This window comes from Schistocerca nitens, chromosome 12, assembly GCF_023898315.1.
Source record: "Schistocerca nitens isolate TAMUIC-IGC-003100 chromosome 12, iqSchNite1.1, whole genome shotgun sequence".
NCBI classification, from domain to species: domain Eukaryota; kingdom Metazoa; phylum Arthropoda; class Insecta; order Orthoptera; family Acrididae; genus Schistocerca; species Schistocerca nitens.
Window position 1 is genome coordinate 111824521 of NC_064625.1, and position 144179 is coordinate 111968699.

At 40.9% G+C, this 144179-nt stretch overlaps 2 protein-coding genes across 3 annotated transcripts; both read right to left on the reverse strand.

Annotated features, from left to right (window-relative positions):
• Positions 1-1381: 1381 nt before the first annotated feature.
• On the reverse strand, positions 1382-69228 carry LOC126215072 (proliferation-associated protein 2G4). The gene is made up of 9 exons (XM_049941720.1): positions 69178-69228; positions 68820-68919; positions 68165-68293; positions 67956-68061; positions 67291-67453; positions 46736-46957; positions 28031-28256; positions 15861-15988; positions 1382-3360 (listed from the first exon to the last, which is right to left on the reverse strand). The coding sequence occupies exons 1-9, from the start codon at positions 69211-69213 to the stop codon at positions 3253-3255; spliced, it is 1218 nt and encodes a 405-aa protein (XP_049797677.1). The 5' UTR covers positions 69214-69228; the 3' UTR covers positions 1382-3252.
• Positions 69229-103382: 34154 nt separating this feature from the next.
• Positions 103383-139936, reverse strand: LOC126215172 (uncharacterized). Of its 2 annotated transcripts, none has more exons than XM_049941839.1 (7): positions 139672-139936; positions 139247-139584; positions 133587-133757; positions 131957-132098; positions 124830-125011; positions 121996-122072; positions 103383-107481 (listed from the first exon to the last, which is right to left on the reverse strand). In XM_049941839.1, exons 1-7 carry the CDS (start codon positions 139876-139878, stop codon positions 107288-107290), a joined length of 1311 nt encoding a protein of 436 aa, XP_049797796.1. In that variant the 5' UTR covers positions 139879-139936; the 3' UTR covers positions 103383-107287. The 2 variants fall into 2 exon arrangements, with proteins under 2 accessions (XP_049797796.1, XP_049797797.1); XM_049941840.1 differs by lacking the exon at positions 103383-107481 and adding an exon at positions 117133-117623.
• Between the last annotated feature and the right edge of the window lie 4243 nt (positions 139937-144179).

Here is a 144179-nt window from a genome sequence, read left to right on the forward strand (position 1 = left end):
ACATTTGTGTAGTATCTGCTCAAAGTGTATTTTGAAGCCAATGGAAAACTAATTTAAAAAGAACAAATTTCTTAGTGGCACCAATTCTTCCTATTTTATATTTCTTCTAAACAACTGTGGTAACAAACTGTCACAACAATGGGAAATGTTTTACAAGTAATTCTACAGAAGTGACATGACTGAGCAGAACAGCTCTGATCCACAGACTGCTTCCACATGTACACATGTGCGAGAGGCCTTGGAGAATTGAGCATGGTATGTCCTAATTATATTTTGAATAAATGACAGTTTTCATATATAAATGTACTACCATATTGTTGCCAGCTATATATATGAGGTACAACTGTCTACAATATTAATGGAAGGAGCCTCTGGGTAGTCGAGCATATTCCAGTGAGCTACAGAGCCCACATTGGGAAGCAATGCTTTAACAATAATGGAAATTCCTGGATGTAGCAATGCATAAAACAAGGAAAAGAATCACTCATCTACAATGAACAAATGCATGGAGCACAATATAGATGAGTGGCTGCCATTCCTTATTTTACATATTTTTTATGTGCAAGTAGGCAACTATCGAAATGAGTGACAAAATAGTCAGTGTCATGCTTATTAATAATAGCATATCTACAAATGTGAAGAGTGCAACTGGTGACAAGTAGCCAGTGCATTTGTCTTACTCGGGGATATTGTGTTGACTCCACATGACACCATTAGCATAGGAAACTGCAAAGGGACTGACTAAACTTTTAATCATGCAGTAGTACACCACCTGCTGACTCTAATGTAAGGAATGACACATTGGTATAAATGAGAAATTTATGCAATATGTGAAACCACAAGCTAATTCTCTCCTTGAAGGAATTGCCACAAAAAATGATCTTTTATGCCATTTCACCAACCATAAGTAAGATAGCAACTGATAGTAAAGATCTGCAGTAGAACAACAGCACCACTACTTCAATAGCTGTGATATATGACAGGGGAGGGGTGGAGAGAGGTTCAGCATTGGATTGGATGTTGTTTCTGCTCACTTACTGGTTGCTCCAGTTTTCACTTCAATATACAACAGACACAAATTCTGATTTTTATCAAACCACACCAACTACTGAAAAGGATCAATACACACTTTTCCTGTGAGTTAACTATAGGACCTGTCCTGGCATTTGCCTTTGCCAATTAATGGAGTCGTGTTCAGTCTCAATTATGTGTCCCAGAAACACAAGATTCTGTATTAAAAGTTGTCACCCAACTAACAGCTGAAATGACATACCAAAAATTTACATATTTCCTCTTGCTTCTCATTATCATCTGCATAGGTCATTATTACAATAATGTGCGACACCCCATGCTGAACTCTGAAAATGAAACAAAGTTCGTATTTCTGTCAACTAGCAGTCATGTTTCTTTATTATAATTTAAAGATAATGTATTTGATTGTCAGTGTGTTTGTTATTTCACATTTATGCTCATACAAACAAAAATACTGACAAAGCTGTGAGGCACTGTATGTTCCTTTCCCCACACACACACACATACAATAACCAAAATATAAAACCAAATTATTCCTGCTCACATTGACACAAAAAACACTTTTTGCTGCACAAGACTGTAAACTGAGTAATGAAAATTGTTGTGAATCGTGACACTGGTTGCCTGAAAAATATTTCAGCACTAGCTCTACTCTCAAGATAATTATCAGTATTTTGTTCCCTCCACAAAGAATATACTTTTACAGAACAGTGATTAATTGCATGACTTATGACTTCCCTGTTTGTACATTTGTATGTCACCTTTTCAAAACACATTTTACATAATGCCACAGATTAAGAGGAAAATTATGTGATGTTATGATTGTGTGAGTATTAGGAACAGTTCAAGCATGAAATTATGGATCTTTTAGAGAACTCAGAATGCACAGAGAGAGAGAGAGAGAGAGAGAGAGAGAGAGAGAGAGAGAGAGAGAGAGAGATATGGGGGGGGGGGAAGGAGGGGGGGGGGGGAGAGAGCTAGGGTAGGGAGGATTGGGTAGGGGATTCTTTACAAGAAAATATAGCAGTTCACATGTGGTCAAATATTAAACACAGACAACATTTAATCAATTCTCTCTTCCTCAAAAGAAATTTAGTTTTCTGGTATTAAAAAATACAACTATTTGGATTCCAACACAAGCACTTTTTTTATGACTCACTCAAACTATCACATATTACTAAGAGATTGCACAAATCTCAAACCAAAACCTAACCAAGAAATAACAAATAATTAGTCAATATCACTTATTGTGCATGAGGCTCTTATTGTAAGTTGCAAAATCTGACTGGGCTGGAGGTACCATTAGCTTGTTTACTTGCACACATCTTCAAATTCAATGCTATCTCCTCCTGAGAGCATTTTTCTCAGTTGAAAAATAGTAATACTTTAATTACATTAGTGTCCACAAACTTATCTAATGGTTGTACAGAGCAATATTCTTAAAAAGAAAATACATTCCACGTAGACACACTCTCAGTTAACCCAAATTTCTGTAAGTACACACAACAGGAAAAAAGTACACCAAGCATACTAAAGTGTAAATGAAGCGTAATGAAAAATAAAAAAAAAAATAAAAAATCCTTGTATCATGTTATTTACAGGCAGTAACCAAACTTCACATTCCATGCTACGCTTCCCTGGAAAGACAAGTGCCTAATGTGAATTCATGTTATCGAGTACCTATATCAATATCACATCGTTATTTTATCTTGTCTAAAAGAAAAACAAGAAGACTCCTGTCCACCGAAGTTTCTGGGAGAAAGTAATTTTTTCACTGTTTCAACACTTTATAAAAAGTGACAGATTTATTACGCACACAACTGCCTGCAAACAAAATCTGCACACAACTAGAACTCTCGCTGTCGTTTCAGAATAAAATAAAACTTTATTAGCTTTCACAGGAAAGCCACTGCACATAACCATTACAGTTTCTGATGTAATGGATTTCTCTTTTCGTCACACTCACACATACGAAAACAGAAGGCTGAAGGAGTTTAGAGGTTAGATTTTAACGCCACAACACGTTAACAATTTCTCTCTTTTCTTTAAAGGAAGGGCAAAAAGCAAGTACATATCTCCTCCAACTAACAGATGTCCAGGAAGATTGACACTAAAAGTGCTCAGTGGTAATCTCGTTCCACGATTCGAAGTCCAGAACAAATTTCTTTGAAGTTCACAGAACCAATTATTCAAGCCACATTTTTTTAAAAAGCACAAATGTTATGCTTCTCCCTCAACCTCTACAGGCGCGTCATTTAAAATTGCCTTTTCTGCCTTCTTTTTCTTCTTCTTTGCTGTCTTGGGATTAGCAGAGGTATTCAGCAGGGCCTGAAACAAATTTCACAGTAACAGTCAAAATTAATGTGACAAAAAATGTCTAAACTACAACAAAGTGTCACATGAAATGAAGGGTACAATATGTTAGTTGCATGAGCTGAATGTTTACTTCTGTCAATATAATCAGATGTGTAGCATATGTAACTTATAAACCCGCAGTATTGTTTAATAATTTCACTGTCTAATTATTATTGCCGACTCTTCCACTGTCACACAGTTGATACGAGCAAAACTGACGACACAGTTGGGAACAACGTGAAAGAAAAATGTTCGTTGTTGCAAGAGTAAAGTTGGTAAAAATATCATGATTTTCCTTCTTTTTTTCATAACCACCAGGCTTATTTGTTTCCTGAAACTACATACAAGTCCTGTCATCCACAAATGAAAATGGCAAAACAAAGCATATAAAATTTGGCATTTTGGAAGTTGTAACTGGAGCAAAAGTATTATTGTGTTACTTATAATTACAGGACACCATATAGTACTGTGATTACAACTATGTGTTAGTTGACATTTTTCAAGTGACACTACGACACTGCCACATTTTATGTTAGGCACTTCCTGGCTAAGATTAACAACAGGAAGTGGGCTGGCAATAAAGACAGTATGTGTTTTGCCCACTGCACTTTGTGAAAATTGCCCCATAGCAAAATAATGAGGAACAGGAACATTTCGTATAAACAAAGTGAAAAATAACATGAAATACACAGTTTTCAGCGGCACAATGCAAAATCAGAGTTTCAAAAAATGTCATGAAATCCGTAATTTTCAAAGTTCTTGCAAAAAATGTAATAAATCTGGGGGCAGCAGTGTACTAGTATTGGTTAACCACTAGTTACTGTATCCTGATCTAATTTGACTTCCCATATAAAGAATATTGTTCTAGATGTGCTGTCAAACAGAGACAACCTACTTCCAATGAATTCCATTCTAGTAACAGCTGTAGCCACTGACATGATATCGGTCCATGCATGACAGTGCACAGCAGCAATATGTTCCAAAAAGCTGTGCACAAAAATGCAATTGTTCAGGGCATCACATTTTGCGTTCTATTGACTGCAGAGATAAAGGCGACCAGAGTTTTGGATAGCTCTTGCAATACTTTCTATTCATGGCATATCATCGAAATATTTACTGTAAGATCTGAAGATGATATTGTCAGGAATGTTCGAAACTACTTGAATATCTGTTACCATGCTCTAGAGGTTCAAGGTCATCACAAGCATTCTGAGACCACCAAAAATACTTCATGATGCATTGCTCTGTATAATGTGATTTTCACACCTACACAAATATGTTCAAAGTGGTACTGCAGGGGGCAGGGTGAGAAAATAGTCTTAACATGTCTAAAGAGAACTTACAGTGACTTCCAAAAATTATGTTAAACTGATAAGACTGCATAACAACATTTTTACTCTTAAGATACAAATCAAAAGCCAGGCATTATTGATGAATTGCGATCTGTATGCGAAGTATCCAGAAACAACAAAGCACATGATTTTGTGTTAACCTTATGTTATGCATACTTATTTGCGGTTCACAAATGTCAAAGTATATAAACAGTCTAAACTTTACCAACATATAGAATTCACTTCATACAAGCAGCACACCCTGCTGTAAAGAAAAGAACCAGAGGAAAAACATTCCTGTTAGAGTACAAAAAAGGCGAATTGTTCCTCTTTAAAACACTGACAGAAAAATGGGGAACCAGCTGCCTCCATCTCTATTCCACTATCCTCACCAAAACTTTTGGGATGCAATAGCAGAGAGACAGTGACGGTGGAAGAGAGACAAGATAGTGATGGTAGGACACACACACACACACACACACACACACACACACACACACAGAGAGAGAGAGAGAGAGAGAGAGAGAGAGAGAGAGAGAGAGAGAGAGAGAGAGAGAGAGAGAGAGGGGGGGGGGGGGTGATGAGACAATAGCAATGGGAGCCAAATAAAGAGGAGATAATGATGGCCAGCAAGAGGAGTGGCAGTAAGAGAGAGAGAAAAGATGGATAGATACAGAATCAGAAGAGAGATGAGGCAGTGGAAATGAAAAGTACAGTTGAGTGGAGACCATGCACAGGTTGGTTGGCTGGTTTAACGATTGAAGGGACCAAACCATGAGATCATTGGTCTCTATTACCTGGGATTCCAAGTCACCAAAACCATGGCCTAGTGCATGAAACTGAAGGAAATAAAACCCCAAGGTCTAACAGAGGCCCTCAAAGGTAGAAAGTGCGATGGGGAACATACCCTCCCACCACTCACAGTGGCACCCCACAGAAAACACTGGTGAAACGGGCAAGAAGAGACGAGAGAAGCACGGGAAAACACAAAAGGACATCAAATAAAACGGAACACTTAAGAAGGGGGAAGAAAAGCAAGAGACTGGGTAGGGTGATGGCTGGGGCAGACCACCAAGCCCAGATGTCATTGCTTGGTCAGTAGATAGGTGGTAAGGCATCCTGCGAACCCCTCAGTGAGCTGACAAGGCTGAGGCATCCTCCCTTAGAGTGATAAAAACCTCTTTCACGAATAAACCATAAAAACCAGACGAACCACTGCGGCATCATCCACTACCACCAGGGATAGCGAGTCAGGAAAATTAAGTATCTGCCGCAGAGCAGCTAGGTTATGACAGTCCATCATCAAAACAAAGCCCACCATTAAATGGGCACAACAACATTTGAGTGGATCCTCATGACAGATATGATCACAAGTCAGCCAAATATGGCCGATGTCAGCCAGAAAAGGATGGAGTCCTCACGAGAGGCCCATACGGCGGACCTTCATGAATTTGTAGTGCCCTTTACCACCCATAGGGGTGCACTCAGCCTCGTGATGCCAATTGAGGAGCTACTCGAGCCAATAGTAGCGGCTCCGGTCAAAGAAAACTATCATAACGACCGGGAGAGCGCTGTGCTGACTGCACACCCCTCCTGTCCGCATCCTTAACTGAGGATGACGCGGCGGTCGGATGGTCCCGATGGGCCACTTGTGGCCTGAAGACAGAGTGCTTTTTTTACCACCCATAGCTTGTTCAATGAAGTTAAGAGTATGTCATTCAACATTCTAAATCCTTAGAACTTGACAGCATAATACCGTTCAAAGGTCTGACACCAAATCTCATGAGGCAGCTTGCCATAGCCAATTTGGCCAGCCTGTCATCAAGTTCATACCCAACATGACACAGGGTCCAGACAAAGACCACCGAGGGCACACAATGTTTGAGCGCAGAAAGAATTAGGGATAGTTAAAACCAAGGGTTGACGAAGGCAGGATCTGTAATATCGAAGGTGATACTCAACCATATGCAAGACTCCTGTAATCTAGATGGAACTGGACCAATGCTTTGTAGAGCCCGAGCCGAGTAGAGGCATCCACAACCCAGTTGGTATTGCCGAGGCATCAAAACAGCGTTGAGATGCAACCAACATGCCTGCTGGTATTCGAGCATCCAATACGGCCTCCAGCTTATTATACATTCAAGTAACTTGCAGGGGGGCAATGGTTAAACTGATTGCACGATGGCTGTCCACCTGAGGAGGCAGTTTACTGAATGTCAAACTTGGTATAGCGACACTTTCTCACCACTGGGAAGGTAATTCACTAGCTTCAGAAACAGTTAAAAAGGTCAAGTATGTTATTTTGGCTAGCCACAGATAAATGCTGAAGCATTTGAATGTGGACCAGGTCTGATCCTGGAGCCGTGGCAGGATGGAGAGCAAGGACAGTAGCGAATTCCTGCTCGCCAAACGGGGAATTATAGGGCTCCGGGCAACAGCAGGGAAAACGGAGTCATTCCAGACAGTGTTTGAGATGATGGAATTTGGATGGATAGTGGACCAATGCTGAGGCCTGGGCGAAACAGTGAGCAAAATCCTCAGTGACAGTATCTGAGCTGGTGAGGATAACACCGTTCAGGGAATACCCAGACACCTGTAGTAAGACGGTAGCCAAAAATTTGCCTGATCTTTGCCCATATCTGCGAAGCGGGAGTATGCAGCTCTATGGCAGCAACATACCATTCGCAACAAATCCATATCTAGAATTTAATTAGGTAAAGGGCCCAGACACACAGCCATTTAAAGGTAAGGAGGTGCTCGAGAGATGGATGAACACACACAGTTTTGTAACATGGAGATCAAGATGGCAGTCTTTAATAGCTGCAGCAATTTTGAGGGTCCACCAAGGCACAGTCTTCCGTCAGGGAGACCCAAGGAAGGAGAAATTGCTGAAGCAGCTGCTGAAAGGATGATGTCAGTCAAATTCTGTACGGATTCGTCAATGCTTTCGTGTGGAGGAGCAGTTGAGATGGCAGCCAAAGTAAAAGCACCCCAGCCCGTGTTAGTAAAGACCACCTGGGAAGGTGCACAGGCAAACGACGCTGAAGAAAATATAAGAAAATCCGGTCACACAAATCATCATGAATGCCCTGTTGAATGGAAGGAATGAATCCAGGGCTCCATACGGAATGATCAACAGGCAAAAATGTGTCATGTGACACTTATTGTAGGGGCTCCAGTATTGAGAAGAAAGGTCAAGCCTTGCCAGCATGTTTCTACAGTCCTCCCTCTGTCAGTCATTGTAGTACCACGCCATAGAGGTTTATGGATGTTCAAGTCCCCACAGAAAAGGAAGGGAGGAGGAGGGAGCTGTTGGAGGCAGGCATAAACTGAACGAAGTGTAGGAGGCCAGTCAGGGGGCATATAAGGACTGTATACTTTTACTGCAGAGTACAAATACATTCGAACGGCCACCACTTCCAGTGCAGTTTGAAGAGGAACCTAGGAATTAATAATGTCCGTACACACCTACGTACATACACCACTCTAGGCTTGCAAAGGGCTCACCCAGTTCCAGCAGAAGCCTTGGAAACCATAAAGATTCAGTGACAGAGTATCTATGATATGAGATTCCTGCAATACAACACAAGCTACAGAGTAGAGCAAAGAGACAGAAAAGGCTGCAATTCCAGAAGGTGGTGATAATAACCATTACAGCTCCTTTGGAGGAGAGCAGTACAAGAGTCCAGATGGACATCCAACAGGTCAGAATCAATCACTGTGCCGACTCAAGTGTCTGTCATCAGTAAGGATGGGGTGACATGCATGCACAAATGTCAGATCCGACCCTGGCTGGAGAGGAGAGTTCCTTCTCTGGCCAAAGAGCAGGGGAAGTTCCATGTAGAGAGGGAATGGGAACCATCAGGAAGGAGGAAAGGGAAGGGAAGGTGGCAGGATGGAAGAGAGAGGAGGAGAAAAGGACTCCACAGTAGCAACGGTCGAATTTCTGTAGTGCCTCAGGATAAATGGTTGAGAGTTTTGAATTCCTGAGTCTTCCTTGCCTTTTTATAGATTGAGTAATCTGGGGAGTGATGAGACATGGGCTGGAACAGTTCACCCACTTGGGTGGTGGTGTGCAAGGCCTCCCCACATGGAAAGAGTGGCCACAGTTGCCACAAACAGGAGTCATCTACATCACGCAGTAATGATAAACCGTAACTGACTTTTTTCACAAGGGTATACTCAAAAGCCAGGATAAAAGTGCCAGTATCAACATGATTGTTCCTAGGACCTCTTTGGACTCCCTGGAATGGCACACCATACTAGATTAGTCCAGAGTCCTCATTACATTGAAGAAGAGGCCCTGTAGAAAATGTCTTGTGTCATATTTAAGGACTGGCGAGGAGTAATGCTCACTAGGATATCTCCTAAGCACTCACAAGCACAAAAGGAAGCTGATCAGAAGGGAACCAAACCACATCTTACTAAAAGAGTCAACTTCACCAAACTTATCTCCTATGTATCCTTAAAAAAGACAGGTTCGGTAGTGGCAAAGGTCTTTGTCTGTCCTGGACCAAACCAATTAATGGGGAAAGAGTTTCACTTCAAATTGCCCAGACTGGCTCTCATCCCAGGGAGCAACCAGAGACAGGAATGTCGAGGAAGCAAAAGTAGGAGCACAGAATCATTCCTATCTGAAGAGACGGCCATGGAAGTGCAGCCAGATGCATGGAGCTTAGTACGTTCCATGTGCAGAGCATCCATCCTGGTACCACCCACTCCAATCAAGGGTTCACTCTGTGGGCACCACCCAGCAAACGCAAGGGCCGCCTGGCACAGTAGTTGTTGCTTGGAGTACCGAAGCCCCAAAAAGTTGAGCAACGAATGTAGTGGGGTAGCAGGGGTTGTGGAGGAGCGGTGGAAATTTAAATGGTTGAGAGGCTATGGCAACAAAGAAGGAGGGGAAGCAAGAGTAACCCACACTGAAGATGCTAACAAGGGAACCTCCCCATTGCAACCCCCTCAGATTTAGTTATAAGTTGGCACAGTTGATAGGCCTTGAAAAACTGAACACAGATCAATCGAGAAAACAGGAAGAAGTTGTGTGGAACTATGACAAAAATAAGCAAAATATACAAACAGTAGTCCATGCACAAGATAGACAACATCAAGGAGAGTGTGAGCTCAGGAGCACTGTGGTCCCGTGGTTAGCGTGAGCAGCTGCGGAACGAGGGGTCCTTGGTTCAAGTCTTCCCTCGAGTGAAAAGTTTACTGTCTTTATTTTCGCATAGTTATGATCTGTCCATTCGTTCATTGACTTCTCTGTTCACTGTAATAAGTTTAGTGTCTGCATTTTGTGACCGCACCGTAAAACCGTGCGATTAGTAGACGAAAGGATGTGCCTCTCCAATGGGAACCGAAAACATTTGATCGCAAGGTCATAGGTCAACCGATTCCTCCACAGGTAAACATGTCTGATATATTCTATACAACACTGGCGACGGCATGTGCGTCACATGACAGGAATATGTCGTCGACCCACCTAACTTGTACACTTGGCGAATGGGTGAAAGGATTCTTCTACCTTGCCCGATTTAGGTTTTCTTGTGGATGTGATAATCACTCCCAAAAAAGTGATGAAAACGTTTGTGACATAAACTGCAACAAATGAATGCAACAGTTTCACAGTCGCACAGTTTTGCCTGTGCTCGGTCACCGTGTGTAGACCGTCAAATCCTGCATATGTCCAAGCAAATCTGAACATGTCCTGGAATTTTAGAGAGCGAAATTGATTATGTGTGGGTGCTTGAACTTTGATAATTGTCTGAAAATAAAAAATTACACTTTTCACTTGAGGGAAGACTTGAAACAAGGACCTCTCGTTCCGCAGCTGCTCACGCTAACCACGGGACCACACTCCTTGATGTTGCCTATATTGTGCATGGACTACTCAGTTTGTGTATTTTTCTTATTTTTTCATAGTTCCACATAACTACTTCCCCCTTTCTCGACTGATCTGTGTTCAGTTTTTCAAGGCCTATCCACTGTGCCAACTCGTAACTAAATCTGAGGGGGGTGCGATGGGGAGGTTCCCTTGTAAGGAAGGAGTTCTTCCCCAAATGGATCACACTACATAAACCATTTTGATGGGAAAGTCAAATCTCAAGGGGGTCCAGAAATGCCGAAAGAAGGAAGAGTGGAAAAGCAAGGCTGCAGTCGGGTGGGTGGGGTGAGTGGGTGTTTTTTCCTATGTACACTAGATGTCTTATTGTTGAAGTAATGCCAAATTTTAAATGCTATTAATTTAACTATAGTTAAAGAGACCTTTTGAGAAAAGAGAGCCACTTGTATGAATATTAAGAGCTCCGATGGAAACCCAGTTCTAAGCAAAGAAGGGAAAGCAGAATGGGTGACTGGAATTCGAGAGTAGGAAAAGGAAGAGAAGGAAACGTAGTAGGTGAATATGGATTGGGGGTAAGAAAAGAAAGAGGAAGCCGTCCGGTAGAATTCTGCACAGAGCGTAACTTAATCATAGCTAACACTTGGTTCAAGAATCATAAAAGAAGGTTGTATACATGGAAGAGCCCTGGATATACTAGAAGGTGTCAGATAGATTATACAGGGTGATTCAAAAAGAATACCACAACTTTAAAAATGTGTATTTAATGGAAGAAACATAATATAACCTTCTGTTATACATCATTACAAAGAGTATTTAAAAAGGTTTTTTTTTCACTCAAAAACAAGTTCAGAGATGTTCAATATGGCCCCCTCCAGACACACGAGCAATATCAACCCGATACTCCAACTCGTTCCACACTCTCTGTAGCATATCAGGCGTAACAGTTTGGATAGCTGCTGTTATTTCTCGTTTCAAATCATCAATGGTGGCTGGGAGAAGTGGCCGAAACACCATATCCTTAACATACCCCCATAAGAAAAAAATCGCAGGGGGTAAGATCAGGGCTTCTTGGAGGCCAGTGATGAAGTGCTCTGTCACGGGCTGCCTGGTGGCCGATCCATCGCCTCGGGTAGTTGACGTTCAGGTTTCATAACTAACCTTTTTCGTAGGACTCTCCATACAGTTGATTGTGGAATTTGCAGCTCTCTGCTAGCTCTGCGGGTCGATTTTCCTGGGCTGCGAACAAATGCTTGCTGGATGCGTGCTACATTTTCATCACTCGTTCTCAGCCGTCCAGAACTTTTCCCTTTACACAAACACCCATTCTCTGTAAACTGTTTATACCAACGTTTAATACACCACCTATCAGGAGGTTTAACACCATACTTCGTCCGAAATGCACGCTGAACAACTGTCGTCGATTCACTTCTGCCGTACTCAATAACACAAAAAGCTTTCTGTTGAGCGGTCGCCATCTCAGCATCAACTGACGCTGACGCCTAGTCAACAGCGCCTCAAGCTAACAAATGTACAACTAAATGAAACTTTATAGCTCCCTTAATTCGACGACAGATAGTGCTTAGCTCTGCCTTTTGTCGTTGCAGAGTTTTAAATTCCTAAAGTTGTGGTATTCTTTTTGAATCACCCTGTATAATGGTAAGTCAGATTTAGGAACCAGGTTTTAAATTGTAAGACACTTCCAGGGGCAGATGTGGACTCTGACCACAATCTATTGGTTATGAACTGTAGATTAAAACTGAAGAAACTGCAAAAAGGTGGGAATTTAAGGAAATGGGACCTGGATAAACTGAAAGAACCAGAGCTTGTAGAGAGTTTCAGGGAGAGCATAAGGGAACAATTGGCAGGAATGGGGGAAAGAAATACAGTAGAAGAAGAATGGGTAGCTTTGAGGGATGAAGTAGTGAAGGCAGCAGAGGATCAACTAGGTAAAAAGACGAGGACTAGTAGAAATCCTTGGGTAACAGAAGAAATATTGAATTTAATTGATGAAAAGAGATAATATAAAAACGCAGTAAATGAAGCAGGCAAAAGGGAATACAAACGTCTGAAAACTGAGATCGACAGGAAGTGCAAAATGGCTAAGCAGGGATGGCTAGAGGACAAATGTAAGGATGTAGAGGCTTATCTCACTAGGGGTAAGATAGATACTGCCTACAGGAAAATTAAAGAGACCTTTGGAGAAAAGAGAACCACTTGTATGAATATCAAGAGCTCAGATGGAAACCCAGTTCTAAGCAAAGAAGGGAAAGCAGAAAGGTGGAAGGAATATATAGAGGGTCTATACAAGGGCGATGTACTTGAGGACAATATTATGGAAATGGAAGAGGATGTAGATGAAGATGAAATGGGAGATACGATACTGCGTGAAGAGTTTGACAGAGCACTGAAAGACCTAAGTCGAAACAAGGCCCCGGGAGTAGACAACATTCCATTATAACTACTGACAGCCTTGGGAGAGCCAGTCCTGACAAAACTCTACCATCTGGTGAGCAAGATGTATAAGACAGGCGAAATACCCTCAGACTTCAAGAAGAAAATAATAATTCCAATCCCAAAGAAAACAGGTGCTGACACATGTGAAAATTACCAAACTATCAGTTTAGTAAGTCACAGCTGCAAAATACTAACGCGAATTCTTTACAGACGAATGGAAAAACTGGTAGAAGCTGACCTCGGCGAAGATCAGTTTGGATTCCGCAGAAATGTTGGAACACGTGAGGCAATACTGACCCTACGACTTATCTTGGAAGCTAGATTAAAGTAAGGCAAACCTACGTTTCTAGCATTTGTAGACTTAGAGAAAGCTTTTGACAAAGTTGACTGGACTACTCTCTATCGGGGTAAAATACAGGGGGCAAAAGGCTATTTACAATTTGTACAGAAACCAGATGGCAGTTATAAGAGTCGAGGGGCATGAAAGGGAAGCAGCGGTTGGGAAGGGAGTGAGACAGGGTTGTAACCTATCTCCGATGTTATTCAATCTGTATATTGAGCAAGCAGTAAAGGAAACAAAAGAAAAATTCAGAAAAGGTATTAAAATCCATGGAGAACAAAAAAATAAAAACTTTGAGGTTCGCCGATGACATTGTAATTCTGTCAGAGACAGCAAAGGACTTGGAAGAGCAGTTGAACGGAATGGACAGTGTCTTGAAAGGAGAATATAAGATGAACGTCAACAAAAACAAAACGAGGATAATGGAATGTGGTCGAATTAAGTCGGGTGATGCTGAGGGAATTAGATTAGGAAATGAGACACTAAAAGGAGTTTTGCTATTTTGGCAGCAAAATAACTGATGATGGTTGAAGTAGAAAGGATATAAAATGTAGACTTGCAATGGCCAGGAAAGTGTTTCTGAAGAAGAAAAATTGGCTACACTCCACACAAATACTTTCAGAAAAGACTTCCTGACACTTAAATCTATACTCGATGTTAACAATGTATGGAAGTGAAACATGGACAATAAATTGTTTGGACAAGAAGAGAATAGAAGCTTTCGAAATGTGGTGCTACAGAAGAATGCTGAAGATTAAATGGGTAGATCACATAACTAATGAGTAGGTACTGAATAGAATTGGGGAGAAGAGGAGTTTGTGGCACAACTTGACTAGAAGAAGGGACGAGTAGGTAGGACATATTCTGAGGCATCAAGGGATCACAAATTTAGCATTGGAGGGCAGCATAGAGGGTAAAAATTGTAGAGGGAGATCAAGAGATGAATACAGTAAACAGATTCAGAAGGATGTAGGTGGCAGTTAATACTGGGAGATGAAGAAGGTTGCACAGGATAGAGTAGCATGGAGAACTGCATCAAACCAGTCTCAGGACTGAAGACGGCGACCACCACCACCACCACCACCACCACCACCACCACCACAACAACAACAACAGTACATTCACACACCTACATTATTAAGACTAAAATAATTTGCAGTATCATTAACAACCAGTATGAAACTTAATTATCTCTGGATATGGATAGAGATTTGGCACACATCAAAATGTCATCAGAACCTATCACATTAGCAGAGAACTCGCCAAATGAATGCACTTGACTACATACCAGCAATGGCTAAATGCCTTACAGCACAAAAAGGACCACTTGATATGTACTGGTCTCAATACAGGGCTACCTACAGGGCTGGTTCTGCTAATGGAAGTATAAAAGAATTGATCTATATCCAAAAAAGTTCGGCAGATTAGTATGCGCTGCTATAATCATGTTATTTGTGAAAAGTGAGAGAGGAAAAAAAAATGAATACTCACCTGTGGAACATCCAACTGGATTAAATATATACAAAGGTAAGCTGCCCATGGAAAACAACTCATTTACAAGTTTTGGTTTTCCAAAACAATGATTACAGGAATGTGACAAAACAGCAGACTGGGACCACCACCACATGCACCAGATTTTTCCATAAATTCACCATATTCTTTACGTACACATCAACCCTCAGCAGATAGAACTTTTAACTTGTAATATCAATAAAGGATCACTTTTGTTATTTCTTAAATTTCTCCTAGTGTATTAGTTGATCAGGAAGACCATGAAAGTGCTAATGCTTCACTGTCCAGCATGTGCAAAATTTAAGTGATCTACTGACTGTAGAAATATTGTGCTAGGTTGACACAGTGAACTGGCAGTACACCAATGGACTGTTCAATACATAAATATTTTGTTTAACTTAGGTTTCTATTTTATGTGCAATGTTCACTTCAAATTTACGAACAGAAGCAGAGCACAGTTTGAAATTTTCAAGCTCTTTCAGCTTCTTACAATTAGATGTCTAATACTAGTATTACAGCATCAGAAAGTGCTAATATGAATTTGCCAATAACTGATAGTACTGTTGGTATTCTTCCTCAATATGCTGGGGGTCTCACCAAGGCCCACACACACACACACACACACACACACACACACACACACACACACACACACACACAGAGAGAGAGAGAGAGAGAGAGAGAGAGAGAGAGAGAGAGAGAGAGTGTGAGTGTGAGTGTGTGTGTGTGTGTGGGCGCGCGAGCGCGTTTTTACTGATTAAGGCTGTGGACAAAAGCTATATGTACATGTCTTAATTGTGCCCGTGTGCAACTTTATGTGTCTTTCTTTACAGTAAGTAACAATCTGTCTTTTAATACATTGTTGATACTCCTACCTGGAGTTTCCATTGTTTGGCAGCACTGAGTGTTTCATTGGAGTAATGGACGCACACAAAATGACAAAATCTTATTTCTTCAGCTTTTAGTCTTCCTAACACAAACATTTCTCATTTACCTTCAAATCTGGGTCATCCACATTAAGTTCCGACTGATACAGCTCCTGTTCGAATGGCAATCCCGTTATGCGATGAGGACCATTAGGCATCAGTAACACAGTAAACTTGAAGTGCGCAACAAATTCACCTGGGGGAGACAGAAAAGACAAGTGTAGATTGCAATGTGTCAAAAAACATATTCTATCACAAAAGAATGGCAGTAAAATAAGAAATTCCAAAAATCCTTACACAAGATCACAGTAAATACTACTACTGTTAATCTTACCTAACCGATTCAGACGGTCAAACTGTGTGTGTGTGTGTGTGTGTGTGTGTGTGTGTGTGTCAGCTGGCGAAGTTGTTCTTTTTTTTGTGTCTTGACAACTTCACACTTCTACTGCTCAGTAAGTTATTACTTTCGCACCTAAATTTATGATCTCACATACATGGAGAGAGACTGTTAGTTGAATTTAAAAACACACTCAACAATGAGAACTAAAAGAGCCTCTCTAAATAATAGGATGATGTCTATGCAGTCCAAGAAAACAATGCATGGAAGAAGAATTCCCAACACTGTGGGTTTTCTGTACTTGTATACTGTTGGTGGCAATCAAAATAGTAGCAGAAACTATCAGTGATGTAGCAGAAATAGAAACACCTTGGTGAGAAAAAGAGTAATTAATACATAAAGACTCAAAAGATGACTATATTCATGACTAGGAAAAAATGGCAGATTTGAATGTGCCGAAGTGCAGCATTGTTCAAATCAATATAACATGTGTGTCCTCCCACAACTGACAGGGCAAGTCTGCTCCCGTGACTGAGAAAGTAAAGGTATATTGTCTCCTAGAGGATCGAGCCTAATAAGGTACAGATTTTTGAACCATCCTTCAAGGTGGATGAATCTTTACCTTTTCAGAACTTCAGATTTAAATTCATTAGAATCACAATTCAACCCGGTATGATACTTCCACTCTTTAGTTGTGTTTGACCACATGTGGAAAAATTGCGTACCTAAGTTGGAACTATGAGGTACAATTTTAACCAACATGGCTGAGAATATCAGTGATCATTCTTGGCGTAATTACTTATGAAGAAACAGTCATGATCGCAAAGTATCAGTTATTTAAAATGATAGGTTTCGGCCATCTTCACATTAATTACCCTGTAAAGATTATACAAAGTGCATGGTGATTAGGTCAGTCAGTCTTACACAAAATATAGAAAGAATAAGCTAAAAAGACATGACAATTTAACCATTTGCTGGAGCTGAGAATGTGCTAAGTAGATCCGTGCTGCCAAAACAATAACTGCTACTAGTGGCTGCACTGTCAAAGGTTAAATAGCGCTCGATTGGGTGCCAGTTTACTTCACTACATCAGCTGCATAAAAATATTTATGACATGCATAGGTATAAAACTAATAGGGATTAAAATTCTTCTGGGTATTAGGTATTATGTCGCGTCATTGCTAAAAACTAACAACAATAAAATCAAAACCGATGTTTCGGCCGAATTGCAACGGTCTTCCTCAAGGCACGACTGGTTATGCATGGAGATAGGTGCTTCTATTTATTACCGACTATCGATGTCTGATGTCACTGTTGTAAATCTTTTAATTGGCCCTCTAATATGATTGGCAGCTATACGCCAATCAGCATTCGGCTTCTGGTCGACATGTTTTCCTCCTGATGTGCGCGGAAGTGGACTGACAGTTGCTCTACAGCTGTTTGTGCAGATACGTCTGTGTCCCGTGTAGCTTCTGCCCTGCAACTGCTCGCAGCCCGTTGGACTGGGATGGCCGGCAGCCATGGCGCCGGGAGTTTGTAGCCATCTTCTCTGTTGATGTTGTCAGGCTGCTTAATAATTTCGATCGCCTCCCGTATTTTGCGTTCTCGCATCCACGATTCTTTCGCCAGCACTCGGGCTTTGTGGAACCTGATAGGTTGTCCACAGTCACGGTGGTGTTCCGCTATCGCCGATTTATTATGTTGTTTTAAACGTACATACGTTCGTGTTCTGCTACTCGTAAGCTGACAGGTCTCCCTGTTCCTCCTGTGTAGGCAGCTCCGCACTCACACCGTAGTTCGTAAATACCTGCAGTGTTAAGATTGTTGACTGCATCCTTTGTGGAACCTATCATCTTGTGGATCCTGTGACTGCTTCAAAAACACTGTTTGAAACCTCGTCCACAGAGGACGTTGCCTAGCCGTTCACTGACGCCTTTTACATATGGTAAGTGTACCAGTGGAAGCTTCTTTTCTGTGCCTTCTTCTCGTGTTCTGCTCCCTTTGGTTTTAGCTACCTTTCTTATGATGTCATCATAGCCGTTGGCATGAAACGTGTGTTGTAGCTCCTTTAAATCTTCTTTGATGTTATTTTCATGGCTTATAAGGTAGGCTCGGGCAGTTAACGTATGCAGAACAGAATACTTTTGAGCTGGGTGGTTGTGGCTCTCCGCATGCAGGTACCGTTTATTGTGTGTTGGTTTCCGATACAATTTTTGTCCCAGTTTACCTTCGGCAGCTCTGTATACTTCCACATCCAGAAATGGCAAGGTACCATTGTTTTCTTCAGTCTTATGTGTGAGCTTTATATTTTTGTGCAGGCTATTTAAGTGCTGGAGAAAGTTCCCCAATTCTGCTTCACCGTGAGGCCAGATAACGAATGTGTCGTCCACATATCATAGCCAACAACTGGGACGTAACGGAGCAGAAACTAGGGCCGTTTGCTCAAAGGTTTCCATGAAGGTGTCCACAGCTACAGGAGAGAGCGGGGAACCCATTGCCACTCCATCTAACTGTTTGTAATATTTTCCCCGCCAGGTGAAGTACGTATATGACAGGCATAAGCACACCAGATCGCAGATATCTGGTGGGATCCAGTCCTGTAGAATGCACAGTCTCCTCAATAGGTACGTTAGTGAAGAGAGACTTGATGTCAAAACTGACCACAATGTCTGATGGCTTTATTCGCTGTTCCCTAATCAGTTGTATGAAGTGGGAAGAGTCTTTCATGTAGGAGTCTGTCTGTCCCACAAGACAGCATAACTTAGGTGCCCGATGACTCGCATACTCCAAACAGTTTGATGGAGTGGCAATGGGTTCCCCACTCTCCCCTGTAGCTGCGGACATCTTCATGGAAGCCTTTGAGCAAACGGCCCTAGCTTCTGCTCCGTTATGTCCCAGTTGTCAGCTACGACAACGTTGTGTGTAGAGAATACCACTATTTGTAAAAGACTGCGAGAATCAGATGACATTTGCAATGTGTGAGCAAATCAGATAAAAAAAGTTAAATTTATAAGAGCCATTTGGCTACGTCAGTTGTAAAGGAATACAATGGCATTTTTAAAAGTTTTTTCTGTGACATGTAGTGTCAGCATTTGTAAAAGATTTAGGAAATAAAATATAAGGAATCGACGGAGTCAACTGGTAGAAAACAAAATGTGTAATCTAACAGGTTAAGTGAAATATTTTTAAGAATTAGTCATATAAGTTAACTACATGACGAAACAAAGAAACAACAATCCTCCTCACATTATTTAAAAAAAACGAAAAAGTTATTTTGTCAATATTAACTTTTTTTTATTTATTATGGTTTTAGGGCACAAAACTGCTATGGTCGTAAGCACCCATTATCTGGCTTTGGGAAACTCAACAGGGGGGAGGGGCAAACTCAACAAGGGGGGGGGGCAAACTCAACAAGGGGGGGGAACTCAACAAGGGGGGGGGCAAACTCAACAAGGGGGGGGGAACTCAACAAGGGGGGGGGGAACTCAACAAGGGGGGGGGAACTCAACAAGGGGGGGGGAACTCAACAAGGGGGGGAACTCAACAAGGGGGGGGGGGGCAAACTCAACAAGGGGGGGGGCAAACTCAACAAGGGGGGGGCAAACTCAACAAGGGGGGGGGGCAAACTCAACAAGGGGGGGGGGGCAAACTCAACAAGGGGGGGGGGGCAAACTCAACAGGGGGGGGGGGCAAACTCAACAAGGTGGGGGGGGCAAACTCAACAAGGGGGGGGGGCAAACTCAACAAGGGGGGGGGCAAACTCAACAAGGGGGGGGGCAAACTCAACAAGGGGGGGGGGGCAAACTCAACAAGGGGGGGGGGGCAAACTCAACAAGGGGGGGGGGCAAACTCAACAAGGGGGGGGGCAAACTCAACAAGGAGGGGGGGCAAACTCAACAAGGAGGGGGGGCAAACTCAACAAGGAGGGGGGGGCAAACTCAACAAGGAGGGGGGGGCAAACTCAACAAGGAGGGGGGGCAAACTCAACAAGGAGGGGGGGCAAACTCAACAAGGGGGGGGCAAACTCAACAAGGAGGGGGCAAACTCAACAAGGAGGGGGCAAACTCAACAAGGAGGGGGCAAACTCAACAAGGAGGGGGCAAACTCAACAAGGAGGGGGCAAACTCAACAAGGAGGGGGCAAACTCAACAAGGAGGGGGCAAACTCAACAAGGAGGGGGCAAACTCAACAAGGAGGGGGCAAACTCAACAAGGAGGGGGCAAACTCAACAAGGAGGGGGCAAACTCAACAAGGAGGGGGCAAACTCAACAAGGAGGGGGCAAACTCAACAAGGAGGGGGCAAACTCAACAAGGAGGGGGCAAACTCAACAAGGAGGGGGCAAACTCAACAAGGAGGGAAACTAAAAATGGAAGAATCTTAGAAAACAACTATTGAAGGGGGTTGTTTTCCCCGAAAAGAGCTTCAAATGACTGATGTCATGTCTCTGACACAAACTCAAGGACACGATCGGCTGAGCACGTGTCACCTGCCAGAAGGGAAGCTGTAAACAGGCACGTAGCAGATTAAAATAAGGCACTGAAGTAAAAGGTGTCTCAACGTCCACGGTTGAGATCAGTGTTGACAAAGCGGGGAGGAGCACCACTTAAAACATATCAATGGCTAAAAAGACAGTGCCCAATCTGGAGTCTTGTTAAAATTACCTCCTCCCGACAAGCAGGCCGCTACAAAGAGGCCCAAGCAAAGGGAAGAGATTTTAAGTCCCATAATTTATTATTGGGAAGTGCAGACCAATGTGTGTGCTATAAAAGAGCAACGCAACGGCATATTATGCTCTGTAGATCGGCAAAGGGAATCATGCAAACAGTGGGCTGAGGCGGTGAGACTGCAGCCATTGTCGCTATATCGGTTGCCTCGTTTCCGTGGATACCAACATGCCCTGGGATCCAGAGAAATGCCACAGAGATGCCCACCAAGTGGAGCATGTGGAGGCAGTTCGAATCCGGTGGTGCCAAAAGGTGGACAGGATAAAGAGTTTTGAGGTTTAGAAGAGAGCTTAACAAATCCGAGCATATAATATACTGTACCCGCATATGGTGACAGATGTATTGAACAGCCTGGACAACAGCATAAAGCTCCGCAGTAAAAACCAAACACTGGTCAGGAAGCCAAAATGTAATTGGCGTGTCGCCAACAATATAGGCACTCCAAACACAAAAGGTGGTCTTTGAGCCGTCAGTGTAAATAAATGTGGCATCCTCCATTTAGGCGCATAGAGCAGCAAATGCCCGACAAACTCGGAGACGGGGGGGCGGCTATACTTGGAAACCTGGCAAACGTCACAGAGAAGGCAGTTCCAGGTCCGAGGGTGTAGCCACGGTGGCTCCGTCCTCCCATTTGGCAAGAAAGTTTTAAGAAATTGGAAGGAAAGGGAATGTAACAGTTGACGGAAGTGGACTCCCAGAGGTAGTCGAGAGGAAGGGCAGCCTGCATACCCTAAATCCAAGGAGGTGTCTAAACAAAGGGCGTGGGTCGGATGAGCAGGCATGGAAGACCAATGGCCAGCGTTAACGACTCAGAAGAACAGCTCACCAATTGGACAGCGGAGGTTCAGCAGTCTCAGCCTAAAGGCTCTCCACTGGGCTGGTGTAAAAAGCTCTAGATCCTAAATGCAATCCATGGTGGTGGACAGAGTCTAGGCACCAAAGAATATACAGCTGTGCAGATGAGTAAACTACACTTCCATAGTCCAATTTCGGGTGCACTAAGGCGAGATAGAGGCGGAGGAGACCACTCGGTCCGCTCCTCAGGAGTGTGTTTGAAGGATCGCAGACAGCGAGCCGAAAAATATGAAACGTGGGAAGACCGCACGGTTTTCTGTACAACACAAGTTCCAAGAATTTGGCCATGTCCTTGAAAGGAAGGTTGACAGGGCCTAGATGTAGGGAAGGCAAACAAAACTCCATACGATGCCAAAAATTTACAGAGTTTTACTGGAAGAAAATCAAAAGCCGGTTTCGATGCTCCAGGAGTGGAGGCGATCGAGACATCCTTGAAGACGTCGTTTAGAAGGCTGGTCTGTTGAGAGCTGTAGTAGACTGTAAAATCGTCGACAAAGAGGGAGTCCTAGACACTTAGCGCTAAGCTCTGAGGCACCCCATTTTCTTGGGAGAAAGTGTGGGAGAGAGTAGTGTTAATACGCACCTTAAATGTGCAGTCATAAATTCATGGATGAAAAGAGTTAGCCGACCTCGAAAGCCCCAAGAGAACAGTGGGCGGAGGATGCCTGACCTCCAACAGGTATCGTATGCACTCTCCAGATCAAAAAATTAGCTACCATTTGTCGTCTCCTGAGAAAATCGTTCATGATGTAAGTGGAGAGAGCAGCAAGAGGGTCCACTGTGGAACCATTCTTTCGGAAACCACATTAGGCAGGTGTTAAAAAGGTTTCGGGACTCCAGCCACCAGCCTAAACGAAAATTTACCATAGTCTCCAAAACCTTACATACAATGCTCGTGAGAGAGTTGGGGCAATAGCTAGAGGAGAGATGTTTGTCCTTTCCATGTTTGGGAACAAGAATGACGATACCTTCCCACCATCTTCTGCCAAAGGTACTGTCAATTCAAATTCGATTATAAAGGCGGATGAGGTAACACAGACTACAGTACAATAAACGTAGCAACATTTGGATGTGGATGCCATTTGGTCCCATGGCAGAAGAGTGGGAGGAAGAGTGTAAGTATTGGAGTTCCTGCATAGAAAAAACAATATTATAGCTTTCGCAATTTTGAGAGGAGAAAGCAAGAGGTTGCACTTCCGCTGCTCGTTTCTTTGGGAGAAAGGCTGGTGGGTAATTTGAAGAGCTTAAAATCTCAGCAAAGTGTTGACCCGATGAGTTAGAAATTGTAACTAGGTCCACTAAGATATCTTGTGCAGCAGTTAGCCCAAAGATCGGAGAGAAACGAGATGTGCCGGATAACCATCCAATTCGACTCCAAACTACAGATAAGGGAGAAGGTGTTAAAGGAGCTGGTAAAGAAGTCCCAGCTTGCCTTCTTGCTATCACGGATGATGCAATGGCATAGTGCACGTAGCTACTTCTAGAGGATACAGGGATACAGTTGGCCAACTTAGGATAATGGCAGAAAACACAAAGAGCACATCTTCCATTCACGTATTGCGTCATGGTACGCCTCATTCAATCAAGGAACTGGGGGACGCTGGGGCAAAGGGGAGGTACACTGTATTGAATGTTCCACAGCTGTACGAATAACTTCCATAACATGAGTGACCTGATCGTCAATGCCAGGAAATTGACAGTCATCAAATGTTGTTAGAGAAGAGAAAAGTGTCCAATCTGCTGCCAGCGTTGTGAGCACACAGATGGCAGTTATGGCTGTAATCGAAGGAGACAATGAAAATGGTCAATCGAGTGTATCAGCAAAAGCAAACCATTCTAAGTGCCGAGGTTCCCCAGTGTTGAGGCAAACAAGCTCTGTTGGTAGAAGAGGTCAATCAATAGGGAGCCTCTCAGACAAGGACACTGAGATCCCCAAAGCAGGTGGTGGGCGTTGGAAGTCCCCAGCCGGCAAATAAGAGGTGGAAGCTAACCAAGGAGATGAAAGAGGTCGGCTCATGCCATTGGTGTGGATGACGGAATATATATGGTACAAAGAGATAAGGTGTATCCAGAAAGGGAAAGATATACAGCGACAGCTTGGAAGCAACTGTTTAAGGGGATTGGGTGATAATGGATAGTATGATGGAGAAGAATCTTAAGCCCCCCCGTGTGCCAGAGCACCATCAACAGAGAGGAGACCAAACCAAACTGACTGGAAATGGGGGAAGACAAAGCAATCATGGGGACATAGCTTTGTTTCCTGAAGACAGAAGACTGGGGAGTAGGACTGTACGAGGATCGACAATTCATCCCAATTGGAGTGAATTCCACAGATATTTCAATGGATAATTGACGTAAGGTTGACAAGAAAGGGAAAAATATCACCACGGTTGCAGTCAACTCTACGACCACTGAGAGCTGACAGCAGATGATGTGGAACAGCATTCAGCCAAAGGCAGAAGATCCTGATCCATAGGTTGTTTGGGGACAGCTCCTGCCACCAGTGATCGGCCACCAGCAGTGTGTCTCGGCAACAATGGAAGACAGCTGAGGACGGCTACCACTGGGTAGTGCTGTAGGAGAGATACGCCTTGACGGAGGAGGAGAGAAACTTCATTTCTTATGAGCCTTCTTGGAAGCAGGACGTCGAGATGGAGAAGTCGATGGTGTGAGGTCCAGGTACGTAAAAAATCTTCACAAGTAGGCTCTTTTTTTGGAAGTCTGGGCTTCCAATTTTGGGGTCCGTGATTTAGCAGGAGCCAATGAAGGTTGAGAATAGAGTGATTGAGTGATAGTGGGGAGGCTGAACGGGCGATCTTTAGGATGTCCGCTCTGACGACAGTAGTGCTAAAGGTGAGATCGCAAGTCTACGTGGCTACCTCCTTAGTAGGTCGAGAAGAGCCGGGACAGCGCTATATTTACCCGCTGGGAACACAGTGGGCTTTCTACTGGCGAATAATTTACGAGCAGCAAATAGACACCTTTTCCTTCACTCTGATTTCCTGAATAATTTGTTTATATTTAAAAATAGGGCAATCCCTAGAGGAAGCAGTGTGGTCGTCCATACAGCTGATGCAACAAGGGGATGGAGGTGGACAATCACCCTCATGGGCATCCCTGCCACAGGTAAAGCATATGGCCATATTGGAACACAACTAGCTGGTACGGTCAAACTGCTGACACCGATAGCAATGTAAGGGCGAACTGAAATTATCTCACATCCCACTCTAATGTTCAATGGAAGGTGAACTCTATCAAACGTCAAGAACAGAGTGCGGGTCGGTACCAATTCCTTTTCAATTCTTTTCATAACTTGATGTATGGTCGTAACGCCCTGATCAGACAGGTAATGTTGAATGTCCTCATTGGCTAATTCGTCAAGTAATCTCGTATAAACCACCCTGCACAATGAATTTAAAGTGCGGTGCACTTTCACCTGGACAGGGAAGGTGTGTAGCAGTTTACTTCAAAGCAATTTAAGTGCCTGGAGGGCACTGTCTATTTCTAACAACAAGGTGCCATTTCGTACCTGGGAACAAGATTTCACATAACCTGCAATTGTGTCGACACCTTTCTGAATAATGAAAGGGTTGACTGGGGAGAAGTCTTTACCTTCGTCAGACCGAGAAACAACTAGGAACTTTGGCACTGATGGAAGAATTGTCCAAGGCTGAGACTCATCTAGCTATCTCCTGTGGGCAGAAGTTATAGAAGTAAAAGAAAGCATTGCGAATGTATCCCCCATGATTACCAGCGTCTCCGATGGCGCACTCCTTCCTTGTGGGGGCCCTCACTGAGGGCACTCCCACCTTAGGTGATTGTCTACACCTCAGGTCGCACCTCCCGAAAAACGGACGGAGGAACCAATTGGTACATTCGGAAGGTAGCAGCTTGGGTAATCACACCTCCCTAGGCCCGGCCTTTACCAGGGGTATGTATGTGTCCTACTTGTCTACCCGGGGCTGGGAATTACGCGTTACCCTGACACTGGCTACGCATGGGTTGTCCTTTAGACGAAAGAGAAAGGGAGGCACAAAGAAAAGGAAAGAAGAGAAGAATTCTCAAACACCGCAGTGGAGAAGAAGGTAAAGAGAAGAATCAAGGACAAGAGAAGGATAAAGTAAGGACAGAGACTTTCCAGTAGATAAAAGAAGAGAAACCATATCTTAAAGTCACAAGGTCTGTCTCCGGAAGAGAAGAGGAAGGGGATGGGAGGGAGAGGGGGGAAGGATTGGGGACAGGGAGGGATGTGGAAAGGGAAGGGTCCTGTGCTGGCCATGCACGTATACACACGAAAGTTGTGGACCCTCTGGGGATGGAAAGTAACTGTTCGTTTAAAAGAATTGAAGAGTTATTCTTCTTGTGAATAAAAGTTTCAAGCTCCTCAAGTGTGTTCAAAAGTAACTCCTTTAAGCTTGTGTGTAACATTTCAAGGCAGTTAGGGATGTCACCTACTGTGTGTTCCTTATTTATAAGGTGTTGTCCGAACATTGATTTATTTTGTGAAATTCTGGAGATATGTTCCCTAAAATCTGCTTTAAAATTACATCCAGCCCATCCAATGAATATATTTTTTCAGTTACCACCCATCTGTTTACACACACCTAAGTGAGGAAGGTGTTCATTGGCATTTCCAATACAGTGTCTTTATTTAAAAGGGTGTTTGCAGGTATAAAGTTGGTATTCTTGAAAAGTTAATTCTAATGGAAACTTCAAAGCTATAGCAATTTAGACTACGTCTTTATGGGAATCTGTGGTTTTTTTGTTTTACTTTCTGAAATAGGGAATGTATGATTTTGGATCACAGTTATTAGCATAAACAACTTACTTCCAAAATTCATCTTATTTATGTTATTGGTCAAGTCTAAGTGGTAATTTTAGCATTCTGTTAAGCACAGATAGAAAAAACCTTTTTCATATTTCGGCTGGTGGCAATATTTTGCATTAATAATTGCATCTGTCATAGTTTGCCTTCTAAAGGCAACGAAAAATGTTTACCATTATTATTATTATATATCACTATCGGCAAGAACCACCAGCTGGCATTCAACATTCGCATGATGTTTCATATTGGTGCTCTTGTATATGAAGTTTACTTAAAGTTAACCAATTTTATTAATGACCTGCACTATTTATTTGAACAGTATAAGTTTTATAAACATATAATTATATTTCTACGGTTAGTTTTCCACTGTACTTCATTTGCACATCATAAATATTTTTACGTATAGTAAGATTCCACTGGCTGCAGTTGGTGTAATGCAGCAAATTGGCATGCTATCAAGCATGTACAACCACTAGCAGCAGTTTTGACAACACGCAGCTACTCTGCACATTACCAGCTCCAGCAAAAGGGTAAAACAACGTGCCTTTTTAGTTTAATCTTTGTACATTTTATGTTAGATTGACTGATCTAATCACCACGTGCTTTTTTATAATCTTTACAGTGCACTCAGTCTGAAGATGGCCAACTGTATGCTGCAAACAGTCATTTTAAATAAAAGATATTTTGTGATTGTGACTGTTTTTGCATAAGTAACTGTGGGGTATGTTCTGAGGACACAAAAAAGAAGTAACACATTGTCTCCTGAACCCAGGGATCCAAGTTAAGATCCTTGTCCAGCAGTTTTAGCTTTCACTAATGCGCAGAATACCACCAGTTCAGCAGAACACACACATCCTACTGTCAAAGAATCTGTTATGCTTGTTGGAAGGAAGGAAGGAAGGAGAATTTCAGGTTTCAATTGTTGATGACAAGGACACTACAGTCAGCTTAAGCAGAAAATTGGTATTGGTCATTGAAAGGAACAAGCATATGCAGAAATTTGGTGATGGTCTTTCAAAAGGAATCATCCAAATATACATAGGAGGCAATTAAGGGAAACAAAACAGAAAGCCTAAAAGCGGATGGCCAGATGGGAGTTTGAAGTGCACAGCTCTCAAATATGAGTCACCTGTCAAATCACTGAACCAGCTTGTTCAGGTATTTTCTTTCCCCACAAATTGTCTGAACATTTGAAAAATCTGGTGAAACTTAAGTTTTTCTAACAGGGTTTCCTATCTCCAGACACATGATTTTCCCTTTTTGTTTCTTCTCTAAAATATACTATCTATTATAACACTTTAAAATTAACATTTCCTTTTATGTAATTTTCTTCCAGAATTTATTTCCACCAGTAGAGTTTTGTTAGATGCACACACTTCTCTTGGGGTTAACATTTAATACCACACTGTCTCCTCCTCACTACATGGAAAAATCAGGTCTTTAATATAATTATGTGAATTATGTGCTTCAATTTTCTTGCCCCTTTTATAACTTACCCGACTTTTCATAAAGCACCTGGAAAGGTTCAATGAGTTTGTGATTCACACATTCCATTACACCTAATTTTGCTTTTTTGTCGTCTTCAAATCCACGGAGATTGAATGGCATCGTTCCATACTTGTGACTAACTTCGCTAAAGAATGTTCTTGAAGTCTTCAGCTTCAACTGGTATGTCTCGTCTGTCTTCTTGTATATGGTAACTCTAGTAGCTGTCTCCTTGCCCTACACAAAAATAAGAATACAATCTATCAAACACAAACACACATTTCGATATTTTATCATACTGTCACTGCCGCCTTATTTTTGTACAAATTTCACCAATTAAAATTTAAGAAAGTGTCAAAATACCAGAAAATTTGTCATATAACCGTTCTCACTATTGATTTTGTAAGACATACTAAGCACAACAATGTAAGGCAATCTATCCCTAAAAGTAGTGTTTTCTGACAAAACTACTACTTCTAATAACAGACTGTTTTCCATTAAAGAGGATGTTATCACTGCCACACTTAATAGTCAGAATTCTAGTTACTCACCCACTAACCATCTTTCTTAACCCGCTCTCCCACCACCTAACTCTAGGAGGAACCGACTTGTCAATCAAAACCAGTAATGGCATTTTAAGTGCTCATCTCTGGGATACACAAATCTGAAAGTTGAGTCTAATAACTGGACTGCAAAGGTTACAGAAAGTTAGCAACAGCTGAACAACTACAATTGTATCTGGTACATGTGACAGAGGTGACATTTAATGAGAAACCAAGAATGTATTATTAAAAATAGCAGCCGATTTCAGCAACACAAGAAGTATAATTATTGTCCAGTTTGGAAATGAAACAGTTTTGCCATAACTGACTGATTCTCTTGCTGTTTATTCGAACAATACATACAGAGAAAAAAGTTTTTGAAGTGAAGAACAGGTTATCAACACCACCTAATTTTTCTGTGGTACAATCGATACACAGTTTAATTTCATATCAACACCATTACCTTCCCGTACAAAATTAAGAAAGGAAAGACAGAAAGAACTGAAACACACTGCATTACACCACATAACTATATTTGTAACACAGAATTACTTGAAAGATTAATTTCTTTTCTTAGTATGGACAGATTGTTATATTCGTGCAGCATATAACGAACCTCACATGTCCCCCCCCCCCCCCCCCCCACATTCTCAGTCCACCATATGATGTATCTCACGCTGAATTCGTTACGTACTTTACAGATAAAGTTTCTCATGTCGACAGCACTACTTACTACAATTGAGTTCTTGTAAAAAATGAACTTTCAAGCAATAAAGTGTTAATTTCAATTCTCTTAAATGTGAAATACAGTGAAACTGGAACTTTATTATCTACTGAATTAAGAACTGAAAATCAGTGTACAAGAATTTGATCACACACACACACATTCTTTTAAATTTTTAAAGCTAATACGAACATGTTTAACAGAAGTAGCAATGAAGTAGCTTTAATAATGAATAATAAAATAGAAATAAGGGTGAACAACTATGAACGAACAGCATAGTGAATGTGTCCTCCAAGTCTTTCACGACTGAATAAAATCTCTCTTTCAAGCAGCATCAATCCCAATAAAATTTACGAGCTTTCAATGGCTAGCTCCGCTATCAGGAGTAAAACTACTGACTGCCGAGGCTGGTACTATTACCTGCTTATATACCTACGATTACGATCACTGGCACCAGAGAGGACTGAAACGACGCATGCACTTTAGGCAAGTTGGGCACCTCATAGATGCTCCGGCCCACCACGGGACCGTGTAATGTCAGGTGGTGTGAGGGGCCAGAGCAACATCCAGTATGTTGATGCATGAGCCAAGACTCTTGTGTTTTCAAAAAGTATTTTGTATTTTTTTCAAGGCAATTCTCAGCTATGGCCGACTAGTGGAGTTCCCTTTGCTTAATGTCTCTTGTGCTCAGTACATTGCTCTGCAATTGTGCAAACTGTCTGGCCTACACAGATGCTGCCACACTCACAAAAGACACGAAGAGCTATGTTGTCTTCAACAGGGCACAAAATATCTCTTATCGTGGGGGTGGGCAGGAACACCGGTCTCCATCCATGTCTCCGCAGTACACGTTGTAACTTGCTGCTCATTGCCCAACCCTATGGCAGGAAAGCTGCCGGCTTGGCTGCTTCTGCCGATTCACAAGGTGTCCTCCTTCGGTGTCCCCTGAAAGAGTTTGCAATGTCTCTTTTGCTCTAGCCATTCTTCTTGAACGTAACAGAACAACCTGACAATTCCAGGTTAGGTCATTGTGAACATCATGTTGTAAACTTGCAGACATTTGTTGAAATGCTCAAGACAATGGAAATAGGTCGAAATGATTTAATGTTTAGTCTGGACGTGGTGTCACTTTTTACGAGGGTGCCAGCACAAGGCACACTGGATCTTCTGGCGCACCAGTATCTACATGGAATCGTCAAGTCGTTCCATCATGTTGTAACGACAACTTACTATTTGTACCACAACAAATATTACGAAATGACAGATGGCACAGCAATGAGCTCACCACTGCCTCCTGCAGGCGCAAATTTCATCATGGAGCACTTTCAGGAGCACTCTGTGGTGTTGCATCTGTCTTGCTTCCTTCGGTACGTCAATGACACCTTCCTGATACAGCCTCACGGTGAAAATACACTGCAGCAGTTTGTGGATCACATGAATGGTGTCCAATCCAAAATTAAATTTACCATTGAAATGGAGAAGGATGGCAAGCTACCGTTCTCAGATGTTTTAGTTGAGCGGAAGGCAGGAGGCCGGCTTGGTCTTTCAGTGTACATTGATCAATATTTGAAAGCTGGTAGTTTTCACAACCCTGTACACAAGAAAGCAGTCCTGAACATGTTAATACACAGAGCCAAAGTTATTTCTGGCAACAACCACCTAAGCCTGAACTGTAGCAGTTGAGGCACATGTTCCGGGAGAATAGCTACAGCAAAAGTGACATTGCAAATGCTTTCAAGTGTCCAGAGGAGGACACCTTGTGAATTGGTAGAAAAAGCCAAGCCAGTGGCTTTCCTGCCACAGGGTCTGGCAATTAGCAGGAAGTTAGGACTTGTACTGCAGGGGAATGCATTAAGACCAGTGTTCCAGCCCCACTCCCGAGATACAAGATATGTTATGCCCTGTTAAAGAAGACATTGCTCCTCGTATGCCTGGTGTGTACGCTGGCCCTTGTCAGTGCAGCGTCATCTATAAAGGCCAGACAATCCGCACAACTGCAGAGCACTGAACTGAGCACAAGAGACATATTAAGCAAAGGGAGCTCAACAAGCCAGCCATAGCTGAGCATTGCCTCAAATACGAACACAAAATACAAATCGAGAACACAAGAGCCTTGTTTCATGGGTCAACATACTGGTACTCCATTCTAATCTCAGCCGCCCCTTCTATAACAAACAGCAACAATTTTAAGAGAGACCAGTGCTACATACTGAGTAGGGTGTGGGGGCGGGCTTTGTACATCGAAAGGAAGCAACGGTGGATGCTTAACACTTGTAGGGAGGAGGGAGTGGCAGTTTCAAATGTGACACTGGCCCTTCGTGCCACCTGACATCACTCAGTCCCACAGCGGACCGGAGCCGCTGTGAGCTGCCCAACTCATCATCCGCACAAACATTGTTTCAGTCCTCTAATTGGTGCCAGCGGATATAATTGTAGGCATATTAGCAGCAAATAGTGTCAGTCCCAGCAGTAAGTAGTTTTACTCCTGACAGCAAGGCCACAGCAAGCCACCAAAAGCTTGAGAATTTTACTGAAATTGACAAGACTTGAAAACCGAGAATGTTTTCTTCAGCGTAGTGAATGTATTCTTGCAGGAGAGAGATAGAGATAGAGAGAGAGAGAGAGAGAGAGAGAGAGAGAGAGAGAGAGAGAGCCAATACTCCCTCACATTAGTACAAACTTATACACCCATTTGCTTTGTAGTTGTAGAAGCCGGAAGACTGTGTGACAAGATAGAGGAACAACAGCTAAATTAAAACAAATACCTGAATCAGTCGCTTACTTTTTCTTTTCTCCTCGAAAACTCGTTTTTAGAGCTTACGCCCTCCACTTCAGGTGGATCAGTGGATTATATTACATTTTAGTTTGCTGGGTGTAGTCAGTTTACTGTTTCATTTCGATACAAGTAAGATGTAATGTACATTTGTTAACATAATATGGCACTGGAATTCTGAGTTTTAAACAATAGTAAAGCTACTTACATGTTCCAGCAGAAAGAATCCTGATGGTCATCATAAATATACATTTTCATCTTTAGGTGTTCCACAAACACGAGTCGACATAACCAGACCAGGTACTGTACACATGCAGACATTCAGTGCCCAGTAAATCAAAGTGCATTCATTACTAACTCATACTGCGCAATGCTTTTAAGGTTTTAAAATCTTTTTGCTTAAGGGTATCGTTATTCCAAGAAAATATGTAAAAATTAAAGTTATGAACCTATATGTCAGTACATTGACCTGTAAATGTTTTAAGTTAGGTAATTTGTTTTCATGATTTAGGTAAATCAAAAATAGGTGGTGGTAGAAGTTACTGTATCATCTAGCTTCTAGAAAAGTTCATTGCCACACATACATTTTTGTCATCGAGTTTCATGTCATGTTTTCTGTAACGGAGAAAAATTTCAAGTATTTTGTAGATTGACTGACTGATTGAGAGGGCTTTTGGGACCAAACAGCGAGGTCATCAGTCCCGCGATTCCGAAGTGACTCACAGAAGAAAGAGGGTCTGCTAAAAGTAGACGGATCCACTCAAGGGACTCAAATTATAAAATAATGATCATTAAACACACACAGTAAGGCTGCATTCACACTGCCAGCCGGGCCGGGCTGGGATGACGCGTACTTGCTCGGCTCGTGCCTAGCCAGCTCAGGCCGACGTGTAGTGCATTCACATTGTTGCGCGCCGCGCCGAGCCGGGACGGCGAAATGGGGGAAAATCCACTTCTCCGATTTTCATGTTTTAAAAATTCTTAGCGGTATATAAGACTTCGACACATCGTTTTATGAACTTATTTTTTCCTTAAAAGCGTTACTTACGTCGTGAAAAAAGTAAAAGTCTACTTTTCGTTTCGCGTGATTTCTTAGATTCGTAATGCTTCCCAACCGATTTTGAAGAAAGTATGCAGCTAAAAAATCTGATTTTTGTACACGTTGTAGTGTAACATCTTAGCTTTGTATTTTTATCTTTCCATATTTCTTAACAGTCATTGTGAAATGATGCTATTTGTCAACGTTGTGCATTTGATTTACAAATCTTTTAGTGAAAAAGTTATGTAGCGGGTAGCTCACTGTTAGATCCGTTTTAGACCATACATTGTTGGGAATGAAATGTAGCTAAAAGTAACGAAAAGTTTTTGAAATGATAATGATACTGATATCTGTTTCTGGTCATAAGTAATGCGAGCTATTCAGTGGCGTCAGTGCCGCGTCCACAAGCCACGGAGTTCGCGCGGTTATAGCTTGGTTTATTGTAGTCATATAATGCAGGACAGAAGAAAAATAATTACTAGTGATCAGCGCAGACCTAGTGTCATTCCCTCATGTTATTTTAATGCTCTCATTGTCTAGATAAATCCAAATGTATAAGAATTTTTCCCTCGGCTACTGGACAATCTGCTATGCTTTTATAATTGGCCACACATTGCATCACAAAAGACAAACAATTATTTGTCATCAACATCCTACAATTAGTATAATGTACATTTTGTATTTCGAACTAAAAGATAAGAGTATATTAATCCAAGATGAGATCTTGCTCCTGATGCATTGTAATAAAAGCTTGCAACATTCTACATAATTTCTTTCTAGTTGCATATAATAAACAGCAGATGTTAAAAAATATAAAAACATTTACAGATGTTTCCATGTCTAAGATTGACTAAGGCACAAAAAGTTCATTTTTTTGTATTATCGCTTTTGCGGTTCACATAAGTGTAGTACCGCAAACTGTAAATAATTACATTCTGTAGATCGACCCTATCTCCACTTAGAAAGATCTGTGGATAGGAAATGAATGCAATGAAACGAAGGCTGAGTGGAACAGCGTTTCAATCAATGCTTTGCTGGATCATTTGATGACGAAATGATTAAGTTATCGTTTTCTGTAAGGTGCTGCCATTTCGATTTTTCTACTGTAACTGAAAGAAAATGTGCGGATTCAGCATAGCCTCAAGCACAGCAGGACAGGTAAATGAATTGTCGTCGATTGATGTGTTGGATTCTCGTCTAGTTCAAAGCAGTGTAAAGGATGAGGTGTGTGTCACTGTTTGCTTCTGTGTATTTTTTCCCCTTGGTGGTCTTGTCCTCAGCGGTAAAGGGATCTTAATTCATTAGCAGCTGAAGGTCGAAGATAACACAGGTACAGCCAGGAGTTTGTCACCACTATCCAATTAGAACCGTCTTATGTAACAATGATTTCATTGTTATCTTAGTTATGTTTTCACATTATGGTGACTCGTCGAATTTTGAGCACATTGTAATAGGGTGGACATTGACTCTCCCCAAGAATATCGACTGGCATTTAGTAAAGGTTTTTAATTACAATAATAAAGAATGTTCCTGAAAAACTTTTATTTATATTGCAGATTGAGTAATAACATGTATCACTATCAAAGAATATTTCAGGCAACAATTACGGAATGGAATACAGTTTCACATTAATATAATACAAAAAGCAAAGTTGTCTGTAATGAAGAAGTAAGTTGAATTAGCGCGGTCATTGCTTTGAAGAACCTGGCACTGCACTCACTGCCTCCAATTCATTATAAACAAGCTCTTGTATTTTAAGTTTCACAAACATTTGCTGCTGAACTGGAAGGGAGTTTATTGCACTCCTGAGACTCATCAGGAAGTGGTATGTATTATCGTTTTGGGTCATGTCTTGATGTGCTTTCATCACAGCTAATTTGTCCTTTTCAAGTTTAAAAAATTCTTCTTCAATATTTGGCCCACTAATTCTTTTTTTTCCTTTGTGATACTGTGCTTGCCAGTGGCGACGTTTCATCAACTGCCACTAATGATGATATGTCAGACTGATCTCATTCATCTTATGGACTAGAGTGGTCGTTAGACGAAAATTCTGGAGATAGTTGAGATTGACTTGCTGGTTCCGTTTCTGATGACAACGAATTCTGCATTGCTCTTGGAATTAAAATATCTCTTAGGAACTCCACGTGTTGGAAATAAGGCCACAAGTGGAATTGCGTTTCTGTGGGTTTTTTCCTGGGTCAACTGATCTAATGTTACCAAGTTTTTTAAGTTTTTCTCTGTAATTGTCTCTCAGATGTTTCCACTTAGATTTCACCGTTTTAACTGAAAGAACAATAAAATGGTGTAAGAAAACAGGTTCCATAGTTCCCTACTACCACAGAAGTACGAAAATAGACTAACTACGTAAATGTATATTATATTCTTTAATAAAACTGTTAAAAAGCTTTCCACGTCGCCACGTTTGAGTAGCAAGTTTATAAAGTTGCTTCTCAGGTAATTTCAACTGGGATATCCTATCATGCACTACCATGATAATTGTGAATAGAAATGTCAATTTTATTGTTGGTTGTGAAAAAAAAGATTTAATGGCCATATTGTAAGCGCGTACTCTTATTATTTTAGCAATGCTGAATGTATTCTGATTTAAAGAAATATTTCAATGCGTCTGACATAGGGTTTTCCAAACTGCGTATGATTTTTAGATGGAAAACGCATACATACCCAGTGTCCTAAACATTCTGGCAGCATGTTCTAAAATTACAAAATGTGTTATTGAATTGTACTCCAAGCAGTTGCTGGTCACACATTTTTAGGCAGAGATATTGGCGCCTGTAGTAAACAGAGTGATGGAGGTCTGTTCAAACAGCGTGCTTAGTGTAAGAGGTCTACCAATGGAGAACTTCAAGAAATGTCACATCAATCACCATGTATTTTTGGATGATGAGGCTTATCCATTTTTAGAGAATTTGATGTTACCTTTTCCTTGCATATAATTGAGCAACAGGAAGAGTCTGTACAGAAAAATGCATTCCAGAGCAAGACAGGTTGTTCAGTGCACATACGATAATATGAAAAAGATGCATGGAAATCACTGAAGAAAGAAACTGAAATACCCATTGACATTGCTGATCAAATATCTAAGTGCATTTGCCCTTTTAATATCGTCATCGATAAAGGAGGATGCATCATTGAAACTGAACAGTTTTCTAACAATGATGGTATGCAAGCTGCTGGTACCACAATCAACAGAAATTCTACATTACGTTCGAAAACTGTCAGGAACACTTTTGTTGAATATTTCGTTAAAAATGCAACTTAAAATAATTAAAAACCTTTCAACAATAAATTTTGGAATTTAAAGTACTTAGCTATTTACTGTATTTTTATGTATCTCATTTCACTGTAAATAAAACAAATAAAATTATAAAGGAAAATAATTTATATTTGTGTGTACTATCTGGAACACACTCCTTGGTTGCTTTGTTCCATAATCTGGAAACTGCATCACTACTGTCATACTAGTCGAATTTCTGATACCAAATTGACGAGCACAAGTTAATGTCGTGTATATGTTATTCTGCATTCATTACAGTAAGAACATCGCAAAAATATGTCACAGACAACAACTTATAGTAACGTGCCACAGCAAGACTTTACAATGCATTGTCATCTGGTAGGGACACAGTTCCGTCCCTCAGTGACACTCATATCTGTCTCCGTTTACAAGTAAATGCGAACTATTCAGTGGCGGCAATGTCGCGATCGCTGGCAAGCTATTGTTGTAAATGCATGTAAATACGGTAGATTACATAAATGAACTAAAAGTAATTTCGCATGTATCATTATAATAAACGTAATTTTTCCTCACTGATTGTGAAATGTGAGGTAACATCTGAAAAGAAAAGACGTGTGCAGTCACATTGGTGATGAAAGCAGAAGGGAGACATGCGATGCATGTACTACAGAATCTGTAGTGCTGCTCCACAAGCTCGCGCCTGCGGTCGGCTTGCACCGGCAATATTAAACACTCGGGATGTCGCCGGCTCGGCTCTGGGAGGCTCACGCCGTGTCGGCGCGGCCCGGCCGCCAGTGTGAACACCGGAATTCAAAATCATGTGTTTGATATCAGAGCGGGTGGCGGCTCGGCCCAGCCGGCAGTGTGAACGCAGCCTAAAGGCATAAAAGGTGAGACCAAATAAAATTAAAAAATAAAAAGTAAAATAATAAAAACCTGGTAAGGGGGGGGGGGGGGGGCAGTCATGGAGCCACAGACCAAGAAGATTAAAATAAGTCCCAACCACAATCACCCTGCCCCTGCTCCAAGACTAAAATAGAACCTTATATCTGGAAATAAAAACCACTTTCAAGGAGGGAACACAGGACCAGTTCAACCATCCATGAATCGTCTGCTAATATTAAATTTAAGGAATCCGGAAGGCTATACTTAACACGAGGAGCCAAAAGAAGGGGACATTCTATCAAAATGTGAAATATTGTCAGTCCGGCTCCACAACCACATTGTAGGGGTGGGTCATTACATAGGAGGAAACAATGGGTGAGCTGGGTATGATCAATGCTTAAAACAGCGGACTCCTGAGAGGAGTGGAAGGAAGAGCACTGAACTGCAGTAGACTACTTGATTGTGCGGAGTTTATAACTATGAGCAGTGGTGCTCCACATAGTATTCCACTTTTGGGCAAACTGAGATTTGACATAGATTAGCATGGGGGTTAGCCAGTTCATTCCCTGGGATGCCCACATGACTTGAGACCCAGAGAAAGAGGACTGAACAGGCAGCACACACTCAAGGGCAGAGAGGTGGTCATGGATAGTAGAGACCAAAGGGTGACTAGAATACCATCGTTCAACAGCCTGCATGCTACTGATGGTGTCTGAACAAATCAAAATGCTGTGGAGGGAGGTCCAAGAAACGGAAACAAGGGCCCTGTGAATGACCAGAAGCTTTGCTGTGAACACACTACATGATCTCGGCAATAACCAGTGTTCGAAGCCAGTAGGAAAGTGAAAGTGTATGCCACATTATCAACCGTCTTAAAACCATCAGTGTAAAAGATGGTGGCACCCTGGAACTCTGCAAGGATGGTACAAGACACCGGTAAACCATAGGAGTGACAGAGACCTTAGGACCCTGGAATAGATCAGTTCTATAATCTCTAGTCTAAGCGCCATCCTGGGGGGAGGGGGGGGGGGTATGAGGAAAGACACGGAGAGAAGTCCAGTGACTGGAGATGGAGATCCCGACAGAGGTAAGTGAGACGCATGCCTGCCGGCAATCCCACCCTTGGGCGGGTGTTAGGAGGAAGACATCCCTCATTGGTGAAGAACACAGGGTACACAGGATGGTCAGGGAATGGGCGAATGGCGACTGCATAAGAAACAAGGAGCTGGCTCCGTTGGATGTGTAGAGAGGGAATACCCGCTTCAGTGAGGAGACTATCAATAGGACTAGTGCGAAAGGCACCAATAATCAGATGCACCCCACAATGATGGACAGCATCAAGGAGTTTCTAAGTGGAAGGAGCTGCTGAGCCATAAACATGACTACCATAATCTAGTTTGGACAAGACCAGAGCACGGTAAAGATGGAGAAGAGTGGAATGGTCTGCACTCCAAGATGTGTGGGCCAGGAGGCAGAGAGCATTAAGCTTCCGCATACATATAGTCTTTAGATGGCGAATGTAGGGCAGTCTTGTGAGCTTGTTATCAAAAATAAGGCCCAAGAAACGGGCCTGTCAGATGGTGCCTTGGAGCTTGCACTCATCACATGCTACCAAGTGGGAGCTGCACCAGATGCAAAAATCATGTATGTACAATGCTGTGGTAACCAGAGGAACAACAGAGGTCACAATCGCATTGATGACAATGAGGAAGAGTGTGACACTGAGGATCACTGAGCGAAGTGATAACTCGGACCCAAAAGAGCCCACGAGATAAAAACTCATGGATAAAAATCTGAAGGGGACTATGGAAGCCCCAGTCATGGATGGTATCTAAAATGTGACGGCTACAAGCCATGCCATACACCTTATTTAGGTCAAAGAAGACTGCAACAAGTTGCTGGCGATGAATAAAAGCCTGTGAGATGGCTGATTCCATTCGGAGTAAATGGTAAATTGGAGATCACCCTGCATGGAAGCCACACTGATACGGGGACAAAAGACCCCGAGATTCGAGTACCCAGCATAATCTGAAGCTGACCATCCTTTCGAGCAGTTTACGAAGTATGTTTGTCAAGCTAATTGGGCAGTTTTTCCTGGGCTTAAGGACGTGGATAATTATACTGTCTCACCATTGTGACCGAAAAGCACCCATGAGCCAAATGTGGTTGAAGACTCTGAGGAGCTGTTTCTTCTGGAGAATGTCCAAGTGTTGGATCATCTGGTTGTGGATGGAATTTAGGCCTGGGGCTGTGTCTCATGAAGAGCTAAGATCCTGCACCAAATCCCATTCAGTGAAGGGTGCATTATAGGGCTAAACGTGGTGCGGGAGTCTGTTCAACCCTGTTTCTGCCAGAGAAAGGTAGTAGCGTAGGAAGAGGACGATGGTTCCGTAACAAAGTGTGCTGTGAGGTGTTCTGCAAGGACCAATGGATCGGTGCACAGAGCACCTTGGAAGGTTCAGACCCTGGGCAGTTGACTGTCGCTGGTGGCCCAAAAGGTTATGGAGCTTGGGCCAAACCTGCTATGAAGAGGCATATGTCCCCAGGGAGGAAAAATAGCACTCCCAGCATTCCTTTTTACTCCGCTTAATAAGGTAAAGAGCCATAGCACGGGGACGCTTAAAAGTGAGGAGATTGGCCTGTGAAGGGTGTTGCTTAAATCATTGGAGCGCCTGTTAAGAGGTCCTGGACAGTGACTGCAACACCCTCAGTCCTCCACGGTACCGGTCGACAACGAGGGGGACCCGTTGACAGGGGGACAGCAGTGCCAGCAGCATGAAGAATAGTGGCAGAGATGCTTTGCACAACTACATCAGTGCAATTTGAGAGGTAGGTGTCAAAGTTCACAGCAGATGTATATAAAGGCCAAATGGCCCTGCGGAATGCCCAATGTGGAGGTCTGTCTGCCTGGCGGCAGCATAGGAATGATAGAATCACCAGAAAATGGTCACTGTCACAAAGATCATCATGGGGTGACCAATGTAGGGAAGCCACAAGGGCAGGGGAGAAGATCGCGAAACTGATAGCAGAGAAGGCACCATGAGCAGCAACACTGAAGTGTGGAGGGGAAACCTCATTGAGGAGACAGATCGAGTTCTGTGACAAGTTGGTCAATTAGGATACCTCTACCCAAGCGAGCGAGGGGAGTGGTGGTCAGCATAATTGACACACACAGATGGCGGAACACATGGGCTTCCCTCATGGAGTGGGTGGCCAGTCACCACACAAAGGGTTCGCCGTACATTGGGAAGACATATGCCTAAAACACATGCACCGAAAGCACTGCATATGTGGAGGGATGTAGGGCTTCATATCAAATCTGTAGCACATAACGTTGACCTTCCCTGGGAGGGTATCCCCCTCGAAAGCCAGAATGAAAGAGACAGTATCAGTGCGGTTGTCTTTGGGACCCTACTGCACACATCTAACAAAATGAACACCACGCTGCTCCAGATTAGACTGGACTTTCTAATCAACTTGCAGGATGAGGTCCCCTGGACCATATTCAGAGATTGGTGAGAAGTGATGGACACTGTGACATTGCCAAAACAATCACAGGCACGAAGAGCTGCAGATTGGGTGGCAGAAGCAGCTTTGATCAACAGGGAGCCCGACCGACTCCACTTCAACAAACTTTTCTTCGATATTTTCCACGAAAAACAATTGCTTTGTGGCCGTGAATGTGACCCCATCCATCCTAGTACAGACGAGGCAACAGGAAAAGGGTTTCATCCCTAGATGGTGAACCTGGCCCTCCTCCCATGGTGTAGCCACGAAAGGGAAGGCTGCTGGGTCATACGAAGCAGCATTCAATGATCCTTCACCATTCGAAGATACAACCATTGGAGTACAGCCAGATTTTTGCAGCTCGATATGCTTCATGTGCTAAGCATCCACCCCGATACCACCCAGCCACAGCAAGGGCCATCTGGCATTGTGGCCACTGCCGCGAGTTCTGTTGCTCCAAGAAACAAGCAACCAGTCCTTGGCATACATGAGGAGGGAACGGCTCAGGTATCAGTAATGTGATCCCTGAATTGTCAGGGGGCTCAGCCATATGGTTAAATAACAGCCCCACCACAGGGACTGGTGCACTTGCTGGTTCAAATGGCTCTGAGCACTATGCGACTCAACTTCTGAGGTCATCAGTCACCTAGAACTTAGAACTAATTAAACCTAACTAACCTAAGGACATCACACACATCCATGCCCGAGGCAGGATTCGAACCTGCGACCGTAGCGGTCGCTCGGTTCCGGACTGTAGCGCCCAGAACCACACGGCCACTCCGGCCGGCGCACTTGCTGGTGACGTAGCAGGATGGAAGGAGGCTACATTGGGGAAGGGAGAGGAGAAGGAAGGGAGAGAGGAATCCACACTGTATATGCTAGGGAGGGAGTTCTTCCCCATATGGCTTACACTAAAAACAGGAGATTTTGAAGTTGAGGTCAAACCTCAAGTGGCGACCTAATTGCCAAAAAGAATGAAAGAATAGGCAAAAGGAACAAAATCGCAACCATTACAGTAAGCCAGTTAGATAACCAGGTCGACATAAATCAGTAACACCAAGAGAAGGGAAGGAGGAGGCAACGGGGAAGGAGCGAGGAGAGGGAAGGCTGGCAGGGTGAAGGAAATGCAGCCAGGGAAGGAAGAATTGGCAGAACTAGCTCCAGGCCCGTGTGCAGCATGCACGAACTCACAAAAGAAATGTGGGGAGGGGGGAAGTAATCTGTAAAGATTCAATTTGTGGCCTTTGTTTAGTTTATAATGTATTATTAGATTATTATCAACATTGTTGAAAGCATATACCGTGTAGTTAAATGTGAGTAGCTATGGCAGATTTACTGGGAGTGTTATACATGAGCACATTTGTGTTCCTTAATATCTATTTTCAGAAGTTCATCCAGTCTGGCCCACGGTCTGGATTTTATGTGCAGTGGCAGTCTATTAGGTAATTTATTGCTAGTGTAAAGGGAATTCTTACACTGTCATCTCAACATATTACCAATTTCCTCTTAAAATTGTCCTTGTGGCTGTTTCTTTTCTAACTATTGGATATTTTGTCTGTGCACACAGGTTTAAAACAATTTACAATTGCTATCTGTATAATCATTCTAAGGCCAGTTTGAATCATTTCACTGCTCAATGGCATTCTGCATGTTGTGTGTAACATGAATTTACATGTTGCTAATTTGTGTGTGTGATGGCGGCATGAAGAAGAATAGATGTTCATGTCCATAACTGCAGGTTTACTGTAAATGTTAAGTGCACATTCACAGTTTTTTCTAGGGATGATGAGGTAAAGGAAGTTTGCTGAATTCTGGTATTCATATTCACATGTGAACTGAATGTTCTTGTGCATGCTGTTGAATGCTCAAATTAGTATGCCTACATATTGCTTTTGGGTAAAATAACTTTCGGTATTCGGCTGGGCCATTACAAATTGCCGAAACAGCTAAACTGTCAATGTTTCGACCTATTTGCTGCGGTCCTCTTAAGGGCGGTTCACTACAGTGAACAACTGACTGCAAAGTTTCTCCTAATGCTTCCTGACTGACATTGTCTGTCTCATTGATGTATTTTTTCTATTTTTTTTTCCTCGTATTAACATTAGTAAATAATTACTCTCCACTGTAGACATATTAGGACACTGCAAGTGTTGAAACTAAAGGTAAACTATACTGAAATGGCTCCAACCATTCGCTTTTTAGGCATTTATTTTTCCACTATTACATTTCAAGATGCTTGGCACCTAACATTCAGATTTTTATATTTATGCCATGAACACTGTTCCTTTGCTAATGGTGTTGTAGAATTTTGTTACTGAAGTTTTTAAGACACTACTGCAAATCATCGCAAGTAACAGACTTCACAACACACAGATGAATGTAAACATATGAGGATGGGGTGAACTTACTCTCAAAACCTTGAGTTTTGAGGCAAAATTTGTTGTCATGGCATGTCGAGAAATGAATGCCATCACATGGGTGCGTTTTCCTATCAACATTAACATCACAGGCGCCATAATTTTGGCCTTGTGCATTAGGAGCACAGCTATTCCATCATGTGATGAGCCAACCCCTGAACCTAATTAAGTATGTGAAACAGGCCACTGGGTCTTGGTGACTTCATTTATCGTTATTCAGCACTTTGCTGTCTTTACAGAGCAATGAAATGTTTCAACCTGACATTAGAATAATTAAACAAGTAACAGCTGCAAATGGTTTAGGAACAACAATCATACAGACACCAGGACAATATGCATTTCTTATTGTGGTTCCAGTTCACAGAACACTGTGAATATACTGAGACCACATAATGTAAAAGTTACTTTTCCACCAGCAATAAATTATGTAATAGACTGCAAATGTCAATTTTCCAGGACAGTATAGATGTCAGACTGGATAAAGCTTCCGATTAGATCTATAAAAACACACACACACACACACACACACACAAAGAGAGAGAGAGAGAGAGAGAGAGAGAGAACCTTTATGTACAACACTCCCAATAATCTGCCATATCTCCTCACATTAATGATATAGATATGTTTATGCCAACATAGATAATAATCTAATAATACTTCATAACTAAATGAAGGCCACAAATTGAACCCTAATGGAAAATTTTTATCCACAACAGAAGACATGGGCAGAACTACTCAATGGAAAAGGTGAGACAGTGCCAATGAACTTTTTTTTGAGCACTAGGTAATGCACAGTAATTTTTATTGCCATTTATTTTTCTATTGATTTAAAACGCGGAAAAAACTCACAAATCACCAAGCAGATATTTCAACAAATAAATATACTGAGATGTCAGTTTAGGACTTTTTAAATTATTTACATTTTCTTGCAACATGATATTCTTAATCAAAAAGGTTGCAAAGATTTGAACACTTACCTCCACGTTATCTGTGTCTAGTTTCACAATATAAGCTGGTTATGTGTGCACTTTGATTACCAGGCACTATTTCTACATCTTACACCTGTCCATTTTCTAAACTGTTTATGTTATTTCATGTTCGTGACCCAACTAATAATGCAAAAATATATATTTACGGCAAACATAAAGATTCTTTCTGGTGGAGCACCCAGCAAGTAGCTTTAACGTTGTTTAAAATTCATATTTCCAGTGCAATATTATTTTAACAAATGCAATTTATATCTTATTTGTAGTGAAATGAAACTCAGAAATGGAAACTGGCTACACCCAGCAAACAAAAATGTAATAATGTAATTCACTGATCGACCTGAAGATGGGAGTGTAAGCCCTCAAAATGTGTCGTGGAAGTAAATGAAAGTGACTGAGACAATTGTTTTAAATTATCCTTTATGTCATAAGCAGTCACTGTTTCCTAACCACGGTCCAACATGGATGACAAAGACAATAGACATTAACCAGATTATAACGGGAGACAAAAATTTAATTTTATGAGGAATTTGAATTTGATAGTAAGAAAAGTAGGAGAGAATAATTGATGAATACCGACTGCAGAAAAGAACGAATGCGAAAACTGTCCGATAGAATTTTACACAGCACATCATTTAATCATTGTTAACACTTCATTTAAATGCATTAAAGGTGGGTCTACACAGCTAAGAAACCTGGCGACACCAGAATGTATCAGATTATAAAATGTTAACACAGATACAAAAAACAGATTTAAAATTGCTGAATAGTTCCAGGGTAACATATGTTGACTGACCATATATTATCAGTCATGACCTGCACATTAAACTAAAGAAATTGCAGAAAAAGAGATAGAAATTTTAGGACATGACAGTGCGTAAATTAAAAGACTCTGATCGTTGAAAGCTTCAAAGGGAGTACAACACACTGACTAACAAACAGGGGAAAGGAATAAAACATAAGATGAATGGATGGCCTTAAGAGATGAAACAGAGGAGAGAGCAGACCATGCAACAGATTAAAGGCCCACTAGTACCCCTTTGATAAACATGAGATAAGGAATTTAATTAACTAAATGTAAAAATATAAAGATGGAGCAGGCAAAAGGGAACACAGGCACTAAAACAGAGAGATTCTGACAAAGTTTCAAACAGCAAAGCTAAAGTGGTAGAAGCACCTATGATTTTGGGAAAGATAGGTGTGCGTATCTGAAAACTAAACTTTTGGAGAAAATGGAAGCAGTTACAAACTGACGAAGAAGTACTTAGAAAAGAGGGAAGACTGAAAGGAACATAGAGTGCGGCTATACAGGGGAAATAAAGACAATATTATGGAAAGGGAACAGAACATGAAAATGAGATGGGAGAAATGATACTGTGAATAGAATTTGACAGGACACTGGTAGACTTTAATCCAGAAAAACGCACATGAAGCAGATAAAATTCCCTCTCAGTTACACAGACTTTTGGAACACCGAGCGATAACTAAACTATTCCACCTCATATGCAAAATACAATCTGGTTTCAGAAATAACATAGTAATTATAATTCCAAAGACGACAGGTCCCGGCAAGTGAATATTACTAAATAACAAGCTTAAGATACCGTAGCCATGATATACTGGCAAATTATTTACAGAAAAATGGAGAAACTTGTAGAAGCCAACCTAAGAGGACATCGGTTCGGGTTCTGTAGTAATGTATGAACACTCAAGTCACTACTGGTCTTACAATTTATCTTATAAAACAGGTTAAAGAAAGAGAAACCAACAACGTGGCCTTTGTAGATTTACAGAAAGCCTGTGACAATGCCAAATGGTATATTCACTTCAAAGTTCGGAGGGATAAAATAAAAGAAGCAAAAGGTTGTAACTTGTACAGAAGGTTGAACGCCGTTATAAGACTATGAAAATTAACCCTCCAGCCATGGATGAAACACACGTTTGTGTTCAACTCTTTCCATACAATTCCACAGGGCAAACAGTTATCGTGCAGGTTATAATTTCCGAACGGTATATATCTCTAAAATAGACATTTTCCTGACTGATCTTTTCCTACTACCCACAGTTGGAATGTTAAAAGACATTAATATTCAATTTGCACTGTGCATAAGCTCTGGTGGATACCAAAGAGAAATTTGGGAAGAGAATTGAAGTTTAGGAAGAAGAAATAAAAACTTCTGAGAATTGTCAATGACTTTCCTCTATCAGATACAGCAAAGAATGTACGTCAGTTGAATGGAATGATAGCACCTTGAAAATTAAATAAAACATCATGAAGTGTAGTCAATTAAATCAGGTAATGCTGATGGGGTTGGGTTGGTACATGGCACAAAATTTTACATGAGTCACTATTTGGGGAGCAAATCAACTGATGATGGGTGAAACAGAGAGGATACAACATACAGACTGGCAGCAGCAAGAAAAATGTTTCTGAGAAAGAGAAATTTGTTAACACTCAATACAAATTTAAGTGTTGGGAAGTCATTCTTGAACGTAGTTGTATGGAGTGTAACGTTGTATGGCTGGCACAGAGATGTGGAGAGAGTCTTCAGATTGAAGGCCATATCACCATCAAATTAATACTCACTATTCCTTCCCCTGTACTAACGAGCACGTCCATTGCATAAACTTCGTGTGTAGCAAACTCAAATTTCTCCTGCTCTTTCTTCTGAGCATCATTTGGATTCTGTATGATCGTCTTCTCACCATCAATTTTAAACTGCTTTAACTGATGGCTCAGCATGCCCTCAATTGGTTTGCACTTGTATGCCTCGCACACCTTCTGCACAGCATCTGTTACAGCAAATGTCTGGAACAAGTTACATACAATATATACAAAGACACTTGTTTCATGAAAGTAATAGACAAGATACCATAAATCAAACAATATTAACCTCTACCAACTATGAATAAGCAGTGGCTAACTGAAATTGAATACATTGTTTACACTTGACTACAGGTTAACAATGTGCAGAAAAACACAATACACAGATAGAATAATTGTTCTAATGTTCTTGTGAACACTACAGCAACTACTACGTACATGCAAACAACAGTTGCACAAACAATGCGTGTGACCCATTCTCACTGTCTTCCAGGGACGATACGGTTGTGCAAAGGTTGGGCAAAAATATCACAAGAAATGCATACTTGAACATTAATGCAGGTGCTAAAGCCTGCATATTGCATTGTCTTATTTGACCACGTACAACACCTCTGTAATGTTCTCATTACATTCCAAAATTGCGAGTGGATTATGTCAGAGCTGAGTGAATTCCGAACACATTTTTGGTGCTCATATGATGGATGCTTCTGTAGCCAAAGTAGCTAAGTATGATGTTTATACCACATATAGGGAAAGTGGAAAACATTATCTGTCAAATCACAATACAGGTACAAGTGTACAATACGTGATCGTAGAAGATCATCAATGAAAATGACTGAGACAAAAAATATGAGGACAGTTGCAGAAATTACTACAGAACAATGTTACATTTGCGAAGCCTGTCAAGCACCAAAACACGAGGAAAGCTCAAGAAGCAGGTAACTGCAGGCAAGCTGGAATTCCAAACCCACTGATCAGTGATGCATATACTCGTGACACAAAAATGTGGTGCCGAAACTGTAAAACCTGGAGTATGGGAGAACATAATTTGATCAGATGCGTCTAATTTCACAGTGTTTCAAATTCTTGTCACGTTTATGATTCGAGAGCAGCGTGGGTTTTGGTGGTGATTTGGGCAGCCGTATTGCGATGAACCATGGACCTTGCCGTTGGTGGGGAGGCTTGCGTGCCTCAGCGATACAGATAGCCATACCGTAGGTGCAACCACAACGGAGGGGTATCTGTTGAGAGGCCAGACAAACGTGTGGTTCCTGAAGAGGGGCAGCAGCCTTTTTCAGCAGTTGCAAGGGCAACAGTCTGGATGATTGACTGATCTGGCCTTTTAACAATAACCAAAACGGCCTTGCTGTGCTGGTACCGCGAATGGCTGAAAGCAAGGGGAAACTACGGCCGTAATTTTTCCCGAGGGCATGCAGCTTTACTGTATGATTAAATGATGGCGTCCTCTTGGGTAAAATATTCCGGAGGTAAAATATTCCCCCATTCGGATCTCCGGGAGGGGACTACTCAAGAGGATGTTATCAGGAGAAAGAAAACTGGCGTTCTACGGATTGGAGCATGGAATGCCAGATCACTTAATCGGGCAGGTAGGTTAGAAAATTTAAAAAGGGAAATGGATAGGTTAAAGTTAGATATATTGGGAATTGGTGAAGTTCGGAGGCAGGAGGAACAAGACTTCTGGTCTGGTGACTACAGGGTTATAAACACAAAATCAAATAGGGGAAATGCAGGAGTAGGTTTAATAATGAATAGGAAAATAGGAATGCAGGTAAGCTACTACAAACAGCATTGTTGTTGTTGTTGTTGTTGTTTTCAGTCCTGAGACTGGTTTGATGCAGCTCTCCATGCTACTCTATCCTGTTCAAGCTTCTTCATCTCCCAGTACCCACTGCAACCTACATCCTTCTGAATCTGCTTAGTGTATTGATCTCTTGGTCTCCCTCTACGATTTTTACCCTCCACGCTGCCCTCCAATGCTAAATTTGTGATCCCTTGATGCCTCAAAACATGTCCTACCAACCGATCCCTTCTTCTAGTCAAGTTGTGCCACAAACTTCTCTTCTCCCCAATCCTATTCAAAACCTCCTCATTAGTTACGTGATCTACCCACCTTATCTTCAGCATTCTTCTGTAGCACCACATTTCGAAAGCTTCTATTCTCTTCTTGTCCAAACTGGTTATCGTCCATGTTTCACTTCCATACATGGCTACACTCCATACAAATACTTTCAGAAATGACTTCCTGACACTTAAATCTATACTCGATGTTAACAAATTTCTCTTCTTCAGAAACGATTTCCTTGCCATTGCCAGTCTACATTTTATATCCTCTCTACATCGACCAACAAACAGCATAGTGAACGCATTATTGTGGTCACGATAGATACGAAGCCCACACCTACTACAGTAGTACAAGTTTATATGCCAACTAGCTCTGCAGATGACGAAGAAATTGAAGACATGTATGATGAAATAAAAGAAATTATTCAGATAGTGAAGGGTGACGAAAATTTAATAGTCATGGGTGACTGGAATTCGGTAGTAGGAAAAGGGAGAGAAGGAAACGTAGTAGGTGAATATGGATTGGGGCTAAGACATGAAAGAGGAAGCCGCCTGGTAGAATTTTGCACAGAGCACAACTTAATCATAGCTAACACTTGGTTTAAGAATCATGAAAGAAGGTTGTACACATGGAAGAACCCTGGATATACTACAAGGTATCAGATTATATAATGGTAAGACAGAGATTTAGGAACCAGGTTTTAAATTGTAAGACATTTCCAGGAGCAGATGTGGACTGACCACAATCTATTGGTTATGACCTGTAGATTAAAACTGAAGAAACTGCAAAAAGGTGGGAACTTAAGGAAATGGGACCTGGATAAACTGAAAGAACCAGAGGTTGTACAGAGTTTCAGGGAGAGCATAAGGGAACAATTGACAGGAATGGGGGAAAGAAATACAGTAGAAGAAGAATGGGTAGCTCTGAGGGATGCAGTAGTGAAGGCAGCAGAGGATCAAGTAGGTAAAAAGATGAGGGCTAGTAGAAATCCTTGGGTAACAGAAGAAATGTTGAATTTAATTGATGAAAGGAGAAAATATAAAAATGCAGTAAATGAAGCAGGCAAAAGTGAATACAAACATCTGAAAAATGAGATCGACAGGAAGTGCAAAATGGCTAAGCAGGGATGGCTAGAGGACAAATGTAAGGATGTAGAGGCACATATCACTAGAGGTAAGATAGATACTGCCTACAGGAAAATTAAAGAGACCTTTGGAGAAAAGAGAACCACTTGTATGAATATCAAGAGCTCAGATGGAAACCCAGTTCTAAGCAAAGAAGGGAAAGCAGAAAGGTGGAAGGAGTATATAGAGTGTCTATACAACGGCGGTGTACTTGAGGACAATATTATGGAAATGAAAGAGGATGTAGATGAAGATGAAATGGGAGATACGATACTGCGTGAAGAGTTTGACAGAGCACTGAAAGACCTAAGTCGAAACAAGGCCCCGGGAGTAGACAACATTCCATTGGAACTACTGACAGCCTTGGGAGAGCCAGTCCTGACAAAACTCTACCATCTGGTGAGCAAGATGTATGAGACAGGCGAAATACCCTCAGACTTCGAGAAGAATATAATAATTCCAATTCCAAAGAAAGCAGGTGTTGACAGATGTGAAAATTACCGAACTATCAGTTTAATAAGTCACAGCTGCAAAATACTTACGCGAATTCTTTACAGACAAATGGAAAAACTGGTAGAAGCCGACCTCGGGGAAGATCAGTTTGGATTCCGTAGAAATACTGGAACATGTGAGGCAATACTGACCTTACAACTTATCTTAGAAGAAAGATTAAGGAAAGGCAAACCTACGTTTCTAGGATTTGTAGACTTAGAGAAAGCTTTTGACAATGTTGACTGGAATACTCTCTTTCAAATTCTGAAAGTGGCAGGGGTAAAATACAGGGAGCGAAAGGCTATTTTCAATTTGTATAGAAACCAGATGGCAGTTATAAGAGTCATGGGATATGAAAGAAAAGCAGTTGTTGGGAAGGGAGTAAGACAGGGTTGTAGCCTCTCCCTGATGTTATTCAATCGGTATATTGAGCAAGCAGTAAAGGAAACAAAAGAAAAATTCGGAGTAGGTATTAAAATCCATGGAGAAGAAATAAAAACTTTGAGGCTCGCCGATGACATTGTAATTCTGTCAGAGACAGCAAAGGACTTGGAAGAGCAGTTGAATGGAATGGATAGCGTCTTGAAAGGAGGATGTAAGATGATCAACAAAAGCAAAACGAGGATAATGGAATGTAGTCGAATTAAGTCGGGTAATGCTGAGGGAATTAGATTAGGAAATGAGACACTTAAAGTAGTAAAGGAGTTTTGCTATCCTCTCTACTTCGACCATCATAACCGATGATGGTCGAAGTAGAGAGGATATAAAATGTAGACTGGCAATGGCAAGGAAAGTGTTTCTGAAGAAGAGAAATTTGTTAACATCGAGTATACATTTAAGTGTCAGGAAGTCATTTCTTAAAGTATTTGTATGAAGTGTAGCCATGTATGGAAGTGAAACATGGACGATAAATAGTTTGGACAAGAAGAGAATAGAAGCTTTCGAAATGTGGTGCTACAGAAGAATGCTGAAGATTAGATGGGTAGATCACATAACTAATGAGGAAGTATTGAATAGGATTGGGGAGAAGAGAAGTTTGTGGCACAGCTTGACCAGAAGAAGGGATCGGTTGGTAGGACATGTTCTGAGGCATCAAGGGATCACAAATTTAGTATTGGAGGGCAGCGTGGAGGGTAAAAATCGCAGAGGGAGACCAAGAGATGAATACACTAAGCAGATTCAGAAGGATGTAGGTTGCAGTAGGTACTGGGAGATGATGAAGCTTGCACAGGATAGATTATCATGGAGAGCTGCATCAAACCAGTCTCAGGACTGAAGACCACAACAACAACAACGTTGTGATACTGTATAAGCACCACTGGCACACTCTGCAAGGTTCCATTACTGCCAAGGATTATGTGACCATTCTGGCTGATCAGTTCCATATCATGGCACAGTGTTTGTTCCTAACAGTGATGGTGTGATCTCAGACAACAGGGCCCTGTTCATACAGCCTGCATCGTCCAGGACTGGTTTTGTGAGCACGAGGCTGACTTATCTCCCCTGGCCACTAGTCACCAGATACCAATGTTGTTGAGCCTCCGTGGTCTACTTTGGAGAGAAGGCTGCACGGCTCCTATCCACCTCCACTGTCATCACCTGAACTTGTCACTATTTTGCAGAAATAAAGGTACTGGATTCCCTCAACAACCGTGCAGGGCCTGTATTTATCCACTCCAAGTCTACAGCAAGCTGTCTTTAATGCCGGCCATTGTCGTATCCTATGTATGGCATGGTAATGTGTCTTTTGACATTTCCATGTTTTATTCCACCCCCTAGCGTTTTTACACTGTCAAATACTCTAACATTTTGATTATTTTGGTGCTGATACTGCCAAGCAGTTAAGGGAGTAAACAGTAGGGGCACCTGTCCTTCACTTATGGTACAGTCCACTTGGCGTGAGTGGTGATATCCAGAAATTTGGTCAAATTGTGATAGTGTATAGAAGTGGAAGAAACTGAGGCGCTGAAAGCAATCTTGATGCTAGAAATTATAAATAATTGAATGAAAGGTAGGAATGTGCTGACCGGACCAGTCTGCAGGCCACAGAATTGACGAGAGGCCCCCAGCACTCATCTGTGGCAAGAAGAGCAACCCTCCCCCCCCCCCCAAACTCCTGCAACTTGATACAAAAGTAAAACAATAAGGGAATAAATACTGTAACACCTTCTATTCAGGAGATCCGTAACAGTAAAAAGGTTAAAAATGCAAAGATCATCAGTATGACTGACAACAGTAAAATAAGGTAACTAAGTGGGTGCACGTATGTAGGAAAGGACGAAGTATGGGGATTGGAGCTCTATTTCCCACATGTTAAACTGAAAGTATTACAAATGGGAATAGAATGCACCCTCTCAGAGGAGGCCTAAAAACCTGTTCAACAGCTCTTATCGTCAACTAGTATCAAGGACAATGAATCAACTTTAACTCGACTGTTATAAGCAGAGCCACTCCTAAAAAAGTAGCTGTGTGACAGAAAACAGGACTAAATGCGTCTACAAGTAATTAGAAACAGAGACAAAGGGATGACCAGAGCAACTGGCAGAGAAGGTAGGTTCACGATCCCCACTCCCATTCACAGCAGCATGCAGTGGTAGATTTCCCGACCAATGTCACATACACAAGAGGTTCCAAAATTTAGATCTGAGAGTAAAACCTCAAAAGAAGCTAAGAAACTGATCAATTGTCCATGAGTCATACTTCAACAGTATACAAAAATAACCTCTAAGACCGTGCTGGTGCAGAAAACCACAAGGAGGAAGCGGTCCACCAGGCTGTTAGTTGCTGAGTAAACCTCCACGACGACAATGAGGAGTGGCTGATTAAATAAGACGAAACAATGGTTTAATCTGGTATGACCTATGCAGAGGCGACATGCAATAGTGGATTTCTTTCAGGAGGAACACGAGGAGTTCCATGCAGGAGTGGCCTCCTCAAAAGAAGTTTATCAGAGTTCATCAGATTATGCTCTATCTATGAGGGAGGTAAGGGATTATTTTCAGCTGTAAATTGGCACCTCAGATCGTCAAAGCAAACACTGAGGGATTATTCAATTCTGTAACTAACGGTTGGCCAGTTTATTGCCCAAAGATATGACAACTGAGTAGTTAGTTTGACTTAGCTCAGACAAGTTAGTGAATAGCAGGTATAGCAGGGTGACATCAAGGACTTTTAATGGCTATTAGCTCCGAAAGTAGTTCCTAACTGGTAGGAGATGTAAAGGCATATCCCATCCATCCACAGTTTTAGAGCTGAAGAATGGAAAGGGTGAGATGCTGAAAGGTCTCAAGGGTGACAAACTTCAGGTTTTAATTCATGGTCTGAATATTAACCAGAGGGGGAGCACATCCTGGCATTAGGCCGGTATTACACTATCAAATTTCTTTGTCAAAGAAATTTGATGGTGTAATAGGGAACTGTCAAATGTCGTCACATATTTGATCAAATCTAGGGCCTCCCTGTAGATTTGATCAAAGAAGTTGCTTGTCTTCTGTTCACTGCAATGTGACATGTTACCACGTGGAGCACTATTGTCGCTGCAGCGTTCTGTCATCTGTAGTGTTTTTAAAACATTGCCGGTAAATACAATTGGTGTGTACCAACACTACAAAATTAATAGAGTTGTATGAAGCTGATGAAGTGCTTTACAATGTGAGGCATCCTAAATACAAAAATAAATTAAGAAGATTGGAGACCTGACCTGACCTAACATAACCCTCTCCTGTAGCAAGGAATCTGGGTGTTACAGTGAGCACTGTCTTCTGCAGATATAGCAGTTCTTAAGTGAGTATTGTGCTTTGTGATATGAGGATACACTTCACTGAGCACAAACAGAAATGAATGCTCATCCATTCTTAAGTAACTGATGTATGACTTGACGTCCTCCACTATAAGATCACGTAACAAGTTTTGTTGAATGCTTTTATCGTATTGTCGTAAAACTCATGGCTTCACCCACGTATGTTTCCACTGAAGAATTCCCACACACTGAATGGACCATTGTATGGCTCTAAGTGGTGTGTATTGAAGAATAAGTTCATTTGCTCTACCCACTGTTTTTGAGGACACACAAGGCAGGTAGATACTTCCCAGACACATAATGAAGAGCAACATGTTCGGCGAGAACATCCGAGTCAGCGAAGACATCACTATTCTAGTAAACAGATACACCTGCAGGGGACTGGGATCAATAGAGGAGCCTGATCTTTGCCCAAAACTGCGAAGGAAGGTTACGTGGTCTGATGGTTGACGTGTACCATTCCCAGCATTCTTAATTCCGTCATTTTATTAGGTGATGGACTGGGGCACAGAATGTTTAAAGAAAATGTGGTGCTCTGTCAACAGATACTGCTTATTGCCTTGAAGAGCAATCTGTGATATCTGATGGCTTTGTCTATTTCCAGGGCCCGCCAAGGAACTATCTTCCAACAGGAAGATACTGGAGAATAAGCGATCGCTATGTCAGTTGCCCAACTGTTTTACTCTGATCAGCTGCGTCAATACCTCTATTTAGTTGAAGTTAAAGCACCCTAAGTAAGCATTGTTGAGAGCCAATCCGAGTGGGCAGCCATGGGAGTGACAGGAAGATTGTAAAGTGGGTCACTACCATACACGTCATCACAGACGATCCAGTGAATGGATGGTAGAAGACCAGGGCTGCAAATGGAAAGATCAATGGCTGAGCAAGTTCTATGTGCCACACTAAAGTGTGTGTGTGTGGGGGGGGGGCACCTGTATTCAAAAAACAAAGGTTGACATCCATCAGTAAGTTTGTGTGTCTTTACTACGACCAGTGACCACTGATCCACCTAACAAAGAGTTACCCACGATTAGGAAAAGTGGAGGATACGGGAAACCAATGTACGCAATACTTTCCGAGACATTTCACCACTACGAAGAAGATACATTACAGATTGTAAAATCCTGAGATGCCATTATCTGAACAGCCACAGTATCCAAAGTTATATCAAGAAACACAAGTTTGCTAATCTACATAGAGTGCAGAACTACGTGCAAACTCCACCCGACACCCTATCACGGTCAGCATGATTCTTGAAGTACCCCCGGTAGCCATGAAGGACAGGGGTCCACAGTGCTGGAGGCAAAGTTTCTTGAAGGGCAATGTAAAAGTGGGGAGGTACTTCAGAGTGATGTGGTTCAGCAAGATGCTGGAGAAAAAAATAACAGCTACAATTCCATAGGAGAATCATGCTGTCTGTGTACTGTGAATGCAAGAAGGATCATCTGCTGCTACTGCTGCCACCGCCGCCACCACCAGTTGAGCCACTGTGGTATCAACACACAGTTTCTAAGACACTTTTCTGTCATTTGATCTGGGGCCTCCAGGGCCACCAGCATCTCACCTCGGTAACAGAAGAGGGACATGTGGAATCCCATAGTATGGGGGCCACCAGAAGCTCTTCCTTGGAAGACATCTCTTTATCTTTCTTCTCCTAGGCAGTTTAGATGACTGGAGGACTTCTCTGAATTAGTTTCAGCGACTGATGAAGATCGTGAAGCCCTACGATCAAGCAGCCTATGGCTCCTTCAGCCACTGGCTGGTATCCAGTTGCAGACATCAGAAACCTTGGAGGCTTGTGTCCAAAGGGACTGACCTGAGAAATGAGAGAAGGGTGATCCAACTCCAGCTGGGGGATGGGGATCAATGTTCCTGGTGGGTGGCAAGCCATTGCTCCTGCAATGGGAGCACCTGAACATCAGAGAGGGGGGGGGGGGGCATGATCCAGCAGCCCTGAGGATAGGAATAATGGGCGAGAATACTGTTGTCAGAGACTGCAACATCGTTGTAGCTGTAGCATACATTGCCGTCATCCACGTAGGGAGTACATTTTTTCTTGGTCTCTTGCTACGTTAGTCTGTCCTGAATCTTATACTCTATATTTTTTCCACTTCCTCTGAAAGACAATGCAGTCTGATGGGCAGGGAGAATGGTGCTCTCCGCCATTGACAAAGAATTGTGAGGGACACGAGAAACGTTTGTGTGCAACAGTCATCCACAATCCCTACTGTCTGGGCTGGCGTCTCAACTTGAAGACATATGTCTGAATTTCACACACTTAAATCACCACACAGGGGGAGAGGGACAAAGTTTCACACCACATTGGTGTATCACCACCTAGACCTTTTCAGGCAATGAATAGCCCTCAAAGGCCAAGATGACGACACCAGTAGCAACCCTATTGCCCTCTGCCCCTGATGGACACAACGGCCCAAACCATATTTGAAGTATTACGAGGAGTGATAGTCAGCGGAACATCAACGAGCTGCCGGGTGACGTCGTCGGACACCGCCTATATTTCGACAGGAGCACACCCTGCCATTCTCAAGGCACAAATGCAAGGAAGAAAAAATGTGCAAGCAAATTTAATACCTCGGTTCATAGAGGAGAAACAAGGAAGATACCACACACAGAACAAGGGTCAACACAACCAAAGACAACCAACATCAGAAATATTGATGGTTACTATTAATGAACAGGTGAGGTAGCACTAATTTTGTCCCTCTGTTTTTTGAGGAGAGACAGAGCCGGATTCCAAGCAGCATTTAAACAAAATCAACCATCTCTGTTAATAAGGGTGCTTGATAGTCTGATTTCAACAGCTTCCTTTATATCACTATCCCAATAGTTTGACGTGCAAGCCAGAATCTCCGTGTTGTTGTATTCCATAGGATGACCGGTGTCAAGGCAATGTTCTGCAATAGCGGATTTGCTCGGCTGTTGTAAGCGTGTGTGACGTTTCTATTCAATACACCGGTCTTCCACAGTCCTGATTGTCTGACCAATATGAGACATGCCACAACTGCAAGGAATACAATAGACCCCAGCCTTACACAAACCAAGATCATCTTTTACGGACGCCAACAGGGCCTTAATCTTGGAAGGTGGTCGAAAAAACACATTTCACATCATATTTCTGTAAAATACGACCAATCCTGTTGGAAATGCTTCCTGCGTAAGGCAAAAAGGCCGTAGACTTAGGTGCCACTTCGTTGCTATCGTCACTCACCCGTTGCACAGAAGGCTGAAGGCGCAACGCACGTTTGATCTGCCTCTCACTATAACCATTCTGACGAAAGGTGACTTCGAGATGTGCTAGCTCAGCTGCCAAACTTTCAGGGTCTGAGATAACGTGGGCCCTGTGAACCAAGGTGCGAAGTACTCCTTCACGCTGAGCTGGATGGTGACAACTATCAGCTCGCAGATACAAATCAGTGTGGGTGGGCTTCCTATAAACAGAATGTCCCAACGTACCATCAGTCTTCCTTTTGACCAACACATCAAGGAAGGGAGGCATCCATTCTTTTCCACCACCATCGTGAACTGAATATTCAGGTGGATTGAATTCAGATTTTCCAAAAACCGGTTTGAACTCCCACATCACCGAGCTTGTCACAAGCTAGCAACACCCATAACTTTCAAACAGGCCATGAAGGCCCTACAATACCAACTGATCACCATGCCTTCTTCAGCCCTTAGGTGTCACCAAGCGCAGATACAGATATGCATGTGGTCAGCACACTGCTCTCCCAGGTGGTGTCAGTTTTCATGACCAGTGTTGCTACTTCTCAGTCAAGTAGCTCCCCAACTGGCCTCACGAGGGCTGACTCCACTCCACTTGCCAAGAGCACTCGGCAGACGTGGACAGTGACCCATCCGAGCACTAACCAAGCCCAACAGCACATAATTTCGGTGCTCCGACGGGAAGCAGTATTTCCAATGCGCCAAGGCCATTGGTGGGCAGGGAATACTGTCTTAATCAAAACTAATCCACTCTAATTTTGGAGATTGCTACAACTTCCCCAAATTTCTCCTCTATATCCTCCACAAAGAATAATGGCTTTCTGGCTAAAAAAAAAAAAAAATAAAATAAAAAAAGAATTTTCACCAGTCCTTGTACAAACCAGGTACATGTGGGGGGGGGGGGGAGGGGGGGGATTTCTCCACTTGTCACTTAATCCTATCACCCATGGTATGTTAAGATTTCCAGGAAAGGAAACATTTTTGCACCATACCTATCTACGTGGAATAAGTCCTTACCTTCTGAAGAGACTGCTGGGACTGTGTGGCCACCAGTGGTAGAAAGCTTCATCCACTTCATATGTAAGTCATCCACCACGGTGCCACCCACCCCAAATGGGGGCTCTCCCCACGGGTGCCACCCAGCCTCAGCAATGGCTACGTAGCCAGAAATCTGCTGCTCAGAGTCCCATGCCCCAGTCACGATGGGCACATACTACTTGGCATACATGGGGAGTTTCCAGCTCAGGCACCATCAGTGCGATCCCTGCGTGGTCAGTGAGCTATCATCATGCAGGTACTCGACGACACCCCACATACCAGAATAGGTACCGTGTTAGGTTTTGAACATATAATCTTATTAGAAAGAAAGTGTACAAAGGCACAAAGGTGGAACATATACCACATTGGGCAACCTTTCCTGCACAGTTCGCACTTCCAAAAAATTTGGAAGAGTGATGTAAAGTCAAACCCATAAATGGGGACCTTGTACCAATTAATGAGCAGGTGCAGATAGTGCTGAAAGTGAAATAGAGTACTAGTTCTTAAATCATGTACCAGGTCCAAGTGGGGGTTTGCACAAGGAAGACCATCCAATGGAAAAGCAGAGAGCGAAAGGGATAATGGAAGTATAGGCTTGCAGCACACAAAGGGAAGTAGTGCTGCAATCGTTGGAGCCTCATGTTCGCTAAGCACATACTCGCAAAAGAGTTGTGGGCTCCCTGGAGGGTCCAGTGGGAGTGGAAGTACATATACAAACATAGGTTCCGGGTCTGACAGTGTGGGACGCATCTCAGTCGTCTCCCGAATAGCCTTTTCCCAAGATTTCTTGTTTTTCTCATTACCTACTTTAGAGGGTTGGTATTTTCCGAGGCTTATCCACTGTGTGGGTAGGAACTGAAGGAATGTGCAGTCCTGGAGCTCCTTCATCCATGGCTGGTGGCAGACCACTGGTCCGTGCATTCCTGTGGAGAGTCCTGTTACCTCAAGATATCAGAGAATGATGCTGCTTCTCTGGCTATATGTGGGAGTCAAGACTATCAAGAAGGTTTTGCAGGAATCACATGAGGTGATGGCCTGCCCCCATAAGCTAATTTACTAGCGCTACTGTAAGAGGTTGACGTAGAGGGTAGGCATGGATTAGGTACTCAAAGTACTGCTGATGACCTGTCTGGAGTATAGTAGTTACCATTTAGGCACCGCGATCACAGGCGGGAAATACGGCTTCACATCACAATGGTAGACCACGATTCTATTAAGAAACAAAACCCATAACTAGGATGAACACATCAGTCTATGGCAGTCAGTCCTGTAGAGACTTTAAATACTGCACTATGTTCAGGCCCTTATGGTGCTTTACAGTAAAGGGTATGTAGGACTCACAGCTTTAATTAAGACAGTATCACTTCTTAATATACTGAAGGAAGAGATTTCTTCAAATATACTGTTGATATTATTGACAAGAACATCAACTCCCTAGATGTAAACGACCTGTAAGTCTGCGTGAAAACCATGAACAAAGGTAGTAAGTTTGTGCAGCTCACTTGATTTTGTTGTCCTATGACGTGGTCAAAGAAGGGAAGTTCTTGGGGTGGTAACAGTCTGCATTGCAAAAAAGACACTGGTAGCTCCAATATGACGTCCGAAAGAACATCTGACTTCTGTATCGTGTGTATCCCCACAGGTTATCCGAAGACAGCGAGATTCATTTCAGATTTCAGCTTCACACATAAACGGAGACAGGCCTTCCTTCTACTGCTAAGTGTGTGCTCTGGGGGCAACTAACAGTTCGTATCAGCTAGGAGGAAAATTAATTACAGAAATAGACTAATAAACAGAAAATGATGTAAAAGTGAGAGTGTCATTGATCTGAGTGAGGACCAACCAAAATCATCCTACGTACTGTGAAACAACGGACTAAAGGCTACTTGTTATAAATTAGCAAAAAAACCATCACTCCACACGTAAGCAACAGCTGGAGTACTGAAAGTTTCACACAGAACACAGATAAAATGTGGTGGGACAAGATATGCATTGCACCATTTGGCAAGAATGATCTTTTCTGAATTATTTTTCAGAGTACATGTTCCACAGAGCATACTGGACAAAAGAATAATTATAAAACTTACTTGTTCAGGCAGAAAACTGAGGGCCTAGTTCCTTTTTAGATAAGTGCGGGCATAACTTATGGCTTAAATTGCATGCCTGCAGTTTATGGTATGAAAATATCAGGAGACTTTACTTTACTTTGCATTTCAAGGTATGCGAAAAGAAGGCCTTGCTTTTCATTACGCAGTTTGTGTGTTACTGTCACTTAACCATTTATATTTAATTTCTTCAGCATGCTTAATAATTTTCCCGTGTTTAGAATTAACTGATTTTTGGGACGTTAAACATTGTTCAACTAAACAGTGACATTTTTGTGACGTGCTTTGAGTGAGGAACGTAACGTGAGCAGCTCCATGTTTCTGAAGCTGACATGCCATATATGCCAGTTTCTGTACTTTGGTTGGTTTGGCGTATAAAGGGACCAAACTACAGGGTCATCAGACCCTTTTTCCTCATGCAAATAAGGCTCAAGGTAGGCCACCACCCAAAGTATGTTTGGGAAACTAAAAGGGGGAAAAGGAATGGGGAACCACACTTAAAGAGAAAACGAAATGAACGAACAAATAATGGGGAAAATGTACACCACAAGGAAAAGTAGAGGAAGGTATTAAAAACATATAGAGACATTCTTGGCTGGCTGATCACCAGAATAAAAGAGTATGAACCAGCCACTCTGCAACACGCTAAAATATCCACCCCAAAAAGACAAGGCGAGATGAATACATGTAGGAAAAAGATGGACACCAAGACAAACAAAGGCAAAGAAATGGTGACAGAGTTAAAATGGAGGGAGGGTGGAGGCCTTGGAGATAAGGCCTGATGATCACCATTACATGGCACAATAATAAGCCCCCACCCTCTGTTTGAGGAGATGAAAGATGGGGTGGTAATTCTCAGACACAGAGATGCAAGCGTAATGCTCAGCAAGATGCTCTGCAATTACCTCTGGATCAGCAGATACAGTTCCATTTGTGGAAATTCCAGGTACACCTGCAGAGTCCGGATAGCTGGAAAGTCAGCGGAGCTTGGTCCAAACCTGGTAGGGGGAGATTCGTGTTCCAGTGGTGGAGACATAGTTTTCCGAACACTCCTGCTTCCTTCGTTTGATGAGAAGGCGAACTTGGGCACAGAACTGTTTGAAGGCAATGAGGTTCTCCAGGGAGGGGTGGCGCTTATGACGTTGCAGGGCCCACCTATTGTCTCCAGTGGCCGCAACAATTTCTGGCGACCGACAAGGCACCGACTTCCATCAGGGACAACCTGAGGAACAAGGGACTGTTGATTCAGCTGCTGCAACAATGGTGTTAGTGACGACGTGGATCGCTTCATCGATGGTGGCATGCAATGGATACTTAACATTGGTAGTGGATAAGAAAGAGTCCCAGTTAGCCTTGGGAAAAGCCCACCTGCGCAAGTATCGAGATGAGGGATGCTGGGGTAGGGACACGAAGAGTGGAATGTGGTCACTACTACACAAGTCGTCATGTGCTCTCCAGTGGATAGATGGGAGAAAGCCAGGAGTGCAAATTGAGAGATCAATGGCTGAATAGGTGCCATGTGCTACACTAAAATGTATGGGGGCACGTGTATTTAGGAGGCAAAGATCAAGTTGAATTAGTAAGTTTTCACCATCTTTCCCGTTGCCAGTAACCTTGGTGCAACCCCACAAAGAATTATGGGCATTAGAATCACCCAGAAGGAGAAAAGGTGGAGGAGTTGCGAAACGAGTGCAGCCAATAAATGAGGCGTTGCATCACCATCTCGAGGGACGTAGAAGTTATTGACAGTAATTTCCTGTAGTGTCCTCACCCTGACTGCCACAGCTTCTAAAGGTGTTTGAAAAGGCACAGGTTCACTACAAACAGAGATATGGACAAAGATGTAATCTCCACCTGATCGTCTGTCACAGACAGGACGGTTCTTGTAGTACCCCTGATAGGCACGAAGGGCAGGGGTCCACAGTGCAGAAAACCAGGTTTCCTGAAGGACAACGCAAAAAGCAAGTGTAACGCTTGAAAGTTGACGTAACTCAGCCAGGTGGTAGAAAAAACCAACAGTTTCTCTGGACGACGACGCTTTCTGGAATTGGGGAAGGCATGTGCTGCCCAAGGAGGTAGGCTATGCTTCAGTATCACCTGCTGCCACCAATTGAGTATTTGTATACACTGCAGATGAGGCAACACAGAGATCCATGTCCTCAAGGGACACTAAAATATCCACCTCATTCTCAGATGCAGAACTCGTAGGGAGTGGTGGTGTTGGGGCCACCAGATTCTGCTGTTTCTTAGCAGTCCTCTTCTTGATTTGCTTGCCTTCTCACTTCTCACTTCTCTTCAGGGGTTTGCTGAGAGGACGTCTCCGAAGTAGCTTCAGGCATGGAGGTAGACTGAAGCTCTTTGTCCAGCAGCTTGTGCTGCTTTAGCCTCTAGCGAGTGTCCTCTGTGGAATTAGTGGAGACCTTGGAAGAGAGATTCCCAAGAGACCCCTTCCGCACGAGAGAAGCGGGAGGAGGCTGTTGCTTCTCTGGCTGGGGGGAGGGGATTGATGTCCCCTGCATTTGGGGGGTGGAGGTGGTATTGCTCCAGAAGTAGGTGCTTTGGGAGCAACAGAAGAAGATTTGTCCCCTACCACCAAAGTGGGCCCACTGTTTGTGGCACAGTGTGTGGAATTACCGGCACTTGTGACAGCGATGTTGAAGTAGCTCCAGCATACGTGCACGTCAATCGAATGGTGTGTAATCGTTTAAATTTACGTTTAGCCTATTAGTAAGTCAACCAGTCCAGAGTAAGTCAACCAGTCCAGGGTCTTGTTCTCCACAATTTTCCGCTCCTTTTGGAGTACTGCGCAGTCTGGCGAGCAGGGGGCATGGGGGTTTCCACAGTTGATACAAGTGGGAGGAGGCGCACATGGAGTATTTGGATGCATTGGATGTCCGCAGTCTCAACATGTGGTGCTGGAATCTCAGCGGGAAGACGTGCCCTAATTTTCAGCACTTAAAGCGCCACATGGGGTGGGGAGGAATGTATGGTTTAATGTCACAGCGGCAAACCATCACCTGGACTTTTTCAGGTGATGACTCACCCTAAAAGAACAAGATGAAGGCAACAGTATTGTCTTTAGGTCTCCTGTAAATGCACCGGAAGAAATGAACACCCCGGTGTTCTAAATTGGTGCAGATCTCGTCGTCAGACTGCATTCTGTACTTATACTTGCGAACTGTCTCCTATAAAGTTTTACTGTTCATCCCTTGAATACCTCAAATACTGCAAATCGTAACTGTGGCCATACAAAAAGTAAACATAATGCAAGAACTTCCCTCAGAACAAGAAAATGGAATGGAATGACAAATTCTAAAAAGCCATAATTATTTTTGCTAAAGCAAGCTATTCAAGATACAAATTGAATGACACCCACTCAACAAACGCAAAACGACTACACAAAATAACAATTTTGGGCGAGTATTAGTGTGAGAAAAATCTTTTGGCTATTTCTGACCGTTGGCTACTGTCTGGTTAGCGACCCAGTGCTGGAGAAAGTCAGTAACATCCAAAAGCGGCAATCGGCTCTCAATGAACACCATTTTCTTCTCTGTGTGGAAGTATGAGTGCACTATAGTGGGTCAACGGAAGCGTCCGATACCATCCGTCAGCTTTGACCCGTGATGTAAGGCTGTTGTGGTGTGTGACGTCATGACGGCGCGGAGCCTGGTTTGTAAGTGTGGCGTGTTTGTAGGTGTCGTCGTGTTGCTATTCGTGGTGCCCTCTGGTGGTGTGTTTAGGGGCTTCATGTTGTGTGGTGTATTGAGTTCAGTTTGGTGTTACTGCTTGTTCTAGGTGGTTCTCGTTTTGGATGTATATGGAGAAGAATTTTTTCAGTGAGTTAACTGATTTAGTGTTTGTTGTGTGAAAGTAGTTTTAGTGCTGTTCGCTGTAGGTCGTTTGTTAATTTGAGTAAATTAATTTGTTGCTGCTGTTGTTAGGCAGGGATACAACTGACAAAATTAACAGTGTGCATTTGCATTCTGAGATGGGGGCGAGTCCGATGGAGCCGATTAAGTTTCTGCAGCTGTTTGGCTTGTCAGTGGAGGTCATGAAGTGTGCTGTTTGTAGTCATGACATGAAATTAGCTAAAGTTCCGGCGTCTCTGACCAGGTACCGTTATATGTGGCGGTGCCGTAGGAATAACCTATGGCACTCCATATGTCACAGTTCGAGAAGTCTATGTTGGCCATGCGAGAGATTGTGTTATTGGTGTACTACTTTTGTTATAAATCCTCTCAGTTTTTGTGCGCATGAGACTGGTGCGAGTGAGAGGAGTGTGCTTGACTGGTTTTCGTTTTGTCGTGAAGTGTGTTCGGAGTACAGGGGTAAGTTGGGTGGGCCTGGGGCTGTGGTGGAGGTGGGTGAGTCACAGTTTGGGAAAAGCAAGTACGGGAGAGGAAAGTCTGTGGTTGCTGCCTGGGTGTGCTGGCAGTTGTATCAGGGGGATAGGTGTTCAGTATGTGTTTTTAGGGTTTTGGAGGGGTGAACTAAGAGGGAATTAGTAGGGTTAATTGAGGAGTTTATAGAACCACGTTCTACTGTAGTTTCTGATGCTTTTTCTTCTTATAGGGGGTTGTATGAGAGGGGGTACAATCATTTAGTAGCAAACCATAGTTAAATGTTTAAAAATTGAGACAGGGGCTTGTACAAATACCATAGAGGGGTCGTGGGGGGCCGTTAAGTCAGTTCTTGGGAGGGGGAAGAGGCGCTCTCCTAACCTTCACTCCCGTTTAGATGAGTTCTGTTGGCGGAAGAGTGCCCCTGAGGACTATTTTTAAGGGCTATCAGTAAGATATACAGGTCGAAGGTGGTTAGTTAGGGTGGTTTGTGTGGAGGGGTGGCTGGGGATTTGGGGGGGGGGGGGGGGTGTTTAGATGTTGGTAGTGTTTGTGAGGGGGGTGGGGGTGTTGGTTTGTGATATAGTTGTGGAGCATCTATTTTGTTGCAGTTTTTGATGATTTGTAGTGTGTGATTCAGATTCATTTATTTTTTGTTTATGGGTATTTTATTCTGGGGTGGTGTGTGTGTGTGTGTGTGTGTGTGTGTGTGCACACCTTTGTGCAATTGTGGTGGCTGACCTAGGTTGCGGCACCGGAACTTTGTTGTGGTAAGTTCTTATTTTCCTTTTTTTAGTGTATTTGTTGTGTGTTGTTGGGGCTGGTAGGGTGGTTCCGAGTTGTGTGGTTTGTGGTATTGGTGATTTGGTATTGTGTATCGGTTTGTAGGTATGTAGTTGAAGGGAAGTTTTCGATTCCAAGTGTGGTCGTATCTGTGGGTGTTTTCGTACTGGGAGCCGCTGTTGACCTACGTGGGTGAAGGTAACTGTTCGATTCCAAGGTGTAGCTGTAGTTGTGGGTGTTTTGGTTTGAGGAGCCACTGTTGATGTATGTAGGTGAAGGGAACTGTTCAAGTCAAAGGTGTGGTCATCATTGTAGGTGTTCTGGTATCGGCAGCTGCTGTTGACGTATGTACGTGAAGGGAAGTGTTCGATTCCGAAGTGTGTGTGTGTGTGTGTGTGTGTGTGTGTGTGTGTGTGGCTGTGGGTGTTCAGGTATCGGGATCTGTTGTTGACCTATATAGGTCAACGGAAGTGTTCGATTCCAATGAGTGGTTGTGGCTTTGGGTGTTCTGATATTGGGAGCTGCTGTTGAGCTACATAAGACAATGGAAGTGTCCGTTTCCAGAGGATATTGTGTTTAGTCGAATTTGGAGAGTTTTGCAGTGTCTGTTTTTCTGTAGTTTTGTGTGATTTGGTATGGTGCTGTGCATCTAAATTTGTTTATATTTTTATATTTAGTTTGTTCCCAAAAACACCACATTTCCCATGTTTGTCCCGTTAGTTTGATTAGGTTTTTTTTGTGGAAGAGATGTGTGTGTGTGTGTGTGTGTGTGTGTGTGTGTGAGGGGGGGGGGGTTTGATATATTTTCGTGTTTGTTGTCATGTTTACGTAATGACATCATAAGCCACATATTGGAGTTAAAGTGGATGGTCGTTTCCGCCTTATTTGTGACATCATGGGTCAAAGAAGACGAGTGGAATCTGACGCCTTTGTATTTCCCAGTATAGCTTCTTAAAAACACCCAAATAACAGTAACATTAAGATTTTACATCTCTCGTGTTACAGAAATCATCAATTACATTCAGCAACAAGGAAAATACACAAAAATACACTTGAGAGACTGAGAAATATTTGATGATAGTCGTCTATTTTGACCAGTGACATCAATGGCTGCTACGACACCAAATCCAAACTAAGTGAAAGTAAAAAAGCATAGTTGGGATGACAGACTGATCTATAGCTTAGCCCAAGGTCTAGGTTAGGTTAGCACACAACAGTCTGGTTGAGGGTTGGCAAAGTCACTGAACGTGAAAGTAAAAAACATGGTTGTTATAGCTTAACCTGTTAGGAAAAAATCACCCCTGATATAAAGGTGTAGTTGCCATGTTCCTCAATAAGCTTCACACACATTTTGTACATCACTGGTCAAAGCCAAGGGCCAGTATCAAACGTTCCTCTTTATCCAAGATCAAGATCAGCATGTCTAGTATCTCTAGAAATAACTTTCAGGCTTATATAACTTTGGCTGACAAGATATGCTTTAAAACAGTAAACTTAAACAAGGCACACACACAGATTTTTAAAAATTACCTCATTTCCTGGTTTCAAAAGCCTCAGAGCTGCCTGTGATGCATAATGAGCTGCCAATACTACATCTGCTTTGCGACCTTTCACCTTATTATTGCGATTCGCACCAACTACTACCGTGTGGGCAACAACGGCAATAAAGCCGTCAACATGGGCACCCAGATCACTGTGAGATAAAATTACAAAATCAGTATATAAAAATAAGAATCGAACTTAAATGAAAATAGTTTTCAGTCATTTAATATACCCCACACACACACACACACACACACACACACACACACACACACGGGAAAAAACAAAACCTTTAAAGTTCTCAACTAAATTTTAATTATTATTTTTTTTAATGTGTATGAGTATCAGATGAATTCTATAAAACCACCTGCACCTAATTTAGTCAGAGTGACATTTAAATGCTATGTTCTCCTCTGCAAAACAGAAGATTCAAATACACTTGCCTCATTGTTACATTTTACCTACAATTAGTGTCAACATTAAGACTTGCAACAGTATTAGCCTATTTGAACTTTTATATGCAAACTGCAGTTAAATTAAACAACATTGTGACTGAATCCTTCACAGAGATACAATACATTAAAAATGTGGCAGTATAGAAAATAATTTTCCTCAGAGCACTTACATATATTAAGAATAAACAAGTAACTCACACTTTAACCATGTCGTCATTCTTCAGTTCAACATCAGGTTCACCGTGAGAGGGGGAAAAATGGCAAATGCAGTTATTCACAGACACACTTGTGGGGAATGCTATTCCTGGAAAGAGAGAAAGTATAATTTATACTGTCAAGCTGAAATTCCATCTTATACTCCACATCACGCAAACTGTGTTTAGACGACATCATAAACTAAACACTACCTTTCTTAAGTTCCTTTTCTTTCTTGAAAACTTTGCTTGTTTCATCCAAAATAAGCGTGTCCCCAAGCTCGCATATTTCTCTGACTGACGCACCAGCAACACATCTATCGATAACTTGCCTCAGGACCCCTACAAAAGATCGAAATACATGCCAATCACACAAATATTGCGAGCAGAGAAATCAATGGTGTCGGAAATTACTTCTAAAACAATAACGCACTCTTAAGTTACCCAGTACATGCGAATTCTAAGTAAATGTCTTGTGTCTGGTTGAAAATCCTTTACAACTAATTGAAGCTTCATTCTCTAGCCACTACCGACTGCACAAGACATTTAACTGAGCTGAATTCTGTAGCGGTGTAATGGGTGACCAAGCGTTACATGTGCTGTTTATGTAACAAAACATCCACATATCGACGAATGTACGTAAAGCCATCACAGTGAAAGAGAAGAAAGACCAAACCGGACAAGGTTCATCCTCGTTAAACTCACACTAGCTATTAAATAAGCTCTGCCCACATGGCAGCAAGCAGCCAAACGCAAGCATCCCATATGGGCCGACGTTTTCTTCTTCAGACTATACCCACAAAGGACACTATAAACATTCCAAATTCACAGTGACGCAATTTTCCATCGTTCACACAAATGTACTCACTGTTAACGATGTCACCAGCCATTTTATATTTGGTGACAACCAAATCCTCCGCGATAGTCTTTTCCGCGACATCTTCTTTGTCGGCCATGTCTTCTTCGTACTATAAGGTCACGTGACGCAGAAGCGGGAAGTCGATGTAAATGAAACGAAAAACAAAGACAATCCAAATTAGAGATATAAGTTTGTTTACATCTATCTGCCACGATGGCTGGAACGAAATTAATTTTATCAGTGTTCAACTCGCACGTAAACACCAGCGTTAACACTGCAAGCTTGGCTCGTAAGTTTAGGTACAAAATAATCTGTTGATGCATACGGCTACAATAATTTTAAGTTTTGTTTATAAGAGGTTACTTACAATAAAAGGAGCATCTGAAAGCTGTTTGGGACGCATTTTCGTTTCACAGAGCAACACTGTTGTCTTCTGTAGGGAAGCGTCAAAAAAATTTGGTATGAAGTCACACTTTGCTCTCTTTCTCGAGAGTAAGTTATTCAATTACCAGAAACCAAGACAAAATACTGGCGATCCGTACACACAAATGCATGGAGGTAATACAGTCGCTTAAACGGAAATCACACTTCAGATTGGTTTTGCAGTGAGAACGTAACGAACGTACAAGGAACTTATGAAGATATGTAATGAATCATTTAACCACACACTAACTTCCATTAAAAAAAAAATTGTCCGCTCAACTGTAACCACATCAGCTGCTTACCGGTCGGGACGGCCTATGAAAAACGTATCCCTCTCCTTTTCACTTACAATAAGTTATCTATTAATTTTACCGACACAGCGCAAATTGAGATGCAAGCCTCATTATAGTGTATTACGTTAAGGCACAAAAAACTACTTATTTTCAAAATATTATATTTACTGCTGTATAATTTAAATTAATTCTCTGTGAAAGAGAGATAGGGACTATCTCTTTGCTCTGTGACATTGCAGTCCATTGTGTATAGACGATGTAAAGTTGTGATGCAAATAGAGAAACCATACTCCTTTATAACGTATCTATTCATGAGAAAATTTGACTAAAACGTATCCTTTATAAACAATTTTTAAGACATCATCATACTATGAGAAAATATCATTCACTTTAGCAGACAAAAGTGTGTGTGTGTGTGTGTGTTTGGCTCAGTATTTGTGCGTTTAAGAAACAACGAAGGATCCAAAATGTAACCTTACAATACCGTTTGTGATTTATTTATTTATTCATTCACCAGTAGAGAAATTTCTTTGTGTAGAGGTCGTCATTTCACAAAGGTGTGACATAGATGAGATACGGGGAAAATGTTTTCGTTGGAAGTTGTAGGTGACAAAGGAGGTGATACATTGCTACTAACAGCAATTACCTTGAAACTTGAACGTGATTTTCAAGCTGATTTGGAGGTTAAAGTGATTACTTAAACTAGAATCTTATTTGATTTGAAGCAAGCAGCACATTTCATGTATAAAGTGATAAATTATTCAAGGTCGTAGCAACGCTCAACGATGGTCAAATAAGCAATTCCTATTTTTGTTCTCCTACGAATTAACTCCGAAAAAAAGAGGACAAATATTGTTAAACACACTGTCAAAGATATACTTTGGCTGAAGAACCTGGTTGAGGCTATATCAGATTTCGTCAGTCTCGTATTTGGTGTGCTTTATATTATAACAACATTATAACTTATGTCCAATAACTAAATGCTGTTCTAAAACACTAGCAGATTGAGGATCTCTCGAAAAGGGGTACAATATATTGATATTAATTGTCAGATAATGAGTGACAGGCGTTTATAGATTTCAGGAGACGCATAAGGCACAGTTAACGCATAAAAATATAATTGTTCACGGTCGTATAGATGGAAAGAGACCTACACTTACACATGTTCTAGTTTTAGTTGGAGTCCTGCCATCTTGAAAAATTTTATTATTTACCATCACAGTTTCTAGAGATTCTGGGACTTGCCATTGCCAATAATTTACAAATTAAGCATCAAACACGAAAATAGGACTGAATCTTCAAAACATATTGGTTATCTCGTAAAAACGAACTACCACTCATCGTCAGGACAAAAAAAAAAATAAGGACTGATACAGATGTGAAAGAATTAAAAGGTGGGTGACTGTCAGCTGCCTATAAAGTATAAAGCAAAGTCTACCAGCTATGATAGTTTTTCATGAGATTTCTTACCCAAACAAGAACATCTTCATATTAAGACATACAGACGAAGTATATTCCTGGTACTGGTCCAGGATTTCAGCTGGTGTTTCAGTTACTTTCAAGAGTAAAGGAAGGAGTTTACTTTCCTGACAGTGAATTGTAATTTATTGCGGAAATTAGAACATACTTCACAGAACTTCCACATTTATTTAACGGCGTGGGGTCTTCTGTTTATGTACTTTTTGTAATAGTGCCACTATAAAAATAACTAGTATGTAGTAGACAGGTTTTCGCTTTCAAAGAAAGAAAACACAGCAATAGTTGTAATTTTTTGCACAAATTATAACATTCTTTACACATCAGCACACTTATGTAGTTTTGGGGGGGCCTCTTAAGTACTTTATATACTGCATACTGCTATGTAAATAATGTGTATAAAGTGGGCAGGATGTAAAAAGCATAGACAGAAATAGTTTCCTAATTTGCAATGAATAAACCAACAGAAAGTATAAAAAGCTGCTTTAATTCTCCTATTGCAGTAGCTGCTGCAGTCACAGCACTACTTCGACAACAGCGACATCTATCGGTGCCTTCGAGAAAACTAAAGTATATCTCTGAAAGGAACGCAGCCGCAGCACCTCTTGTGACAAACTATATATATATATATATTCGTCTGCAGGACAGGGGCTAACTTGAGCATTACTTGGTCATTCATTTTCTTATCGTTTCTTTCTCCATATTCTTTTCCCAAAACCTCTTAATCCTGGCTACGTTCCTATTTGCTTCACTCTGTCCATATTTTGCCTGTTTTCTACGTTATTGATTCCTGCTTATTTTAGGTCTTCTTTTACTTCTTGAATGCATTTGGTTGTTTTGGTTGAACTGGTTTCTAGATAAAAACAATCCACTATGTGAGTCTTGTTATTGATTTTATGTATGTGTCCATAGAATGTTACTCGTTTCCTGATCATGTCTGTGTGTTCATATAATTCTTTGTTTTGTCACTTCACCTATATACCATATCTGTGTACTGCTCCAAAATTTTTCTCATGTTATTATGTTCTTCAAATGGTTCAAATGGCTCTGAGCACTATGGGACTCAACATCTTAGGTCATAAGTCCCCTAGAACTTAGAACTACTTAAACCTAACTAACCTAAGGACATCACACACACCCATGCCCGAGGCAGGATTCGAACCTGCCACCGTAGCAGTCCCGCGGTTCCGGACTGCAGCGCCAGAACCGCACGGCCACCGCGGCCGGCATTATTATGTTCTACTTTTTCTGTCTCTGTGATGCCTGAAGCTCCGATTGTGGCCGTTTCTGACGTGTAGAGTGCTTCTCAAAGTACAACTGTACTTAAGTGCTTGAGTTTAGCCTGCCTTAAAATATTTCTTTTATTGTAGTGCGACCATGCCAGTTTGTACATTTTCTGAAGTTCTTCTGTTCTTTGTATGCTGGGTGCCTTGTTTGATCCTCCTATTTGTATATATTCCCCAAGATATTTCAATTTTTCCATTGAGTTAACCTTCTGTATTTTGTGTACATGTTGTGGTGGTTGTTGTTCTTTCTTTCCATTTAAAGCGTCTTCTCAAACAATATCTATAAACCTATTTTCACAGAGACATCATGTAAGTATTCCAGTGCTTCTTGTCTATTGTTGCTAAGTTTTGCCAGTTCATCTGCAAATGCCAGGCATTTTATGATCTTGTTTGCATACATTCTGGCTTACTGAATTCTTTTTACTTTTTCTTCCCATTGCTTGGTAACTTTGTCCAAGACAATGCTGAATAAAAGGGGTGAGAGACCGTCTCCTTGTCTGATCGCTATATGCATCTTGAATGGGTCTCAGATTTCCCCCATAAATTTTATTTTGAATGTGATGTCTGTAACTGCCTTTTGTATAAGTGTCCTAGTTTTTCTGTGTGCTCCACATTCTTCTAACATGTCAAAGAGAATCGGCCTGCCTATGGAGTCATAAGCCTTCTTAAAGTCCACTTATGTGACTACAGTGTTGCTTGTCTGTCTGATCTTCAGGAGCGTTCACAGGTTCCATATTTGACTAATACAGGACCTCCCTTTTCTGAAGCCTGCTTGGTAATCATCTATCTTAGTATCAGTTTGTGTTTCTTGTCTGTTGAGTAATGCCTTGGAGAGAATTTTGTAGGTGACCAGTAATAATGAGATATCTGTGCACTTATTAGAGTCTTTCTTGTGGCCCTTTTTGTGGTGTATGTATGTGTGTGTGTGGGGTGGGGAGGGGGTCTATGCTTCAACTGTAATAGAGGTACATAAAATAATGGGGAAAAAGAAGGTATCCATAAGGAATTCATAGTACAAATATCCTTTACACAATATATCACAGCATTATATAAGGTAGAATGAGTCTGCTTCAGACAAGATAAATGAATTATAAAACTTTTCAAAAAATATACCCGGGTTCTGTACTACATGGAGTAAAATACAAACTACAATGCATTGTGTTGCATACAAGCATGTTCCATCCTCGTGGTCTCGCTTATAATTGGTCAACTTGATTATTTATTTGTAATAAATGTATGTTGCATAAACTTTCATTGGAGTAAAAACTATTTTAGTAAATATCCTTTAAGATATGTTTTAAATTTGTAGAGTTCCTTTACATTTTTATCTCTTTTGGCAGATTATTATATATCTTGACTCATTGGTGAAATGTAGTGGTTTGGGTTTTTGCTCTAGTCAATCTATCCAGGTACAAAACATTCACTGTATCTGGATTTCTGGTCATGTATAGAGCTGTTTGAAGCATATGTACATTAGTTGGCAACGAATAAGTAACAAGACGTAGGTAGTAGTCGAAGAAGAAATCGTGGCACATTACCGCAGGAAAGTATTACAAAATCTGGTGCGCCTATCAAGTATATTGTTAAACTCATGGACTTATTCAAGGGCTTATTTCAATAGTGGTACAAGTCCATTTTTGTTCATTTTGAGATACAGAGCCCTAAAGTTCAATGGGCACTGAAAAATCTGCAGTTGAGATACCAGAAATATTCAAGCACATGGCTTCCTGCTAGAGATTAACCTTTCTTTCTGATTGTTTGGATCATTAATTTCAGAAGCATTATATTCAGAAAAATGGAGGTAGTGGACTTGTACCACTATTGAAATTAGCCCTCCAATTAATTGCAGACTCATCAGTGAATAATATATATTAATACTAAATTGATGGTAAAATGATACTGATAAGCCTTTGCAAGAGTTTCAGAGTATCATGAGAGATTGTCTGGAGTGTACACTGAACTTAATAACTCATTCAGTATGTCGTAGAGATATTGTGAAGAAGCCAAATGAAAGAATCGGATGTGTGATAACATCAAGCGCCAGCATGTCAGCCTGGAACATACCAGCAGAGAAGCCTGTGAGACGACATCAGCCAATAGAATGCTGACTAGGGCAACACCACGACAGGAGCAGCACCTAGAGGAAGAGAATAAAAGCTCTGCTAGAGCTAGCATATGCTGCATTAGAGGAGCTGCACTAGAAGATCCGCACTAGAAGATGAGCCATGACTTGTGACCTATATTAACTGATGCTTGGAAATTGTATATGTCCAAGGACATTGATTATTTACTTGTTGCCATTTGCTTGCGACCCATCTTTGTAGGAACACAAATTAACTACTGTCAATTTTACATATTGCAATGAACTCCATTAATAAGATTTGCTTCAATTGTTGTTTAGCTATCCGAAAAAGCAGCTTCCTAGGTCCCCTATATTACATGAGTGGGCAGGATACCACAATAAAAAATAATGAAGCTTATATGAACAGACAAACACACAAAAAAGGACTGTAATGAAGTGAAAGAACCAAACAAGATCAAATACACAATTGTGGACCAGAAGCAGAAAGAAAGAAAAAGCAACGCACCTATGGAGTGGAGCTTCAAACCTACAAACACACTACAAAGGTACACATAGCCACTATTGGGTAGATAGGAAAGAAATGACTATAAGATACAGAAAATGCCAAAACAAAGAAAAAGTAGACAAACAACTATGGACTGATGTGAGAAAACGAAGACAAGAGGAGAAAAAGAGCCCACACAACTGCCAAGCTAAGTTTAAACGAAAGGTGTGGGATGCCCTGATGATGACACATGATTAGAAAGCTGTGAATGAATCAAGTCTAAAAATTGACTACTACAACATACAGTTCATGAGTAATATGACTGATAAAATTAATGTACTGCTAACAGACAAGCTAAAGGATACCTCAGTAATTCTTTAGTAATAACAAAGAAAATAAGCTACAATCTGTAAATCAGAAATACAGTACTAACTGTTATCTTTTGTTCTGTTTCTATGTAAATGTTTTCTCTTGAGCAAATAAATGCTGATGTTTTAAAAAATGTTATGATGCTTTTCCTATTGTTTTAATTGCCAGCACACTGTAGAATTAACCTCACAACCTTTATCAAGAACATCCATTATAAAATTGGTATCATCATTAATAAATTCCTCTATTATTGTTATTTTCTCAGTGCTGATACTGTCTTATTACTTCTGAAATTACTTCACACTCATTACTCAGTACTAAACTCATCAAGGCAATATAAATTTATTTATTTATCAAAAAAGCTCTTTAGATTGTGGTATTCAGAATGCACAGACACACACACACACACAGACACATTTGCAAAAAGCAAAAAAAAAAATCAAATCATTATTCCAGAAAATAAATGAATTTTCCCCTTTATCCATAAAAGATCTTGTGCTGTCTTTTTTCAAGTCTCTTGTATTTGAAATGTTCTAAAAATTCTGCTACTGAATAGTAGCAATGATTCGTTAAAAATGTCGTGAGAGTTTTACCAGAACGAGAGTGATGATATAATTTATACCTTATGTAGAATACTGTTGTAAATCTGTATAGCACTGTTCAAAGTGAAAGTTTTGTTAGCTAACGATCTTACTGCATGCACATCAAAGTGTTCCTTTTGCCTTCTATCATGATCATGGATATTAAACTTTTTATTTAAGTCTTTTAAATTCTTTCTGACATATTTACAAATTTCTAGTGTATATGTACGGGGGGAGTGGAAGGATTTACGATATTTTAAATTTTTGGAAATTTGTGATAAGGTCTTCTAGGACCAAACTGCTGAGATCACCAGTCCCTAAGCCTACACACTACTTAATCTAACTTAAACTAACTTACACTATGGACAATACACACACCCATGCCCATGGGAGGACTTCAACTTCCAACAGGGGGAGTCACACGGACCATGACAAGACGCCTCAGACCATGCGGCTACATCGCGGTTGGCTGAGGCTCTTTCAGTTCTTTTCTAAGTTACGAAAATGAACGATCTTGGTGGTAAATTACCCCATAACATAATTCCATAGGATGCTATAAAATAGGGCAAACTAGTCAATTCGGACAGTGTGAAAAGTTATTTTAATAGATATTAAATGTAGACTATACCATATTTTATTTAGCATTCAATTTATTTACATGCATATGCTAGTTGAAGTTATATTGAAGCTATAAGCCTAAAAATTTTGTTTCCAAGCAAGATGTAATTTTGTTGGAGTTTGTTGTCACACTGGTGTTGCATGCATCAGCTTTTAAACAGAAATTTAGGAATTTTTTAAAATATTTATTGGTAGCTATAGTACTACAGTAGTAGTATCAGTAGGAACAATGGAAGTATCTGTGTACACACTGAGTTTTTAACACATTTCCTACAATGTTTCCTGTTACTATTAGATGATTGATGTTTGCAAAACTGACTGAAACACAGATACAGTTTTCTGTGGCAGCGTCAACAATGGTTGAATGGAGAAATGTTTGTGGCCAACTACTTCATATCACCACTCCACAGTGCTGGCTAACATCTATAACTGAGCGAGGTGGAGCAGTGGTTAGCACATTGGACCTGCTTTCGGGAGGACGATGGTTCAATCCCGCGTCTGGCCATCCTGACTTAGGTTTTCCATGATTTCCCTAAATTGTTCCAAGCAAATGCTGGGATGGTTCCATTGAAAGGGCACAGCCGATTTCCTTTCCCATCCTTTCGTAATTTGATGAGACCGATGACCTCACGGTTTGGTCTCTTCCCCCAAACAACCAAACCCTCTAAATCTGATGTCATTGAGATTTAATTGTGAGTGTTTGCATATGGTATTGAAATTGTACAAAAATATATATTCTTGTTTGTGAGGATGTTTGTATAGGGTGTTAAAAACACCCAATACTTCACGGGATGATTGTAAACACAAAAACAAGGAAAAAATGTCTTATAACAATGGGTCCTACAAGGCATACAATTTCACATATGACCATTTGCTCAGAGGACTTGCTCAAATGGTGTCCATTCACCTTAGCAGATACCACTGCCCTTCAGCGTAAGGACTCATGCACTCTCTGAAATCGTCCTAAATGGTTCTGAATGTGCTGAGATGCATGGAAGACACAACCACGTAGGACTGCACATCATTTATTGGAGTGGCATAGAACAATTGCTTTCTGTGTCCCCATAGAAGTCCAGTGGATTTAGGTAAGGGGAATGAGAAGGCCATGGTATGGAACCTCCCCTACCAATCCACCAGTTTTCATATGTCCTCATCAGGTGCTGGAGCACAATGCAGAGAAACTGTGCTGGTGCACCATCATCCATGAAACACATCTATAGTCTGTCCTGACATGGCACATCCTCCAGCAAGATAGTATGTTCTGCAGAAAGGCCTTGGTTAATCTCTGTGGTAGCATGTACGACCCTAGTGATCTATTACCAAGAATATCTACCCAACTTTGACCGAGAATCGATCCTGACGCCTTATTTATTGAACAGCATGTGGATTTTCTTTGGCCCAATGGAAATTTACAATGCTATCTTGTGTAAACCCTGCCGCTTCGGTAAACAAAATACTGGAGGCACACTGTGGATCTGCACCACACTGCTGCAAGAACCACTGACAGAACTGCACTGTTGTAGGATGGTGTTGTGCCCTAACTGCCTGGACGCGCTGAACATGGCATGGGTGCAAGAATTGCTCATGAAGTACTATCAGGACCAGAGGATGACTAATACCTTCAGCTGCTGCTATTAATCACAAACTGGTTCCTGGATTGCCATCCACTGCACTTAAAACACACTCCTTCATTTCAGGTGTGTGAACTGAGCAACACCTTCCACTGACTTCTTTGTTGGGTGCTATGGGACCTGTCTCCCCAAGACGTTGGAACATCTGGCTAAACAGCTTACCAGATGGTACCCTGCAGGCTGGAAATCGTTCAGTGTACAGGTTACGGGCTCTCAGATTAACGCCATCTGCTAAACCATAGCCGTAAATCATGTCTGCCCTTTCCCTTTTGGAGTAAAAGGCCTCCACTGCTATGTTGTGTCAGAGTATCTGCAAGAGAGAAAATATGTTGTACCACTTTACTTTAAATGTGACCTGTAAGTAGATCAAACATCATGGTCTGGAACTAGAGGTAGGAGAAATGTACGTGAACGTAAAAAGATGTAACAAGATTACTGTACAATAACACAACGTAAACAGAACAACTCACAGCAGACCTTACGTTTACATCGATACTGCTTGGCTTTATACCAGAACACTGTTGACCCTGGTATGACACTGAGCGCCAATGCAACAGTGATGCTCATATCCACAACCACATGTTACTGATGCCTTCCTACCTCACAGTATTTCGTGCCAGGGGTTGTAGTTAATATTAACTATCGGCCAGTCGTCTGTTGTAGGGCAAGTAATGCATTGCCATGGATGACATACCAAGAGCACCTCCTCTGAACACATGTCCACATTTCATATAACTCATGGTCATAAGACATTTTTGCATTGTTTTGATGTGTACCATTACTCCCTATGCATTCTATTCCTGTTGTAACTGGGCTGGTAGAGAGGGCATACTTCTGAAGCCAATTATAACAGAGTGTCTAGAATGGCTTGGTGTGGGCTAACATTCGCTGCTGAGGAAATATGTACATGAATATGAATAATTGAATTGTTGTGATGCATACCATTATTCCCGGTTTATTCTATTCCTGTTGTAACTGGGCTGGTAGAGAGGGCATATTTCTGAAGCCAATTATAACAGAGTGTCTAGAATGGCTTAGTGTGGACTAACATTTGCTGCTGAGGAAATATGTATGTGGATATGAATAAGGACCAATGATGGGATAGAGAACATCATGGTGTTTCCCGAGTGGGTTGGCCTCCAGCTGCTGACTGCATGTTCTGTTGCTGCTGCAGCATTGCCAGGTTTCCCTATCTTCTGACCTTAGTAACTACTAAATGCGCGGAGTTGCGATTTAATTCTACTTTACCAAGTATATTCTTATTTCCTACAGATTTCTGAGATCCAACATATAATAAAAACGTAAGCAATTTTCTTTTTACATAACTGGCCACATAAAAATCTACCACAGATTTTTCAGTTGTGTTGATCCTTACTGGGAGAAATGTACAGTGGGCACAGCTCTCCATGGCCTACTTAACTGTGGGGTGTGAGGCCTATCCTATGATCGCCTTCCATGCCTCTTGAGTTTTTGTCATTACAATTCTGTTCATAACGTCCCAACTATCTGCCTATACAGCACTACTGCTATTTGCAATTACACTTCACATGTCCTATTTGACCGTATCTAAAGCATTTAACATCTGAATTAAAACTGCCTTCTTTTTCCCTGGTTTGATGAACACATAAATTTCAGCTAGCGCTACTGCAGTTTCTCCCTATGTCTCTGGATTCCATTCTACGTGTTCAAGACATTTCTGGTTATAATCCCTGTAGAAACGCGTAAACTGTCGTCTGCTCAATGGTTTTCTTGGTATTATCATCCTCTGTGAGGTCATATGTACTGTCAATTTTCTGAATATGGTCTATAAAACTCGCTATAAATTCCCCCCTGCTTTTGAAATCTACTGTTTAGTTGCGCATTATAGTACGTAGATATATTTCCAGAATCAGATTTTCACTCTGCTGCAGAGTGTATGCTGATATGAAACTTCCTGTCAGATTAAAACTGTGTGCCGGACCGAGACTCTGACTTGGGATCTTTGCCTTTCGCAGGCAAGTGCTCTACCACATGAGCTACCCAAGCACGACTCACGACCTGTCCTCACAGCTTCAATTCTGCCAGTACATCGTCACCTACCTTCCAAACTTCACAGAAGCTCTTCTGCGAGGACAGATCGTGAATCGTGCTTGGGTAACTCAGTTGGTAGAGCCCTTGCCCGCAAAAGGCAAAGGTCCTGAGTTCAAGTCTCAGTCTGGCACACAGTTTTAATCTGCCAGGAAATTTTATATAGATATACTCTTTCTCCTACATCCATCCACCAACCCTTCCTTGAATTCACTGAAAGGCTGTTTTCTCTTAGTTTTGTAGCACTTAACATATGTCTTGGTTTCCCCTGCAAGTTTTAGTTTAGCTACATTCAACAGTTGCTCATTACTCCAATTTCCCAATCTAATGGCCATGTCTAAATTATCGAAAAATACAAAGACATCCTCCCTTGATTTTCCTGAAAACAGGGTGACCAATGCAGCAGTGTTAGTGCCTAGGGTAGGTGGACTAGGAAGAGGCTGTTCCCTCCTTTCCCTCCTTAGCTGCAATAAAACTGCCTGCAACTGATCATCTTCATTTTCATCCTCAGCAGTTGTTCTGACAATGATTGTAACTTCGGCACATTTGGGGAAGGTCCAGAGAGTAGCTGGAATTGCTTCTTTATTGAGGCTTATTTAAAATCGTTAGTTTGTGGTATAGAGAATATCATGGTGTTTCCCAGAGTAGTTGCCTCTGGTTGCTGAGTATGTTTCCTGCTGTTGCTGCTACAGCAGTGCCATGTTCCCGTGTGTCCAGGATGTGGTAAGTTGGTCAGCAGTGGCAGCTATGAGGACATCAGGCTGTATCATACTCCAAAGGCCTGTGCCTATGAGACTTCTGATGATACCGTGGTTAGGGCAGAGACCACTGTTACCCTGGACTTCACTAGACATCAAGCCTTATCAAGATGGCAGCAAAATGCATGGCGACAGGCAGTGGTTTGTGTCCTGGCGGAGGTAGAGGCGTCCACGTCATTAGCATGGCATGGACAGCACAGGCTTGACGTTACCTACCCACCCATCTGTTCGCCAATGACGAGCTGGTTCGTGCATCCTTAAACACCGCTGCCCCTGCTGATTTTATGATGATGATTTTGTTAGTGTGTCACGCAGAATAATCTGGAACAGAGTGACTACCCATTAATCGTAATAATGCTGCGATATTCCCTGCAAGCTGGAGCAGTGTGAGCATGTGCAGCTTCTCGCCACAGAGGCATTGTGAAATTGCTGATTACACAGTTCACTGGCAATCACAGACTAACTTTGGAGGTGTCCTGATTTTCGTCCTGGTGCTCCATTCCTGACTTTTTTATTACACTGAGGAATCGAACTGATAATTTTCAGTATACCAAACAATTTTGTATACAGACAGATGTAACGGATGTTTTCAGACTGCAATTATTATTTTATGTTACATGGAGCTTAATTACAATTACTAGATAATAAATGTACAATTAAAGAAAAAATAGTGTATATGAAAAGTTGTCACATATTTTCTTTTAGAGTGTAACATCTGAAATTTAGTTCCATGGTAGATACTCACTCATACAAGACATATATTTTTCTGTGAAAGATATACTTTTCAGCGGTTTTTTAAGCTAACAGTTCCTTTTATTTCCTTAACTTAGTTAGATATCTTATTAATAAACCTCTTGCCTCCTTCAAATGGAGTGCTGATGTTCAGTTTGAGATTTTGCTATCTTGCTCCTTGCTCCTTTACTCTCGTGACATAGTCATGTATGCCCTTATTAAGGAGGTGATTATCACTCACTGTTACTGCTATAATATTCTGATATAAATACAATGAGTACACTGTTATGATAGAAGGTTGTAAAAATCTTGTCTACACCTCAGTGCTTTTTTCTGAATTACAAATAGGTTTTTTTTAAGTTGCCAGATTGTGCACTTTCCCATATGTACATTGAATAGGACAGATTGGGGAACATGAGTGCATAAAAAATTATACTGAGAATTTTCTTATCCTCTCATTTATCATTGTGTATGAGAAAAAGCTGTGTTTTCATCTTTTTACACACTGCATCTATGTCTTACCCCCAATGTTAAATGCTTATCTATTATAGTTCCTAAAAATTTTGTGCTGTATTAGTTGCTTCTCTATTTATTTTAATATTTGCGTTATATATTTCACCCTGGTTTGAAACACTCCATACATCGTTTCACAGTGATTTATAAAAAGAATGATTTGTAGGAGATACTTATTTGCATTTTCACTATTTAGAACTTCCTTTTGCAATTCATTCTTAGTCTGAGCTACACAGATAATTATTATGTCATCTCTATACAGTATTAGTTTCTGTTTTGCATTGCCTAGGAAATAATTTACCTGGAGAATGAATAGGATTGTCCTGAGTACAGTACCTTGTGACACACCATGTTTGACATTCTGTACATCAGTTCTGTAATAGATTATATTTCCCCCGCTAGTATGTCTGATTTCTGTCACTATATGGCAGGAGCATCTACAAGCACAGATTTCCATAGTGCATTCACTATAAGGAACATAGACAGTAATGAAGTTGTGGAATAAGTGATGATATGCAACGATTTATTCTTCATTCCAGCGAAATTTCAAATAAAAATTAGATAACATATGATTTCTCAATTATTTACTTTATTCAGTTGCCTTCATCTTTAAATAATCATTCAGGTCTTCACACATTGCACCACAAACTACCTGAAATGTTGCTTACTTCCAAATGTTAAACAAATATACAATAAGCAATGCTTATTGTTAAAGGTCACCACAACCAACTTCAACTTGAAGTAATCATGATGGAACAAATGGAAAGAAATCCGCTACCCCAGGCCCCAGTCAACGGACTGGACTTTCCTGGTCATCGGATTCTGGGGGACCAGGAACATCATGAGGAAAAGAGTCGGAGCTTCTCAAAACCTCTTCGCAAGCACTACCTTGGCACTCTCAATGCAAACACTCTGTTCAAACTTGGAAAACTAAAACAACTGACAGACATGCTAGATAAATTTCACATCAAAATTCTTGCCATTCAAGAGACGCGCTTCGTAGATGAAAACCATTTCGACACAGAACATTACAGGATTTACAAAGGTAAACCTGCGGTCAGAAGAGGAACACCATTATTGTTTGGTACAGGGTTTGCAGTACACAAATCAGTCATGGATAACATCATAGACTTCAATTCAATATCAGAACGTATCTCGACACTGTCCTTCAAATCAGGTAATAAAGCATACACAATTATCAACGCACATGCACCTACAAATGACCATAACAGAAAGAAGCCACAAGAAATTGAAGTCTTCTGGGAAGACATGGAGGAAGTAACTAACAACGTACCAGAAAGACATGTGAAAATTTTAATGGGTGATTTCAATGCGCAGCTTGGTAAGGAGAGAAAATTCAGAGAAATAACAGGCCCATACTCAGCACATATTCGCACGAACAGAAATGGGGAACACCTCATAAAATATTGTCAAAACTTTAACCTCAAAATCATGTGAACACAATTTCAAAAACCAAGACGAAAACTTACAACATGGAAAGCACCCAACACAGTGTGGGGAGAATTTCAGATTGATCATGTGGCCATATCCAAGAAAAATTCGCGGGAAATTCTAAATGTCAGAACACGTAAAGGAGTCTTCGAGTCTGATCATTATTTGCTACAAGTTAAGATTAGGCCAATCCCAAGACTGAAACAGACAGCGCAAAACAAAATAGTCAAACCTGATCCGGAATACTTGAAGATAAACAGGGATAAAATCGTTGAAGAAATTAATAGGCATTCAATAGACACATGGACAGATCTGGCGAACGCAGTTCAGGAGACTATGTGCTGGGGACAACCACCTAGAAAACGCAAACATAGGTGGTGGAACGCAAATTGTGATGAAGCCATTGAGAGAAGAAAGCAAGCATGGGACAAGTTCAGTAGCTACAGAAATTCAGAAACATGGAAAGAATTTCACGAAGTTCAGAAACTAGCATCGAAGGAAATCAGAAGGGAAAAACGAGCATATGACAATAACAGACTAAAAGAAATTGAGGAAGATTTCAAAAGAAATAAGCCGGCCAAAGTGGCCGTGCGGTTAAAGGCGCTGCAGTCTGGAACCGCAAGACCGCTACGGTCGCAGGTTCGAATCCTGCCTCGGGCATGGATGTTTGTGATGTCCTTAGGTTAGTTAGGTTTCACTAGTTCTAAGTTCTAGGGGACTAATGACCTCAGCAGTTGAGTCCCATAGTGCTCAGAGCCATTTGAACCATTTTCAAAAGAAATAACACAATAAATTTTTACAGAACTTTCAAAGAAAATATTAAGGGCTATCAACCCCCTAGCCTCTGCTTCCGAAGAACAGATGGATCCCTGGAAACAAACACAAAAGAAACTGTAAAATTCTCAAACATTACTTTGATAAACTTCTTAATTGCAAAAAACCTACAGGAAAATTAACATTCCAAAAGACCACATCTAATGCCGATTCTGATCCACCCACAATAGAAGAGATAGAGGAAATCATAAAACAAATGAAAAATAACAGAGCTGCCAGAGAAGATGGTATTATCGCCGAGATCTGGAAACTCCAAGATGAAAACATCACCAAAAAAATCCATAAGATTATCTCCGAAATTTGGATCACAGAGAAAGTGCCAGAGGAATGGAAATGTGCATTGATCCATCCGTTACATAAAAAGGGTGATAAGTCAGATCCAAACAATTACAGAGGCATTTCGCTAGTACCAGTTACATACAAAATTTTCTCTAAGGTGCTATTAAACAGACTAGAACCACAAGCAGATCTGCAAATTGGGGAATACCAGGCGGGCTTCAGAAAAGGGAGATCATGCATCGAACAGATCTGGAACTTGAGAACACTTTTGAAAGTCAGACAGGCAAGAAACACTGTAGTTACCTTTGTGGACTTTAAAAAAGCATATGATTCCATAGACAGACAGACACTCTTTGACGTACTGGAAGAATATGGTATCGACAGAAAAACCAGGACACTTATACAACAGACGCTTACAGACACTACCTCCAAGATTAAGTTCATGGGAGAAATTTCGGAACCCTTCCACATACACACAGGTGTCTGACAAGGAGACGGGCTCTCACCAATCCTGTTCAACATGGTGTTAGACAAAATTATCAAGCAGTGGGAGGAACAAGTTAAAGGAATACAGCTGGGAAGAACACGTGAAACCAAAACAATCATAAAATGTCTGGCATTTGCAGATGATATAGCCATACTCAGCAATAATACACAGGAGGCAAAGGAAGCACTGGAATGCTTGCATGAAATAGCTGCCAAAACAGGTCTGCAGGTATCTTACGAGAAGACACAATATATGGAACGACAGACCAACAATGTACACACCATGCATACTGTATATGGATCCGTAGAAAGAGTCGAAAAATTTAAGTATTTAGGGGAGTACATACAAATGGGAGGATCAAACAAGGCGGCTAACATGGAACGAACGAAGAAACTCCAGAAGGCATACAAACTCACATGGTCACATTATAATAAGAAAAGCGTATCGAGGCAGGCCAAACTTAGGCACTACAAAACAGTTGTATTACCAGAAGCATCGTACGCGTCAGAAACAACCACAATTGGAGCATCAGGCATCATAGACACAGAAAAAATAGAACGCAAAATTCTCAGAAAAATATTTGGACCAATTCACAGAGATGGCATATGGATGAAGCGACCTACCAAAGAGCTGTACCAGCACACTGACAGACTAACAGACGCGATCAGAAAACGCAGATTAACTTTCTATGGGCACATACAGAGAATGGACAACAACCGACTTACAAAGAAAATTTTTGATGTAGTAAACAGCTCAAGCAAGAAAACAAATTGGTATCATGAGATAGACGAAGACTTAAGGCAGATAGGGATCAACAGGCAAATGATAGGAGACAGGAAATACTTCAGAAACAAAGTTAGGAGTGCAAAATTTATTGTAAAGGAGAGAAAGAAGACAGGAACATTATGGACAGAGCAAAGGAAACAGGAGCACAGCCAAAGGATGAAGAGATTTTGGGAAGAGAAGAGGAAGAGAGGAAAGAAGTGAAAATTGTGTCATCATGTGATTTTCGAGTTCAAACACTGTCCATAAGGGCAAAAATGAAATGAATGAATGAATGAAGCAATGCTCTTTCCCAAAAAATGATGAGTAACAACTAGTCTTCAGTTCACTGGAGTTGATTTCCTCAAATGCGTGTCATTCCTTCAAAGCTGTCATATTCACTGCAGTTTCAAACCTGAGCCTGTCATGAAGTTACTGAAACCGCCTTCTTCTTTGCTCCCCATAGCAGGTTATTCCCTCTGCTTCTTGGATACTACTTTTCGTCCACCAATGATGACTACACCTTTCTCTTGGTTTACTTAAAACATGAAGTGTTAGTGGTACAGCATGACACAACACTCTATTGTTGTCATCACTAGACATAACAGGTTATATGAATGCATTAAGAGAAGAGTTTGCTGTAATTGTTAAGCATACGTGATGTCTCTAAATCAGAAACAACATGCTGATAGTGCGGACAAAGGTATTAATAAAAACCTAGCTGCAAAAAGACAGCAGCTAACTACGCAACACAGCTGCCCAGCTCTGAGACACAAGTATCAATGGCGATGTTTGAAATCACATGCAGACTAGCAATACACGTCTCGTGATTACTGCTAATTGAGGACCACCTGTCTCTTGAAATATTCATTTCCTCTAGTTGGTTCCTTAACACTAGATTTAAGGTCGATTCATGGTAGAAGTCAACAGACTACCACTTCATGTCAGGTCGCTACCATGTCAGGGTGAATTCAGAAAGGACGTGACGTCAAGTCACATCACATCGATTTGCTGAAGCATAACATCAAACGGTGAAAGTGAAGTTACGGCATAGTGGGTATACCATCTGTGATACAAAATGTCAAGAGTATAGTATCAGAAATGAGAAACTAAAAACAATAAAGTTTATTAGTGTTCAAAGAAAACTTTATAGTGTATGATCTTGACCAACTTTGTGTGGTAAAGAGCTGAGAAGTGAAACAAAATTTCCAAATATCAACATTTATTTGCTAGTGAAAATATAGAAACACACCAAACAATGTTTATAAGGGAAAAATACGCCTGTTCATCTTATCCATTATGTTTTTTTTCTTTACGTAACCAATAATATTATACATAACTGTAATTTTATCCTTCATTAGAGCTGATTTTTCTTTTAAAAACGTTATTTTATAAAAATTATTTCATCAACTTATGTTCCTATTTACACACAGTGTAAGTGTCAGCTCTTTTCTGTTGCAGTAAAACCAAAATAACGTTTGAATTTCAGATATGTGACCTCACTTGTGGGTGACCACTGAGTGGAAGAAATAAGCAGATCGTCATTGAACATTTGAAATTGGCCTCGACAAAAAAAAAATTAAAGATGAAGAAGAAATAAAGGTACAAAATGCACTACAGTAATATGTGCGAGCCACGGCCGCCTCTATTAGCGACGAAACAGGTTGACTCCAATGTTAGCAGTTGACGGTGCAGTCAAAAGTATCTCCCCAAGAAACCTTGACGGTGACGTGACGTCTGTTGATGGTCTGTGTCAAGGAGGTTAAAATTTATTTTAACCTACTTGGACTTTGTGAAGGACTCCATTTGAAATGTATGCTGAATGTTTTGGTGTGGAGTGGCGTAATGTGACAGCAAATTTGAATTTGCCTTTAGGATGCCAGCTATCTGTATAATTTTGACTCCTGGTGTAGGAGGATACGCTGTAGACGACGCTATCTCTCGTTGCTGGGATTCGGCTGAAAAAAAAAAAATAAAGCCAACGGACTTTTACAACAGTCAGCTCTGTCCCTGTGAGTAACAAACTGAAGGGGAAAAAGAAAAAATTAAATTGGAATAGCGACGTGATCCATCAATTCATCCATCTCAATTTCACCACAGTCTAACATAACACTCGCGACACTCACTGCTGTAACAGGTGTTACCATTTGACAGCTGGAGCGCTCTAGGTGTAGAGAAAGGAGAACTTCAGATGCGTCATAAGCACAGTGTTTGTTTTGCATTCCTTTCCTACGTGATTTACGAAATATTTGAATAATTTTTTTGCCTCCAAGTGTTTGTGTAATATCAGAAGACAGATATTTCTTAAAATGATTCTAAAATAAGGGCAAATAGTGATAAAACTCATGAATCCAGTGGCAAGTTACAATACATCCATGAAGAAACACTTTTGACGTTGGATAGAACTGCAGCTTACCACGTTAATATCAACGGAATATAAACACATAGATTCACACTTAATAAGCACAGACATATATCTCTACATGTCAAAGTGGTCGACGCCCCATTTGTCGTTCCATAGGCCTACTGTGGTTTAGTCATTGACGCCTGTTGCCACAAGTATGATCTTCATCTTTATATTATTCTAAGTGGGACAAGTAACTGCCAAATAGTGCGAGAAATGAACTGTGAGTGTAAACTTCAAGTCATCAAAGTCATTAACACTGTCAGAAGTGCTGTCATATATTAAATTTGCCATTAAAGACTTTTCATCCAATGATATATGCACTAGTTTATGAGTATTGGAGAAATGCTGTATCTTCTGCTTCAAAAGGTGGAACTTATTGTCACTTATCACACATTTTATTTGTATGGCTTCCACGTACCTCTTTAATGTACACACTGATGGAAACATAAAGCATTCTGACAAAACCTGTATCCCTGAGTGCTGTAATATAATAAGTTTAGAGCAAACAGTTTATTTTTGTCTTTCCATCTTGCGGATGGCATACTAATCTGGTTTAACAACAAGCCAATGGCATCTTTTTTTTTTAATATTTGGATCCTATAGTCTTCAAAATTTGTTTGTTCTTCTTCACCTGATCCTGCTGATACAGTTTCTGTTGCTGTCTGTACTTAAAATGATAGGCACTTTTCTTGTCCCATAACCGTTTTGCACGAAGTCTAGCGATCTGCACATTATGATACTCCACACGCTTTTTCTAAACACGAATAACTGCACTTAATTTTACCACTTCATTATCAAAGCAGGTCTGTGTTGACGATTCAGACGAATCGGGCACTGATATATGGAGAGTTGAGCTGGCTGCTTCCGTGCCATAGGAGTGTTTTACAGCTTTAGACGAACTGTGTCGATCCTTTGTGGCAGTCTCCTCTTCATCGTCTGTTGACGTGGCGTATATGGAATGTCAAACAATATGATTAACTGCATTCCACACGATTTTATTATTGTCTGCATTCATGAACTGGTTTTGTTCGACGTATAGCGGACAAAACTTAACATTATTATAAAGGTAAACGGGGCCTTTTTTCATAAGATCTTCTCGTCTGCTATTCTCTAGCCATTTTCTACTCCTACAACGAAACATTAATCATTAATATACATGTAATCTGCAAGCGAAGAAAAGAAAAGAAACCCAGATTTAGTATCTTCTTCTTGTTGTTACTCAAATTTATTGCGCTACGCTACGCTCCCATTTGTAAAAACCATTGTACAAGCCAAAATAAACAACTAATATTTGCTTTCGCTTTCACTAGCGCGTGTCTGCGCGTCGAACTCAACAGTTTAATTTACTGGCCGCATGGCGTGCTGCTGGCGCAGTAGGCAACAAAAAAAAAGTCGAGGCGAAGTGTTGCGACTGTTGGGCTGTGATTTCACTCTGGTCGATTTAAGAAGAAATCTGATCGACCATTATGAAACGTTTGTGTAGTTGCAAGGGCGCGATGTTTCAAACAAATTATGGAACGGTGTAAGTTACAATGAATGGGAATTGACAGAAGTAAATGACGTTGGTTGGTCGGTTTGTGGGGGTAGAAGGGACCAGACTGAATGACGTTAAATTGATTTATTAAAATTCGTAACAAGTGATACAAAAAGTGAAAAATGTCTCAGGCAAGAAGAACGGAAAATATTCGTGTGAAACGGAATGATTTACACAATACACTGGCGCCTGTGCAGATGTGGGATCCTATGCAAGAGATATTAGCAGCTAAAATGTCATGTTATACAGCAGGACGTTAGCCCAGCGTGAAAAAAATGGCACGTTGTTCGTAAAGAACGAAAAATCCACTTAGGAAATAGAACAATGTTTATCGCAAAACTAATTTTCCGACTTTACATTGGATCTACTACTTCCATAACACTTGCTGAAAAAAATTCTAGGTTGTGTAGGGCTAAAGCGTTTGAACAAGACGATTTATGTGATACAAAGTACATGCACTCGTCCAGCATGAGTCTGGACGTTTTGTGAATCGACTGATTAGTACAGTGACGTAACCAGTCATGCGGGGCCCAGAGCGTGAATCTAATCAGGGAGCCCCTCCTTCTCCTCCATGCCTGTCACTCCCATCATCCTCAACTCGACAAAACTTATCCCACACTTCAACTCCTGTACCCAGCCCCCTGCCCCCTTTTCTTCTATAAAGCTTTTATTCATTTGTTAGTGAATATACTCTCAGTGCTCTATATTTCACAGATATCAGGTAGTTTGTCAAATGATCCTTTGATGTTAGTTATTTCTAACAGTGCTGTTCGTAAGAGGTTATATACAGCTGTAAAATCCTTATTTTCAAAGTACAAAACCTCTGGTGCTTTTTAAATTTTATACTGAATTACTAAAGATGGAACAAAGTGCTATGATTCAATTTTCTCTTAAGACATATGGCAATGCACCACATTTCTTCCCCCAAAAGATTAACAAAACTCCAGGATTCAATTTTATATTTTAGACTGAATTCTGCATTTCGTTCATTGAATATCTTACTCATAAGAATGTTTATCAGAGTGTTAAGAATATCAATGAATCTTTTTTAAAGTGCATAGATGGTATCTTACATCTCAGGGCAATGTGTTAGCTTTAGTATTACCTAACAGTAGGTCTAACAAGTTTTTGAATCATGAATAGCAGATACATAGTGACTATGTCATTTGCAAAATGCCTGATTTTACTATTAATATTGTCTGCAAGGTCATTAATATACAACATGAACAGCAAATGCTCCAACACACTTCCCTGGGGCACTACTACATCTCATGATGACTCTCTATCATGCTGTGTTCTCTCTACCGAAAACTCCTCAAAGCAGTCACAAATTTCACTTGATGCTGAATATTATTGTACTTTTGACATTAAGCATACATGTGATACTGAATCAAATGCTTTTTGGAAATCTAGAAATACGGCATCAACCTGGTTGGCTTGCTCCAAAGATTCCAGGATGTTATGTGAGAAAAGGGAGAGTTGGGTTTCACATGATCGATGTTTTTGGAACCCATACTGGTTGGCATTGTGAAGGTCACTCTGTTCGAAATACCTCATTATGTTTATTTTCAGAATATGTTCTAAGATTCTTCAGCAAATTGGTGTCAAGGATACTGGATGGTAGTTCTGTGTATCACTTCTACTATCTTTCTTGTAAACAGGTGTGACCTGTGTCTTTCTCCAAGAACTGGGCACCGTTTTTGTTTGAGGGATCTACAATGGATTATAGTTAGAAGAGGGGCTAACTCAGCTGCAAATTCAGTATAGACGATGACAGGGATTTCATCTGGGCCTGGAGCTTTGTTCAATTTTAATGATTCCAGCTGTTTTCAACACCACTGACACTAGTACTTACTTCATTAATTTTTTCAGTGGTTCAAGGACTAAACTGGGGCAATTCCTCTGGGTTTTTCTTTTAAGGAGCTGTTGAAAATGGAGTTAAGTATTTCTGCTTTTGCTTTGCTACCCTCAATTTCAGTTCCTGTCTCATTTGCTAGGGACTTGACACTAAATTTAGTGTCAGTAACAGCCTTTACATATGAGCAAAACATATTATGCAGTAATCTCTGTTTCTTTAGTGAATCTTGTTGATGCACCATAATTTCAAGAGAATTTTCAGTGTTACACACTCTCACACTGCAACAATTAACCTTTCCGGATAAATGGAAAAGTTGATTCTTCGCTGAATATCAGATGAGCGGTAAAATGTTCATCTTCAAGAGCTTCCTGAATTGGGATACAAAATTGAAGGTACTGGTCATATCCTTGTGGTTTTAATTGTTGAACAAGCTACAGGCAGTACAGTTTGAAATGTAACTGCTGTCACAAAATATTCCACACAGTTTGCTTCAGTGTTCCAAGTTTGTGGCCTGCATATACCATCACCACAGTTGCATCTGGTACACATCTATCTTCAAGAGTCTTCAAGTTCAGTTCCTTCAGTATCTCTGTGACACTCACCCATGGATTAAACAAACCTGTTACCATTCATGCAGAACTTCTCTGTATATGTTCAATATCCCCTGCTAATCCTGTCTGGTATGGGTCCCACACACTTGAGCAACATTCCAGAAACAATGGCATGACTGATTTGTAATCAGTCTCCTTTGTAGGCTGATTAAACTTCCCCAATATTCTGCCAATAAACCAAAGTCTGCATCCTGCTTTATCCACAACTGAACCTATGTGAGTGTTACATTTCTTATCCCAACAAAGTGTTACATACAGGTATTTGTATGAGTTGCCCGATTCCAACAGTGACTCATTTGATATTATAGTCGTAGGATACTACATTTTTTTAGCTATGTGAAATGCAAAATTTTACACTTACTATGTGAGATATGAATGTTATAGTCTGTGGAGAGTGATCTCTTGGGTTCTCTCAGTGTGATTAATTAACAGTTATCAACAACTCAGCTAAACATCCAAATGCACACCATTAGTCTGTGTGAATTTTAAAGTTATTACCATACAATTACGACTGAAATCCCACTGCAAAAAGTACTATCAATTCTTATCAGAGTCAGATAAATGCACTAGGGATAAAAGCTATAAGCAGAAAAGTTGTCCAAGATACAGATGTTAATTCCCAGAATGACAAATGTTGTGCACACAGATAGCTGGCACACTGAAGCAAGGCTTTGATTCTCACACTATCTATAAAATTGGTACTTATTGACAACTTTTTTTAAGCTCGATATGTAAATGGCTCTGCATTCACTAACCTACGACTAAATTTTCTGGTGCTCAGTTCTGAAAAAGTGAAAGTATAAATGTTTACTGGGGCAGAGATCAGAGGATATCTTAAAGACACTCATTTTGAATTAGTGTGCAAGGATGAGGAATCAAATAAGTTAGTAGGAAATCTGCTTCTGGTACTGGGCACTGCAGATGTTGAATGCCTTTGAGAGGAGATGGACTTAGCAATTAAAGGGCACTGCAGCTGCACTGTCCTGTGCTCACATGGCAAGGGTGCCACTGTCACACCATGTGAGTACAGCAGCCAATACAACTCCACGCAACCAGTATATAGGGAGCCATCCAGTTCATTGTTTGTGTTCGGAACTACTGGATTTACCTTCACTGTGTCAGGACTGTTTGATAACTGCCTTGCTTGTTGTCCGCTTATTCTCTCTGGCCGCATCTCAGATTCATCTCTCTGCTGTTCTTGGCCTTTTTATTATCGTGGTGGCGATGGCTTCACTTAGCGTCTCATTCTGGTATAAGTTGTTTGTCCTTGTCCTGGTCTCTTGTCTTGTCCTCAGTCTGTCTGTTGTATTTCTGTGAATTTGGATTACTCTTCCAAATGTGGCCCTCCCGCCTGGAAGCTTCCTCCGTTCCTCCATTCGTCCAGAACTGCAAAGCATACACCGATATTCAGGTACCTACAGATATAGCATTGCTGCCTCCTCAGTTTTACTACATAACTGCTGATCATCTGCTGTTATTAGCTTAATATTTACTTGATTGCAATGGTATCCTTGAAAGAAAGTATTTGCGTATCTATAAATGCTGAGTCTTATTTATAGCGTGTTATTACTTATTATGCAGCTTTATAACAAACACAGCTAACTGCCATGCAGCCAACATAACTTCTGTGTGTGAGAATCTACATATTAATATAACATGTAGAAAGAATGGCTAGTGAGCTGTTTTTCTGAAACTTCCTGGCAGATTAAAACTTTGTGCTGACCTGGGACTCAAAACCTGGCACCTTTGCATTTTGTGGGCAAGAGCTCTACTAACTGAGCTACCCAAGCACGCCTCATGATGTTCACTCAGAGCTGTACTTCTGCCAGTATCTCATCTCCTACCTTCCAAAATTCACAGAAGTTCTTCTGTGAAACTTGTGGGTCTGGCATTCCCAGAAGAAGGGTATAGTGGAAATATGACTTAAACGTCACCTGAAAGTTGTTTCCATAATTAATGTTTCACTCTGTAGTGGAGTGCCACAGCAGACCACAGTTTTAGTGAGCCAGGAAGTTTCATATCAGCACAGACTTTGCTGCAGAATGAAAAATTCATTCTGGAAATATTGTCCAGGCTGTGGCTAAGTGATGTCGCTGCAATGTTCTTTCTTCCAGGAATTCTAGTCTCGCAAGTTTCACAAAACTTCTATGAACTTTGGAAGGTAGGAGATCAGGTACTGGCAGAAGTAAATCTGTGAGGAGGGGCTGTGAGTCGTGCTTGGGTAGCTTAGTTGGCAGAGTACTCGCCTGCAAAAGGCAAAGGTCTTGGTTTCGAGTCCCGTTCTGGCACACAGCTATAATCTGCTGGGAAGTTCCATATCAGCATACACTCCAGTACAAAGTGAAAAATTACAGCTAGGGTTAAAAAAAAATTTTTTTTTTTTTAACTGGTAGCAGTTCGTGAATTCTTGCTTTATGTTAAGATGGAAGGTTACTGTATATCTTACTATCATAGTACATAACTCAAATGGCTCTGAGCACTATGGGACATAACTTCTGAGGTCATCAGTCCCCTAGAACTTAGAACTACTTAAACCTAACTAACCTAAGGACATCACACACATCCATGCTCGAGGCAGGATTCGAACCTGCGACCATAGCGGTCGCGTGGTTCCAGACTGTAGTGCCTAGAACTCATCGGCCACCCCGGCCGGCTACATAACTCAGTTATGAACGCTGTGCAAGTAGGAAAACTACATGAAAATTGCTTTTGTGTCTTTTATTGTGACTGTGTATATCATAGTTCATTTAAAACTGATTGTAATTATCAGCAACATAACCATTAAGGAGTAAATGTATTGGGAAGTGAGTGTAAGAAGTCCACGATTCACTGCTATCTACTTTACACAGTATTCTTAAATGCTCTCTTCTGCAAAACACCCACTTTTTTTCTTCAAGTACGCTGTCCTAAAAGATAATTGCATAAGGTGAGAGGGAATAAAGACATGCAAAATACGAGGGTGTGCTGAAAAGTAATGCCTCCAAATTTTTTATTCAGTTCTCAGTATCGGTAGAAATATTACATGTCATGCGTATTATTCAGTTGACTTTACCACTTCGCTAATACAAGTTGCAACCCTCTGCCACGAGAGGTCTCCAAACTGTAGCACGTAATGTAAATATGTCAGTGAATGCACATAGAGCATCCTCTCCTTTGACACGACAGTGCCAGGCCACACACAAGTGCTGCAACAATGTGATGCATTGGGTTCACCGTCATCAATCATCTTCCATACAGTTCTGATTTGGCCTCACCCAATTTTCATCTGTTTCCAAAATTTAAAGAACACCATCAAGCTTTTCACCTTAATAGTGATGAAGCAGTGTAAGTTGAGGTGCCACTGACAACAAAATCAAATATTCTACTGTGACAGTACCAACACACAGCAAAGCAAGCTGGGACCCATTTCCTTTTTGTTTTGTTATTTACCTCCTTATATACGACAGCAAGTCAAAAATTATCTACACTTTTCATTCTAACATTTATTAACATGAAGCTAGGGGTATACAATGCACATCATTTTTCTATGTAATCTCCCTCCTCCTCAATGCACTTGGCCCAAAGGTCATCGAGCTTGCGTATTACTTCCAAATAAAAGGTATGTGGTTGGTTGTGAAGCCACTTTTGCACCGCATTTCGCCCGTCCACATCTGAGGCAAATCGGCAACCACACAAAGCACCCTTGTGTGGTCCAAACAAGTGAAAGTCACTTGGAGCAAGGTCTGGGCTCTAGGGGGGTGTTCCAATACCTCAAATTTCATCTTGTTGATGGTTTCAATAGTGTGACGGACCGTGTGGGACCATGCATTGTCATGCAACGACAACACCTTCTTCGACAGCAAACCTCAGTGTTTGGTGCAAATTGCTGGCTTCAGCTTCTCGCCAATAATTCACTATACCCCCCACTGTTGACAGTCATTCCCTTTTCCATGAACTCTGCCAGTATGGGCCCTTGTGAGTCCAAGAACACGGTTAACATAATCCATCAGAAGACAGAAATTGTGCAGCGGGTGAGAACAGCAGTTCAACAATTGCCGCAATGTTCTGCTCGACAACATGCTGTTGCATTGGGGATTTCAGATCGCAGTTTGAGGATTGTCCAAAGCGATGTGAAGTTCCATCCTTTCAAAATAATGATTGTTCAACAATTACGCCCAGCAGACTACGCATACTGTCAAATTCTGTGTGAGCAAATGCTTGTTCAGATCCCTCCAAGTGCAGCTTTCTTCAGTAGTGACGAGGCACATTTTCATCTTAGTGGGTGTGTGAATAAGCAAAACTTTCGCTACTGGGCTGAAAATAACATCTGAATTATTCATGAAAGTCTGCAACATTCTCCTAAAGTGACAGTGTGGTGTGCCATATCACAATTTGGCGTGGTAGGACCTTACATTTTTGAGAAAGGAGTGACCATGACAGTGAATTCAACACGTTATGTTTCAATGTTACAAAATTTCCTGCAACCCAGAATGGATTAGATTGTTGAAGAACATGGACTGGGGGACATGTGGTTCCAACAGGATGGAGGTACTGCTCACACTGCTCGAATTTCACTTGATGTTTTTAGAAAAATGTTTCTGGGCCGTCTTGTCTCTTTGAGAGCTTATGTTGGGTGGCCTGCATGGTCACCAGATTTGAGACTACTTTCTTTGAGGATATCTGAAGGAAAAGGTTTTCAAAAGCCGCCCTCACACCCTACTAGAGTTACAAGAGCGGATTATTGACGAAGTAAATGCCATACCCCGCGATATGTGTGCAAGAGCTGCTTGAAACTTCAGGGATCGCCTACAACAATGTATTGATGCTAACGGCAGCCATCTTAAGGTCATTAATTTCAAAATTAAATGAATGTAAAATGGTTTATTGTACTAATTTAGAAAATAAAAACATTTTTTCTCTATACATCCAGATTTACTTTTATTGCTCCTTAGAAAAAATCAGGCGGTTCTGCTGCTCCCTGTATATGGGGTCCGAGAAATCGCAGAAAGAAACTGGCACTTACATATATAAGGTAGCCAGTGCTTAACAAAAGCATCACTTGTGTAGCCACCGAGGTACCTGGCAGGTGAGCAGAGAACCAATGTTTGATTCTCAAACACATTCTGTAATTTTTTTTTTTTTTTGCAGTAACGTAATTGGTACAAGAGTTAGTAAAATAATCAGTAAGCAATAATAACAAGGTAGGCAAATTTCTCAAATGACTTGGATTAGTGAAGGACTAAAATTGTAAGCCTTGTTGTATTCAACAATTCTGAATAATACCACTGTGAATTCATCAGGAGGGACTACAGACAACCAACCATGCGATGCTTGTTTACGGTGAGGCATGATGCAGAACTTTATTTGACATTTCAGTGTGCTCCCTGAAATCCAGCAGGAACTGTACAACCATGTGGATGCAATAATCATTCAGAGCGTAATTCATGATCAACTTTCAGCACTAATTTTTGCGACAATGCTATTGTATGTGTGGTATGCATTAAAATTAATTAATGAAAAAGAAATTCTCTATTTTCAAATGTAAACGAGGTCTGTTTTCAGCCAAATCTTTGGAAGGAAAAATGTAGTGCATTAAGATTGCAACCATGAGAGGTCTTGATGCTGCAGGGATATTTGTTTCAGATGTTGATATTACAGATACCATCAATGCAGTTGTTTGAAGGAAAGTGAAGACGTGTAGCAGAGTGGGTGACATAGTCGTCATAAGGTAACCAATATTTAAAATTTTAATTCTCTACTAGTCCAAGTCGTTTGAGAAATTTATTTGCTTTCCTCATTACTATTCTTTATTGATTAACTCATCTATTTCCATCAGTGTTGATACGGGGGAAAAAAGCAAACTGGACAAAGCATTTGGGATTTGAACACAGGTTTTCTCCTCCCCAGCCAGATAACTCTGCCACTACACCAGCTTTGCTTTTGTTGAACAGCATTTATACGTACGTAAGCAGTACCCTTGATTACCAGAAAATACTCATTTTCGGATGCCATGTATAATTATGAAAAATACCCAGTTTTCAACTATCTATCGATCCTGTCATTTTCGAGCCAATTAAGACATGAACTTTAGGGGTGGTCTTCTCAAAAACCGTGTGTTGGGGGGGGGGGGGAGGAGGAGGAGGGAGTTTAGCCAAAATATCTTAAGTCTTTCATTTTAGGTTGTACACAAGTGACCTCTCAAGTACAAAATGAGCAAAATGGGTTGGCAATGTCTTAGGACTTCCCCTGTGAGTAGTAGCAAGACAATGTCCAGTGAAGGACAAGTACGGCAATGTGAAATTTTGGCGTGAATGGGACTTCCGCTGAAATTATCAGAGCACACATGATGCTAGCATTCGGAGCATGTTAAATCTCGTGCCACAGGGAGTAAGTTTCACCATAAATTTGTTTTATTGTGCGCTGAACTGTTGACTAGCAGAGATGGTTAGTTTACCTGAAAAAGCTATCACATGGTGCAAGATCCTCAGCAAGTTGTTTGATGGCAAAATGTCTGCTTCCGGTACAGATGTTTGTTGTAACAATTGGCAATTTCTTCAGCGTAACTCCTCCCTACACACATCAATTAAAGCAACAGTGCTTTTTTTACTTCATTGGACACAAGTGCAGCAATTGAGAGGCACTTTTGAAGTCAAGTTCCATTCGAGTGCCTCCCTAGTGTCCTCACACTTGGGGGTGTGGTCCTGCCATGCAGGTCGTAAAATCAGATGCAAACGGGAGTCGTGATGGGCAGCAGAGGTAGCATTCGGATAATCTTACAAGGAATTTAGCATCAGAGCTATCATCCAAAAATGGGTAAACCTCCCTGCACGCAAACAGCATACAGTAGACCTCTGTTATTTCGAAATCAGATAACTGAAAACTCAGTTAACCTGTACTAGCTGTTCAGTCCCTGTTGAATTACATCAAAAAATCTACTGCTTAAACTGAATTTCAGACAATTTCAATTACAAACTAAAATCACATAATCCATATCTTATTCTTCGCCTAAGCCGAATGAGTACAGGGTGGTTATAATTAAACTTTGCTACTGGAGAGGGGCCCATGAAAAACAAGTAATCATAGAGCAATGAAACTTTGTGGAAACATCTTTCTAAGGACATGTGGAAGAGAAATAATGAATAAACTATTGAAAGGAACACATTTTAATTTCATTGTGAGAGGGTAACATTTTTTAACTGCGTACCATGTTTACCTTCTATGTTACAAATGTTGCTTGACGTGACAACCAATTGACAACAGCCTGGAACTGCACTAGAGATTACTTTGCAGCTGCCTGAAACATCTCAGGTGGGATGTTAGGTACCTCCCCTGCTATGTTAATCTTCAAAGCTCCGAGTGTTAGCATCCCGTCATAAATCTGAAGTCTACTTTCTCATCAGTAAGAGGTTCAAGACAGAAAATAGAGACAAAAGTGGCAAGCTGTTCATAACATCATGTGGCCAGTCAAACACGAAGTAGTGGAGGAGTCTGGCCACATGCTTCAAGAAATCACCCAGAAAAAGGGAATTTATTTGTGTGTGTGTGTGTGTGTTTCCTGAGGGCGGGCTACAGTGTTTTCAAGAAAGGCATAAAAATAGTACTGTCAGTGTCTTTGGGGAGGCACATGCAGTAAATGAGGAAGATGCCAATGAGTGGTCATGACAATTTAAATCCAAGATATCTCATTTGTATCATCCAAGAGATGTTTAATATAGATGAAACTAGCACTTTCTATAACCTGCCTGAAAAAATGTTAAATGTCAGTGCTGAAAAAAAAATCATGAATCAAAATGCAGCAAGGAGAGACAGACAATGATCTTGTGTTGTAATTCAATGATTCTGAGAAGCACAAACCAACAGTGATTGGAAAATACAAAAATCGGAGCGCTGCTCAGCACATCAGTTCAATGATCTGGAACTACTGCTTACCAGCTATGTAACAACACTAGCTGTCTGCAGTCATTGGACTGAAGAATAATCACCTCAATGAAGTGTAACTGCAGGTGCTGACTTGATTAGCAGCTGTCAGTGCAATTGAACTACAAGAAACAGTTGCATATTGGAGTGAATTGCAAGCTATTCAGAACATGTCTGCTACTTGGGATCCACTTACGACAGACACCATAACTATCTCTTAAGCAGGCCTGATAACTCCTCTGAAACTGAAGAGGAAACAGATGATCCAGTACCTGAACTTATTCATAACATGGACACAACTTCGGATTCTGACATCACTCTTATACAGGTTTACTACTGATTGGTATACTCTTGTACTGCCAATATGGAAGAATGTACACAGACAGATGACAACATCCATGCTGCTGAAGAGCCAGTTATCAATTCTGCTGAAGACACAGAAGAGAATGATAATGTTTTACTGTCATCTTTTGAGGAAGAACAAGATGATATGACACTTGTCACCCCACACTGAAGTCACAGCTGCAGTTGCTGTTCTCGTGATATCTGCTGCCACTTCTGATGTCTTCATGGGATTTCAAGCTGCACAGAATGTGGCATCTTGAGAAAGTGCCGTAATTTTATGACTAACGGTCTGACAAACAACAATTAATGATTTTAAAAAAAATAATTTAGAGACAAGAATGTGTAATGGATAAGGAATGCTGTAAGCTAAAATGTGTTCTCATTGGTGTGCTAAAGAACAGTATATTCAAATGCTTCTTAAGATTATCGAGTGTTGTATTACATGATACACTAATTCAGTAGGTACAGTATTGTTCCACAACATATATGTAATTATACAGTTTGGAAAAAAAAATAAGAATTTAACAATATATACATATACTTCCAAAGCTCAAAAAATACCAGAGATACTGTTGTACAAATATGGTGAAGATATGCTTTTTCTTAGAGTTCATGAAAATAGAGTGCCTTCATTTGTTGGTTCCCGTAACAAAAGAAAAAGATAACTCAACAGTTGTGTATTTCTACAAAAATAAATAAATAATAATGTCACTAATTTCGAAATAACAGAGGTCTACTGTATGCTGTTTGCGTGCAGGGAGGTTTACCCATTTTTGGATGATAGCTCTGATGCTAAATTCCTTGTAAGATTATCCGAATGCTACCTCTGCTGCCCATCACGACTCCCGTTTGCATCTGATTTTACGACCTGCATGGCAGGACCACACCCCCAAGTGTGAGGACACTAGGGAGGCACTCGAATGGAACTTGACTTCAAAATTGCCTCTCAATTGCTGCACTTGTGTCCAATGAAGTAAAAAAAGCACTGTTGCTTTAATTGATGTGTGTAGGGAGGAGTTACGCTGAAGAAATTGCCAATTGTTACAACAAACATCTGTACCGGAAGCAGACATTTTGCCATCAAACAACTTGCTGAGGATCTTGCACCATGTGATAGCTTTTGCAGGTAAACTAACCATCTCTGCTAGTCAACAGTTCAGCGCACAATAAAACAAATTTATGGTGAAACTTGCTCCCTGTGGCACGAGATTTAACATGCTCCGAATGCTAGCATTATGTGTGCTCTGATAATTTCAGCGGAAGTCCCATTCACGCCAAAATTTCACATTGCCGTACTTGTCATTCACTGGACATTGTCTTGCTACTACTCACAGGGGAAGTCCTAAGACATTGCCAACCCATTCTGCTCATATTGTACTTGAGAGGTCACTTGTGTACAACCTAAAATGAAAGACTTAAGATATTTTGGCTAAACTCCCTCCTCCTCCCCCCCCCCCCCAACACACGGTTTTTGAGAAGACCACCCCTAAAGTTCATGTCTTAATTGGCTCGAAAATGACAGGATCGATAGATAGTTGAAAACTGGGTATTTTTCATAATTATACATGGCATCCGAAAATGAGTATTTTCTGGTAATCAAGGGTACTGCTTACGTACGTATAAATGCTGTTCAACAAAAGCAAAGCTGGTGTAGTGGCAGAGTTATCTGGCTGGGGAGGAGAAAACCTATGTTCAAATCCCAAATGCTTTGTCCAGTTTGCTTTTTTCCCCCCGTATCAACACTGATGGAAATAGGCTCAAAACGTACCACAGCCTGTGAAAGAATAATTCAACGTTTTAACAAGTAAATATATACATATATATGTTTGCACAACATGCTGTAAATCTTTGTGTCTGTTTCTGCTATGTATTTCAATTGTCCTGATATCACAAATAAGTATATTAGGCCTACTAAAAAGATTCTTCTGTTTAAAAGATCAAGGGTACTGTTTAAAAATTACCAACATTTACTTGTAACTCATTGTTCAGAACATAGAAATTCTGAAGTGATGTGTATAGTGTAGTGGGTTGGCTCATGAGTCAGACTACTGACTTTAATAGTTTCAAGCATATCTAGTGCAGTACTTTGCTGTTAATAGCACTTTGGGCTAACAGTGAATAGTGTTGATGGAATTTGTTACATTAAATTCTTGGTTAATTGCAAACAATGAATCTTGGTTAAAGTAATTTGTAGTAGCTTGCCACTTCACTACCACTTATTTGTGCACTTACAGGAAACTAGGTGCAGTTGACCATTAACAGAAGTGAAAGCAGTGGATGCAACCAATCTCCTAGACAATACAGGGCCAAAGACAATAGTTTCACTGCACTGCAGGGTGACAGTGTAATTTACTATTAACAATCTAGCAGTAGTGCAATAAGAGGCCCAACACTGGTGTAACTGCATTCAATTGCAATACATCAAATTTCAAATAGAACTTACTTCCTGAATACTCTTTCCATTAAACACCAAGTGCTGAATAAATCACAGTGGATGTGGGAGACATCAGTAATTTTAAAATCCAACAGCCACTTATCTTGAGCTCTGTGCAGGGAACAGAGGTATATACTGTCACAGGTTAGAAAACAATTGCACAATGTGATGTTCATTTACCTACAACGCAAGTGCAACTGCTGAACAAGAACAGTAAGTAGTGGGAGGTTATAGTGGAATTGGTAAGAAGGTTGTGGTTCAACGCAAAATGTTTTGCAATGCATGTGCTGATGTAACCTACACATGAGATGGTATTTATTATAATCTAAATATTGAAATACACTGTATTTCCAGGTAAAGTCATTTAGGCTAACATTTATTTTCACAGCAACAAAAATAAATAGAACAAAGAGTCATACATATTTTAAATCACAAACATCTGTTAAGTCTCTGAAAGAACAATTCAATGTTCTTAGCAAATAAATAGATATATACATAGATCTGCACAACTTGCCGCAAAGCTTTATGTATGTTTATGCGATACATTGCAACAGTCCTGATATCACAGATAAGCGTATTATTAACATTTATTTCTGTTTAAAAATTTCACACATACCAACAACATTAAGTACAAGAAAATATGAACCCCTTGAATTTGCACAAAAAAGTGTGCTTAAGATATGTACATGTTGCAAAAGGTCCTTAACTGGTTTCAATCTTTACTTTACTTTGAAACCCTTATAGATACACACTTGATATGCAAGAGACAAGATGCCGACTATTATCCTCCCTCCCACTCCTGCTGTGCCACAAACCCTGTTGCTTTCTGTTCAACAAATAACAAGAATTTCTCCTCTCCAATATGGTACCAGTTTTCACTGAAATTCAACTATAAGAACAACAAACCATTTTCTTTATTACAGTTGTTGCATAAGAGGGAGGGAATAGGATATGAAAATGTACCCTATCACTTCTCATCATCAAGTAATCAAGCAAAGGGAGAAAACTGAACAAAATTTTTGTAGGAATCTAAGATTTCGGCTGCAGATTAAGTCAGATAATTGACATAAAATCATGTGTTGCCATACAACACATATACTAAAGGCTACTGACATGTGGCATTTTACTATCTTTGTTTTTTCAAACCACAAATACTGTTTTACATGGACAAACTTACAGTAGCAGCATTAATTATTCAATGGTACACGTACTATTAGTATGAACCTTGTATGTAAACATTAGCTTTAATTTCATAACTGTCCAGTGTGTCAAAATATCAGTACTGGTGTCACACAGTATGCAGTACTTAGTTTTATTTGCTGAACTATGAAACTAAGTCAGTAAGTATCTGCACTTCTGCTCCAATTATCTTTAGGCTGCCTCTATGGCTTTGTGTGCTCACCAGCCACTACACTGCACCATCGTCTTCACCTGTGGTAGGTTGCAGCATCATTACATCATCTGCTTTGTACTGTTGAAATATAAAAAAGTCTGTGCTGCTCTGTTTGCACCGTAGAAGAACAGCGTTCTGTCCGTTTTTTGTGGTCTGAAGGTGTATCAGCAGTGGAAATTCGTAGAAGATTGTCAGCATAAGATGGGGACAATGATTTGCTTGAAAGTGGTTGGATGAGTGTGAAGGATGAAGAAAGAGCGAGTTGTCCAGCTACAGCCACAAGTTAGCCAATATTGAATCAGCCCATCAAATGACTGCTCATCATGTGGCAAACCATATACAGATTAGTTATAGCACACAAAATCGTACATAATGAGCCCAACTGTCACAAAATCGGTGCGAGATGTGTTAAAAAAAACTCTATAAAGAGCACAAGTGTAACTACATGAAAATCTGTCGGCACCATCATGCTAATGAAGATGAAACATTTCTGAAATGAATGGTCCGCTTAAAGATGCTTTAAGTGGCCACCGATTCAGTTCCAGTAAACAGGCAAAAGAAACAGTGCATACATGGCTTATTGTGCAATCAAATACCTTTTTTTCAGAGGGTATCACAAAGCTTGTGCAATGATGGACTAAGTGCACTGAAAAGCAGGATGATGACTGTTGAAAAATGATATCAATAAACATTTTGTACTCTTGTTGTAATAAATTATAAAAATTGACTGTAGATACTCATGACTTACCCTCATAGATATGAATAAAAGAAAACACTACCTACCATAATTTCTAAATTATGTAACTTCAGACAGCCTCAATCTTATCTAAAGAACATGATATTCAAAACAAAGATTAGAAATTACACCAAGAAGAACTATCTGCTTTTAGTAGTTTCAGAAACTGAAAAATTATGGAAAAGCTAAGAAAACACAGAACAGTAGAACATTTTTGTCCTACATTACTTTCTGGAAATGATAAAATGGTTCCATCAATTAGGATGGGAGCAAATGTTTTTTCCATCTAATTTGGTGCCCCCAGGGCATGACAATGAAAAGGAAAAGACTTGGGGGTGGGGGGTGATGAAGAACTAAAAATACCTCTGCGATCAGGTCCAGTAGACCATGGGATGCAGCACAGCTGGCTGCTATTCATGCACATAAAAATTTAATGTATGCCTTTTTCTATATATTTCCATCCCTGTTAGCTCACTGTAAAATACTTCTGGAGTTACATTTCTTATCTATAACTGGCTGCAGCTCATAATTTGTATTCTGGAATTTGCAGTGAAGTAAGACTAGCACCTCACTGATATGGTGTTTAGAGATGCAGCATCAGTTTAAATCAGAAAAGGGTACAAAGATGGGAAAGAAAAATCAGACTCATCCTTCTCCTACTGACAAATACAGCATTCTTATTAATCAATTTAGGAAAACCACTGGAAGGTTAACTTGGATCATCAAATGAGAATAGAAACCTTATTCCTCCAAAATGAAGACAAGTGCATTAGACTGCACCAAATTGCTTGGACCTGTTTACAATCTACAATACAATCGCCAATCTAATCTGTGCATTAATGTAGTTTCTTTCTGGGAAGTTAACCTGTATTGCATCAACACATCACGAAATAATGCTTAAATGGGTGGTGGGGATCCTTTAATTTCTGCCAGATTTCATCCCTTGGCTTTCAAAACTACATTATACCTTTGTTTGAAAGTTATGGCTTTAGTTAACCTTCTGGCCTTGTTATTTGTTTTCTGTGATTAAACTGCTTATCTGTCTTCCTCCACTCCCTTCTTAAGATCATTATTCCATAAAGGTAATCCATTTCAGATATAGCCTATAGTTTTTGTTTTTATTTATTCTAACCCAGTTCTCTCACGATAACTACATAAAATGCAACCTGTATGTTATACTGACCAGAGGGGAATTTCAGGAAACAGTTTTCTATGTTCCATGTTTCAAACATGTTATTTGATGTTTAAATTTCGTCTAGCACTGTTTCTCATTTTATTCCAAAAGATTATGAACGAAATACATGTCATACAGCAATTATTGTTCAACTACCAATGCAGTCATAGAGGTTTTTATATTCTGACTAACATTTCAATCTGGTATGTGGTAGATATGTTTGTAGACACATTTGAGAATGAGAAACACTGCAAACTAGACAGTAGTACATAATAAAGTACTACTTTTAAAAGAACACACTTGTGGAAGTAATGTTCTTCAAATTCATTATTACCGACTGACAACTGTAGATTAACGCTATAAGTTTTTGTTGTTCTTCAAAATAAGATTTTAATGGCTGGTGGAACACCCTTAACATCAGCATTTTAAAGCAAGTGGAAAATTACAACATTGTAAATGTTATACTAATTAAAATATTTAATTTATTTTTTTCTGAAGGGAAGATGAAAGCAAAGTGTCCATAGCAAGAACACACCCCCAGAAATGATCATAATTTGCTATGTGACTGAAGAGTTTTTTCAAGTCAAGAAATGCATCATCAATTCACAAAAGAAAAGGGAAGTTTCAACACATGTGCAAAATATTCTGTAACTATGCGTGCTGACACTTGAGAAGCACATGTTATAAAAGATCTGCTTGAGCTTCACAACTGACAGACTTACAAAATTTCTAATGCATGTCATTCTACAGCATCTCTGTTACCTTAATAAGATCTTGAATTTGTCCTGCAACTGCTTCACTTTTATAAACTGTCAGTATGAACTGAGCCTTTTTGCTCTCTCCCCTGTTTCAGCTCCTAGTTCTCACCTGTCTATTGCTTATTGATAGGAACAATAAAAGTGTAAGTGTAGAAAACAATCTTGAAACTAGTAATAACATATTCCACAAATTGAAGAGAGATTCAGGCATCAGTTTCATCAGAAACAGGGAAATCAGGTGATAGTGGCGTGTCTGGAGTGGAGGTTGCAGGAGAGCTTTCGGCAGGAGAGCTTTCAGCTGGTGATGTGGTGGTGGGAGACTCCGAGGACTCATCTTCTGCAAGTGCTTGCTGCATCTCCCTCTGCCGCTTCAGGCGGCGCTTCACCGCCATCACACCTGCAAGCACAAGAGGTGAAGAAATGTTTTCGCAGCAAAATGGACTATAAATAAAGTGAATTAAAAACAACAACAGCAGAGAGAAGGAAGTTAGTCTACAGAAAAAGCAGAAAACATAAATTTCTCATCTATCAACAACAACAACAACAACAACTGTGAGTTTTGTCAACCCCCATCTGGCATGTCCCCAAGTGGTGGATATGCGAATGCCCGACAGATATGCAGGGTAGGTAGAAATAAAATACCACCCATGGACCAAAACAACAACCAAAACCCATGCTGCACCTGACTTTGAGCAGCTGGCCGTATGGTCTGCATCCATTAACTACGAGGTGTGGCTGTAAACGTGCTCGAGGAACTCACAATCCCTGGTTGTACACCACTAGCAAAAGCCAAAAAATTGATGACAGACAAACATGACTCATACAAGTAAAGACAGAATTACCTCAGGTGGACAATCCACCCACATTGATGTGGCAATCAAGCATTTGGATTCTGAAGAGCTTGGACTTGTACAAGAGATCAAGTTGGAGTGCTCTGGTAAACTTAAACGAAAAGCGCACACTTATATTGGCACTCTCAACATTCAGGCACTCAATCGTGCAAGAGAACTACGCAATCTCACAACAGAACTCATGAAACATGAAATCCAAATTCTCGTCTTTCGAGAAAGATGCTTCACAGATTCAGGAACAATAGACTACAATAATCACAACATCTTCAAAAATGGAACAAACAAGAAAACTGGCAAAGGAGCGGCACTATTTGGCTCATTGTAAACAAAAAATTTTGGATTCAGTATGAGATGTGAAACCCATCAGCAACTGACTTATGACCTTAAGAATTAAACACACAAACGCATATTACACTTTTATTAACATGCATGCACCAATTAAAGGGGACAGTGAAACTAGAGAAACAGAGAGGGCCAAAATTCCAAAAGATGATGTGAAATTCTACTCTGTGATTTTAGTGCCCAAACTGGCAGGGAAAACAAATACAAGAGGACAGTGGGAGACTATACTCCACACCAATTCACCAATAAGAATCACACATGACAGTTTAACTGAGTTATGTCAACAAAACAAACTAAAAATTGCACCAACCTCACTTTGGAAAAAAAGATATGGATAATTTCAGATTGACCATGTGGCAATGTCATACAACTACAAGAAGGAGTTCATGATTTGCAAGTACGCAGGGGGTGCAAACATTGATTCAGATCATTATTTAATAAGAAGCAAAATTAAATTCAAGCCGCCCCCCCGCCCCGCCACACACACACACACACACACACACACACACACAAAAAAACAACAATCTGTGAATCAATAATTTTATCTGCACAAAACTGAAGACTCTACAATAACATAAAAGTCGGGAGAATAACCTACAGAAGACTGGCAGAAATTCAAACTAAACTCAGCCAAACAATGAAAGATCTGATCCTTCTTCATATAAACCAAAACACTCTTGCAGGACTCAAGAATGTTGAGAGCGCACTAGAAGAAAGAAAAAAGGCATTTCAAAATTACAATTTCAACAGATCGGAAGAAACATAGAAGAAATTCCTCAAAGTTAGCAAACAAACATCAGAGATTTTAAGACAACATAAATGAAAATATGTCACTGACCTACTTCAGTCAATTTAAGACAACTTCAAAACTTACAACACATGTGATTTCTACAAGATCTTTGTAACCAAATCATAGAAAGCAGAATCTCTGCTGTCAGAAACAAGGTGATAAATTAGCCTTGAAAAATAAAAAAAAAAAAACCTGCCAGGAACAAGCCATATTTTTCACAGCTTTTAAACTGTCCAGAACCCAAAGAGAGAGTCCCGAAATTACATCCAGAAATCACAAAAGAAACAGGAAGTTCATCCCCACCAACATAATAAGTAGTTTACTCATACTTCAAGAAACTTAGAGAGAGAGAGAGAGAGAGAGAGAGAGAGAGAGAGGGAGAGGGAGAGATCAGGGGAGGACAGAAATGTAACTGAACTCGTGAAAAATTTATGATCAAACTAACTCAAAGAAAGTACACAAATATTCCAGAACATTTGGCAAACCGAAAAAAATCCTTGATGATTGGAAGATTTCTCTAATCCATCCACTACATAAAAAAAGGCCACAAATCATATATAAACAACTACAGAGGGATCTCTCTCTTACCAGTTACCTACAAAATATTATCATGTTGTCTTGACTTATCATATATATCTAAAAACAAAGATATGAATATAACAGAGGGAAACATTCCACGTGGAAAAAAATATATCTAAAAAGAAAGATGATGAGACTTACCAAACAAAAGCGCTGGCAGGTCGATAGACACACAAACAAACACAAATATACACACAAAATTCAAGCTTTCGCAACAAACTGTTGCCTCATCAGGAAAGAGGGAAGGAGAGGGAAAGACGAAAGGATGTGGGTTTTAAGGGAGAGGGTAAGGAGTCATTCCAATCCCGGGAGTGGAAAGACTTACCTTAGGGGGAAAAAAGGACAGGTATACACTCGCACACACACACACACACACACACATATCCATCCACACATACAGACACAAGCAGACATATTTAAATATGTCTGCTTGTGTCTGTATGTGTGGATGGATATGTGTGTGTGTGTGTGTGCGCGAGTGTATACCTGTCCTTTTTTCCCCCTAAGGTAAGTCTTTCCGCTCCCGGGATTGGAATGACTCCTTACCCTCTCCCTTAAAACCCACATCCTTTCGTCTTTCCCTCTCCTTCCCTCTTTCCTGATGAGGCAACAGTTTGTTGCGAAAGCTTGAATTTTGTGTGTATATTTGTGTTTGTTTGTGTGTCTATCGACCTGCCAGCGCTTTTGTTTGGTAAGTCTCATCATCTTTCTTTTTAGATATATTTAAAAACAAAGATAATGTAACTTACCAAACGAAAGCGTTGGTATGTTGACAGAGACACTAAGAAACACAAACACACACACACACACACACACAAAACTCCAGCTTTCGCAACCCATGGTTGCTTCATCAGGAAAGAGGGAAGGAGAGGGAAAGACGAAAGGATGTGGGTTTTAAGGGAGAGAGTAAGGAGTCATTCCAATCCCGGGAGCGGAGAGACTTACCTTAGGGGGAAAATGGGACAGGTATACACTCGCACACACATATCCATCCGAACATATACAGACACAAGCACACATATGTAAAGGCAAAGAGTTTCTTGACTTATCAAGTTGAATAGAGCACAAAAGCAATTAGAACCAAGATTAGCAGAATATCAAGCACGCTTCAGACATTACAGATCATACCCAGAACAAATTTTTAACCTCAAAACTATACTCAGAATGCGAGCCCTCAGACAAAAACCTGACTGAAACAAAATCTAAAGTAAAATTTATGTGGAAATCTCAGAACCTTTTACAACAAAACAGTAGTGACAAAAGGAGATGGACTCTCTCCTTTTCTGTTCAACATTGTCCTAGAAAACATTATGGAAGAATGGAGGAAGAACCCATGAAACTTGGGTTTTGGGAGCCAATCCTACTGGGCTTTCGCTAAAATGGCTTCTGCATACCATACCTCACATTTGTGGGTGACCTGATGATACTTACAGAGGGTGAACAGACAGCTGTCAAACAGCTCGAGGTACCTAAAGATTGTGCATAAAAAGTAGGGTTACAAATCTCATTCTTACGTTCAGAGACAAATCGCGAGCATGATAAAAAAGGTAAAATCAACAGGTTCCCATACTTTAAATACACTGGAGAATTCATCAAACTGACAAGCCTTGAAAAATCTCCCAGTAAAATTACATCAAAAAAAGCATCAGGGTTAGGCCAAAATCACTACAACAAAAAAATCCACATCAAGACAGAAAAACATTTGGCTCTACAATACAATTACAAAACCAACAGTCCTCTACACATGTGAAACACTGATGCTTAACAGAAAAAACGAACTTTCAGAGAGAGAGAGAGAGAAAAAAAAAAAAAAAGGCAGAACGATCATTAGGAAAATTTTAGGATCAAGACATACTCAAGATGGTTATGGGCTACAATCACTCCAAACAACAGACAGACATTAAAACTGGTATTAAGAAAAGGCAAATGTAACTCTTTGGTCATCTAAACTGACTACCAGAAAAGTGACTGAGAAAAAGGATAATACACTATGTAACGTCACACAAGACCTCAACAACTCGACTCGACTAAATCGCAAACTGCTCATATACGCCATGCTAAATGTTTCACGAAGTTTGATTCATCATTGCTATTTGTAATCAACTTGCATCGCTGAAACCTAAAAAGAACAAGGACCTAAAAAATGCAAATGTAAGACCAACCGACATTTTAGAAAGAGAGACCTTCAGACATGAAGTAGGCAAATGGGAAGTTAATTAGAGCATCCAAAACACATACACTACAGACCAAAGCGGTTGGAAGAACGTGAACAAGCCTTCTCGTAAAAGATGAAAGCCTACAGGAACAACAATAAGAACCTAAAGAAAAGCTGACTGAGGTTTTTTTTTAACATCTTCCATTTATTGGGAGAATTTGGTAATAATAATAATAATAATAATAATAATAATAATGATAATGATAATGATAATAATAATAATAACAACAATCTTTATCTGTCAACAGTAATTTCAAATTCTTTGACATTATTATTTTTTTATAATTTGCTTATACTGTGTATGTTGCCTGTCACTGTAAAAATAAGCAAACTGCTCATATACGCCATGCTAAATGTTTCACAAAGTTTGATTCATCATTGCCATTTGTAATCAACTTGCATCGCTGAAACCTAAAAATAACAAATTATTTTTTAAAACATTTTCGATAGGAAAATGTAGTTATAAACATGGTAAAGTAAGTACTAAACAATGGAAAGCCCAGGATGGATAACAACACTATTATGAACAGGATAGTCCAGGTTGGAATATCAACAATATTATGACAAGGATAGACTGCTACTCTCTGTAAAGATGACACATCGAGTTGCAGACAGGCACGATCAAAAGTTACACACACACACACACACACACACACACACACACACACACACACACTACCTCGAGCAAGACTGTAGTGTGGCTGGAGTGACAGGGGACAGCAGTTGTTTGTGGTGTGCAGTGTGCTTGCTTGTATGAAAACAAAGATGATGTGACTTACCAAACGAAAGCGCTGGCACGTCGACAGACACACAAACAAACACAAACATACACACAAAATTCTAGCTTTCGCAACCAACGGTTGCCTCATCAGGAAAGAGGGAAGGAGAGGGAAAGACGAAAGGATTTGGGTTTTAAGGGAGAGGGTAAGGAGTCATTCCAATCCCGGGAGCGGAAAGACTTACCTTAGGGGGAAAAAAGGAGACATATCCATCCACACACACATACAGACACAAGCAGACATATACAGAGGCAAAGAGTTTGGGCAGCACAATGTGTTGGGCAGCACGTTCAGTAATTGGGTGATCCAGCTGTCTCTTGTCCACAGTTTGTTGGTGGCCATTCATGCGGACAGATGGGTTTTTATTTGCCTTGCTCACATAGAAAGCAGCACAGTGGTTGCTGTTTAGTTTGTAGATAACATGACTGCTTTTACAGGTAGGCCTGCCTTTAACGGTGTACGAGATGCCTGTAAATGGACTGTAGTAGTTGCTGATGGGAGGAGTAGAGATACTGTCAGTGGTTGGCTGGTCTGGATGAAGCCATCCTGAGGTGGATGTCAACATCGGGGAAAGGGGCTTGTTGGGTTGAGGAGGATCAAGTGAAGCAAATGGGGAGAAGGTGTTGAGGTTCTGGAGGAATGTGGATAGGGTGTCCTCACCCTCGAACAAGATCATGAAGATGTCATCAATGAATCTGATCCAGGTGAGAGGGATGGGATTTTGGGTGGTTAGAAAGGATTCCTTTAAATGGCCCATGAGTATATTCGCACAGGATGATGCTATGCGGGTGCCCATTGCCATACACCGGGTTTGCTTGTAGGTGATGCCTTCAAAGGAGCAGTAACTGTGGCTGAGCATATAGTTGGTCATGGCGACTAAGGCGGAGGTTGAAGGTCCAGTGTTTGTCAGGTGTTGGGATAGGTGGTGTTCAATAGTGACAAGGTCATGGGCAACAGGGATGTTACTGTACAGGGAGGCGGCACTGACAGTGATGAGCAAGACACCGTGTAGTAAAGGAACAGCTACTGAGGAGAGTCGCTGGAGGAAACAGATGATGTCTTTTACTGGTAATAGGCTGAAGGGGCTGATCTATGACAGCAGATATTCTCTCAGTGGGGCACAGTAACTGGCCCCAAAAGGGCGTCCTGTGTGGTTGGGTTTATGAAATTTAGGAAGAATGTAGAAGTGTGGAGGATAGACTTAATGATTTTAGGAGTGACTGGAGTTACTGCTGGATTTCAGGAATGGGTTTGCTGTAGCAGGGTTTGTAAGTAGACATATCTGACAACTGGAGACCCTCAAGGTAGTCCCCTCTCCCAACCCCTTGCCTCAAAGCTCGTATCCCTGTAATAGACCTAGATGCAATACCTGTCCCATACATCCTCCCACCACCACCACCACCACCACCACCACCACCACCACCACCACCTACTCCAGGCCTGTCACAGATATCTTCTATCCCATCAGTAGCAGTGCTATCTGTGAAAGCAATCATGTGATCTACAAACAGTGCTGCAACCACCATGCTGCTTTCTACATGGGCACGACAAATAACAACCTGTTTGTCCAAACAAGTGGCTACTGTCAAACGGTGGACAAGAGACAGCTGGAGCACCCAGATGCTGCACATGCAGCTCAACACGATGTACTTCACTTCAATAACTGGTTCAAACCCGTGCCATCTGTGTCCTTTCTACTGACATCAGCACATCTGAACTGTGCAGGTGGAACTCTCCCTACAACATATCTTTCATTCTCACAACCCCCTTCGCCTCAACCTTCTCACCCACCCCTCCCACTCCAGCACTATCCATGCCTCCTATTCCACCAACGCACCTACTAATCATTTCCCCTCCTCTATGTCTTCGCCTCTCCTCTTCCCCCCCCAACACAGCCAATCAGTTCTGTACCTAACAGGTACAGGTGTAGTGCCCCACCACACACCTGCCCACTCTCACACCAGCACATCATCTTCCTCCACCCCTAGCCTCCCACACCTCACCCTCCTCACCCAAATTGTGCGTTATAGGATTAAATCATTTAAATAATACATCACAATTGTGTACCCAGTCTCAATGAAGATTATTGTTCATTAGATAATTTGACCTGCCGGAGACTAAAGGATAGAGAGATGTCTTCAATTGTCATTTACGCTTTCAAACCATAGCTGGGTAAGGAGACGATGCACACACTGCCACAAAGTGGGTAGCAAGGCGTCCAGCAAGAACTTGAGAATCAGTACAAATATTACCCTGACAGAAGAAGTGCAGAACAGCTGTTGATCTCTGGTGGCCCAGAAGACTATGGAGTTAGGCTTATACCCGGCATGAAAATGTGTATGTTCCCAAGGAGGAGATGCAGAACTACCATCATTCCTTCTTACTGTGTTTAACTGGATAGTTAGCCTTTGCACAAAGCTGCTTAAAGGTGAGGAGGATGGTCTGTGAAGGGTCTCACTTGACAAGTTGCAGGAACCTTCAATGATCCTGGATATCCGTTGGAATATCTTCAGTCTACTATGGCATCTGTCAGCAGGTGAGGACTCTGTATGAAGGGGACTACCAGTTCCCACAGCACAGGCACAGGCAATCATGTCAGAGATGCCTCCCACCATCTCATTGATGAAATATGACAGCGAGGCAGTGATACGACAGAAGAGGCACATAACTGACAGTTGGCTCTTCTAAGAGCCCAACCTGATAAATGGTCCACTGGACAGTGACAAGAGAGGGACAGGATCATCGGAAAGTGGTCACTGTCAAAGATTATCGTGTAGCACAAACTGTAGTGAAGTGGCGAGACTCAAGGAAGAGAATGTAAGGTTGACTGCCAAAAATGTATCCCCATGGGTGGCACTGAATTTGGTAGGAATCTCTTAATTGAGGAGACACACAAGAAGCTGGTCCATTAGAAGGACCCCTACTAGGCAACTTGGTAATACCTTATAGGGGGTGTGCACACAGAAATCCCATAATCCCATAGTAGGAGGGAAAGGGGGGGGGAGGTTATTAGGTTAAAGTGGTTATCTGAAGGTAAGTAAATGTCCTGCTTTGATGTAAATGTGCATTACAAATGGTGATCTTGATCGTCACTTGCACTGACACTACTATAGCTTCCAATGTGATACAGAGAGGAATCCACTTATTGATGACACCTGTGCAAACCCATGTACAGAACCCTCTTCATGTTCTCTTGGGACCAGTATGGTCCCAACAGACTGCACGGTAGCCTCAAAGAGTTGGGGAATGGTCATCAATGAAGTGTGCTTCTTGGAGAGCAACACAGATTGCAGAACAAGAACAAATCAGTAGTTCTAGCAGGTAACAGTTATATCAACTATAGTTCCATTGGATCAGCCCACTGAAGGAGACCTGGTTAGGTGTGAAGGGGCCAGGAGGGCGGGTCATGCACTATGATCAATGTTTACAGGTGTGGATGGCGTAAGGGGTCAGGCGCTTCCAGCGTCACTGCAGTAGCCTACTCCTAAGATTTCTTCTTATTCTCTTTAACAACTTCTGATGGGCAAAATTCCTGTGAGGGCTTACTCACTGTAGGTATAGGAACATGGGAAGAGTGAACATGCCTCGGATCCACAGTCCACGGCTCCTTCAGTCAGTGACTGGTGTCAGGCCTCCGCTTTGTGGATTTGCAGTGAGAGCGTTCCAAAGCCGAAGCCCTGTCGCTAGTAGATGCCACAGGAGGAAGCTGCTTCTACAGCGAGGTGCAGGGAGCAGTTCCCAAAGGTGGCGCTGGAGGAGATGACAGAGGCGAGGGCCTATTGCCCCCACAGTTAAGTTTATTTGTGCGAACATAGCGTGTCGAAGTGGAGCGAGTAAATACGTGAGGTACTGCTGATGACCTGGTCACAGCAGTGGCAAAGGTCAATATCACTGTGACTGGATGCAAATGATCGTATTTTTTCCAAACTTCAAAATAAGAGAGATGATCTCTCTCTTTCAGATCCCGGATTTTATGTTCCTCAAATGGGTTAACACACTTCGGAGTTGGGGAGGGTGGTTATCTCCACAGTTGACAGACAGTTTGTAGCACACATGGAGAATTTTCATGATGTGGTCAGCCACATTCTCCACAAATCAGGTTGTATTTGAACACAGAAGACATTTGCCCGAAGTGCTTACTTTTAAAATATGGTGTCATATTGCAGCAGTAACACAATTGACCTCTTCTAGAATCAGATTCCCCTGTAAAATGAAGAGATATGCAGCAGTGTCTACCTCATTGTCCGGTGGCTCTCGATGTACAAAATGGATTCCTCACATCCGCAAATGTTTTCCAAGTTCTTCATCTGTCAGCAGCATCAGTTCCCGATGAAAAATTAATCTTTTTACCGTGTTGAGGTTCTTGTGGTGGTGTGATGGTAGCAGATACACCACCAAGTTGTTTACAAGAGATTAATGCCTAAGACTGAGTAGGATTTGGCACCTTAATTAAGATGGAACCACTTTGCTATTTGATAAGAGAAGGGAGATCACCAAAAACACTTTCAATAGAAGATTGGTTTAGTAGAGAGAGAAGACCTTCTATCTGTTTGGGTGCAAATCCCTCGAATTTGTGTTCCCCTCCTGACATAGCCAAGGAGGAAACAATCCAAGTGTAGAAACAATCAGCACTAAACTGTTGTCCATACTGGAAAGATTGCTGGAGCCTCACAGCTGCCAGTTGTCCTGTGATGCCACATATCCACCATGATGGCGCCCTACTTTGAACGTGTGTTGTTCTCCACATCTGCCACCTGCCAAGGTAAAGGCCACCTGGCACGATAGCCAGTGCCCTGGGTCCAGGCGCCGCCAAACGGACGGGCACCTATTCCTCAATAAGCGCAGGGAGATGACAGTTCGAGCCTCGACAGTGTGACCCCTGCGTGGTCTGGCGGTCACCAATCCACAGGTACCTGACGACCTCCACACTGACTGGCTATCACGTTAGATAGTGGGCAATCTTCTCCACATGGCTCGCACAATCTGTAAAAAATTTGAAAAGGTGGATATCAAACCGAGATCCGGGGACTGAACGCAAGATAACCAAAATATGTGTTGTAAAATTAAGGAACAAAGTGGAAGGAGCCAGAATCGACATCCTAAGAGTGAGCTACGTTGTCAACAGGAAATCTGTCAGAGAAAGTCAGAGAAAATATATAACGAGAGAGAAAAATAACAGCACAGAAAAAGATGAATACCTGCCATGGCTCTGGACCCCTTGCTCCCACGCACCTACTCCGAAAGAGTTCCGAGTCCCGTGAGGGCTTCTCTCGTGATTCCCACTTCTTCATAGAAACAAGCACTACCATTTCATTCTTCATAACCGGTACTGCCAGAGAGTTTTCGTCAGTGGGAGAATGGTACAGAACGCACTCAGCCTTATGAGGCCAACTGAGGAGCCACTCGACTGATTAGTAGTTGTTCCAAGGTCAAGAAACCCAACAATGACCAGGAGAGCAGCGCGCTAACCACATACCTCACTGTACTGCTGCTGGAGAGAGCACTGGCAGGGAATGACACACAGGGCAGTCGGGCGCCGTGGTCCTTCTAGGGCCAGAACACAGAACTTAACCTTACCCTGTTTTTTTTTTTTTCTCATGGTGATAATTACCAGGTGTACCGGTATGAAATGAGCATTAAGATACAAATGTGTCGATAGGGAACATTTGTTGTGAACGAGCCTTAATTTTTTTTGTTTGGTTGGTATGACATCTGTCAGAGATATTTAGTATACATCAAGTCATGGAACAAACATCATCATACGTTTTCATCGTGTTAACAATGTCGAATTTTGTACCAGAAAGTGATGATTTGCGGAAAGCATTAATTTTTTGTTTTCATTTGAAAAAAAGTGCTGCAGAGTTGCATCAAATGCTTGTTGAGGTGATCATGCTCTATCAGAAGCAACATGCAAAAGATGGTTTCAGCAGTTCAGAAATAATGAATTTGATGTAAGAAATGAAGAACGTGGAGACCACCAAGAAAGTTCGAAGACGCCGAATTGCAAGCAATATTGGATGAAGATGATACTTAGAGTCAGAAGAAAATTGCAGCAATGCTAAATGTTGCACAACAAACAATTTCTGACCATTTGAACGCTATGGAAAAGATCAAAAAGTGTGGAAAATGGGTGCCACATGAATTGAATGAAAGACAGATGGAAAACCGAAAAAACATTTGTCAAATTTTGTTTCAAAGTCATGAAAGAAAATCAATTTTGCATCGAATTGTTACTGGCGATGAAAAATGGATTTATTTTAAGAATCCTAAACGGGAAAAATCATGGATTAATCCGGGACAACCATCAACATCGACTGCAAAACCAGATCGATTTGGCAAGAAGACAGTGCTCTGTGTTTGGTGGGATCAGAAAGGTGTGGTGTAAATGGCTCTGAGCACTATGGGACTTAACAGCTATGGTCATCAGTCCCCTAGAACTTACAACTACTTAAACCTAACTAACCTAAGGACAGCACACAACACCCAGCCATCACGAGGCAGAGAAAATCCCTGACCCCGCCGGGAATCGAACCCGGGAACCCGGGCGTGGGAAGCGAGAACGCTACCGCACGACCACGAGATGCGGGCAAGGTGTGGTGTATCATGAGCTTTTAAACCCCAGTGAAACTGAATACTAATCGCTACAGACAACAAATGATCAATTTGAACTATGCATTGATCGAAAAAAGACCAGAATGGGCCGGAAGACATGCAAAGAAATTTTTTTACTCAACAATGCACCTGCACTCAAAGCAAAACTGGTTCAGGATACAATCAAAACACTTGGCTGGGAGCTGCTACCCCACCCGCCGTATTCACCAGACTTGGCCCCTTCCAACTACCATTTGTTTTCATCAATGGGAGACGCGTTGGCTGAGGAACACTTCGATTCCTACGAAGAAGTCGAAAATTGGGTGGCTGATTGGTTTGCTTCAAAAGACCAACATTTCTATTGGCGTGGTGTCCACAAATTGCCAGAAAGGTGGTCAAAATGTATAGAAATCAATGGTCAGTACTTTGAATACAATGTTTTTACTTTTCAATACAAAATAAGTGTTTCACTTTCACAAAAAAAACGCTCATTTCATACCGATACACCTGGTAAAACTTTAGTATTAGCCCTTCGATTTTTTATTTTACATCTCACTTTTATGAAGGGCTAAATGTAAATGGACAAGAAATTATGGAGGAAAAGCTGTTGACATGACAAAAATTAATAGCTTGTTTGTGTGCTGGAATTGGTGCAGTTAGGAGTCAACAAGATGTTCCACTATTCTTACTATACCCCAAACTTGGCAATGAAAGACCTCGCTTCCTTTTCCCAAAGGGTGATGTGTCGACTCAGTAAACCGCCCGACAGTTTCTTCAATTGAACATTGGTTTCACTCTAAGCCCAGGAATTCGTGATGTCTTGTACTGTTTAACCTAAGCCCACATATACAGAACTGTATTTGCAGATGTGTAGCTCCACCACCCTTTACAAATTATGGCCACTTTTAGAATTCTGGTGCACCAGGCACCTGTCGTGCAGCTTAGGGACTGTCTCACAATGAAGTGTGAAAGAAAATGGATATTCACCTGACCAGATTTGCCCAGCTTTAGTAAGATCTGGCATGAGACTATGATAGAATACCACCTGAGGCACTGCAAGCCTTAAGTATAAATTCAATAGCCAGATTGACTGAGGTCATAAACAGAATTTATGAGACAGGAATTTGGCCTCTAAGACCTACTTGGCCGGGACATACACTGCGTAGGAATTGTCTGCAACAACCTACTTCTACACAAATGGTGAAACATGAAAGAATGCAAAGATTAAAGGACAATTAGTTTCAACTGTCATGTTACAGAGGCTGCAACGACAATGATATTAAGATGAACTGAAAAGAAAAATTGAGGAAAATACTGGGGAAGGCAAGTTTTGGTTCAGGAAGTGCAAAGAAACAAGAGATGCTATGGGTTGCCTGAGGATGATCAGAGAATGGATAATAAAAATGAAGAAGTAGGTGTATATTTTATTTCAACTAGGGCACGACTTTAAATACAGTCACTTGGTATGGGCTGGAAAGATTGAAAGTTAATGGAGATGTAGACAAAGCAAATACTGAGAGTACAGAAAAGAGACTGAAGATATGAGCATTGGAAGGGATGTAAGGGATGCCCATTGTCACTGAAGCTGTTCAACATATATGGAGACAAATTGAGATGCAAGGCCTTAGATGACGCAAGAGGCATTATAACTGGAGAAGAAAAGATAAAGATTATAAAATATGTTGACAATCAAGCAGTGCCAGCAGAATCTGAAGAGAAGCAACAGCAGATGTTGAAGAGTATTGGAGGAAGGAAAAAGTAAGAATGAAGATAAATATGCTATAGGAAAGACAAAAGTTATGAGAACAAGCAATAAGAAAGCTACAGTTAACACAGTCTTACTTGGTAATTAGATAGAACAAATAAAATACTGTATGTACCTGGGAAGCTTAATGACATGGAATGGGTACTGTATATAAGAAATAAGGAGGTGGACACATATGGGAAAAAGGCATTTGAAAAGGTGAAGCAGTTACTAACATTTAGAAGAATTCCGATGGAGCTGTTGCATGAAAGTCATTTTTCATCCACCTACATAGACCTCACCTCCTCTTGGCTTGCTAATGGGCGATGTGTGTCTGTAGAAAACTGCAATCTGCAGGATACTGCATCTGTATGACAAAACCTGAATTGGCCTTTTGAAGCCCAGTAAACTACGGTATATTGCTAGGATTATTCTACTACAATTAGACCATTTGGATTTCAGTTATTAAGTTATCTGTGGAAATATGTTTCGATAGGATATGACGAATCTCTTGATTTCTCTGCAAAGATGAAAGTGTATGATCAGTGCCACATTAAGTGACTTTTAATTTGATCAATTTGACTGCCAAGTATTAACTCTGGGCAAGCAATTTATCAGAGCATGTGCATTCAGTAACTGCATCATACATATGCCAGCATCATTCAGATACAGCATAATTCTGCAGAGGTAACAAAATTCAATGGAGGGTCATAATGCAACTCCAATGTATGTGGATGCACAGCTGTGCCAATCACTCGTTTAAAAACATAGTGACATGCATCAATAATCTCCAGTTACAAAATTCACCTAAAAGTTGCTCGGTTGCCAGCTGAAAAATTGAGGTGCAGAGTCAACATCATTCGTCATCAATCCAAAACTCGCATGGAACATGAAAGTTTGTGCAACATTATGTTGGTGATCTAAGCAGCCGTAAATTGCTTGAAGCATTCTGCTTAAAAGCTTGATGTTAGTGGAGCCTAATCACAAAGTAATAAATTACTATTGTTGATTGACACTTACATTTAATTGTCTGGTAGAGTTTCAGTCCTCGCCTGTTGATATCACATGCTGTCACTGAGCCACTGTGGTGTTCTGACCTGCAATTACATAATTACTATTAAAATTACTGCAAATAACATAAAACTACCTTACAAGTCAATGATCATTATCACTAGGCAATGTAATGGTTTGTCTTGATCGCTATTATACGTATATTTTTTAATGCACCTTCCATGTTTTGGGCACAACCATCATAAGAATCATATTTAAAAAACTCAATACACTATCACGTCAGTTCACATACACATACAGCCACGGTACAAGTGTCCATGAAGTGACCAGATACAGTGTATCAAGTTTTCTAGATGTGATTTGGATGATGGCTGTGACCAAACACGTAAGGTGTATTGAGTGAGTGAGTGAGTGAGAGAGAGAGAGAGAGAGAGAGAGAATAGTGACCAAGATAGCAAAATTACATTAATTAAAATTAATCTTGTCTTGATTTGAGACTTCAACTAACAATAGATTTAAGTTTATTTAAATAGTATTTTAAGCTCTTTGATAATGATTCTCATTCATTCCTTCAGTTATGTAGATGCCATTGAGGAGTGTCAAGAGGCATCCAGAAATGATTTACAATAGTGTTTTTTTGTACTTTATTTATTACCGGACATGTGTCAATGTAGTTGAGATCTCTCAATATATTCGCCCCCTCCCCTCTCCCAAACATCAATAGACAGCTCCAGCTGTTCTGGTAAGTTCATTACTGCATCACAGGACTGCTGTTTTGGATATTAAACATGCAGCTGTGGGCAGCTCCCAGCAATTCTCTGTTGTTGCCAAATTTCTTACCTTGAACCATCCTTCCTGTTAGCGAATAAAGAATAATGGTATGGAGTGAGTTCCGGTAAATATGGTGGATGTGGCACAAAAATGAACTCCAGTGATGTCAACTTTGTAACTTTTGAACTGGCAAACCCAACTATTGCCAGCTTTCCAATCCTGCACCCCACGGGTCATGCCCATGTGGTCGACTCAGACGCAAGACCTGCCTCTTCAGCAACCCACTATCTCCTACCAAACGTAAGGCAGGACCGTGCGTGAAAGCAGCTGTGTTATGAATTAGCTATGTTGCAATTACTGTACAGGATTCTATATGGGCCCGACAAGTAACTAACTGTGTAGCATGAATGACCATTGCTAAACCGTGGCAAACTGCAAATTTGACCATCCACTAGCTGAACATGTAGCACATCACAACACATATGACATCAACAGCTGCTTCGCTATGCAGGTGATAATTTTCTCTTCAGCAATATTGCAATCCCCCTGACCTAAATGTCTGCTAAACTGTTTCCCAGTGCCTCACCTTAATTCCCCTCTCCCTTTCCCACCTGTCACCCTTTCTCCCTTCCCTCCCTGTCTCCCTTTTCACCTTCCTCTCCTTTCCTCCCCTCTGTCTCCCTTACATGCCTTACCCTCTAAACCCCTTTCATATTGTTGTGCAGCAGCTGAATTATCTGTCAAAAGACCTGCCACACTATACCACTACACACACCTTGCCTGGCATGTCCTTCCGTACACCACTGCCCCACATCCATCTGTGCAGGCAACTCCTCTGAATAAAAGTATTCAATAGTCTGTCTTGCCGTAGCCCCAAGAGTGTGTATTTGGGTGTGTATCTGGTTGCGTGTGTGAATGTGTGTACTTTTGTTAGAGAAAGAGCAAGTGCTCGAAAGCTAGTATGAATACCTGTTTCTGTTGTGCCTGTCTATACACCACACATCAGTCCACTACATGCGAGTGTCTGCCTTTCCCCAATTTTACAAGCTATTCCATTCACAAATTTCCACTGCTGTTTTTCATTATTATAAATATATGTATATGTAAGCCTACTGTAAAATGAAGTGTGTGCTCAAACTGTAACTCTAATTGTAAATGTGTACTGACACATCCAATATTGCTCTAAACAACAACTGAAGGAGGAATATTTAAATAAGTGAATTCCTGCTACTACGACAACACTGTCTATTGCCAAGGGGAAGTAAGAACTGCAGCTAGTGCGAAGGGGGCACTTGTCAAAATATTGTTCATGAAATGGAAATACCAACTTGGCAGAACAACTGGAAGCTCACCATTAATCAATCACGCCAAGAAAACTTGAGAGATTATATTTTTTCATTACTAACACACACATGAAAAGGAGTCATTTAATGCAATTTGTCTTTAAAAAAACTATTATAGTCCAAAATGTTACAGAGATCTGTTAGTAGGTAAGTTACAACAAAGACTGAATATAATTACTGAGATAAACAGAGTGAGACTCTCATGATGGAAGGTGGATGACAAAATAGGTTAGTACAAGTGGGAAAGGAGAAAATTACACAACTAAAAAAGAAATTTGTACATAATAGATTTCAGTTATCAGTCGTCCTTTGGAATATTTATTGGCAGATCTAGATTTCGACTAGCAACTAGCCATTCTCAATGCACTATCCTTTTTTGGTCAATGCATGTAATGCCTGTTTGTCTGGCTTTGTACACAGTTCATGAATTGTGTACAAAGCCACACAAACAGGCATCAGCCAATAAATATTCCAAAGGACGACTGATAGCTGAAATCTAATATTTACAAATCAAAATAACGGTCACTGCGTGCAACAGCCTCTGAATGAAGGGTAACCTGATAAGAAGAAATTCATTTGACCAATCTTCCCAGCTTCAGAATTCCATTTCAATCATTAGATATGAGAAATCTGACTCACACAACAGGAGTGGCATTAAACTCAGAAACAACGACATTACAACTGTAGTCAAATACACTCAGATATCCCCTGCATGAACATTTTATTCACCTTCTGCCAGCTGCAGCTTCTTTCGCTCTACGGTTCCGAGTTGCTCGTACCTCCTCTCGTATCCTTTGCAACTCTTTAATCACGTCAGTCTCAGGAGGAAATAATGCTGTGTCCAACAGTGATCTGTGTTTCACACCTGATGTCGGGCTTTGCAGGTACAGGTAAATGAGACGGCACGTTGGCTGCAAAAATGTCAAAACATGAATTATATTATACAATGTAGGCTTTCACGGCCGGTACTGACTTCACTTAAAACTTCTGGGCTGGTAAGCCGTGGTTAATGCATAAAACTCTCCCCCAACATTTTGTCTCCAACTGTGGGAGACATTCTCTGAGCTAAAGCCACTTTACCTCGCAAGATGTCTCCCGCAATCTGAGACGAAACGTCAGGGGAGGGTTTTATACATCGACCATGGCCTATCAACCTGTAAGTTTTAAGTGAAGACAAATTATATTTTGTACAGGTAACTTGAAAAACCTTCAGTTACTTGAAAAACAGAAGCTATTACCACTAAGAAGCTGCACTATGACTATTTATTTGTGGCAGATTTCATATTCTAGTTTGTGCAATCATAACACTGGCTTGCTAGAATGAACCATTGTCATCACAGTTATAATGCACTATGTGTTGTGTATATTATGTATACTATGTATAGTCTGGATGATTGACTGATCTGGCCTTGCAACACTTTCCAAAACGGCCTTGCTGTGCTGGTACTGCGAACAGCTGAAAACAAGGGGAAACTACAGCCGTAATTTTTCCCGAGGGCATGCAGCTTCACTGTATGGTTAAATGATGATGGCATCCTCTTGGGTAAAATATTCCGGAGGTAAAATAGTCCCCCATTCAGATTTCCGGGCGGGGACTACTCAAGAGGACGTCGTTATCAGGAGAAAGAAGACTGGCGTGCTACGGATCGGAGCATGGAATGTCAGATCCCTTAATCGGGCAGGTAGGTTTGAAAATTTAAAAAGGGAAATGAATAGGTTGAAGTTAGATAGAGTGGGAATTAGTGAAGTTCGGTGGCAGGAGGAACAAGACTTTTGGTCAGGTGATTACAGGGTTATATACACCAAATCAAATAGGGGTAATGCAGGAGTAGGTTTAATAATGAATAGGAAAATAGGAATGCGGGTAAGCTACTACAAACAGCATAGTGAACGCATTATTGTGGCCAAGATATATACGAAGCCCACACCTACTACAGTATTACAAATTTATATGCCAACTAGCTCTGCAGATGGCGAAGAAATTGAAGAAATGTATGATGAGATAAAAGAAATTATTCAGGTAGTGAAGGGAGACGAAAATTTAATAGTCATGGGTGACTGGAATTCGACCGTAGGAAAAGGAAGAGAAGGAAACGTAGTACGTGAATATGGATTGGGGCTAAGACATGAAAGAGGAAGCCGCCTGATAGAATTTTGCTCAGAGCATAACTTAATCATAGCTAACACTTGGTTCAAGAATCATGAAAGAAGGTTGTATACATGGAAGAATCCTGGAGATACTAGAAGGTATCAGATAGATTATATAATGGTAAGACAGAGATTTAGGAACCAGGTTTTAAATTGTAAGACATTTCCAGGAGCAGATGTGGACTCTGACCACAATCTATTGGTTATGAACTGTAGATTAAAACTGAAGAAACTGCAAAAAGGTGGGAATTTAAGGAGATGGGACCTGGATAAACTGAAAGAACCAGAGGTTGTACAGAGTTTCAGGGAGAGCATAAGGGAACAATTGACAAGAATGGGGGAAAGAAATACTGTGGAAGAAGAATGGGTAGCTTTGAGGGATGAAGTAGTGAAGGCAGCAGAGGATCAAATAGGTAAAAAGACGAGGGCTAGTAGAAATCCTTGGGTAACAGAAGAAATATTGAATTTAATTGATGAAAGGAGAAAATATAAAAACGCAGTAAATGAAGCAGGCAAAAGGGAATACAAACATCTGAAAAATGAGATCGACAGGAAGTGCAAAATGGCTAAGCAGGGATGGCTAGAGGGCAAATGTAAGGATGTAGAGGCTTATCTCACTAGGGGTAAGATAGATACTGCCTACAGGAAAATTAAAGAGACCTTTGGAGAAAAGAGAACCACTTGTATGAATATCAAGAGCTCAGATGGAAACCCAGTTCTAAGCAAAGAAGGGAAAGCAGAAAGGTGGAAGGAGTATATAGAGGGTCTATACAATGGCGATGTACTTGAGGACAATATTATGGAAATGGAAGAGGATGTAGATGAAGATGAAATGGGAGATACAATACTGCGTGAAGAGTTTGACAGAGCACTGAAAGACCTAAGTCGAAACAAGGCCCCGGGAGTAGACAACATTCCATTAGAACTACTGACGGCCTTGGGAGAGCCAGTCCTGACAAAACTCTACCATCTGGTGAGCAAGATGTATAAGACAGGCGAAATACCCTCAGACTTCAAGAAGAATATAATAATTCCAATCCCAAAGAAAGCAGGTGTTGACAGATGTGAAAATTACCGAACTATCAGTTTAATAAGTCACAGCTGCAAAATATTAACGCAAATTCTTTACAGACGAATGGAAAAACTAGTAGAAGCCGACCTCGGCGAACATCAGTTTGGATTCCGCAGAAATGTTGGAACACGTGAGGCAATACTGACCCTACGACTTATCTTAGAAGCTAGATTAAGGAAAGGGAAACCTACATTTCTAGCATTTGTAGGCTTAGAGAAAGCTTTTGACAATGTTGACTGGAATACTCTCTTTCAAATTCTAAAGGTGGCAGGGGTCAAATACAGGGAGCGAAAGGCTATTTACAATTTGTACAGAAACCAGATGGCAGTTGTAAGAGTTGAGGGGCATGAAAGGGAAGCAGCGGTTGGGAAGGGAGTGAGACAGGGTTGTAGCCTTTCCCCGATGTTATTCAATCTGTATATTGAGCAAGCAGTAAAGGAAACAAAAGAAAAATTCAGAGTAGGTATCAAAGTCCATGGAGAAGAAATAAAAACGTTGAGGTTTGCCGATGACATTGTAATTCTGTCAGAGACAGCAAAGGACTTGGATGAGCAGCTGAACGGAATGGACAGTGTCTTGAAAGGAGGATATAAGATGAACATCAACAAAAGCAAAATGAGGATAATGGAATGTAGTCGAATTAAGTCGGGTGATGCTGAGGCAATTAGATTAGGAAATGAGACACTTAAAGTAGTAAAGGAGTTTTGCTATTTGGGGAGCAAAATAACTGATGATGGTCGAAGTAGAGAGGATACAAAATGTAGACTGGCAATGGAAAGGAAAGCGTTTCTGAAGAAGAGAAATTTGTTAATATCGAGTATAGATTTAAGTGTCAGGAAGTCGTTTCTGAAAGTATTTGTATGGAGTGTAGCCATGTATGGAAGTGAAACATGGATGATAAATAGTTTGGACAAGAAGAGAATAGTAGCTTTCGAAATGTGGTGCTACAGAAGAATGCTGAAGATTAGATGGGTAGATCACAAAACTAATGAGGAGGTATTGAATAGAATTGGGGAGAAGAGGAGTTTGTGGCACAACTTGACAAGAAGAAGGGACCGGTTCGTAGGACATGTTCTGCGGCATCAAGGGATCCCCATTTTAGCACTGGAGGGCAGCGTGGAGGGTAAAAATTGTAGAAGAAGACCAACAGATGAATACACTAAGCAGATTCAGAAGGATGTAGGTTGCAGTAAGTACTGGGAGATGAAGAAGCTTGCACAGGATAGAGTAGCATGGAGAGCTGCATGAAACCAGTCTCAGGACTGAAGACAACACAACAACAACATGTATTGTGCAAAGCTTTTTTTAATAAAACAGGTTAATTTACAAAATCTTTGTACAGTGCACACTGGCTAAACCTAACAAGCCAATATGATTTGATTGTGTTGACTATAATATGATAGCACTATTGAAACTAACAAGGAGACCACCCAGCAAGTGGATTTTTGTAATTTTTTTATATATGTACTGTATGTCGAATTCAGAACTCAAATGTCAGTTAACCAAAGCATTTTGATGCAACTCTCAAAAATTCTCAAGAAAAATGACTTTGAAGATTTCCTTGGAACTACAATTCACTAGAGCTTAGATGATTTTTTTGATGGGGCAAGTGGCTTGCTCAGTAGTGTCTGAGATAAGTAATTGCGTGAACAATGGATCGTTGGAACAAATCACTCTATAGCCTTTTTCCATTTTATTTTTATCATTGAACATAATTACCTATTTCATTTAAATGTAAAATTCATCAAATAGATATCCACTCATCATTTTTTATGAAAAATGCACATTATCTTGCTTCTAATTAGATGCACTGCAAATATATATTCTGAATTATCAATATTTTTAAAACATTTTTAATAAAGGTAATTTCAATAACAGACATTACAAATTTATTAACAATGTTTTATAAAATGTTGATAATTAAGAATTTATGTTTGCAGTGAAAACTGAAAATTTGTATGCAATATGTAACCGTAATGAAGAAGACTTCCATTTTTCTCAAAAACGGAGAGTAAATATGTCTTAATCAGCATATATTCGATGTAATTTATATTTAAATAATGAAAGTATTCGAATTAAAGAAAAAAGATCATAATGACATCACAGTTCTCTAACAATACCACAAGAGCCACACAACCCTTCTTCGTGAAAATCAACTCCATGTTAAGTAAATTTGAATTCCTTGGAAAACTTAAAAGTCGATTTTCTTGAGTATTTTTGAGAATTACATTGAACTCCTTCGGCGACTGATACTTGAGTGATGAACTTCTTATCCCAAAAATATAAAAAATTACAAAAATTCAACTGTCGGGTGGTCTCTTTGTGAACCACATTCCTCCTCCTTGGCTGTCGTCTTGGTTTTCCATAAAATCATGTTTTCAGAAATAACAAGGAGAGGATGATGATGTCAGGAAATAGTGTTTTGGAGATAGAGACAAACTACAATTGTTTCTGCTGGGGTGAATGAGAGCTCTCCTAATGAGATAACTTATTTGGAGTTTTTATACCCTAAATTTTAACACTGCCAATCAAATCAATAAGAGCTTCCAAAGGACTGGAGTATGTTTTTCCTTCCATTTTCGAATAGCTTACGTGAAATTTAATAAACTTAATCTCATGGAACAAGAGAAAAGCAATTCATAAACTGTGATAACTGTATTAATACCGAGATCGCAAATAAAATGCAACACTGATTAGCATTATTCTAAAGTAGTAAGGGAACAGCTGTATACAGGAAAAACTATACTAAAATGACCACTACAATACAGTAAAATAAGAGGCATCTTTCAGCTGCACTTGGTGTTGGCCCCAAAAATTATTTACTGACAAGTGATCTACAACCTACTCAAATTATCTGGATTGAATGAAGTGTATCACATGCAACAATAACTGTGTGGTTCGATACTCATCCCAAATGTCTGAGTGAAGTGAGATAAAGTGAACACACAACTTGACACATTTCTTCTCAAGCAATCAACTCTATCGTTTTGAAATGGTAGGAATCTGAAGACTTCAGATTGATAGGGTTTTGTGTTCAACCACTACCAACCTTAGAGATAAAGGAATAATGTGTTCTATAGTACTGCACAGTTATTAAGAAAATGATCAAACCCCCTAACCTTTCACTAGTGACACTACTAATCAGTACAGTGACCGAGGCATTTTAAATATCATTGTATCCAACACATCCTTTCAAGGAAATAAGGGTTTCGGGTGGACATACACTTCTTGTCAATGTCTTCAGACACACTAAAAAAATGAAAATACGAGGCAACAGTGGGAAAATCACAGTTTTCGCTGGAATTAAATATAACTACAGAATGTGACATGGAGAAATAAAGGATGGAAGTAACAGGGGGGGGGGGAATTTCAGTTAACTGGGGCATTTTAAATATGCAGAAACAACTATAAACATGGACAACTGTTTCTATAATGGCATCTGTAAGTAAGGAATGCCTTTAGATACTCAGCATGCACATAGGGACAGCTGACCACAACATTGCAGAGCTCGTATTTAGAAACTGGACTTACTTAAACACACTTCATATTTGCATCACATTTATTGATTTAGCCATTGTACTTCAATGAAGTGGGCTTAATTTGGCATAAAATGTTAAGGCAGAATTGCATTTTTCTAGAAACTGCACAGTTATTTACAGGGGGTAGAAGTATAGGCCTAATTTAAATTTGAGTGAGAATGAGATTTAAATGTAAGGGAATGGAACTGAACTTGTCTGGTAATATTACATGTAAGCTTTCAGGTAACATTTAACAATATGGTGTTACAAAGGTAACTATGAGCTGCAGCTCAAAAACTTTGTTTCATTTTCACTCAGTGGACTGGCAGTCTGGCTGCATACAGCCAGATACAGCAAAGTATCTTTTTACAAAATTGTAAGTGAGAAAATCTGTATAAAACTGAGTACAGCTAATACCTCTCTACACTTGGACAAGCCAGAAATGGATGTGTGAAGAGAATAACTGGTCAACATGAAGAATTCACAAAAATAGATATTAAAACCAACAAAACTGCATCACTGGGTTATGTTGTACAGGCACTCTCCAGCAGTCCACGTACGTACTGGAGATGAGGAAACAGATATGGTAGGTTGATTAATGGGATTCAGAGAGACTAAACAGCAAGTTAATCAGTCACTCTTTGCTGTAATAAGCCTAATGACGCCACAAGGGGAGAAGAATGGATATCCAGTTTGATCTTGTGCTGGACATTTCCATACAGATGACCAGGTAGAAATAGAGCAAAATAAGAACAAACACAGAACAGCTTCACACGAGCTTACTTTGACTGACTTGTCACACAGAATGGAATGAGAGGAAGAACTCGAGACATCTGGGTGAAGAACTGTTTCAATATTCGAGGTGCCAAATTCCGTCAAGCACTCAAGCAACAGCTGTGGAAGGATAAGAAAAGTTGGAGGAGGTTTATTTACTGACACACTCAATCTGTTAGATTGGAAAAATAATGATGGTGGTGATGATGATCACCACCACCATCGCCACCACGATGGTGATACGGAAATTTTGGATTCATACAGCAGAATAAAAACACTGTTAAGTGGCACAAACAAGGTAGTAAATCACATGGCACATTGATTCAGAGCATCAATATACTTACTGATGTCACAAAATTAAGACAGTAGAATGTCCACAGGACTGCATTGAGTGCAATAAGAGGAAGAACATCCGGCTGCCTGACCTCCGTTGTGACAGCTGGATAAAGCAACAAGGTAGGCAGCAGGAAGAACATGTTTGTCGCCCTGGAAAAGAAAATGAGGAGCAAAATCAGCTCTCAGACACTGCTCATTTCTTTAAGCAAAGTGACTCATATTGTGGTTGCTCTCTGTGATTAAATATATTTATCACTTCTTAATGAAAATACATTCCACAAAACTATGGACCTGATGACACACAAGTACACAATGTTGTATTAAATACTGTATTTTGCCACCAAACAGGTTGTACACACATCCCATGAAAAGTTTCAAGAATTATTTGAGAGCAAACTAGAATGTTACTAGCTGACCAGGTTGTACCAGCATCACTGGAAGATGACAGCACTGCAAATATGGCAATTTAAGGACCCATTTAAACATTTGAGTCCCAACAAAATATAAAAGAATTAATTTTTTTCACAAAATTACCTGTATCATCTGTTATGCGACATATGCAAAAACAAACTGGCAAAAAGTAAACAATTATTTTGAAGTTGTGGTTTCACTTTGGGACCAATGACACACACAGCTTTCAACGACCTATCACTTAACTTCCATGAATTCATAATGCCTAAAACAAATTAAGGCTAAATAAAAACCAAAAATGGGCTTACAATTTAATAGATATATGTCTCAAGTACATACTGCTTTGTACTGGCTTGCAATCTGAGCTGTTCCTCCTATCTCCAAAGATCTCTCATTTTCTTAAAGGTGGCATCTATATTCGCCTTAGTCATGCACGTTTCTACAGCCTTGAATTTGTCTTCCAGCCATTCTTGCCATGTCATTTTCAATTCCCTCCTTTGTCAACTTTTATATTCTATTTTGCTTGTTTCATTTGCTGCATATTTATATTTTCTCCTTTCATCAATTAAATTCAATATCTCCTGCGTTACCCTAGGAATTCTGCTAGGTTTTGTCTTTTTACCTGTTTTATGCATCGCTGCCTTCACTGTTTCACCTCTCTAAGTTAACCATTTGTCTTCCATTGTATTTCTTTCCCGTGTTTTAGTGTTATGTCTGAACAGTTCCTCAAACTCCAAACAACCTTTTTTTCCTCTCTCCTAGTCTCATCACCTTAAATGTTTACCTTTTCGAACATCTTCAGCCTTAATCTGAAGTTCTTAACCAATAAATTACAGTCCGAGTCCACATCTGCCCTTTGAAATGTCTTAATCTGAAATATTCCAGTGTCCTAAGTTCATGCACGATTTTTAAACCATGTGTTAGTGATGATTAAAAAATGCTCTGTGCAAAATTCTACCAGGCAGCTCCATATATCAATCCTTTCCCCCAGTAAATGATCACCTATTTTCCCTTGCCTTTCTTCTCCTATTACTAAACTTCTGTCACCCACCACAATTAAATTTTTGTATCCCTTAACTGTTTGAATAATCTCACTGAACTTTTACTGCTGTGCTGGGTGTTGATTTTATATCTACCTTGGCTACCATAATGCATTCGCAACACTGTTCATAACAGCTCACCCACATTTGTATTTTCTTTCTTTGATTCTTTGGGGATTATACTCACCATAGAAAGGCGTGAGCTGCAAATAGTATACGGGATATCACCCCGACTCCTGCTATACGAAATGCACCTCTCCACACAGGCCGGTCAAACAGAACAAAGGCTGCTGCACCACATGCTGGTAATGCTTCAATGTTCATTAAGATCACAAACAGGTATGCAGCCTTCACACACCTTGATAATAGGAAAAGAAAATATTTTGATTACCTGTAACTCACATGAAGTTCCATATAGAAATATAACTAGCAAATTAAATGTGTGGTGGATTTCAATTCGATAGCCTGACTGACACATTTCTGGAAGATCCTTATCTCTGTTTAACCTTATATAAAATAGTCAGTGAGACATTATCAATGGGCCCTACAACATGTTTCAAGGTTCAGAAGTGTGTGACAAAAGTTTGTGTGTACATGCAGACATTTCAATCCATACACTAACACTACTCACATACAATACTGAGAATGTTAGAAGTTATTATCAGAAATGCGTATTATGTTAAGGATTCAAGTCTACCACTATTTAATGAGTGAAATATTTTAACAATTCTGTGTATTCATACTTTATAATCAGTTTCAAGTAATGAAATCTCTCAGCAGTCTGATACTTGTGTAGCATCACCCTTCTTGAAGATTGGACACAGAATTGCTCCCTTCCATTCCTCAAACATACTTTCTGCTGGCCACATGGTCGGTATTAATAGCTTCAAAGCATCCATCAATGTTTCACTTTCCAAGAGGAGCATCTCAGCTGTGATGCTACCACCTTCTGGAGCCTTGTTGTTCTTGAGGGCCTTTGAGCTACACTGATTTCTTTCTCTGATCTCTGATGGTTCAGATGAATATGATACAGACATACATGAGTAGGTCAAGACATGTTGTCTACGATCAAGTTCTGACTGTTATTTGGACAGATAGAAAATGGTTTTCTTTTATTTTTTAGGTGTGTGTGCGGTGGGGGGGGGGGGGGGGAGGCGCTGGGCTGTTCACCAGCCAAGATTTATGTGATGATGACTTTGATTGATAACTATTTTTTGTGCTTTTTTTTCTTTCTGGCAATGAGACACGGATCTTCAGTTATGAGGTTGAGACAAAGGTCCCATCTTCGCAATGGGCAAGGAAAGATTCTCCAAGACCAAAAATAGCTCAGAGGTAAAATGTCAAAGCCATGCTGATAGTTTTCTTTAACTTCGAAGGATAGCTTCATCATGAATTCCTGCAACAAATGCAAACTGCTGATCGACTGTACTATCAGGACATGCTGCGACGCTGCGAGAAAATGAGAAGGAAATGGCCTGAAATGTGGTGAGACAATTCATGGCTCTTGCCTCATGATAATGTACACGGACATTCATCCCTGTTGTTGCGTGACTATTGCACAAGCAATGAAATCACTGTGCTGCCTCTCCCTCCGTACTCCCAACCTGGCCCCTGTGGACTCTTACTTCCGAAGTTGAAAACCCCACTGAAATAATTTGAAACAACGGTCAATATAAAAGAAAATTCACAGACAGCACTTTGCGTGATCCAGCAAGAGGCATACCAAAACTTCTTCCGGAAGCGGAAACGGCATTTGGAGCAGTGTATCAATTGTGCAGGAGAGTATTTCGGAGGAGTGTAGAAAAATGTTGTGGACAAAGTACTGGAATTTTTTGAACAGACTTCATAATGAAAAACAAATTCATTCAACTCACCAAAGCCAAAACTAATCAATTTTTGACGATATAATATAATCGGATAAATAAACACACATTTGGTATGTGTGTTTGTGTATACATCAAAACTGGTGGTGATGTACTAATTCATCAATTTTGAGGTTTTTCTTGTTGGCATTTCGTAACTTTGTTGGATTGTGGTTAGTAGGTATTGTGGATACTGCTTTACAATCACTGGTCAGGTTATATATATATATAGCGATTTCACAGCTCTACAATAACTTTATTACACTCCTGGAAATGGAAAAAAGAACACATTAACACCGGTGTGTCAGACCCACCATACTTGCTCCGGACACTGCGAGAGGGCTGTACAAGCACTGATCACACGCACGGCACAGTGGACACACCAGGAACCGCGGTGTTGGCCGTCGAATGGCGCTAGCTGCGCAGCATTTGTGCACTGCCGCCGTCAGTGTCAGCCAGTTTGCCGTGGCATTCGGAGCTCCATCGCAGTCTTTAACACTGGTAGCATGCCGCGACAGCGTGGACGTGAACCGTATGTGCAGTTGACGGACTTTGAGCGAGGGCGTATAGTGGGCATGCGGGAGGCCGGGTGGACGTACCGCCGAATTGCTCAACACGTGGGGCGTGAGGTCTCCACAGTACATCGATGTTGTCGCCAGTGGTCGGCGGAAGGTGCACGTGCCCGTCGACCTGGGACCGGACCGCAGTGACGCACGGATGCACGCCAAGACCGTAGGATCCTACGCAGTGCCGTAGGGGACCGCACCGCCACTTCCCAGCAAATTAGGGACACTGTTGCTCCTGGGGTATCGGCGAGGACCATTCGCAACCGTCTCCATGAAGCTGGGCTACGGTCCCGCACACCGTTAGGCCGTCTTCCGCTCACGCCCCAACATCGTGCAGCCCACCTCCAGTGGTGTCGCGACAGGCGTGAATGGAGGGACGAATGGGGACGTGTCGTCTTCAGCGATGAGAATCACTTCTGCCTTGGTGCCAATGATGGTCGTATGCGTGTTTGGCGCCGTGCAGGTGAGCGCCACAATCAGGACTGCATACGACCGAGGCACACAGGGCCAACACCCGGCATCATGGTATGGGGAGCGATCTCCTACACTGGCCGTACACCACTGGTGATCGTCGAGGGGACACTGAATAGTGCACGGTACATCCAAACCGTCATCGAACCCATCGTTCTACCATTCCTACACCGGCAAGGGAACTTGCTGTTCCAACAGGACAATGCATGTCCGCATGTATCCCGTGCCATCCAACGTGCTCTAGAAGGTGTAAGTCAACTACCCTGGCCAGTAAGATCTCTGGATCTGTCCCCCATTGAGCATGTTTGGGACTGGATGAAGTGTCGTCTCACGCGGTCTGCACGTCCAGCACGAACGCTTGTCCAACTGAGGCGCCAGGTGGAAATGGCATGGCAAGCCGTTCCACAGGACTACATCCAGCATCTCTACGATCGTCTCCATGGGAGAATAGCAGCCTGCATTGCTGCGAAAGGTGGATATACACTGTACTAGTGCCAACATTGTGCATGCTCTGTTGCCTGTGTCTTTGTGCCTGTGGTTCTGTCAGTGTGATCATGTGATGTATCTGACCCCAGGAATGTGTCAATAAAGTTTTCCCTTCCTGGGACAATGAATTCACGGTGTTCTTATTTCAATTTCCAGGAGTGTATTTGAGATATTTTCACAATGCTTTGCACACACATACAAAAACTCAAACACACACACACACACACACACACGTCCTTCTGCATATATACAAATGTCTGCGTGTGTGTGTGTGTGTGTGTGTGTGTGAGAGAGAGAGAGAGAGAGAGAGAGAGAGAGAGAGAGAGAGAGAGAGAGAGAGAGTGTGTGTGTGTGTGTGTGTGTGTGTGTGTGTGTGTGTGTGTGTGTCCTTTTTTCCCCCCAAGTAAGTCTTTCCGCTCCCGGGATTGGAATGACTCCTTACCCTCTCCCTTAAAACCCACATCCTTTCATCTTTCCCTCTTTCCCGACGAAGCAACCGTTGGTTGCGAAAGCTTGAATTTTGTGTGTATGATTGTGTTTGTTTGTGTGTCTACCGACCTGCCAGCACTTTTGTATGCTTGCATACATAAAACTTTTTTTTATATGTGTTCTGCCACTGCTTGGTGAGTAGATTTTTTTATCTACCCAATCCCAATTACATTATATTGTCAAAGATTGATTAGTTCCGGTTTTGACAATTTGAATGAATTGCTTTTTGGTGCAAGGTCTGTTGAAAAAATTCCAGAACTTTGTCTACAATTTTTTGTTTTGTTTTGTGTTTACCTTTCACTTATTGTGCATGGTCTCCACCAAAACTCTCTCCTCCACAACTGATACACTGCTCGCAATACTATTTCTGCTTCTGGAAGCAGTCTTGGTACGCCTCTTGCTGGATCGCGCGAAGCGCCATCTGGAAATTTTCTTTCAACTTGTCTATCATTGCGAATCTTCGTACTTTCAACTGGATTTTCAACTTTGGAAATAAAACATAATGTCCGCAGGGACCAGATCTGCAGATTATGGAGGATGAGGCAGCACAGTTATTTGATTGTCCATGCAATATTTGTTCACCAATAGGGATGTGGGTATGTTATCGTGATGCAAGAGCCATGAATTGTCTCACAACATTTCACATTCTCTCCCAGCATCGCAACAGTTCCTGATAGTACCACCAATTTGACCCTGTGGTACAAATTCATGATGAAGCTATCCTCCAAGGTCACAGAAAACTATCAGCACAGCCTTGACATTAGACCTGACCTGACAAGCTTTTTTTGATATTGGAGAATCTTCCTTGACCCATTGTGAAGATGGGACCTCGGATTATACATTGTAACTGAAGCCCCTCTTATCACCAGACTACATACAAAAGTCAATAAAAAGTGTACAGGAAGGCTGCTCTCAAATTATGAGAGCAAAAATATCTGAAAGAATGAGGAGAAATTGGAAATTTGTGGTAAGATCTTATGGGACCAAACTGCAGAGGTCATCGATCCCTAAGCTTACACACTACTTAATCTAACTTTAACTAACTTACGCTAAGGACAACACACACACCCATGCCCGAAGGACGACTCAAACCTCTGACGAGGGGAGCCGCACGAACCATGACAAGCCTTATGAGCCTGTTCTGATGAAGTACAAACTCACACCTCAGAAGAATGTGGAAGAAAATTAAAAAAAGCCATACTCTTTCAAGGGATCCATTTCAATACTGGTCTTGACAATTCACGCGAATCATGAAAAACTTAAAGATGGATAGTTTGACTGGGATTTCAACCAGTGTTCTACAAATTATGAGTCTAGTTCCTTACCACCACACAATCTCCCTTGGATTGAACAAGGACAGGGCATGAAAATGACTGGGTCCTTTTCTAAGTAACCATCCTACTTAAGTCATGAAAAATTTAATACCTGGATAGGGACATACAGGTCAGAAATCTATATGCGATTGCAGTCTCTCTCGGCATATCACAATGATGAATTCTTCTCGGGTTATCAGCCGAGTGGTGGCGTCGTCTTGTCCCAACGTTTCAATGAGTTTAGTACCCATCATCTTCTGGCGACTTCGCCAGACATACAAACATTGCGACAAGACGACGCCACCACTCGGCTGATAACCCAAGAAGAATTCATCACAGGTCAGAAATCTTTCTCCATGACAAGAGTTATGAGGCTCACACAGTTATTTGTGACTTCTATGTCAATAAAGTGCAACCACAGTTTCCTGACTTGTTAAATAAAATTAGTAACCGATCTACAACAACGTAACAATTACTCATTGTTACGAGAAATTTCTTATCTTCATTTGTGCCTTCTCGAGGAATGATGATTTTTTTTTTTTTTTTTACGTTGGGATTTCAAAATAATGCATTTATGGCTATTAAAAGTAATCGATATGCTTCGAAAATTGTTCTAAGTATAAATTTTCAGACGTCATAAAAATGGCAGAATTGTCATACCTCATTAAATGCGCAGTCAACACAAACAGATAAAAGAAAAGTTTCGTTGAACTTGTTAGATTAAATCCTCTTCTCGAAGTTGTCATCCACAGATCATGTACATAAAACGCACAATATAGGCCAAAATATTTCTTCGAACAGGGTGCGACGGGATCATTTCCATGAAAAATGTTTTGTTTAACCAGTTCAGGAAGCCAATCGTCAACATTGGTTCCATGGTCGAGAATGAATTTCGTTATAAAGTATGTGACGCTACAACACAGAAATCCAGCTTTCCAAAAGGTTTCCACCAGGAGGGACCTATGTGGTTCAATCAATTCCATCCTCTTCAGTAGTAACTGTTAAACACAATCATGAATGTCAAAATAATGTTATTTTTTTTCTAGAAGGGAAAGTCTCAACTACATAAAGATTTATCACTTTACCTGAACCATTCTGTAATACAGCAGGTACAGATAGGCCCAAAATAGAAGCCCCACGAAAGTCCATGACAACAAGCTGACCGTAGGCCATCGTGTAGGAAGTGCAGTTGATAATATTTCTGTTAATTGCCATAACCACACTCGGACTTCCAAGGCATGCAGTATAGCAACTGCTGTCAATGCTTCAGCAAAATAAATGCAAATGCCCATAACCTGTCACAAACTTGCGTGAGCTACCATCAACATCAACAACAGCTGATCTTTACCAGAGGCAATGAGCAACCCAAATAGGGTACCCTGAAATAGATCGATTACATATGGCGGGAAAGTAAACATCACGTAACACTACAGTTCAAAATGTTTCTATTACTTTTATTTGGCATTCACATTCGTTGACTTCACTAACTCACAATCAAATTATCAGCTTTCAACCTCACCTAGACCTCGGGCTACGCCACAGCTCAATCTGTCACATAACTAAAGCGACAGATTTCAGCCGATCACCAACTGTATCGCACTCATTTTGGCGATTTATACAGAGAAGTACATTAAAGATAGATCGCATAAGTAACAAAAAAAAGAAACAAAAAAGAAAACATTCTCTGGAGAAGATTCTCACAGCAAAATAGTATTCTCTAAGAAAATTTAAAATTTCGTTCGACAATAATTCAAAGCGTATGCACAGACGAGCGAGTTCTTTCTTACTAGCTCATCTTCTTGAGAAGATTCTTGGGGTGTGTTGTGTGCCGCGTCCAGCACATCATTGTGTTCACGGAGAGCTGCACCGCGTTTCCATTTCCGTTTTATGAGCGGTGACAAGTTATTAAGTCGATTACGGACAGTTTCCTTTTATGACGATGTTATGGTATTTTGCTATACGAGAATTTTCTTGTTTCTGAAATTAGGTGAACATTTTATGCGAACCAAATCTTAATAATACATCACATTATTATCGACTCCAAATCGGAACCCTGTCAGATTTTTCTGACATGAGATAATATTGGTTCAATATGACGCATGCGGTTAGTTACGTGAAGCAGATCGCTTGGTATGAAATAAACCAGTTATTAATTTTTACGATCCGCCTACGTACTTCCAATATCCTCAAACACAGGATTCATGCTCTGAGTAAACATGATGAACATCCGAAAATGTTACTAAAAGATGTCTGGTTTATACTCAGTAAGTCTTCTCCTAGTATGAAAACTTACGTCTACTAAAAACCACAAAAATGTTATCATTTTCGCTTCGTTGCCCTCGGTACTTTTATAATTTTCAGGAAAAAATTTCGTCAACCAAATAATCTTCTTTGTTAAACCTGCATAAACTCTCACAGTTTCTCTTCAGTGTTTCTTACTAAGCATATCTTTTGTTGCCTTCCGAGCAAAATAAATTCTGCGATTTTTACGAAAAAACAGGGTAAAATTTAACAGCAACAGAACTTGCTCAGTTCGAAGTATGCTACAGGGCTCACTTCCAAATACGGAGAATTTTTCTCGATTTGTGGGAAACTTCTCTAGTTTTATTCATACGAAATTGGAGTGTTCTTTTCGTTGAGCCATTTCCCCCACTCTTTAAGTAAGTTATCAGGGGAAGTATCTCTGACTCGCTTTATTCCCAAAGGGAAGCCTACGCATATAAAATAGCACAGCTGAGCTCTCTCTCTCTCTCTCTCTCTCTCTCTCTCTCTGTGTGTGTGTGTGCGTGTTGTGTGTGTGTTTACAACAGAATAACGTCAACACTTAACCTCCACATCAAATCCATATACATGGATGTGTTCCAGCATTTGCTTTTGCACTTGCAAGAGAACATTCCCAGGTGTCAACAAACGATCTTGATGAAACTTGGGAGGTATGTAGTGGGGGAAAAATAGTGCAAAACACATTTTTTGTTTGTGCCCAATTTCACTTTTAATGGCCAAGACACACCCCAGAGAGTAATTTGGAATTTTAGGTTTACAGGGTGTATCTTCAAAACGATTATATGATATTTTTCTTATAAATGTTGACATGTAATTAGTGTTATTTAACCCTCCTAACACCGTGCGGTCTATAATGACCCCAGGCCGTAATTTTATATAAAATATACCTTATTTACTAGTCCTACAAATTATGAAAAATTCAGACTTTTCCCGAATTAAGTAATGGGTTCGTAATATATTATTATAACTTTTTTAAAAATATTTAGTTTTGCAGAAAATCAAGAGAGAACCATTGAATACCATAGAGGTTAAATGCGATCCCATTTCTCTCTTGCAGTATTATTACCCAATAATGCTGCATTGAATCCGTGACTGTTGCTGTATTTCCTTTGTTTTATTCTTGTAAATATTGTTGCCAATACTTTATAAGCCGACAGTTATTTGTTCCATACAAGTGAAGACTACTATTGTGTGTGTTGCATCTAGTGGAAAATGTCTCGTCACCTTTCCGAAGACGAAGTGCTTGAAATATTACTGCAGGATAATCCTCTATCTGCAGAATCAAATAGTGATATCAGCGATATAATTTCTGATGTCTCATGCACCTATGGAGAAACTGACGTCTTAGAAGAGAATATTCCTCAATCAGACGGAAGTTCAGAAGAAGATTTGGACAGCGCAGATGTCCAGCCTGAACAGGCTCTGGCTCTGAGCACTATGGGACTTAACTTCTGAGCTCATCAGTCCCCTAGAACTTAGAACTACTTAAACCTAACTAACCTAAGGACCTCACACACATCCATGCCTGAGGCAGGATTCGAACCTGCGACCGTAGTGGTCACGCGGTTCTAGCAGACTGTAGCGCCTAGAACCGCCTACCTGAACAGGAAGTTACACATATTTCTGACTATTATATGTAAATGTGCGTTAGGGTCTAGAGCCAAGATATACCCTTTATATTTTTTTTAAATTTTGTGTAGATATAAAAACAAAGAAGAATTGTGGCACAAACACGAGCTGAGAAGAGCTCATGGTAGCGAAGAGAGATGGAACATAATGTGAGTAAAGCCAGGTCCAACAAAATTCGCAGTGAGAAATGTAGACTCCATAGAATCAGCTTTTCAGTTGTTTCTTAGGAGAGACATTGTTGATATAATTCTAAAGTTGACTAACAAAGAGGGTAGTCTTGTTTACGGTAGTTAAACATCTGTGGAACAAAGAGGATGGTAGACCCATTTTTAGTGACGCAGTGGCTAGAAATCGCTTTATGCAAATTTCAAGGTGCATCCGATTTGATGACGCAGATGTGAGACGTCACAACAGTGCTCCTGACAAGCTGGCTCCCATTACAAAAATATCTGAAATATGGGTTCACACATTTCAAGAAGCATATGTTCCTCACAGCAACGTAACAATTGATTAACAACTTGTGGCATACCGTGGTAGATGTCCATTTCGGCAATGTATTCCTTCAAAACCAGGAGAATATGGGTTGAAATTAGGGGCTGTATGCGATAGTGCAACGTCTTTCGTTCTCAATCTCCAAGTTTACACTGGTCGACAAGAAAATGAATCTCGTGAAGTTGGTCAAGGCAAGAGAGTTGCTTTAGACATGGTGAAAGGCTTAGAAAACAGTGGCAGAAATGTAACAACTGAAAATTTTTTCACTAGCCTTAGTTTGGCGAGAGAACTTCTGAAAATCAGTCTCACACTCTTAGGAACAATTAGAAAAAGTAAAGGAGAACTACCACAAGCTTTCACTCAGACCAAAGGTCTAGTCAAATATTCATCTATTTTTGGATTCCAAGAGCATGTTTCAATTGTTTCATATTGTCCGAAAAAGGTAAAAGTTGTAACTTTGCTCAGAACAATGCATTCATGGAAAGAAGTGGAAGATCGTGAAGAATGCAAGCCAGTAATTATTCTGGATTATAATGAAACAAAATCAGGAGCAGATAGCATGGACAAGCTGGTTAGAACGTACCCTACAAAGAGGATGAGCAGAATGTGGCCAATGGTATTATTTTACAACATGATTGATATCAGTGCACTGACTGCATTTATCATATGGCTACATCTTACCCCAGACTGGGCAGAAAGGATCAACTACAAGAGATGGGCATTTCTCATAGAATTCGGAAAGCAGTCCGTCGGAAGAAAGCCAGACAAAATTATTTCCCCAGTACTTCCATCAACAGTACAGACAAAAAATAAGTGGAAGGTTTCCGTTTTGTTAAAGGTCTGAGGATAGAAAATTCACCGATAAATGTTCAAAATGTGGATGTTCTGTGTGTAAAAACCACTCTGCAATTTATTTCTGTAAGTGTAATGTGTCATAAATGTCAATTTGGAATGTAATCAAAAATGTTTGTAGTTTCATGAGAATCGCTTGTACATTTTACAGAAATAAATAACTTAGAAAAATATGCATTTTAATTTAGTGTAATGTCACTGACATCATGTTTTAGACTGTGGAAAAAATTCCGATGGGGTCACTAAAGACCCCAATGGTACTCAGTGTAACAAAAAATACTCGGTATTAGAAGGGTTAAAACTGTATTATCAACTTCTGTAATAATACGAAATTTGG

Bases quoted from the DNA above. Each gene is read 5' to 3' on its own strand.
- LOC126215172 (XM_049941839.1), bottom strand. From the start codon at position 139,878: ATGGGCATTTGCATTTATTTTGCTGAAGCATTGACAGCAGTTGCTATA. The intron at 125,012-131,956 runs GTAAGTATATTG...ACATTTTTGCAG, and splicing joins GTCTTAATTTTGTGACATCA to CCAACGTGCCGTCTCATTTA. The intron at 122,073-124,829 runs GTGAATAAAATG...ATGTAATTGCAG, and splicing joins GAAGCTGCAGCTGGCAGAAG to GTCAGAACACCACAGTGGCT.
- LOC126215072 (XM_049941720.1), bottom strand. From the start codon at position 69,213: ATGCGTCCCAAACAGCTTTCAGATGCTCCTTTTATT. The intron at 67,454-67,955 runs GTGAGTTACTTG...TTTATCTCACAG, and splicing joins AATGACGACATGGTTAAAGT to TGATCTGGGTGCCCATGTTG. The intron at 28,257-46,735 runs GTGAGTATTAAT...ATTTTTGTGTAG, and splicing joins TTAGTACAGGGGAAGGAATA to GGCAAGGAGACAGCTACTAG.